Source organism: Musca autumnalis, unplaced genomic scaffold, assembly GCF_047663935.1.
Source record: "Musca autumnalis isolate F117 unplaced genomic scaffold, ASM4766393v1 scaffold_3, whole genome shotgun sequence".
Lineage (NCBI taxonomy): Eukaryota > Metazoa > Arthropoda > Insecta > Diptera > Muscidae > Musca > Musca autumnalis.
This window is the reverse complement of record NW_027411866.1, coordinates 185,250,452-185,394,630: the sequence shown is the minus strand read 5'-3', so window position 1 is coordinate 185,394,630 and position 144,179 is coordinate 185,250,452. Positions and strand designations below refer to the sequence as shown.

At 29.2% G+C, this 144,179-nt stretch overlaps 1 protein-coding gene across 8 annotated transcripts; it reads left to right on the top strand.

Annotated features, from left to right (window-relative positions):
* The first annotated feature begins 49,475 nt into the window (after positions 1-49,475).
* On the top strand, positions 49,476-138,134 carry ovo (transcriptional regulator ovo). Of its 8 annotated transcripts, XM_073975991.1 has the most exons (6): positions 49,482-51,253; positions 128,706-129,878; positions 129,990-130,193; positions 130,320-131,467; positions 132,849-133,358; positions 135,396-138,134. In XM_073975991.1, exons 1-6 carry the CDS (start codon positions 50,509-50,511, stop codon positions 135,579-135,581), a joined length of 3,966 nt encoding a protein of 1,321 aa, XP_073832092.1. In that variant the 5' UTR covers positions 49,482-50,508; the 3' UTR covers positions 135,582-138,134. The 8 variants fall into 8 exon arrangements, with proteins under 8 accessions (XP_073832090.1, XP_073832086.1, XP_073832092.1 ...); XM_073975986.1 differs by having other exon boundaries at positions 129,990-131,695; XM_073975990.1 differs by having other exon boundaries at positions 128,706-130,193.
* Positions 138,135-144,179: the final 6,045 nt, after the last annotated feature.

The following is a 144,179-nucleotide window of genomic DNA, read 5'->3' as shown; positions in this document are numbered from 1 at the left end:
GGATTTTTTAAAAATATTTTTTCACCGACCATCACAACAATAAGCGTGGATTTTTTAAAAATATTTTTTCACCGACCATCACAACAATAAGCGTGGATTTTTTAAAAATATTTTTTCACCGACCATCACAACAATAAGCGTGGATTTTTTAAAAATATTTTTTCACCGACCATCACAACAATAAGCGTGGATTTTTTAAAAATATTTTTTCACCGACCATCACAACAATAAGCGTGGATTTTTTAAAAATATTTTTTCACCGACCATCACAACAATAAGCGTGGATTTTTTAAAAATATTTTTTCACCGACCATCACAACAATAAGCGTGGATTTTTTAAAAATATTTTTTCACCGACCATCACAACAATAAGCGTGGATTTTTTAAAAATATTTTTTCACCGACCATCACAACAATAAGCGTGGATTTTTTAAAAATATTTTTTCACCGACCATCACAACAATAAGCGTGGATTTTTTAAAAATATTTTTTCACCGACCATCACAACAATAAGCGTGGATTTTTTAAAAATATTTTGTTAGGGACCATCAAAACAATAAGCGTGGATTTTTTAAAAATATTTTTTCACCGACCATCACAACAATAAGCGTGGATTTTTTGAAAATATTTTTTCACCGACCATCACAACAATAAGCGTGGATTTTTTAAAAATATTTTTTCACCGACCATCACAACAATAAGCGTGGATTTTTTAAAAATATTTTTTCACCGACATCACAACAATAAGCGTGGATTTTTTAAAAATATTTTTTCACCGCCCATCACAACAATAAGCGTGGATTTTTTAAAAATATTTTTTCACCGACCATCACAACAATAAGCGTGGATTTTTTAAAAATATTTTTTCACCGACCATCACAACAATAAGCGTGGATTTTTTAAAAATATTTTGTTAGGGACCATCAAAACAATAAGCGTGGATTTTTTAAAAATATTTTTTCACCGACCATCACAACAATAAGCGTGGATTTTTTAAAAATATTTTTTCACCGACCATCACAACAATAAGCGTGGATTTTTTAAAAATATTTTGTTAGGGACCATCAAAACAATAAGCGTGGATTTTTTAAAAATATTTTTTCACCGACCATCACAACAATAAGCGTGGATTTTTTAAAAATATTTTTTCACCGACCATCACAACAATAAGCGTGGATTTTTTAAAAATATTTTTTCACCGACCATCACAACAATAAGCGTGGATTTTTTAAAAATATTTTTTCACCGACCATCACAACAATAAGCGTGGATTTTTTAAAAATATTTTTTCACCGACCATCACAACAATAAGCGTGGATTTTTTAAAAATATTTTTTCACCGACCATCACAACAATAAGCGTGGATTTTTTAAAAATATTTTTTCACCGACCATCACAACAATAAGCGTGGATTTTTTAAAAATATTTTTTCACCGACCATCACAACAATAAGCGTGGATTTTTTAAAAATATTTTTTCACCGACCATCACAACAATAAGCGTGGATTTTTTAAAAATATTTTTTCACCGACCATCACAACAATAAGCGTGGATTTTTTAAAAATATTTTTTCACCGACCATCACAACAATAAGCGTGGATTTTTTAAAAATATTTTTTCACCGACCATCACAACAATAAGCGTGGATTTTTTAAAAATATTTTTTCACCGACCATCACAACAATAAGCGTGGATTTTTTAAAAATATTTTTTCACCGACCATCACAACAATAAGCGTGGATTTTTTAAAAATATTTTTTCACCGACCATCACAACAATAAGCGTGGATTTTTTAAAAATATTTTTTCACCGACCATCACAACAATAAGCGTGGATTTTTTAAAAATATTTTTTCACCGACCATCACAACAATAAGCGTGGATTTTTTAAAAATATTTTTTCACCGACCATCACAACAATAAGCGTGGATTTTTTAAAAATATTTTTTCACCGACCATCACAACAATAAGCGTGGATTTTTTAAAAATATTTTTTCACCGACCATCACAACAATAAGCGTGGATTTTTTAAAAATATTTTTTCACCGACCATCACAACAATAAGCGTGGATTTTTTAAAAATATTTTTTCACCGACCATCACAACAATAAGCGTGGATTTTTTAAAAATATTTTTTCACCGACCATCACAACAATAAGCGTGGATTTTTTAAAAATATTTTTTCACCGACCATCACAACAATAAGCGTGGATTTTTTAAAAATATTTTTTCACCGACCATCACAACAATAAGCGTGGATTTTTTAAAAATATTTTTTCACCGACCATCACAACAATAAGCGTGGATTTTTTAAAAATATTTTTTCACCGACCATCACAACAATAAGCGTGGATTTTTTAAAAATATTTTTTCACCGACCATCACAACAATAAGCGTGGATTTTTTAAAAATATTTTTTCACCGACCATCACAACAATAAGCGTGGATTTTTTAAAAATATTTTTTCACCGACCATCACAACAATAAGCGTGGATTTTTTAAAAATATTTTTTCACCGACCATCACAACAATAAGCGTGGATTTTTTAAAAATATTTTTTCACCGACCATCACAACAATAAGCGTGGATTTTTTAAAAATATTTTTTCACCGACCATCACAACAATAAGCGTGGATTTTTTAAAAATATTTTTTCACCGACCATCACAACAATAAGCGTGGATTTTTTAAAAATATTTTTTCACCGACCATCACAACAATAAGCGTGGATTTTTTAAAAATATTTTTTCACCGACCATCACAACAATAAGCGTGGATTTTTTAAAAATATTTTTTCACCGACCATCACAACAATAAGCGTGGATTTTTTAAAAATATTTTTTCACCGACCATCACAACAATAAGCGTGGATTTTTTAAAAATATTTTTTCACCGACCATCACAACAATAAGCGTGGATTTTTTAAAAATATTTTTTCACCGACCATCACAACAATAAGCGTGGATTTTTTAAAAATATTTTTTCACCGACCATCACAACAATAAGCGTGGATTTTTTAAAAATATTTTTTCACCGACCATCACAACAATAAGCGTGGATTTTTTAAAAATATTTTTTCACCGACCATCACAACAATAAGCGTGGATTTTTTAAAAATATTTTTTCACCGACCATCACAACAATAAGCGTGGATTTTTTAAAAATATTTTTTCACCGACCATCACAACAATAAGCGTGGATTTTTTAAAAATATTTTTTCACCGACCATCACAACAATAAGCGTGGATTTTTTAAAAATATTTTTTCACCGACCATCACAACAATAAGCGTGGATTTTTTAAAAATATTTTTTCACCGACCATCACAACAATAAGCGTGGATTTTTTAAAAATATTTTTTCACCGACCATCACAACAATAAGCGTGGATTTTTTAAAAATATTTTTTCACCGACCATCACAACAATAAGCGTGGATTTTTTAAAAATATTTTTTCACCGACCATCACAACAATAAGCGTGGATTTTTTAAAAATATTTTTTCACCGACCATCACAACAATAAGCGTGGATTTTTTAAAAATATTTTTTCACCGACCATCACAACAATAAGCGTGGATTTTTTAAAAATATTTTTTCACCGACCATCACAACAATAAGCGTGGATTTTTTAAAAATATTTTTTCACCGACCATCACAACAATAAGCGTGGATTTTTTAAAAATATTTTTTCACCGACCATCACAACAATAAGCGTGGATTTTTTAAAAATATTTTTTCACCGACCATCACAACAATAAGCGTGGATTTTTTAAAAATATTTTGTTAGGGACCATCAAAACAATAAGCGTGGATTTTTTAAAAATATTTGTTCACCGACCATCACAACAATAAGCGTGGATTTTTTAAAAATATTTTTTCACCGACCATCACAACAATAAGCGTGGATTTTTTAAAAATATTTTTTCACCGACCATCACAACAATAAGCGTGGATTTTTTAAAAATATTTTTTCACCGACCATCACAACAATAAGCGTGGATTTTTTAAAAATATTTTTTCACCGACCATCACAACAATAAGCGTGGATTTTTTAAAAATATTTTGTTAGGGACCATCAAAACAATAAGCGTGGATTTTTTAAAAATATTTGTTCACCGACCATCACAACAATAAGCGTGGATTTTTTAAAAATATTTTTTCACCGACCATCACAACAATAAGCGTGGATTTTTTAAAAATATTTTTTCACCGACCATCACAACAATAAGCGTGGATTTTTTAAAAATATTTTTTCACCGACCATCACAACAATAAGCGTGGATTTTTTAAAAATATTTTTTCACCGACCATCACAACAATAAGCGTGGATTTTTTAAAAATATTTTTTCACCGACCATCACAACAATAAGCGTGGATTTTTTAAAAATATTTTTTCACCGACCATCACAACAATAAGCGTGGATTTTTTAAAAATATTTTTTCACCGACCATCACAACAATAAGCGTGGATTTTTTAAAAATATTTTTTCACCGACCATCACAACAATAAGCGTGGATTTTTTAAAAATATTTTTTCACCGACCATCACAACAATAAGCGTGGATTTTTTAAAAATATTTTTTCACCGACCATCACAACAATAAGCGTGGATTTTTTAAAAATATTTTTTCACCGACCATCACAACAATAAGCGTGGATTTTTTAAAAATATTTTTTCACCGACCATCACAACAATAAGCGTGGATTTTTTAAAAATATTTTTTCACCGACCATCACAACAATAAGCGTGGATTTTTTAAAAATATTTTTTCACCGACCATCACAACAATAAGCGTGGATTTTTTAAAAATATTTTTTCACCGACCATCACAACAATAAGCGTGGATTTTTTAAAAATATTTTTTCACCGACCATCACAACAATAAGCGTGGATTTTTTAAAAATATTTTTTCACCGACCATCACAACAATAAGCGTGGATTTTTTAAAAATATTTTTTCACCGACCATCACAACAATAAGCGTGGATTTTTTAAAAATATTTTTTCACCGACCATCACAACAATAAGCGTGGATTTTTTAAAAATATTTTTTCACCGACCATCACAACAATAAGCGTGGATTTTTTAAAAATATTTTTTCACCGACCATCACAACAATAAGCGTGGATTTTTTAAAAATATTTTTTCACCGACCATCACAACAATAAGCGTGGATTTTTTAAAAATATTTTTTCACCGACCATCACAACAATAAGCGTGGATTTTTTAAAAATATTTTTTCACCGACCATCACAACAATAAGCGTGGATTTTTTAAAAATATTTTTTCACCGACCATCACAACAATAAGCGTGGATTTTTTAAAAATATTTTTTCACCGACCATCACAACAATAAGCGTGGATTTTTTAAAAATATTTTTTCACCGACCATCACAACAATAAGCGTGGATTTTTTAAAAATATTTTTTCACCGACCATCACAACAATAAGCGTGGATTTTTTAAAAATATTTTTTCACCGACCATCACAACAATAAGCGTGGATTTTTTAAAAATATTTTTTCACCGACCATCACAACAATAAGCGTGGATTTTTTAAAAATATTTTTTCACCGACCATCACAACAATAAGCGTGGATTTTTTAAAAATATTTTTTCACCGACCATCACAACAATAAGCGTGGATTTTTTAAAAATATTTTTTCACCGACCATCACAACAATAAGCGTGGATTTTTTAAAAATATTTTTTCACCGACCATCACAACAATAAGCGTGGATTTTTTAAAAATATTTTTTCACCGACCATCACAACAATAAGCGTGGATTTTTTAAAAATATTTTTTCACCGACCATCACAACAATAAGCGTGGATTTTTTAAAAATATTTTTTCACCGACCATCACAACAATAAGCGTGGATTTTTTAAAAATATTTTTTCACCGACCATCACAACAATAAGCGTGGATTTTTTAAAAATATTTTTTCACCGACCATCACAACAATAAGCGTGGATTTTTTAAAAATATTTTTTCACCGACCATCACAACAATAAGCGTGGATTTTTTAAAAATATTTTTTCACCGACCATCACAACAATAAGCGTGGATTTTTTAAAAATATTTTTTCACCGACCATCACAACAATAAGCGTGGATTTTTTAAAAATATTTTTTCAGGGATCATCACAACAATATGCGTGGATTTTTTAAAAATATTTTTTCAGGGACCATCACAACAATAAGCGTGGATTTTTTAAAAATATTTTTTCAGGGACCATCACAACAATATGCGTGGATTTTTTAAAAATATTTTTTCAGGGACCATCACAACAATATGCGTGGATTTTTTAAAAATATTTTTTCAGGGACCGTCACAACAATAAGCGTGGATTTTTTAAAAATATTTTTTCACCGACCATCACAACAATAAGCCTGGGTTTTTTAAGACTATTTTATTTGTATTTCTTAATTAATTTTTATATTCAATTTACTGTCATTTTTATACCGCCCTCTACAACAATTTTTCAAGTACTTAATGCCCGATTGTGACTTCAAGAGTCATTCATTCGTATGTAAAGTTCAAGTGAGGTTTTCTACACATTTGCAACTTTTATTTGGGAAAAAACTGGACAAACATGCGAAGAACTTAAATTAATTTGAGTCAACAGCAACATAGCCAGCGAAACATTGGCTAACAGTCGTTTGCGAAAACTTTGCCCAGATTTTAGTTAGTCTGTGTACTAACTTAACTAAGTCAAACTAACACATTTATCTAAAAATAAAATCACAAAACAAGCGATGAAGTCAAAGAAGTTCGCGTAACCTCCATTGCTCCATTGAATTTCAAAAAACACGAGAAAACAAAACCTGTGAGGAGCATTTAACAAGGGGCAGGTCAGTAGACAAGTTTTGGTTTTGGAATTGGACCTGCAACACACACACACTGACAGTTCATAAGCATTGTATGTGGTAATATGGTACACCGGGCGGCCAATTACTATGAAAGCCCAAGCAAAAGAACCTGACAGCCTAACAATGTCTAATAGAGACTTTTTGCTTTTGCCCCGTTTCGCCGGGCAAATCCATGTGTGTGTGTATGGTCCTCTATTTTAAATTGTAAATGTATTAACACATTAGGTACTATGATAGATGAGGCAGCAGCATTCATTAAATGAGGGAGGTTATGTTAAGAACGTGATTTCCCAGTCTTCACTTGATGGTAATTTATTTGCGAGCAATTTTCGTGGTCTCATTTAGGAAAGAAGGCGTAGTAGTTTTTCTTAATTTCAAGATTTACTTTCTTAATTGCTTTTTATAATTTTGTAAACTGTTTATGGTAACCCTTTTTGGTTGCTGTTCAGTAATGATTAGCGTTTATTTAATTGATGATTTGAACTTTGCATAAATAATTGCGGTAATTGCTCTAAGGGCTTTTAATATGGTTTCACTTTCTTAGGGCATTTGCAGATGTTTCAACATTCGGAAATCTGAAAAACGGATTGATTTTCTAGTAAGAGAAATTAGACATAATAATTCAATGAAGGTTGGGTGACGTAGGGGATGGAAGATACCAAGGAACGGTCCTGACCGGTTTTAACATGGCAAGGGCCAGGATTTATCTATCCCTCTTTCAACTCAAGTGAACACTGACCTCCCGGGGTGTCACCTGGGGAACTGTCTTTAACACCCGTTAAAGGTAGTGAGCTAACATGTGCCGCGCGTTCACCTATAAGAACGTTAAAAACTTGAGTTTGGACGTCGGGTTAGTAACCCTCCCCTAGAAAAAACAGCCTAATATGAAAAAAAACGAAAGAAAAAAACAAACCCCTCTAAAGTTGACGAACCCCGCAAACGTTTTAAGGACCATGCTCTGCGAATCTGCACCTGGAATGTTCGCACTCGTTATAGGTGCAGTTTACGCATTGGCAGATGTAATTGAAAAGTACAAGGCCGACATTACTGCCATACTGGAAATACGATGGAACGGGAAAGGCGTCACAACAACACCTAAAGGTGACGCACTGTATTATAGCTGCCATGACGTAAAACATGAGTTTGGTTGCGGATTCGTAGTTAGTCGGAGGCTAAAACATCTGGTATCCAGCTTCACCCCAGTGAATGAAAGACATGCTGCAATTCGAATAAAAGCCAAATTCTTCAACATCAGCTTTATTTCCGCTCATGCTCCCACTGAAGGAATGGACGAACAGACCAAAGATATATTTTACGAGCTCTTAGAAGAAACATATGACCGTTGTCCTGGCCATGACATTAAAATTATTCTAGGCGATTTTAATGCCAAAATTGGAAAGGAAAATATCTTTGGCCCAACAGTCGGAAAATTCAGCCTCCACAGTGAAACATCTGGCAATGGTATGAGGCTGATAGACTTTGCAGCTGCAAAAAACATGGTAGTTAGCAGCACCAGATTTAAACATCTCGACATCCATAAGGCACCTGGCTGTCTCCAGATCAGAAAACAAGAAATCAAATTTATCACGCTGTGATAGATGGAAGACATTCATCGAGCGTGTTGGATGTACGATCGTTCCGAGGCGCAAACATTGATTCGGACCACTACCTTGTTGCAGCAAAGGTTCGTACCCGTCTAAACGTTGCAATAAAGCACGAGCAGACACAACGCAAAAGTTGGACATCGATAGGCTGCAAACACAACAGATAGCCACAGCATATTCCACTCAACTAGCCCAATTGCTTAATGAGAGCACTCCTTGTCCCGATATCATAACAACATAATGGCAAAATATTGCCCACTCCATGCAAACAGCCGCAAAATCCATACTTGGTTACCAGAGACCTCCACAAAGGAATTCATGGTATGACCAGGAGTGTCGTGCTGCCACCGAAGAGAAAAATGCGGCATATAGGCCTACTTTACAATCCGTAGCAACGCGTAGCGCACGAGAGAGATATCGGAAGAAAAGGAGAGAAGAGAAACGTCTTTTCCGCAAGAAAAAGAGAGAAATGGAAAAGCGGGAGTGTGAAAAAATCGAGATGTACAGGAGACAGAATAAAGGTCGAAATTTCTACCAAAGAGTGAAACATCAAACGGATGGTTTTGGTACAGGCACATCCTCCTGTAGAGACCAGCAAGGTAATCTGGTAACCGATACAGATAGCGTGCTCAGGATATGGAAGGAACATTTTTCCAATATGCTGGTATCAATAGTAGCGAAGACGATGATACCACAGATCCAATCCCAGAAGATGGTATAGAATGTATACCACCAGGTCAAGATGAGGTAAAGACAGCAATCAACCGGCTGAAAAATAATAAAACAGCAGAAGCGGATGGCTTACCAGCCGAGCTATTTAAAACCGGAGGCGACGCGCTGATATGGTGTATGCATCAGCTAGTTAGCACCATCTGGCCGGAAGAACGCGTACCCGGCGATTGGAACCTGAGCATCCTGTGTCCCGTCCACAAGAAAGGAGATAAGACTTTATGCTCCAACTTTAGGGGCATAAGTCTTCTCTCTATCGCCTACAAGATAGTGTCAGGTATATTGTTCGAATGACTAAAGCCTATGGTCAACGAAATAATTGGACCATACCAATGCGGCTTTAGACCTGGCAAGTCCACCATTGACCAGATATTTACCCTGCGGCAAATCCTGGAGAAGACCCAATAGATGCAGATCGACACCTACCACCTTTTGTCGATTATAAAGCAGCCTTCGACAGCCCGCTATGTTCAAAGGTATTCCAAGCCATGTCTGAATTTGGTATCTCCGCAAAGCTCATTCGGCTTTGTAAAATGACTCTAACTGACACAAGATCTTCAGTTAAAATAGGAAAGAACCTCTCCGAAGAGTTTTGTACCAAAAGAGGTTTCAACCAAGGAAACAGCCTTTCGTGTGATATTTTTGACATCCTGCTAGAAAAGGTTATACGAGAGGCAAACGTCAAAAGAAGTTGAACAATCTACACCAATAGCCACATGTTACTTGCTTATGCTGATGATATAGACATCATGGGACGATTAGTAACAGAAGTAACTGATACCTTTATGAAGGTCGAAGGAGAATCTGCTAAAGTGAGTCTGGCGGTAAACGGCGAGAAGACCAAGTTGATGGTGTCGACGCGCAATGCGTCCATTGAGATCGGACCAACTGTTGAAGTTGGTTCCTATAATTTTGAGGTAGTAAAAGACTTCGTATACCTGGGCAACGCCGTAAACACAACAAACGACATCAGTTGTGAAATAAAAAGAAGAATTGTATTGGCCAACAGATGCTACTTTGGCTTAAGTAAGCACTTTGAAAACAAAGCCACAACTCGTCAAACAAAAATAACGCTTTACAAAACACTGATTCTATCCGTGCTGATGTATGGTTCCGAAGCCTGGGTACTTGCGCAAGCAGACAAGGCAGTGCTTGGCGTGTTTGAGAGAAAAATTCTTCGAAAGATCTGCGTTGACGGTGAATATCGACGTCGTATGAACCACGAGCTGTATCTGCTATACAACGACGTCAATATAGTTAAACGTATCAAGATGCAGCGATTGCGTTGGCTAGGCCATATAATAAGAATGAGCGATGATGAACCCGCTAAAAAGGCGTATAAATTCGAGCCACATGGCCGTGCACGCAGAATTGGCAGGCCAAAGAATAGATGGCACAAACAAGTGGATGAAGAGATGACAAGGCGCGGTATTCCAGAAAGCGAAGCACTAAACAGAGAGAATTGGAGATCTTTTCTTAGTTCGGTCTATGGAACAAATGTTCTGTTATGGGCCAGCTAAGTAAGTAAGTAATTTGCCAAAACTCGCATGAAGTACGACCTTAACCCTAAAATGTGTTTTTAATTTTGTATATTTCTGGAGTTTAGGTAAGATATAGTGTTTTGGTGTATTCTAGAACCAACAATAAAAATTGATGGCGAACAAATTTGTAGAATATTTTGATCTGATACGATCACATTTTATAGGAGAAGGGACCAAAAGGACCTCTTTAATGACCGTCTGGGGGTTAAAGAAGTATGAAAAATGAAACCAACGACCCGAACCCAAGGTTAGGTCAAACTCCATTCAGTTTTAGAGTTTTCTCTAGGTTTTTTGTAAACTTGGACACTATGCATTGTCTAGATTCCACAGATATTATTTACATTATTTTTTGCGGGTTTGTACGGACTCTGGGACAGGATAATTTGCATTTACTTCAATATTTGTTTATTATTTGTTGATTTTCCGCGAAATAATAAATTTAGTAAATTTTTAAACATCTACGAATAGATATGGAATGCTGTTAACGATTTATATATACATTTTTTCATAACAACAAATAAGACATTTTTAAAAATTTTTTTTTCCTTTATATGAGAATAAAAACAGCTATGACTTTTGCGCGCATCGGTCAATTCTGTGAACGCGAATATATTTGAAACTTGAATTTCTTCCTTAATCACTATACCAAAAATTGTAGATTTGCTCGCAATGTTTTTTTTTTAATTTTTTTTCAAATGGAATTGCAAACGAAATTTGATTTTTACCATATCTACACAAGGGCGACCCAAAAAAAAATTGGAACTCCAAAATCCTATTTTTTCCATTTGATCCACAAACATTATGTATGAAATTTTATGGCGATCGGTTGACGTTACCCACGTTACCGTTATAGCGCAAAATATTGGAGATCCATTGCCTTTGATGAAGTTATATATAAGAGGGTTCTTAAAAAAGTTCGGTCTGAGAGCCCAAAGCTGAACAGCATTAAGGGTATACGATTTTGAAAGCCCTTCTTTGGAATGTAGTCAACACACATAAGGAGTGAAGTTTGGTCTTATCGATAAAATGGCTATATTGTTCTATATATGTGACAAAGGTATAGAAATGGAAAATTCTCTACTTCTCGAGTTCTTGTAGCGGAAAGAGGCACTATGAGTTCATAGGGTTGCGCTGATGATGGGTACGTAGTTGGAAATCTTAGCACTCACGTTGACATTCAATGTTGACACCTAATGCGGTGATGGAACAGTGCTGTTGCAAAGCTCCTCATTACTTTCGAATTCGAATAAACTCTGCAATGATACCATAGGTAATTAAATATTTGTCTCGATCAAGAATAATTTCAAATCGAAATTGAAAATCACATTGTAAATCTAACATTAGCCTCAGAGGCATTTTTAATACAATGTCTTGGTAAAAACATTTGACTGTTATAACCTTCTTCTTCATAACTGAATACAATTTATCCCACTCCGCCCCATAACGAATGTGTGCATCACGCAAACACGTTTTCTTTGTGGCTTTTTGTTGTGAATTAACAAAAAATCGCATTACCTAAACCCACGTTGATAAAGAAAAAAACCTGTGTACTTGTCCTAACCAAAAGAGAATTCTCAAAACGAAATATCTTCTTCTTCTTGTGCAATTATGAAACTGAAAGCTAAAAATCCCAACTTTTTTCTGCAATATTCAATTATGGGTTGGATGGATGGATGGTTGGTTAGTGATAAGATTGAGGTAGAAGAAAAAAAACGAAGCAATTCACGACCACCATCAATAAAAATGCCAAAAAACCTTAAACACTGGTTAAATAAAATTTCAAATGAGTATCAAAAATGTTCAAAATTTTTCTATAGAAAAATGTTCACCAATGAACTTTTTCTATAGAAAAATGTTCACCAATGAACTTTTTCTATAGAAAAATGTTCACCAATGAACTTTTTCTATAGAAAAATGTTCACCAATGAACTTTTTCTATAGAAAAATGTTCACCAATGAACTTTTTCTATAGAAAAATGTTCACCAATGAACTTTTTCTATAGAAAAATGTTCACCAATGAACTTTTTCTATAGAAAAATGTTCACCAATGAACTTTTTCTATAGAAAAATGTTCACCAATGAACTTTTTCTATAGAAAAATGTTCACCAATGAACTTTTTCTATAGAAAAATGTTCACCGATGAACTTTTTCTATAGAAAAATGTTCACCGATGAACTTTTTCTATAGAAAAATGTTCACCGATGAACTTTTTCTATAGAAAAATGTTCACAAATTAACTTTTTCTATAGAAAAATGTTCACCAATGAACTTTTTTTATAGAAAAATTTTCACCAATGAAATTTTTCTATAGAAAATTGTTCACCAATGAACTTTTTCTATAGAAAAATGTTCACCAATGAACTTTTTCTATAGAAAAATGTTCACCAATGAACTTTTTCTATAGAAAAATGTTCACCAATGAACTTTTTCTATAGAAAAATGTTCACCAATGAACTTTTTCTATAGAAAAATGTTCACCAATGAAATTTTTCTATAGAAAAATGTTCACCAAAGAAATTTTTCTATAGAAAAAAGTTCACCAATGGAATTTTTCTATATTTCACCAATGAAATTTTTCTATAGAAAAATGTTCACCAATGGAATTTTTCTATAGAAAAATGTTCACCAATGGAATTTTTCTATAGAAAAATGTTCACCAATGGAATTTTTCTATAGAAAAATGTTCACCAATGGAATTTTTCTATAGAAAAATGTTCACCAAAGCAATTTTTCTATAGAAAAATGTTCACCAATGAACTTTTTCTATAAAAAATGTTCATCAATGAACTTTTTCTATAAAAAATGTTCATCAATGAACTTTTTGTATAGAAAAATGTTCACCAAGGAACTTTTTCTATAGAAAAATATTCAGCAATGAAAATTTTCTATAGAAAAATGTTCACCAATAAAATTTTTCTATAGAAAAATGTTCACCAATATAATGTTTCTATAGAAAAATGTTCACCAATGAACTTTTTCTATAGAAAAATGTCCACCAATGAACTATTTCTATAGAAAAATATCCACCAATGAACTATTTCTATAGAAAAATGTTCACCAATGAACTATTTCTATAGAAAAATATTCACCAATGAACTATTTCTATAGAAAAATGTTCACCAATGAAATTTTTCTATAGAAAAATGCTCACCAATGCAATTTTTCTATATAAAAATGTTCACCAATGCAATTTTTCTATATAAAAATGTTCACCAATAAAATTTTTCTATAGAAAAATGTTCACCAATAAAATTGTTCTATAGAAAAATGTCCACCAATGAACTTTTTCTATAGAAAAATGTTCCTCAATGGATTTTTCTGTAGAAAAATGTTTCTCAATGGACTTTTTCTATAGAAAAATGTTCCTCAATGGACTTTTTCTATAGAAAAATGTTCCTCAATGGACTTTTTCTATAGAAAAATGTTCATCAATGAACTTTTTCTATAGAAAAATGTTCATCAATGAACTTTTTCTATAGAAAAATGTTCACCAAGAAATTTGTCTATAGAAAAATGTTCATCAATGAAATTTTTCTATCGAAAAATGTTCATCAATGAAATTTTTCTATCGAAAAATGTTCACCAATGAAATTTTTCTATAGAAAAATTTTCACCAATGAACTATTTCTACAAAAAAAATTACACCAATGTAATTTTTCTATAGAAAAATGTTCACCAATGAAATTGTTCTATAAAAAATGTTCACCAATAAAATTTTTCTATAGAAAAATGTTCACCAATAAAATTTTTCTATAGAAAAATGTCCACCAAAGAACTTTTTCTGTAGAAAAGTGTTCATCAATGAACTTTTTCTATAGAAAAATGTTCCTCAATGGACTTTTTCTATAGAAAAATGTTCCTCAATGGACTTTTTCTATAGAAAAATGTTCATCAATGAACTTTTTCTATAGAAAAATGTTCACCAAGAAATTTGTCTATAGAAAAATGTTCATCAATGAAATTTTTCTATCGAAAAATGTTCACCAATGAAATTTTTCTATAGAAAAATTTTCACCAATGAACTATTTCTACAAAAAAAATTACACCAATGAAATTTTTCTACAGAAAAATGTTCACCAATGAAAATTTTCCATAGAAAAATGTTCACCAATGAAATTTTTCTATATTTCACCAATGAAATTTTTCTATAGAAAAATGTTCACCAATGGAATTTTTCCACCAATGAAATATATCTATAGAAAAATGTTCACCAAGAAAATGTTCACCAATGAAATTGTTCTATAAAAAATGTTCACCAATGAAATTTTTCTATAGAAAAATGTTCACCAATGAAATTTTTCTACAGAAAACTTTTCTATAGAAAAATGTTCACCAATGAACTTTTTCTGTTTGAAAATATTTACCAATGAACTTTCTCTATAGAAAAATGTTTACCAATGAACTATCTCTATAGAAAAATGTTCAGTAATGATAGAAAAATGTTCACTAATGAACTTTTTTTTATAAAAAATGTTTACCAATCAACTATTTCTATAGAAAAATATTCATCGATTAAACTTTTCCATAGAAAAATGTTTTCATATGAAAATCCTTCGATTTTCTGAGGCCCAAAACTTTCCAAGTGTCAAATACATAATTCTGATCCTCTTGCTTTTTGCTTGGTGTGATTTCTGAGGATCAAATATCTATAAGCCATGATTCTTTTTTACTTGTTTGTTAATTGTATATTCGCAGTTTTTCATAGTTTACCCACTGTGCAATAATATTGCAAGTCTGGAGAAAAAATCTAAACACCAATATCACAAAAGACAAAAACGAAAATTTGCAGACAAGTTAGCAACTACACACACAACACAGCAACAGAACTTATCCCAAACCAACCAACTAAACGTGGCCCATTGGACATTGCAGGACAGACAGACAGATCAAATCGAATAGCAGAACATTGTGCATTACCGACAGAACAGAGGAGATCCGCACGCTAAAACACCATTCAATGGACGACAGCAAACAGAAATCAAAGTGATGAAGACGCGACCAACCACCTAACCGAAACGTTCTGCACAGAACGATAATGAAAAAAAAAATCGTACAAAAATACGAATCAAAACAAAAACAACAGCATTACCAAATGAATCCGCTATAACAGTGTTAGTACGTTAGTAGGTACACAAACAGGTAAAACAGGTACTGGAGTAATATATTTCTTGCTTTGTTTTTGTTTTCTTTGGGCTGAGTCCATCAGTTGGTTCGCCGTCGTCGGGACAGACATATAGAAGATGTTATGTTCTGTTGTGGTGTTTTTGTGGCGAAAAAGTACGCTCCGCAGGAACGAGCGAAGAACAACAACAGCGGAGCAAATAACAAACAAATACACAAGAATATAGTAGAGTACTCTCATTACATTAGTCAATTGGTAACTATCATTGAAAACTTGTATAGAGGATGCACCAGCACGATAATGAAGATAGGGATGTGCTGCTAGGGTTGTCGTTTCAAATTTTATTTTTTACCAACTTACCGGACCACCACTTTTTTCTATAGAAAAAGTAAATTGGTGAAGATTTTTCTATAGAAAAAGTTAATTGGTGAACATTTTTCTGTAGAAAAAGTTAATTGGTGAAAATTTTTCTATAGAAAATGTTAATTGCTGAACATTTTTCTATAAAAAAAGTAAATTGGTGAAGATTTTTCTATAAAAAAAGTTAATTGGTGAACATTTTTCTATAGAAAAAGTTAATTGGTGAACATTTTTCTATAGAAAAAGTTAATTGGTGAACATTTTTCTATAGAAAAAGTTAATTGGTGAACATTTTTCTATAGAAAATGTTAATTGCTGAACATTTTTCTATAGAAAAAGTTAATTGGTGAACATTTTTCTATAGAAAAAGTCCATTAGTGAACATTTTTCTATAGAAAAAGTTCATTGGTGAAAATTTTCCCATAGAAAAAGTTCATTGGTGAATATTTCTCTATAGAACAATTTCATTGGTGAACATTTTTCTATAGAAAAAGTCCATTAGTAAACATTTTTCTATAGAAAAAGTCCATTAGTAAACATTTTTCTATAGAAAAAGTTCATTGGTTAATATTTTTCTATAGAAAAAGTTCATTGATGAACATTTTTCTATAGAAAAAGTTCATTGGTAAACACTTTTCTATAGAAACAGTTCATTAGTGAAAATTTTTCTATAGTTAAAGTTCATTGGTGAACATTTTTCTATAGAAAAAGTTCACTGCTGAACATTTTCCTATGGAAAAAGTTCATTGGTGAACATTTTTCTATAGAAAAAGTTCATTGGTGAGCATTTTCCTATAGAAAAAGTTCATTGGCGAACACTTTCCTATAAAAAAGTGCATTGATCAACATTTTCCTATAGAAAAAGTTCATTGGTGAATATTTTCCTATAGAAAAAGCTCATTGGAGAACATTTTCCTATAGAAAAAGTTCATTGGTGAACACCTTCCTTTAGAAAAAGTTCATTGGTGAAAATTTTCCTATAGAAAAATATCATTGGTGAATATTTTCCTATAGAAAAATTTCATTGGTGAACATTTTCCTATAGAAAAATGCATTGGTGAACATTTTTCTATAGAAAAAAGTTCATTGGTGAGCATTTTTCTTTAGAAAAAGTTCATTGATGAACATTTTTCTATAGAAAAAGTTCATTGGTGAACATTTTTCTATAGAAAAAGTTCATTGGTGAACATTTTTCTATAGAAAAAGTTCATTGATGAACATTTTTCTATAGAAAAAGTTCATTGGTGAGCATTTTTCTTTAGAAAAAGTTCATTGATAAACATTTTTCTATAGAAAAAGTTCATTGGTGAACATTTTTCTATAGAAAAAGTTCATTGGTGAACATTTTTCTATAGAAAAAGTTCATTGGTGAACATTTTTCTATAGAAAAAGTTCATTGGTGAACATTTTTTATAAAAAAAGTTCATTGGTGAACATTTTCCTATAGAAAAATTTCATTGGTGAACATTTTCCTATAGAAAAAATTCATTGGTGAACATATTTTCTCTATAGAAAAAGTTCATTGGTGAACATTTTTCTATAGAAAAATTTCATTGATGAACATTTTTCTATAGAAAAATTTCATTGATGAACATTTTTCTATAGAAAAATTTCATTGATGAACATTTTTCTATAGAAATAGAAAAATTTCATTGGTGAACATTTTTCTATAGAAATAGAAAAATTTCATTGGTGAACATTTTTCTATAGAAAAAGTTCATTGATGAACATTTTTCTATAGAAAAAGTTCATTGGTGAACATTGAATTTTCTATAGAAAATGTTCATTGGTGAACATTGAATTTTCTATAGAAAATGTTCATTGGTGAACATTTTCTATAGAAAAAGTTCATTGGTGAACATTGAATTTTCTATAGAAAATGTTCATTGGTGAACATTTTCTATAGAAAAAGTTCATTGGTGAACATTTTCTATAGAAAAAGTTCATTGGTGAACATTTTCTGTAGAAAAAGTTCATTGGTGAACATTTTCTATAGAAAAAGTTCATTGATGAACATTTTTCTATAGAAAAAGTTCATTGGTGAACATAGAAAATGTTCATTGGTGAACATTTTCTATAGAAAATGTTCATTGGTGAACATAGAAAATGTTCATTGGTGAACATTTTCTATAGAAAATGTTCATTGGTGAACATAGAAAATGTTCATTGGTGAACATTTTCTATAGAAAATGTTCATTGGTGAACATAGAAAATGTTCATTGGTGAACATTTTCTATAGAAAAAGTTCATTGGTGAACATTTTCTATAGAAAAAGTTCATTGGTGAACATTTTCTATAGAAAAAGTTCATTGGTGAACATTTTCTGTAGAAAAAGTTCATTGGTGAACATTTTCTATAGAAAAAGTTCATTGGTGAACATTTTCTATAGAAAAAGTTCATTGGTGAACATTTTCTATAGAAAAAGTTCATTGGTGAACATTTTTGTATAGAAAAAGTTCATTGGAGAACTTTTTTCTATGTAAAAAGTTCATTGGTGAACATTTTTCGATAGAAAAATTTCATTATGAATATTGCGACTGACTGACATGAGAGCCGGACCTCCGGTAGATCACACTGCTAAGCAAATCAAACTAAAGAGAATAATTGAAGAAATGATGGTAAACTGAACAATAACAACTACAACAACACCAAACACAATTGCAAATCAACCAAAGACAAATAATGAAATAAGCCAAACCATAGAACAGCATGGCAAAACAACAAAGACGTCAGTAAACGATGTACACGACTAAGTTGAAGAAGAATAACAAGAAAAAGACGAACTAAGAAGCTAAACAAGCAAAAAAGAACAGCAACAACAGTACCAAAGTACAAGAAAAGCAAAACACGAAGGAAGAACTAGCTGCTATAATAACAACAACCACAACAAAAATACATACTTTGTTGTTGAACATTGCTTTTAAGCCAATGTTGGTTGTTTGTTATAAAAATAACTACCACAACCACCAAGCTGGCAAGCACCACTAACTAACCAACAAACTTAGAACTCCTCGGAATAGAACGTACCATGGAGGTACTTCATCTAGTACGTGTGTTTTCACGTCCACATTGCATGCATGCATGCAACTCGTTCTGTCTGTATGTCTGTCCATTCTCAGTTTCTTTACACCCAACAATAGTTACGTCTGCGCAGTCGCGCTTACACACATGTTTATTGTTTACCTTCGTCATTATGTTGATCTACGTAATCGTAATGATGATACAGGGTGATTATCATTAGGAGTACTTTTTTCTTTAAAGTGACTTTGCTTAGTTAGGCAAGAGATGAGAGAGACCGGGCAATCGCCACCTTTATAATGAAATAGCAAATGGAAAAATTGCAACGGGGAAATTTCATGACATCATGGTACAAGAGACACAGTGGAAATGTTGTAACATTATTAATTGTAGAGTAAACGTGTGCAATATTCACCATTAAATTTTCTCTATAGAAAAACTTTTTCTATAAAAAATGTTCCCCAATGAATTTTTCTATAGCGAAATGTTCACCAATGAACTTTTTCTATAGAAATATGTTCACTTATGAACTTTTTCTATAGAAAAATGTTCACCAATGAACTTTTTCTGTAGAAAAATGTTCACCAATTAACTCTTTCTATAGAAAAATGTTCACCAATGACCTTTTTCTATAGAAAAATGTACACCAATGAACTTTTTCTATAGAAAAATGTTCACCAATGAACTTTTTCTATAGAAAAATGTTCACCAATGAACTTTTTCTATAGAAAAATGTTCACCAATGAACTTTTTCCATAGAAAAATGTTCACCAATGAACTTTTTCCATAGAAAAATGTTCACCAATGAACTTTTTCTATAGAAAAATGTTCACCAATGAACTTTTTCTATAGAAAAATGTTCACCAATGAACTTTTTCTATAGAAAAATGTTCATCAATGAACTTTTTCTATAGAAAAATGTTCACCAATGATCTTTTTCTATAGAAAAATGTTCACCAATGAACTTTTTCTATGGAAAAATGTTCACCAATGAACTTTTTCTATGGAAAAATGTTCACCAATGAACTTTTTCTATAGAAAAATTTTCACCAATGAATTTTTCTATAGAAAAATGTTCACCAATGAACTTTTTCTATAGAAAAATGTTCACCAATGAAATTTATCTATAGAAAAATGTTCACCAATGAAATTTGTCTATAGCAAAATGTTCACCAATGAACTTTTTCTACAGAAAAATGTTCACCAATGAACTTTTTCTATAGAAAATGTTCACCAATGAACTTTTTCTATAGTAAAATGTTCACCAATGAACTTTTTCTATAGAAAAATGTTCATCAATGAACTTTTTCTATAGAAAAATGTTCACCAATGATCTTTTTCTATAGAAAAATGTTCACCAATGAACTTTTTCTATGGAAAAATGTTCACCAATGAACTTTTTCTATAGAAAAATGTTCACCAATGAACTTTTTCTATAGAAAAATGTTCACCAATGAACTTTTTCTATAGAAAAATGTTCACCAATGAACTTTCTCTATAGAAAAATGTTCACCAATGAACTTTCTCTATAGAAAAATGCTCACCAATGAACTTTCTCTATAGAAAAATGTTCACCAATGAACTTTCTCTATAGAAAAATGTTCACCAATGAACTTTTTCTATAGAAAAATGTTCACCAATGAAATTTTTCTATAGCAAAATGTTCACCAATGAACTTTTCCTTTAGAAAAATGTTCACCAATGAACTTTTTCTACAGAAAAATGTTCACCAATGAACTTTTTCTATAGAAAAATGTTCACCAATGAACTTTCTCTATAGCAAAATGTAGAAAAATGAACTTTTTCTATAGAAAAATGTTTACCAATGAACTTTTTCTACAGAAAAATGTTCACCAATGAACTTTTTCTTTAGAAAAATATTCACCAATGAACTTTTTCTATAGAAAAATGTTTACCAATGAACTTTTTCTATAGAAAAATGTTCACCAATGAACTTTTTCTATAGAAAAATGTTTACCAGTGAATTTTTTCTGTAGAAAAGTTTTCATCAATGTACTTTTTCTATAGAAAAATGTTCACCAATGAACTTTTTCTATAGAAACATTTTCACCAATGAACTTTTTCTAAAGAAATATGTTCACCAATGAACTTTTTCTATAGAAAAATGTTCACCAATGAACTAGAAAAAGTTCATTTTTCTATAGAAAAATGTTCACCAATGAACTTTTTCTATAGAAAGAATGTTCACCAAAGAACTTTTTCTATAGAAAAATGTTCAACAAAGAACTTTTTCTATAGAAAAATGTTCACCAAAGAACTTTTTCTATAGAAAAATTTTCACCAAAGAACTGTTTCTATAGAAAAATGTTCACCAAAGAACTTTTTCTATCGAAAAATGTTCACCAAAGAACTTTTTCTATAGAAAAATGTTCACCAAAGAACTTTTTCTATAGAAAAATGTTCACCAAAGAACTTTTTCTATAGAAAAATGTTCACCAAAGAACTTTTTCTATAGAAAAATATGCACTAATAAATTTTTTCTATAGAAAAATGTTCACCAATGAATTTTTTCTATAGAAAAATTTTCACCAATGAACTTTTTCTATAGCAATGAACTTTTTCTATAGAAAAATGTTCACCAATGAATTTTTTCTATAGAAAAAAGTTTACCAATGAACTTTTTCTATAGCAATGAACTTTTCCTATAGAAAAATGTTCACAAATGAACTTTTTCTATAGAAAAATGTTCACCAATGAATTTTTTCTATAGAAAAATGTTCACCAATGAATTTCTTCTATAGAAAAATGTTCACCAATGAAATTTTTCTATAGATACATGTTCACCAATGAACTTTTTCTATAGAAAAATGTTCACCAATGAACTTTTTTCTATAGAAAAATGTTCACCAATGAACTCTTTTCTATAGAAAAATGTTCACCAATGAACTCTTTTCTATAGAAAAATGTTCACCAATGAACTTTTTCTATAGAAAAATGTTCACCAATGAACATCTGTTTTGCAGCCGGCTCAGAATCGGCAAGTTGTGTAGTGATTCCACCGAATTCGGAAAAACTCGGACAAATATTAGCTGGGAATGTGGAACAAAGATATTAACATTAAAAAACGATTCTTCAACTACGTAATTTATACAGAGTTTTGGTTGCATTACCTGTGTGGAAGTCAAAGACCTGCCATAGTATCGAGTCAGGGATCTACCAGAGGGGTAATCCAAAAGATTCTGACACTGTAATATGCACTATCCTAACATAATACTTGGCTAAACAAGACACTGTTCCTACGAAACGAAACCCCTATAGAAGAAAAAAGGAAAAAAGCTAACTATAGAAAATGATCATTATCATGATGATAAAGAAGCAGAAGAAGAAGTAACAAAAACTTTGTAGAATAACGCGACAAAGTTCTAAACAGAACTCTTAGAACAATGTCTAAAGTGAACGTAGAAAAAAAAACCGTGAAAAAGTACCAAAGAATAATGTGAATAATATATGGCCAGAAAAAGCAGAACTTGAACATGTACTCAGTACAACAACAATATACATTTATTTTTATAAAGAAATGTGTTAGTGTGTGTGTGTTTGCGTCGCAAATATAAACACTTGCAACATTGCAATTGATGTTCTTTCCAGTTGTTTATCCAGTTAAGAATTGTTGAAGTAATACTATCGCCCATATGGTTGCCGACGATGATGGTATTCCATAACTTCTCCTTCTCTCTTCCAAAGTTCTTCAACTAACCACGGTACGGCTGTTGCTGTTAAACAACATGTTAAAGTAGTAGAAATTGTTTTTTACTTGTTGCGGCGTCTTTTTGCTATTTTTAGCCATAAGAACATTGTACAATATCCACAGCTATGTTTTCCATTCTTGTACAAAAACAACAACAAACACTTAATGGTCCTTTAATTGGTTAATGAAAAATGTTGTTTCTTGTTACCCTTGCTGCAGAAAAAACGACTGCAAGTAAAAAAGTTGTGATTTTTTTGCACATTTTATTAAAGGGATGTTCGTGTCCATTGGTTGAAAATTGGTTAGATTGTTTTATAGAATATGTAGTGTTTGTGATGTTTTCAATTTTTTGTGGCAAAGAATTTTCTTAGGTCTAGTAAACAAGATTAGAGAAAATGCAAACACGGAATATATGGAATCTGATATATCATAGCCCATCCTGAATATGTACAAAACTACCAAAGGCTGTAGCTTGCTCGGAGTCGGCCATGTGATGTCATACTCTACCAGGCGTGACCCCAAATAAAGTTGTTCCTTTAAAGAAGTGGAAGTATTCAGAGTGTGCGAGAATTAGATAGACAGTCGATGCATTCAGCGGATCTGGAGGGATAGTCCCAGATCGACGTACCACTTAAACATCGTCTACGAAAACGTTAGTGAACGACACTAACCAAAAATTTACTACTATGCAAAAAATGAAGGAACTGTCGTAACGTTCACGATACTACACGATACTCTTAATGGAACAGGTTCAATATAAGTGCTGAAGGATTTACTTACAATGAACTATTTCTATAGAAAAATTTTCAACAATGTTTTTTTTTTTTGAAAAAATTTTCACCAATGAACTTTTTCTATAGAAAATGTTCACCAATGAACTTTTTCGATTCTACAGAAAAATGTTCATTAATAAACTTTTTATATAGAAAAATGTTCACCAATGAACTTTTTCTATAGAAAAATGTTCACCAATGAACTTTTTCTATAGAAAAATGTTCACCAATGAACTTTTTCTATAGAAAAATGTTCACCAATGAACTTTTTCTATAGAAAAATGTTCACCAATGAACTTTTTCTATAGAAAAATGTTCACCAATGAACTTTTTCTATAGAAAAATGTTCACCAATGAACTTTTTCTATAGAAAAATGTTCACCAATGAACTTTTTCTATAGAAAAATGTTCACCAATGAACTTTTTCTATAGAAAAATGTTCACCAATGAACTTTTTCTATAGAAAAATGTTCACCAATGAACTTTTTCTATAGAAAAATGTTCACCAATGAACTTTTTCTATAGAAAAATGTTCACCAATGAACTTTTTCTATAGAAAAATGTTCACCAATGAACTTTTTCTATAGAAAAATGTTCACCAATGAACTTTTTCTATAGAAAAATGTTCACCAATGAACTTTTTCTATAGAAAAATGTTCACCAATGAACTTTTTCTATAGAAAAATGTTCACCAATGAACTTTTTCTATAGAAAAATGTTCACCAATGAACTTTTTCTATAGAAAAATGTTCACCAATGAACTTTTTCTATAGAAAAATGTTCACCAATGAACTTTTTCTATAGAAAAATGTTCACCAATGAACTTTTTCTATAGAAAAATGTGCACCAATGAATTTTTTCTATAGAAAAATGTTCACCAATGAACTTTTTCTATAGAAAAATGTTCACCAATGAACTTTTTCTATAGAAAAATGTTCACCAATGAACTTTTTCTATAGAAAAATGTTCACCAATGAACTTTTTCTATAGAAAAATGTTCACCATTGAACTTTTTCTATAGAAAAATGTTCACCAATGAATTTTTTCTATTGAAAAATGTTCACCAATGATTTTTTTCTATTGAAAAATGTTCACCAATGAATTTTTTCTATTGAAAAATGTTCACCAATGAATTTTTTCTATAGAAACATGTTCACCAATGAATTTTTTCTATAGAAAAATGTTCACCAATGAATTTTTTCTATAGAAACATGTTCACCAATGAATTTTTTCTATAGAAAAATGTTCACCAATGAACTTTTTCTATAGAAAAATGTTCACCAATGAACTTTTTCTATAGAAAAATGTTCACCAATGAACTTTTTCTATAGAAAAATGTTCACCAATGAACTTTTTCTATAGAAAAATGTTCACCAATGAACTTTTTCTATAGAAAAATGTTCACCAATGAACTTTTTCTATAGAAAAATGTTCACCAATGAACTTTTTCTATAGAAAAATGTTCACCAATGAACTTTTTCTATAGAAAAATGTTCACCAATGAATTTTTTCTATAGAAAAATGTTCACCAATGGACCTTTTTTAAGACAAATGTTCACCAATGAACTTTTTCTATAGAAAAATGTTCACCAATGAACGTTTTCTATAGAAAAATGTTTACCAATGAACGTTTTCTATATAACAATGTTCACCAATGAACTTTTTCTATAGAAAAATGTTCACCAATGAACTTTTTCTATAGAAAAATGTTCACCAATGAACTTTTTCTATAGAAAAATGTTCACCAATGAACTTTTTCTATAGAAAAATGTTCACCAATGAACTTTTTCTATAGAAAAATGTTCACCAATGAACTTTTTCTATAGAAAAATGTTCACCAATGAACTTTTTCTATAGAAAAATGTTTACCAATGACCTTTTTCTATAGAAAAATGTTCACCAATGAACTTTTCCATAGAAAAATGTTCACCAATGAACTTTTTCTATAGAAAAATGTTCACCAATGAACTTTTTCTATAGAAAAATGTTTACCGATGAATTTTTTCTATAGAAAAATGTTCAACAATGAATTTTTTCTATAGAAAAATGTTCACCAATGAACGTTTTCTATATAAAAATGTTCACCAATGAACTTTTTCTATAGAAAAATGTTCACCAATGAATTTTTTCTATAGAATAATGTTTACCAATGAACTTTTTTTAGAAAAATGTTCACCAATGAACTTTTCCTATAGAAAAATGTTCACCAATGAACTTTTTCTGTAGAAAAATGTTCACCAATGAACTTTTTCTATAGAAAAATGTTCACCAATGAACTTTTTCTATAGAAAAATGTTCACCAATAAACATTTTCTATAGAAAAATGTTCACCAATGAACTTTTTTTTAGAAAAATGTTCACCAATGAACTTTTTCTACAGAAATGTTCACCAATGACCTTTTCTGATCTGGAGAAATGTTCCCAATGAACTTTTTCTGATCTGGAGACAGCCAGGTGCCCTTATTAATGTCGGGATACTAAAATCTGGTGCTGCTAACTATCATGTTTTTGCCGCTGCGACATCTATCAATCTCATACCATTGTCGAATGTACGCAAAATATATCTTTGGTCGTTTCGTCCTTGTCTTCAGTTAGGGCATGAGCGCAAATAAAATTGATGTTGAAAAATGTTGCTTTTATTCGAATTGTGGCAAGTCTTTCATGCTAAAGCTGGTCAGGACCGCTGTATCAAGCAACGTCACCCTAATGTGACTGTATTAGTAGAAAAATCCCTTAGAAGACTTCACATTGCAATATCAAATTGCAGCAATTTCGTTCGGAAACCGCTATATGGAGTTATGTCAACCGTTATATGTGGATAAGACTTTTAACCACTAGCAAACCAAAATGGCTAATTCGACTATTTTTAAGCGGAAAATATTGCTAGTGCTATTAACAAAACAACACTGAAAACATTTGCCAGTCGTACGCCTGCTTATCTGAAGTGCACAAAAATTCTCGAACGTATCAACCGATATTGTCCACAGTTGGGTCCTATTAATATTTTCTCCAAATCTGTATCGAAGGCGTAGTTCGGTCCACTGCTTACGGTACGTCACCCACAAAAAAGTTAACTCTCGAACGGATCAACAGATTTTCCAAAAATTTCATCCAGACATAGATGCTGTTCGAATGTGGACTATGTAGAGTAACTCTTATAGAAAATTTCAAAAATTTTCTTACTAGTGCGTCCCAGTCCCTTCCATACTTGGCCCAAATACTCTAAATCCCTGCCGGCATCAAATTAAATCACTGATGAGCACCATTACTTACGTATTGAGTATCCGATTTGGCCGAATCTGTGCACATTGAAAATTTTCATCCAAAAGTATATCAAGATCCAAGAAGGTCTCTATGAGACAATACTTCACAAAAGTTTAAGAGTTTTGTGGTCGTATTTACAGTGACAAAATGTGACTCGTGGACAATGCATGCTTGCAGCCATAATGGTTCAAGCTCTAAAAAATCCTACGGTGACCAAAATTAAATGTTCACAATAGCTGTTTGGCCCAGACAACATTTCCCCAAAATGGCCCAACATTTTTGGCTAATCCTACATACATCTCTCGTATTAAAGACTTTCTTACAATGACATAATTTTATTCTGTATAGACTGTGTTGATTGGGTCTGTCAGTGGAAAAATTCGGCCCACTGTATATGACTTGTAGCTACATCAGCACAACTGAATAAAAATGAACGCTGAAAACTTCCAAAACGTATGTTGTTACCAACGGAACTGATGAGATTCTGGGGGTGAGAATCAAAAATATAGTCTTCCCTGCCTTACCCCTTGGCGAACAATGACAAATTTTCTCCACTAATAATTTGGGGCGAAGTCAAAACCCCCCTTCAAGCCATAGGACAAAACAATCTGGGAAATCACAAAAGATCAAAAGACAAAGGCTGGATGACAAATGCAATACAAGAACTCCTTAGCGAAAGACGACGATACAAAAACTCGAATTACGAAATGTATTGGGAATTAAATAGGGAGATTCAAATGAAAATTCGAGCTGCAAAAATCAAACATATTAATAGCCAATGCCAGGAGATCGAAAAATTACAAAACTTACACGATGATTTTAACATACACAAGAAATTGAAAGAAGCAGCTGGTATATATCATAGAACTATGTCGCCAGTCCTGTATAACAGTAATAATGAACCTGCTTTTGAGAACGCAGAGAAACAAGCAATTTGGAAGAACTACATTCAAAGCCTCTAAAAACTAGGAAAGCAACAGGACCGGATGAAATTCCTTCAGAAATGCTATAACTCATAAATGAAAATAATATTGACCTGCTAACAAGGTTAATGAATCATGTATATAATAAAGGACACTACCCTCAAGACTGGCTAAAATCAACTTTTAAAGCAATTCCTAAGAAAAGTCATGGTAAACACTGTGGTGACCACCGACTTTTCAGCTTAATGAGCCACGCTCTTCAAATATTCCTTAAAATTGTACAAAACAGTATTTATAAAAAATGTGAACAAGCTATGGATGTAAATCAATTCGGCTTCAAAGAAGGCATGGGGACGAGGGAAGCATTATACTGTGTTCAGGTCCTTATACAAAAATGTCAAGAGGCTAACAAGGAAATTTTTAATGCTTCATCGACTATAAGGTCCTATGGGGGATATTAGAGGACGTCGACCTATACCGGCACATTTCGGGTGGAATGTTTCATACTCCTATCAAAAACTTAATACCAAATATCAGCTATTTCGGTGGGGAACGACGACTAACTACCAAATGTCAGTCATTTCGATGGGATATTGAACAGCAACCTTCAAAATACCGAAAATCGGGAGGTACCGTTCTATGAGTGCTATATGAAGACATAAGCCTATACTGAAAAATTTCAGGTAGAATCTTTTATACCCTCAACGAAGACTAAGTACCAACTTGCAGCCATTTCGGTGTTATAATGAGGCTAAAAACTTCGGATATACCGTTCAATGGGGGTACATTAAAACGTGGACGTATACCGACAAATTTCTGAGGGAAATATTTGTAGTCCAGAAAAAGTTTTAATAACAAATTTCAGTCACTTCGGTGGAATAATGAGGCTAAAACCTTCAAAATACCGAAAATCGAGCTACCGTTATTTTGCATCCCAAAGGAGCCATTTTGGTAGGATAATATAGCTAAAACCTTCAAAAATACCGTATATTGGGAGATATCGACCTATGGGGGCTATATGAGGGCGTGGACCTATACCGAGAATTTCAGGTGGAAAGTTGTATACCCTTAACAAAGACTTACTACCAAATTTCAGTCATTTCGGTGGGATATTGAGGTCACAACTTTCTAAATACCGAAAAATCTGGGAGTACCGTTCTATGGGGGCTATATGAAGACGAGGACCTCTACTGAAAAGTTTCTGGGGGTAGTTTAATACCCCCAACGTAGACTAAATACAAAATTTCAGACATTTCGGAGGAATATTGAGGCCACAACCTTCAATCTACCGAACATCTGGAGGTACTGTTTTATGGGGGCACTATGAAGGCGTGGACCGATATCGACAAATTTCATATGAGAAGTTTTATACATGAAGACTAAATAGCAATTTTCAGACATTTCGGTGGAACGTACCGTTCTATGAGGGCTATATGAAGTCGTGGGCCTATACCGACAAAATTCTGGGTAAAAGTTTTATACCCCCAAACGAAGACTAAGTAAAAAAATGTCAGCCATTTCGGTGGAATATTGAAGCCACAATCTTCAAAATATCGCAAATCGGAAGGTACCGTTCTATGGGGGCTATATAAAAGGCATGGGCCTATGCCGACAGAATTCTGGGAAAGACTTTTATACCACCAACGAAGACTAAGTACCAAAATCTGGGCCTATAACGGCAAAATTCTAGGGAAAAGTTTTATACCCCCAATGAAGACTAAGTACCAAATTTCTGCCATTTCGGAGGAATATTGAGGCCACAACCTTAAAATACCGAAAATCTGGAGGTACCGTTCTATGGGGCTATATGAAAGCGTGGACCTATACCGACAAATTTCATGCGGAAAGCTTTATACTCCCATTGAAGACTAAATACCAAATTTCAGCCATTTCGGAGGAATATTGAGGACACAACCTTCAATATACCGAAAATCTGGAGATACCGTTCTATGGGGGCTATATGAAGGCGTAGATCGATATCGACAAATTTCATATGTTTTTTACTCCAAATGAAGACTAAATACCGAATTTCAGCAATTGTGGTGGAATATTGAAGCCACAATCTTCAAAATACCGCAAATCGGAAGGTACTGTTCTATGGGTGCTATATGAAGGCGTGGGCTTATACCGACAGAATTCTATGGAAAAGTTTTATACCTTCAACGAAGACTAAGTACCAAATTTCAGCCATTTCGGTGTGATAATGAAACTAAAACCTTTTAAATATCGAAAATCGGGTGGTACCGTTCTATGGGGGCTATACCAAAACGTGGACCGATATAGCCCATTTGAAATACCAAACATCCTAGGAGTAATAGAAACTCCTATATCAAATAACAAAGCTCTGTCTATCTTGATTTCAACAGACGGACGCACGGACAGACGCACATGATTATATCGGCTTAGAATTTTAACCTGATCAAGAATGTGGTACAAACGGAATGGCAAATGGCGATGTGGTACAAACGGAATGGCAAATTTAATTATACCCTCCATATTATGATGGAGGGTATAAAAACAAAATTGCAAACGCTATCCCAATAAAAACACCCCAATATTTCTAACTGAAGACACTAGCACGGTCATATGTTGTTGCTGTAATAAGCAAACAACAAAATTTTGATATATTGCCTTCGTTGTAATTTAACGACATATAACAGTGGAGAAGGTTTCTCTTGTTTTGCAAACACTTTCTTCGGGGTTGTATGAGGTTGCCAAGGAAAAACTACTCATTGAAGTTTTTACTTTGGTCACGCTTATACTTTGAGCTGTTGTTCGAGCTAAGTGTTTTATTGAAGAAGTTATTGAAAAATAACTTCTGTGGAGAATATCCACTAACAAGAAAAAGGGAACTGATGAAATTCTGTGGCGAGAATCGAAACCATAGTCTTCCCTGCCTTACCCCTTGGATAACAATGCAAAATAGTCTTCAACAAAGGGATTAATCTAGGTCCACCACTCATGTTATTTGTTATACCCTCAGCCTTTAGGCTAAAGAGGGTATTTACACTTTGATACGACCAAAAATGTGCCTCATCGAAATAATGGTTTTAGACCCCAAGTATGTTTGTACGATATCCGTTTTAGACAATTTTGAGTCGATCTAGCAATGTCCGTCCGTCTGTCTGTCTGTCTGGCTGGTGCGCACGATTACTCTCGAACGGATCAATCGATTCTGTTCAAATTTTGGGTAGCGAAATATTTTGTCGTTCGAAGATGGGCCATATCGGTCCACTCCTTCAGGTACCTCCCCCACAAAAGTTCAAAAATGTTCGGAAAAATTGTCCGCACGATAACTCTTGAAGGGAGTAACCGATTTGGTCTATATTTTGCACATCGTAAACATTCTACAAGAGGAAGATAAGTTTCTAATATGGTCTCAATCGGCCCACTCCTTCGAGTACCTCCCACACAAAATTTCGGAAAAGTTCAGTTTAGGGCCATCTCTAGAATCACTGTGATTTTTGTTTTAGCAACTTGTATTCACTGCCCTTCATACGACGGTACAAGTTTCATTAGGGGCAAGTCCATACTTCCTGAGAAAATAGAGCGAACGTTGTAAAAAAAACACCTATGACACCGTGTGAGGTGGTTGGAGCGCAAGATAACACTAGAACGGATCTGCCGATTCGGTCCAAAATTTGGCCTTAGTAATATTTTGTCCAAACATAGTCTAAGCTTGAAGATAAGCCATATCGGTCCACTCCCTCATGTACCTACCCCACAAAAGTTCAAAAATGTTCGTAAAATTTGTTCATACGGGAACTCTTAAAGGGAGAGGCCGAATTGGTAAATACTTTACACATCCTAATATATCTACTAGATATACATCAGGTTCAAATGTGGACTATATTTGTCCAATCCATCCGGTACCTCTCACGCAAAATTTCGGATAAGTTCACTTTAAGACCTGCTATCGAATCACATTGATTTTTGTTGAAGCAACTTTCATGCCCTCAATTACGATGGTAAACTTTTTTTCAGGGGCAAGTCCATACTTCTTGAGTAAACATCCCGAAGTGTGTAAATCCCCCATATGACAATACATGTAGTGGCTGAAGATCCACTTCCATAATGGTCAATGTAGATCCATTCCTTTTAGTATCTCCTCCGCAAAACTTTTGATCCCTAATCCTAATGAACATTTTGGTCGGTTCAAATTCCCAAAATTTATATAACCCCTAAATACATACGTTTTTTGGAAAACAAATTGTTTCAATATATACAGGCTGAGGGTATATCTCTGTCGGCAAAGCCGACTGATACTTTTTTACTTGTTTTATGTGCATTTATTGGCTGAGAATTTTTAGCTCTCAGTAAAACCAACCGATACTCTTTTAATCTTTCCATACAAATATTTGTTTTTTATTATTTTAATAGTATTTAATATTATAGGAAACACTAATCCTGACTCTACTGAATTTCATCCATCAGATCCATGTTGACGTAGCACAGTGGTTCAGAATCGTTCAGAGGAATTCAACTTCGAAGTTAAACTTTTGAGTTGTTTTACTATTTCATGAAAATATGAATGTTTCTGTGTTTTTATACCTTTTTCTAATTTAAAAATGGTCGAATTCAAATAAGCTATATAAACACAAAAAAATCTAAAAAAAATTGAAAAAAAATGTAATTTTTTTTAATATATAAAATTTGTTCAAAAATAAAAAAATACCCACGATGCGCCTTAACTAAATTTAAATGAAAGGAGTTTACACCTGGGAAGTTTTTGTTTACAACTGGGAATGTTCATAGATAAAAAAAAAATAAAAAAAAACGCCGGAGGGATTTTCAAATAAATCGAGGTCAAAGTTCACATTTTTAGGGCTTTTTTTGGTTTTCACGATTTTGCTTGGAACCCGCAAGCCCTATCGAAATGGGATTAAAGTAAATGTTGTAGCAGTGAAAATTTCCTACAAGATTGACCTCAATGGTATTTTCGTAGGTTTTACTATTTTTGTACAGTGTACAGACTGTATGGTCTCCTATAAAACAATGTTATGCAAAGTGCACCTTAACTAACTTTAAATGAAAACCGCTTACAAATTTCGTAGCTGTAAAAATTCTCCAGAGGATTGGACTTTAGGATTTGTTCCTAGGTTTTACCATTTTTGAGATACAGAAGTTCAGGTCACATTTGTAGGTTTTTTGTTAGGTTTTCACGATTAGCTTGAAAACGGTAAGTATCGAAATGTGACTACAGAAAATCTTATAGCTGTGAAAATTCGCTATAAGATTAGTTTTCGTATTTTTTTCCAAGGTTGTACCATTTTTGAGATATATAAGTTTAAGTTGGAAAATTGCAGTCATGACCTTGTTTTGTAAGGAGGCGATACAGTCAGTAAATTGTCAAAATTTTAACTTCTATATCTCAAAAATGGTAATACCTACGAAAACACCATAAAGGACAATCTTGTAGAGAATTTTCACTGTTACAACACTTTTGTCAATCCCATTTCGATAGGGCTTGCGGTTTCCAAGCAAAATCGTGAAAACCTAAAAAAGCCCTAAAAATGTGAACTTTGACTGCGATTTATTTGAAAATCCCTCCGGCGATTTTTTGTTTTTTTCGATTTTTTCCATCTATGAAAATTGTAGTTTCAGAAACCGCAGAAACTTCCCAGGTGTAAGCACCTTTCATTTAAATTTATTTAAAGCGCGCCGTGTACCCCTCGGGTTTTCATAAGACTCATATAAAGAGTCATATACTAAAAATGTCGATTTGTGCAAAAAAGCTGTAATTTATATGCGAGACGGTATGGAATAAACATACATTTTACACGGACGGAACGGGACGGTTACAAAGGTATATATGGGCTGAAAGAGGACCCTTTCAGGCATCTTTCTGTGAACCATAAACTTTATTCCATGTTGTTCCCTAAAAGTTCTAGCCCACTACAATTGGAATTTCACTAAAATTTAGTAACTAAGGAAAAATAAACGCTACGGTACTTAAATACAACAATCCTACCCACCTTATAAAAAAACAATGAACACAATATCTGTTATAGTTTCCGAGAACTTACTATTTCTTTCTCCAGAAATGTGCAAAAATGACGTTTTTTAACTAAGTTCTTAGTTTACTTAGTTTCAGTATGTTTACTATTAAATCCCATATGGGTAAATCCTGCGTGACGAACGCTACATTTGTACGCGTTTTCGGGCAAAAATACTAACATTTTTTGAACTTTCCAGATAGATGCATTGAATCTATACATGGCATTTAATAGAATTTGAGAGCACTTTCAAATGCCATAAAACAATTTTTTTTAACAAGTATAATTAGCGGAAAAAATTTATTATAAGTTATTGTGACGCACGCCACAAAAAGTGGAAGTAGCTTCCGACCTTGTGCTATGTTTTCATAATTTTTAGCAAATTTTGCGTAATAAAGCACACAAAATGAAAATTTTAAAAGAAAGATGAATATAAGAGAATTCTAAAACAATTAATTTTTAGGCAAACAATTTTGTATTTTTTTTCCAAAATCAGCGAACCTAATGTGACGCACGCTACGTGATGCACGCTACATTTTTTCCAGTATATAGTAAATAAAAACCAGTGTATTTATTTTAACGAAACAATGTATATTTCTTGTAAATAACGTTATTTAAGTCATATTTTATGTTCATAAATAAGTTTATCAATGCGTATATGTCTATAAATAAATTTTATGTTTTAATGAATCTGACGTTAGTGCGATTTTGAGCACATTTTTGTTATATGACGAAAAATAATGTTTGCTTTTAATTCCGGGAATGCTCTTAACGTTAGCCCATCTCTCCGAAAGAATTCCAGCTGATTTTTGTATATAACTTCTGCTTATATATAAAATGAAAATACCATTTGTATTCATTTTTGCCAATTTAAAAAAAAATCATGGGCGTTATTAAGAACAATATTCGGAGCTTTTACCATTTTCCAATTTTTTTTCTTTACGACAGCTCCGATTCCGTCTACTGCACCCTTTCCGTGAGCAGTTGCAAAAAATTCCACTCAAATTTTTCTTTGAAAAAGTGTATACTACTTAAAATGAATTTGTTTTTAAATCGACTTGCACATCCATCAGAAAATAAATATAACTTTGAAATATCATTTCATTTTTTTAATTTCTTAACAATTAACTGAACTCAAATCGCTACGAAAACAGAATAAAACAAAAATAGAATACAAGAGAAAGTGAAAATAGAATTAAAAGGCAAATTTTTTTTTTTATTTTTTGGGAGAACTCAAATCGTGACGAACGCTACAGAAATTAATGCACTGTAATTTTTTTATTTTTTATTATTGTAGTTTTTTTTTCTATTTCCTTAAAAGCAGGATATTAATTTAATTTAAATTTATAGATGAATTAAAAAAAAAAAGAAATTTTTGCCCACAGTATAAAAAAAAACATAATTTTTGTGACGAACGCTACACCACTTGGATCTGTCTTTTCATACCTAATTTCACTTTTTCCAAAATAGTAAAAGATAATATTTTCTGTCAAAATCTAAGAGAATTGAGTGAATAACAATATAGCTTTTGAGTTTACCACTTATGTTAACACTAAAGTAATAATATGAACATGTAAAAAATGTACAATTTTTGTATAAAATTAAAAAACCTGAGGTAGGGTAGAATTTTGTAATAATTTTTGTGTTAATAATGACAGAAAAAAAAAGTTTTTAACATATTTCTAAAATTAGATATCCAGTCTAATCTTCTGTGAAAAAATAAATTAATTTGGATAAAATAAAAAAATTTTTGGCTGGTAGACTGTTTCTGGGATTTGCCCATATGTAAATTGACAATCGGTTACGATTGGGATTTTGGCCAGGAAAATCGATTTCTGAACCAGCGTGCGTAGTAAAAAATAGTAGATTCTTATAGGTTCTGGAAAAGAGCATTAGTGTTCGAATGTGAATTTTCCCTCGACTCCTTATCTTTAAATTATGGAAAAATCCTAGAAATTATTATAGATTTAAGTCAATTTTGTAATTATATTTCTTTATTTACAAATTTTGTTTATTACATTTAAAAGCTTATTTTAAAATGACTGTGCAAAAAAATTTTTGATTAAATAGACAAAGGTTTTAAGGTAAACCGCCTGGCCTTTGCGTTTGTGCGTTGATATAAGTTTATTCTGTGTTGTATTCGCTTATTAGAAACTTTCTATAATTTAAACAAAGTTTCAAGTACATGACCAGCTGTCTCCAGTAATGCTTCACGACCATCCAGAATGTTAATCACATCTTCTTCTGATAATACTGCAGATTGAAAAATTCTCATTCTAAATTCTCTCAGGATAGGACACCCTCCTAAGAAATGCTGCAATGTTTCATCCCGATTTAGATTGCATAACGTACATTTACATTCTCCACTTTCCGTGTTATATCTGGTTGCATTCAAATTGATCAGACCACATCGAGCCTTAAAGATCCATGAAATTTGATCGCTAGTACAAGAGTTAGTAAAGTACATTTCTCCCATTTTATAGTCTAAATGTTTATATATTCTATCTTGGCTCTGATGTTTTAGCCTCAAGTTTTTATGTAACATCGATTTTTGTTCGCTACCTAAAATGTATCTACTAAATAAAGTCCACTCATGTTCATTTGAGGTATTAGGCTATTGAACGTTTAATCATAAAGCAATACTTTTAATATTTGAATCTGGCAAAATAACAATATCATCTGCATAAAGCAGAAGCCTAATATTCATATTTTGAATATAAATACCTCCTTCTAGGTGTTCATTCAGATCATTGATATAAAGCGAGAATAACAGTGGCGATAAGAGGCAGCCTTGTTTCACCCCCGAACTAGTCTCAAAGTATTCGACAGTTCTTCTCCTGTCCATACCGCATATTCTGTATTTCTGTATATACTTTCAATCAGTTTTAGAAATTTATACGAAACACCGAGTTGAGCCAGTTTATATATTAAAGATATTATCAAAAGCGGCTTTAAAGTCCACAAAGAAAGCAGGTACTTTCTTATTTTCCTTCTGTTTAAGATTTACAATTGAAGCCAGATTGTATATGTTATCCACCGTCGAGTAGCCTTTTCGGAAACCTGCCTGGTATTTAGTGAGCACTTGATGATGGTCAACCCAATTATATAGCCTTTGGTTTAAAATTCCCATCATTAATTTATCAATACTATTCATAAAAGCAATTCCTCGATAATTTGACGGTTCTGACATATCTCCTTTTTTGTGAGTAGGGAAAATGATGGTTTTCTTAAAGCATTATCGATGCATCCTGTATTTAAAAATTTGTTGTATCTTGCTACCAGCTGCTTGTGGAAATCATCTGTTGCGTATATAATGTGCTCATAGGGAATTCGGTCCTCCTTTGGCGCTTTGTTTATTTTCACCTTTCTCAAAATACTTCTTAGCTCGCACAAGGTAATTTCGCAGTCTAAAAGCGGATCAATGATATATTGTTGAGCATAACTTATTTCCAGAGAATTATGGGAAGGATTCAAGAGCTCTTGAAAGTATTGATGAGCTGATTTGAAATGTTTGGTTCCTTATCATTTTCACTGCTTTCTACCACTGTTTTGAGTTATGATTCTGTTTGTTGGTAGTGCAAATAATTTTATATTTCTTTGCCGATTCTATGTATTTTTTTCTATCCTCAAATGTATTGCTTCTCCTATACTTTTTCAGAAGAGAAAACATTATGACGTTTAAAATCATACCATGGTTGCTTTGGTGTAAACATTCTTCTGCTCGCTTTAGTTTTTACCGAGGCTTTTTTGTGTTTCCAAGCTCATCTTAAGTGATTTCATTCGATCTGCTTAGAGTTTATTTAGATTCTCTTGGATGCATTCCTAGTATTTCTTAATATTATGGTTATCCCATAAGAGCTTAGGCAACAAGTTAAGATTCTTGATGTTAGTGTTATCTGTTGGTAATTTAAGTTGAAGTTTTATTGGTAAATGATCCGACCACGTTTGTTCTTCAACTGCGAATTCCTCCACAAGACCTAGTATTTCCTGGAATACTGCGCATATATCATTTACGGATTTGCCTGTTCCACTTATGAAGGTAAGATGCCCTTCCTCGTCTCAACGCCTTCTACCGTTCAGAATGAGAAGATTGTTATGTGTACACAATTCTATTGGCAGGTTCCCTTTTCTGTTTGTGTGTTTGTCTCGAGATTTTCGTGTGGTCATACTAGCAGAAAATATCTCTCTATAAATTCCACTAACTTCTTGTGTTACTTCACCTATCCTCGCATTAAGGTCCCCAATTAATATTACATGAAACAAATCGTTTTCTTCGAGAACCTTACAGATCTTATTATAGTTGTTGTCTCATTGAGCGGGTCTCCAGTACTGGGGAATAATTGTGAATAATGGCCCTTGTTTGGAGTGAAACTGATAGCAATTGATGTTTTCATGTTCTGTGACCCTATGTTTAATGCCCATTTTTGATGTAGTTTCGTTGACTGCAACTATGATGCCACCAATTGCACGACCGTATGTGTGTTCTCTTGTTGCTGTAGCATTATATAATGAAATCCCGGGAAGTATTTTTTAATGTTTTCAAATTTATTTTCAGTTAAATGGGTTTCAGTAAGTATAATTCGACGCCTCCAAACAATAGTATGCTAAGTCGACTTAGCATGTTTTCAAGTTCTTTACATTTTTATATTTACCGTCCTTTAACTTAAATTCTGTCAAATATTTCCTTAGCGTAGTACTGAAGGTCAAAGAAATTTCCAAACTTTTAGAGCTTGTCCTGCAAAACTCGCTTTTCAGAATTAGCAAACTATTATTTAGAGGTGTAGAACGTGCTTTAACTTAAATTCTGTCTAATTTTGGTAATGATCTGTCAATCCGAACAGAAGTTATAAACAAATATTGACTTAGCATAGTACTGAAGTTCAAAAAAAATTTCCAAACTTTGAGAGCTTCTCCTCCAAAACTCACATTTTAGACTTAGCATACTATTATTTGGAGGTGTCGAATTATGTCATTGTTATGTAAATAATTGAAAAAAGATGGAAATAGATATTTATTTTCAATCCCATTTATGTTGTATGATAAGATAGAGAGGTTATTGTAGGTTAATTTTGGGGTTGCATTTAGTTTTTTGATTCAGTTTCAGATTTATAATGTCGCCGTAGATCTTTTGTAGTTCCTCTTTAGCATCGTTCTTTCCTGCAATAAGCTTGCGGTCCTTATTCCAAGTAAACCATGTATTATTTATTCTTATTCTGTCTTCCTTAACTGTGATGATTTAAGTCAATTGTTCTTAACTATTTTCGATTCAATAATATACTGTATTTCTTTGTGCCAAATCTGCGCGTAATAACGATTTTACTAATATTAAGGGGTGTGCGAATATGAATTTTGCATACTATAACTTTTTTTAATTGTGGAAAAAAATTGTTGTAACAATTGTATACGAATGTGTTTCAGTCCCTGAGGACTGTTTTAGAAAACTAAACATTTATCTCGCTAAAACATTTTCCATATACCTAAAGAATCACAAAAATAAAGTGGATACGATTCATCATTATTATCATTAGCAACCCCGTCAGCACTTTTTGGATGAACACCAAACGAAAGAAGCCCTCAACACACCAATGAAATTTTACCCAAAACGTTAATAGCCAACTCCCCATTAAGCAGACATAGCCAAATTATAGCTCCAAATTCTCTCAGACGTTTAAAATTAACGATTCGTGCAAAATTTTAAATTAACCTTAAGAATGAATGAATTTCACAAGAATAGAAGGCTATACTACCAGTTTAAAGTGGAAGGGAACGAGTGGGGGATACGATGTATGGGCAACAACATGAAAAATAGTTTATAGAGGACAAGAAAAAAAATAAAGGAAGATAGATAATGACTTAAACACGAAAGGTAATTGAAATTATGATTAGCACTCTGCTGTTAAGCAACAACGAAGCCAGTAATGCTCCAACTTTAACTAAGCACAGCTAATGGAAACTCGGCGTTGCGTTTTTCCACTTTTGAGATAATTAAGGAATTTATACGAACAACAACAACAACAACGAAAGCAAGAAAAAGATTGAAAAATATTTCATGGTTTGTTAAATACCTAAACGAAATATGAGAACCTATTTTAAGTTCAGCCAGAATAAATTACATTTTATTCGCAGACGGGTGGGGTAGGGATGAATGGCAATTGTGTGTTGCCATTTTTTTGTTTTTTGGTTTTCATACAACATGAGACGTGCTGGAAATTTTCAATTTGAATTCTTCTCCATATTATTTTTTTTTTCTTTAAACATAAAGAAATTAACAATAAAATATTATGTACACATTCGAAACCTAGTACAATTCTGATATTACGCAAACTTTGTTTTGGACTTTTTTTATTATGTTACTTTTTTGTTGCTGCAGCTCCGCCGCAATTACTTTCTTCTTTGAATTTTAACTTACACTCTCTGTGTTCTTTAAGTCATTCAAAAACAGCAACAACAGCAACGAACAACAAAGAAGAGACTACAGTGACAAAAACAACAAAGCCGACTACGATGACGAACACTTAGCAAGAATTATTCTCCAGAGTCTTTTGCACAATACACATATTACGTAAATCATTCTCTTGGCCAAACGAAAAAGAAAGAACAACAACAAAGACGAAAATTACATAAAAGACAACAACAGCCTAAGCCGAGCCTAAGTAGGTACATACAAAATAAGGAAACACGGATTAGAAGAAGAAACACTAAAGCAAAAAAAGAGCAACATCATGGAAAATAATAATGTATAAGAGAAATGGAAACTCATTGAAGGAAATTATTCTTCTAACCACCACTTCCCTTCTCTTTTTTGAGGTTTTGCGTTTTAAATGTTAGCATAGGTTGTTGTTTGGTTGTTCTATTCGGTAATTTCATTAGGCATGGTAGGCTTACAGGTGAGTGAGAGTGAATAAAGTTCAATTTCATTTCATACACACACACAGAGATGTGGCCAGCAATTTCTTCTCCAACTCTCAACAGGTAAATAGATAGAATTGATCATACGCTCGCTCTCACCCAAAACCACAAATACTCAGGTGTGCATGTGTATTTTGTTTCCCCAAATGCTACAGAAAATCTCTGCACCCATACAGAGACACAAATAGCTGTAAATTTTGTTATTAACTGAATTCGCCGTAACCATCTCATTTGGTGTTTGGTGTTCTCTCTCTCCCGGTAAAATTCACAGGTGTTTCATTCTTTAACTTGTTTCTATACAAGTCACGTACTTGCGGATGTTTGTGTTGTTAATCTTTTTTGAGATAAATTCGCCGTAGCTGTTTGATGAGCACAAATTGGGGGAAAAAAAGAGTATTGAATGTCAAGTGAGAGTAATTCAGATGAATAGAGTAAAATGTGAAAACAAACTAATATTTTGTGGTTTGAAAAATTCTTATCGTCGAAATTTTTCGTGTTGCCAACATATAGTTTGTAGGCAGGGTAATTACTGGTGCTCTCAAATGTCCTTGTCCAGAAACATAACAAAATTTGGGAATGTTTTCATTTGGATTTACGAACAAGCTGCAATTTTAAAAGTAACTTATCTTGGGTCAGATTGCTCTTCTTTGAAAAATTGTGTGGAAAAATATTTGCTTTATAGATGATGACTTAAACTCTACACCAAACGTGGAAGGTTTATTATAGGTTTGATTTGCCAAATATTCATGTACTTACTTACTTCCTTAGGGGTAGTTTACACTATATGTAAATGTCATTATATATTCGCTCGTTATATATTCGCTAATATGTGCAATATTGGAGATTTTCCTTACGCAATTTACTCTGTGCGTCCACACAAGCAATAATGTAATAAAACTACGTCTCCACATTGCCTCCGTGGGTAGATATGGAATGATTTTATTTTGTGTCATATGACATTTACATATAGTGTAAACTACCCCTTAGCTGGCCCATTACAGAACATTTGTTCTATAAGCCGAACTAAGAAAAGATCTCCAATTCTATCTGTTTACTGCTTCATATCTTTATCCACTTGTTTGCTCCATCTAAGCTTAGGCCTGCCAATTCTGCGTGCACCGCCATGTGGCACGTATTTATACGGCCTTTTAGCGGGTTCATCATCGCTCATTCTAGCCAACACAATCGTTGCATCTCATCTCTCTTATCTAAACTGACATCGTTGTATAGCAGATACAGCTCGTGGTTCATACGACGCCGATATTCACCGTCAACGCAGATTGGTCCGTAGATCTTTCGAAGAATTTTTCTCTCAAACACACCAAGCACTGCCTTGTCTGCTTGCGAAAGTACCCAGGCTTTGGAACCATACATCAGCACGGGTAGTACCAGGGTTTTGTAAAGCGTTGTTTTTGTTTGACGAGATGTGGCTTTATTCCTAAACTGCTTACTCAGACCGAAGTAGCATATGTTGTCCAACACTATTCTTCTTCGTATTTCACAAATGATGGTGTTGGTTGTGTTTACGGCGGTGCCGAGGTAGACAAAGTCCTTTACTAACTCAAAATTATAGGAAACAACGTCAACAGTTGGCACAATCTCTATGGACGCATTGCGCGTCGACACCATCAATTTGGTCTTTTCGCCGTTTACCGCCAGACCCACTTTAGCAGATTCCCTTTCGACTTTTGCAAAGGTGTCAGTTACTTCCTTTACCGTCTCGTATGACCTTTTGTAGCATGATGTTGAAAAGATCACACGACAGGCTGTCTCCTTGTCTAAACCTCTTTTGGTAATAAACACTTCGGAGAGGTTCTTTCCTATTTTAACCGAGGACCGGTTATCAGTTAATGTCATACTACAAAGCCGAATGAGCTTTGCAGGAATACCACAATCAGACATGGCTTGGAACACTTTTGAACGTATAGGGCTGTCGAAGGCTGCTTTATAATCGACGAAAAGATGGAAGCTGTCGATCTGCATTTCTTGGGTCTTTTCCAGGATTTGTCTTAAGGTAAATATCGGGTCAATGGTGGATTTGCCCGGTCTAAAGGCGCACTGATAAGGTCCAATAATTTTATTGGCCATAGGCTTTAGTCTCTCATACAATATGCCAGATACTATCTTATATGCAATAGGGAGTAGATTTATGCCCCTGTAATTGGAACACACAGTCTTATCTCCCTTCTTGTGGACTGGACATAAGATGCTCAGGTTCCAATCGTCGGGTACTCTTTCTCCCGTCAGATGGTGCTAACTGGCTGATGAATACACCTTATCAGCGTGTCGTCTCCGGTTTTGAAGAGCTCGGCTGGTAAGCCATCGGCTCCTGCTGCCTAATTATTCTTCAGCCGGTTTATTGCTGTCTTTAACTCATCTTCGCTGGCCGGTATATATTCAATACCATCTTCTGGGATTGGATCTGCGGTATCTTCGCCGTCTTCGCTACTATTGGATACCAACAATTTAGAAACATGTTCTTTCAATATCCTGAGCACAGTATCTGTATCAGTTACCAAATTACCTTGCTGGTCTCTACAGAAGGATGTGTCTGGACCAAAGCCATCAGTTTGATGTTTCACTGCTTGGTAGAACTTTCAAACTTCATTCTGGCTCCTGTACATTCCGATTTTGTTCACACTCCCGCTTTTGCATTTCTCTCTTTTTCCTGCGGAAAAGACGTTTTCTTGTTTTCTGATCCGGAGACAACCAGGTGCCCTTATGAATGTCGAGATGCTTAAATCTGGTGGTGGTAACGATCATGTTTTTGCCCCTGCGAAGTCTATCAGCCTCATTCCATTGTCAGATGTTTCACTATGGAGTCTGAATTTCCCGACTGTTGGGCCCAAGATATTCTATTTTCCTATTTTGGGATTAAAATCACCTAGAATAATTTTATTGTCATGGGCAGAACAACGGCCATAAGTTTCTTCTAAGCGCTCGTAAAATATATCTTTGGTTTGTTCGTCCTTGTCTTCAGTGGGAGCATGAGTGCAAATAAAGCTGATGTTGAAGAATTTGCTTTTAGTCGAATTGCAGCGAATCTTTCATTCACTGGGGTGAAGCTGGCGACCAGATGTTTTACCTTCCGACCAACCACAACTCCGCAGCCATACTCATGCTTTGTGGCATGACAGCTATAATACAGTGCGTCACCTTTATGTGTTGTTGTGACACTTTTCCCAATCCATCATATTTCTTGTATGGCAGTAATGTTGGCCTTGTACTTTTGAAGTACATCTGTCAATACGTAAACTGCACCTTCTCTATAAAGAGTTCGAACATTCCAGGTGCAGATTCGCAGATCATGGTCCTTAAAACGGTCACGGGGTTCGTCAACTTTAGAGGGGATTGTTTTTCTTTTCTTTCGTTTTTTCATAGAGGAGGGTTCCTAACCCGACGTCCAAAACGCAAGTTTTTAACGTTCTTATGGGAGAAGGCGCGGCACATGTTAGCTCGCTACCTTTAACGGGTTTTAAAGGCAGGTCAGTGTCCACTTGAGCAGAAAGCCGGCCAATACCGTTCCTTGGTATCTTTCATCCCCTACCTAACAAAAAGAATATATAACTATAGCCATTGTTGATGATCGCAAAATATTTATGTGGAGAAATGGACCAAACACATTATTTCTATCTGATTTTATAGCTGTTTATAGGTCACGGTAATAGTCGGCGCAAAATTTTTAAATAACTTTTGAATTTATGATGAAGAACAAGTTTACAATTTAAACTGATGATCAGGTAATACTTGAAGGGTTAAATGGACCAAAACTTTGGTTACTAACTGTGAAAATTTTGAAAAATATTGTATACCCTACACCACTATGTGGGGAGGGTATTATAAGTTGTTTTTGACCAACAGAAAGTCTCGACGAGCTGAGTTGATCTGGCTATTTGTGTCCGTCAACCTGTCCATCTAGACATTGTAATAACGAACAGGTTGCAATTTTGATCGGTTCGTCACAAAATATTAGGGGCTCATGGGAATTTCAGGGAGCCTATTGATTTTGGCGATGCACACTGGTCTGAAATCCAATTTTTCTGGCCAAAACTATTTGAACGTCCTTTTTGTGTTGATATTTAGTTTTATTTATAATTAATGTCACAAAATATTAATTCAGAATTATTTTCACCCTGAATTTACAAAAAAACCGTTAAAATATATTAAACAGGATGACCCCATTGTATGGGGTCTAAAATAAAACTTCGACTTATTTTTATAATTTTTGGTGCGAAGGGTTCATATATTCTAAGAAATGGAAATGAAAAATTATAGCTAAATCGGCTTAAAAATATGGTTAAAATTGTCAAATTATCTTAAATTGGGGGTACTATTGTATGGGGGCTGTACCCCAACGTGGACCTATGTCGACAATTTTTGGTTGAAATATTCTCTGGACTCTCAAAATAAAAACAAAAAGTTTTCAGGAAAATCGGTTCAAAATTTTGTTTCCTAGAATTAAATTTGTACCAGCCGAATATGAAATATTTCGGAATTTGATGTAGCCTGAAACAATTGTGCATAATTTATCGCAACGAATCGCACCTTGAAAAGATTTTTTTATTAAAGTTTACTTCCATATTGCGAAGAAAAAAACTCAAAAGAAGAATGTCACAAAATTGACTTTTGGCCAAAGAATTTACATTTGCGACCAATGTGCGATGGCAGGAAAAAATCCGGAGTTGAAATGGACAAAACACTTATGTGGAGAAAAAGTCAATGTTTTATTCATATACGAATATATCCTCTTCTAGTAGGGGTACTCCAAAAGCAACGTTTGTCAATGGAAGAAGAAAATATCAGGCAAAGGAGGCAAACAACGGAGATAACCCAATAGGCGGTAGAACATCCCATTTTTTTATTTCAATCATAATGACGAATATCCAAGCTTTGGTTGGATGCATACTTAGTCCCGATAATGAAAGTAGATCGTCTGAGCTTTAAATCAATACAGAGTTGTTGCAATAGGTGGTAAACTATCTCAATTTTAATATTTTGAATGTTTTATTTTAAAGGCAATGTCGGCTCGGCCCAACATTGATCCTTTCCTTACTACTGAAAATTAATAAAACATGCACCATTTTTAACTTTTTCCTATACTTGGACCACATATGCTTTTATGTTATTTTCACTAAGGCTTTTTAATGTATGTTCCATATTGATTCTGCTGTATCTTCCATAAAAAATAGCAACAGAAACAAGTTAGAAAGTTTTAGCCGGTTTTGCGGAAATATATGTAAGGGAATATACCCTCAGATCATCATTATACCTCAGCCTTTAGGCTAGAAGGGTATATACACTTTGATACGAAAAATGTCTCGATAACTCTCGAACAGTTCAACCGATTAAGTTCGAAGATGGGCCATATCGGTCCACTCCTTCTGGTACCACCCCCACAAAAGTTCAAAATGTTTCTGTAAAATGGTCTGAACGATAACTATCGAAGGGAGCAATCGATTTGGTCAAAACTTTGCACATCGTATTATTCCTTCCAGATATAGATCTGGTTCGAATATGAACTATATCTGTCCACTCCTTCGTGTACCTCCCACACAAAATTCGGATAAAGTGAAATTTAAGGGCTCCTCTCGGATGGTTTTGCAAGTTTTTTTCAGTAAGTTTTCCTTACGGCTCCCTTTATTACGGTACTTTTTTTTTTTTTTGCGGAAGTCCATACTTCCTGAGATATTGGCCTAAAAGCTCCAAGAAACCCTGACAGCACCAACCAAAATGGCAAATCCGCAAGATAATTATCGCAGGGAGTTTCCGATTGGTGCACACTTCGCACATCGTGCTATTTCATCCAGCCATGGATCAGGTTGGAATATGGATTGTATCGGTCCACTCCTTCGAGTACCTCCCACAAAAAATTCGGATAAAGCGAAGTTTAAGAGCTCCTCACAGATCGTTTTGAATTTTTTTTCAGTAGGTTTTTCGAGCCGCTTCATTTACAACGGTATATTTTTCCGGAGTAAGTCAATACATCCTAAGATTATGACCCAAAAGCTCCAAAAACCTTCCGGCACATACTAACATGGCTACTGTGCAAAATAACCCGCAAACTTTTTCAAATTTTTTAAACGTTGTTTAACGTAATTTAATATTTCGAGTCCTTTATGAAAAAGTTTGGTTACTAAAAATGTTTGGTATATGTCAATGATTTGGCATAGCCCCACATAACGGTACATACATATTTTAAAGCTAAGTCGTGAAACAAAATCAATATATTTTATATACGGCATAGTTATTGTGTTTGGTTTGGTTTTGTTTTTTTTTTTCAGTGGCTGAGGGTATATCTCCGCACTGCTGACTGATACATTCTTTCTTGTTTTAAAATTGTCTGATTTCACTGAGAATTCCCCATATACTTCCTTATTGTACAATTATTACAAAAGTATTTTTCAAAAAATTTCAAAAAATTCTCAATTTAAATGACCTGTTTCATTAAGATAATTCGAATATAATATTGATCTGAAGCTATTTTGGTAAATTGTATTATATTCAATTGAAATGCCAATTTACATGCCGAGCTTTATTAAAACACGTCTAATGTAAACATTGCCCGATGCATGAATTCGGATGCAAAATCAATCTACTTAAGTGAATGTGTATGTAGATTAACAAGGAAAGATTAAGCCGAGATTTGATGAGGACAATAAATTCAACGCGGAGTTCAAACGAGAAACATTCCATTTATGGGATATTTCGAACTTCGCTTTAATTAACTCATCAGATTACTCCCCGTTTCGTTATTAATGCAATAATTTCCAAGGGGACAAATATTTATGGTAGCTATCCCAGAACATTGATGATCTCTAGCATAGATTCCCATATCAATTTGTTAAGTATAACAAAATTAAATGTCATCAAATTCAAATAAATATCTATGTGATCTTGTGATCTCGTTTTACATGGGAATTAAATTACGCACTCTTCACTTCCATGGAATTCCCCTAGTTTAGTCTATAATTAGAAAAGTAATGATATGCCGCTCGTTATTGATATTCGATCCATTCAATTAAAATCCGATTAATTCCCAAAAATTAACTTTCCTGAAATCAAATAAAAATTAATTTTATTATCAAAGGCAGATGCGATAGAAGAGAAAAGTCATAAAATCCAAAATGGAACTGTTGTTTGTGTCATCAGTGTGTCAATAAATGCATATACATAAATGTCAATTAGAATCAACAACGAAACATCATCATATGGGTGGAGATGATGATTATCTAAATTGATTTTAAGGCAGTAGTAGAAATCGGTTGCGATTCTCGAAAAGAGATAAGGTAAATAAAAACTATAACAAGTAATAAAAGTTAGTAAAATAGATACTAGGCAGAGGGTGTATTAAAAAAACTTTGAATTGCATTGGTTCTGATGTCCAAGAAGAAAAAAACAAAAGACTTAAGCAACAAACATGATGGCAAGTGTTTGAAAGAAAAAAAAAACATTTCACAAAAGCAAAAAACATTAAATTCACCAAAAATATAGAAGCAGACATCATTATTATTGTTGTTTTTATGATTGTTGTTGTCATCAACAACAACACCACCACCATCATCATCATCATCATTGTCACCATAAACCGATACATCAAAATGCATTTAAAATGCAATAAAAAATTGAGACAATGCTTACCAAAAAAACTACCGCCATCGTTAGTTAGTTAGTTTTCAGAGTCAAGAGCGTTATTTAAGCCACCTATACCAATGTGAAGAAAAATGCAAAACCCTATATCCATCCATGGTGTATGTATTTCTGCAGAAGACATCAACAAAGCTACCCAAACACCATGCATTTACCTGTGTGCAGCAGCTATTGCAATGCACCACAACTTGTTTGAGAAACAAACTACGACAATGACGAACCAGAAGAAGAAGAAGAAAAAACCGGCAAAATTTAATGTTGTTTTTGTTAGAGTTACCTCTACCTTGACTTTGGTAGAGTCTTTGGCTAAGGCTAAGATATTTGCTGATCATGTAGTTGTTGTTATTTTTGTCGGTTAGTAGACACACACATATACACAATGAACTGAACAAAACTGCATGAGAAACGTTATGTGAGAGCATAAGCCTAAAACAAATACTATACAACCTGAAAATACTCTGAGAAGAAATTATACAGATGTATGCATGTTTGAGATAGATCTCTGGGAGCTCAATACGGCTATCTCTGTAAAATAATAAAAACAAACGAATAAGCAAACAAACAAATAAACATATTTAAGGAACCCCAGAGAAGCAGAGAGAGATGGAACCAACCATCCATTGATGTTAGCGGCAGCGTTAAACAAACGTTGTATGTAGCTGACAGCAGGTAAAACCGTTGCTTTTGCAGAACCCCACTAAAATGGCAAAAAATATTGTAGCAACAACAACAACGGCATATTCCAGCAAAAGTAAGTTAGTATGCGAACACTGAAAGCGAATTACAAACAGCTATAATGCTGAGGCAGAGACCAATACCAGTACCAAACGTAAAAAAACCTGGAGAGTTGGAGAGTGAAATAAATTTGAAAAGAGAGCCTAGAATCTTTTGGGGGGTTTTGGAGCCACCATTAACTTGTGTAGGGGCCTTGCATGAGTGTTGTGAATTGTGAGTCCAGGTTCACACTTTAATTGCCGTTTGTTGGACTCTCCAAATGCCAGCGATCGTCATTCCTTTTGAAACGTTACTCTTGGCAACAACGCGGCTTACGGTTGTTTTGCACTAAAGCGGTGTTCGCACAATCATTGTTGGTGTTGTTTTTTTCGGTTTAGTATTTCTAAGATCGGTTCCTTATACTGCTCTCACAAAAGTAGAAGTGGGCATTCGTAACGCTCTCTCTCTCTGGCTGGTTGTTATGACTTAAGACTCGCACATACACACCCATACACCTGGACCTGCAAACATAAAACCACACAATACTTGGAAGAAACGCAACGGAACTGTTAACAAGTGAAGAAGACGGTAGAAACAACAACAAAAATAACGTAGAGGTGTATAGTAACAACAACAACAAGACCAGTGGAACTCTAACTAACCGTGTTTATTGTGCGGTGCACCGTGTGTGAATAGACACTAGATCCGTTCGTTTAGTAAGAGATGAACCGTCATAGAGGATACACGCGTTTTTCTTTTACCACATAACACAAACACAAGACAAGAAAGAAAAAAAAAAATTCTGAAATTTTCTAAAGAACAAGAAATGGTCTAAAGAGGAAAAAAAAGAATTCTAAGTTAAGAATGGAAAAATAATTTTTTTTACAAAAAACAAAAAAATAAAATTAAAAATAAACCAATAAGAATTTTAAAAATAAATTACAAAAAAAAGAAAAATTCTTTAATATTAAAAAAGGAAATTCAAAGCAAAAAAAACTAAAAAAATGTGCAAATTAAAATTTTTCCAATGGAAAGATTAGTGACAAAAAATTAAAAAAAAAAACACAAACACAAAATGACAAAAAATAAATTTAAATAAAATAAACAAAAAATTTTGCATGAAAACCAAAAACCCCAAGTGTTGACAGTATTTTAGCAATCCAACACGCCAAGGATTAGTGTTAATTGCTAAAGCTGTTGAAAAGAAAAAAAAAAACAAAATTGAAAAATTACATGAGCAACAAATCCCACCTAAACTAAAACTAAAGTGAAAATTTTGCGAAAAAAAAACAAAACAATTTTAAATAAAATTCCAACATCTCAGCACAATGCCTAAAATTTTCTTAATTAAAAATCGCCTGCATCAGCAGCAACAACGTCTATTGGAATCACAAAATCTATTACAAGACAAAAATGAAGATGATCGTTTGGTACCACCGTTAAGTCCAAAACGCGATCGCGAACGCCAACTTGAACGTTCCACATCACCCCAACAATATCAACCACGTCCTACACCGCATCAGCCATTTAACCAACAACCGGAAGATTTTCTCTCCTCCTCCTCCTCGTCATCAGTATCCCCTGCAAATTCAACAAATATAGCCTCCACCTCCGACTCCCTTAAAGCGTTACACCTAAACAATCATCAGAGGCAACAAGATATTGAGGATACCCACAAGGCCTTTGGTTTGACCAGGTCTCGTTCTCAATCACCCATAAATGTTTTAGATTTACACCACAAAAAAACTTCATCATCGTCGACATCATCAAAAATATTAACCAAATGTCGAGCGGCTGATGACTATGAGGGTGAAGATGATGAAGAACAGCCATTAAGTTTGGTATCATCACTAACCTATTTGGGACGTAAACGTTTTCAACAATATCATCGAAATTTAAGGACAGCAGCAGCAGCTACAGCAACAGCTACGGCGTCACCAGTATCAACGACGACGGCGACGACGACAACAACAACAACATCACCACCAACACCAGAGACTACAATTGATGATAAGGATAATGTTGCAACAACGACTGATACTTGTAATAGCTCAAAGGAAGAGAATAATGAAGGTAAGTTTTAGAATTTAAGAAACAACAATTTTAGAAATATTATTGAATCACGCATGGAACTTATTAGGTGAATAGACAGATAGGGATATTTGAAAACGATTTAAAGAAGCTGTTCTCAAAGGTCGAAATGTGAATTTTTAAGTGGAGCATATTATTGCGGGTTTTTGAGAAGAGTTCAACCAAGCTTAGGGAAAATAGTGGAAAATAAAACATTATTTTCATAAAATTATCAAGTGGCCAAAAAAAGGCCAACAACAAAAAAACCAAAAATTGAATAAATTGGTCAACTCATAAAAATCATAACAAAAAAAATATTTTAGAACTAATGAAAAATTTTAAGGAAGGAAATGTTTGAAAAAGTCTTTTTGGGAAAAAATTAGGAAAATCCCAGTTTTGCACTTGTTCGAAAATCCGCATAAAATGGAGCAAAATTATAAAGTGCGATTTCTCAACAATTACAAAAAAAATTAAAAAAATTCAAGAGTCTATTTTGATTTTTTTGGAAATTAAAAAAAACATTCTGAAAAATCTGTGAGCTCAAAAAAATTAGAAAATCCTCCTAAATATTGGCCAAACATTTTAAGGTGTGATTTCCAGTCTTAAAAATTAATATAATAAAACTATTTAAAATTTTAAGAGCAAATTTTGAGTTCTGAGGGTACGAGAAAAAATTCATGCTCATAAAATCAATAATAATGAGAAAATTTTTGATAAGGTCGTCCCTTGGTGAAAAGCCTGCAAAGGAAAAATATTTATGGCCTGTTTCACTAAGACGATTCAAATACAAATTCGTTCGAAATACTACAAAACTTCTGTTTTTGAAAAATATTTGATAAATATTTGATTTTTAATAAAATTTCCTACAACAACAGGAGTTTGTTAGTAGTTCGAACGAATTTGTATTCGAATCATCTTAGAGAAATAGGCCCTTAAAGAATATACAATTGGTCTGTTCCAGTACTGCACGAGTATTTTTTTTTTTTTTTTTGAAATTAAAAAAAAATTGTAGTAGTAAAAATTTGTAGATTCTTTCTTCTTCTTTATTTGCCTATTCGATTTTCGAATGTTGGCGACCAAAATGAAAATATAAGAATATTATTACAATAGTTTTATATTATCATACTTAAATTATTAAATATTGTTTATAATATCGGCAAAAGTCTCTCTGTTTCTGGATGCGCTTAGCAGATTTATGACATCACGTATGCCTGTCCATTCTTGGATGTTGTTGTTCTTTCAAAAATCCGTATAAAATGGAGCAAAATTACAAAGTGTGAGTTCTCAAAAATTAAAAAAATCAATAAAGTCTATTTTGATTTTTCAGAAAATTATAATAAAACCAGGCTGAAAAATCTCTGAGCTAAAAAAAATTAGAAAATCCGGATAAATATTGGCTAAACATTTTAAGTTGTGACTTTCAGTCTTAAAAATTATCATAATAAAACTATTTAAAAATTCAAGAGCAAATTTTGAGTTTTCCGGGTACGAGAAAAAATCCGTGCTCATAAAATCAATAAGAATGAGACAATTTTTGAAAATGTCGTCCCTTGGTGAATAACCTACAAACCAAACATATTTAAAAAATATACAATTGGTCTGTTGCGGTACTGCAAGAGTCTACTAATTTTCACTCTTTTTTCGATATTATAAAAGAAAAATTTGTATCGTAGTAAAAATTTGTAGATTCTATCACGTTTGTGAAACAAAGCAAATATGTCACTTTCAAAAAGTTTTTAGAAAATCTGTCTTCAATTTAAAAAAAAAAAACTAAAAAAAATAAGTAATAAATATTTGAAATAAATCCAAAAATAAAAAAACAAATAGGCAAAAAATCCGAGATCAATAAATTTCTAAAAATCTGAACAATATTGATAATGTCGTCCTTTGGCAGAAAAACATTTTAATTAAAAATATTAATAATATATACTACATTTTTCTCTCAAACATTATTAATTATTCCAAAAATTAAAAATTTGTATTCTAACTGCAAAAAAAAAAAAATAAAAAAAAACCGTCTCAATATAGGGATACAAAAATAAAAAGTCTAAAAATGTAAAAAAAACCTTTAAAACTATTAGTTTCCAGAAAACCCAAAAATATAGAAAAATTTTTAAGGAGTCCAAAAATAAAAAAGGTTAAAAAATAGAATAAAATAAAAAAAGTTTATATTCAAATCGTTAGTTTTCAGAAAAATGTGAAAATCTCTAAACGTCAAAAAAATAATGAAAAAAATATTGATTGCCATACAGCTTCTAAATGAAAAATATTGCAAAAATAAACTTTTTTCTACTTTTAAAAAAATTCTGAAAATTCTGTTCTCTATGAAAAATTCTGAAAGAACATAACATATTTTTGAAAATTCAAAAATATCTATCCTATCAAAATATACAAAAATAAAAAATCTCAAAATGTAAAAAATTATTATTATTATGTAGAAAAATTATTCTTAGGTTTCAAAAAAATTTCTAGGAGTGCAAAAATACAAAAAGGTTAAAAAATAGAAAAAAATAAAATAAAAAAGTTTATATTCAAATCGTTAGTTTTCAGAAAAACGCGAAAATCTCTTAACGTAAAAAATAATAAAAAATATTGTTTGCCAAACAGCTTCTAAATGAAAAATATTGCAAAAATAAACTTTTTTCTACCCTTAAAATAAATTCTGTTCTATATGAGAAATTCTGAAGGAACATAAAATATTTTTGAAAGTTGAAAATATCTATCCTATCAAAATATACAAAAATAAAAAATCTCAAAATGTAAAAATGTAAAAAAAAACTTGAAAAATATGAGTTTTCAGAAAACGCAAAAAATATAGAAAAATTATTCTCAAGTTTCAAAAAAATGTTTGGAGTCCAAAAATAAAAAAAGGTTAAAATATAGAAAAAAAAATAAAATAAAAAAGTTTATATTCAAATTGTGAAAACTTCTAAAAGTTAAAAAAATAATAAAAAAAAAAATATTGTTTCCCAAACAGGTTCTAAATGAAAAATATTGATCAAATAAACTGATTTTCTGCCCTTAAAAAATTCTGAAAATTCTTTTCTCTTTGAAAATAAAAACTATCTATCCTATATCTTGACAAAAAAAGCAGCTTCAATTTAGGTTTAAAAATCCAAAAGCGCTTGTTACCCCCTAGGTTCTGACTACCATGAAAAAATAAATTTTATATATGCGAGAGAATAAATTTAAGAAAAATATTCTTCGAAGAATTTTTAATTGTTTTAATATTAACAAAATTAATTCTAAGGTTTTCAAAAGTTGTAGAGTTCAGTTTTAAGAATGCTATATGTATCTACTTTATACTCAGAAGATTCTCTGGCTAAAACTGCGGAAGTGCAAATTCTTTAGAAACATTAAAAACTTTTAAAAAATTAAAAAAAAATTCTCTAAATGTCCACAAATATTAAAAAAATTGTCATCTACCAAAAAAATTCTAACGGAAATATATTGAAAACAAAAAAATTAATTTTCTACTTTTCAAAAAATGTCTTATGAACTCAAAAGTCCATGGTAAAAAAGGTCTAAAAATTATTTCTGAAAAAAATCGAATCGAACATGGTCGCTCGAATAACTTCCACATTCATATTTTTTTGTTTGCTTGGAAACAAAAATGAATTAAATAATTTTGAAAACAAACAAAAGTTCTTATTTTTAATTCTATCAACATTTTGGGAGGAAATTAAAATGTGTTTGAAGTCCAAATGTGTGTTTTCTGAGTTCAAATACTTCATCTACCAAAAAAATTCTAACGGAAATATATTGAAAACAAAAAAATTAATTTTCTACTTTTCAAAAAGTCTAAAAATAATTTCAAGAAATCTAATCGAAACCAAGTTCGCTCAAATTATTTCCAAATTCCATTTTTTTTGTTTTGATTGGAAACAGAAATGTATTAAATATTTTTGACAACAAGCGTTCTTTACTTTACTGCTTTTTCTGCTTTTCAAAAAATGTCTTATGAACTCTGAACTCCATGTTAAAAATGTCTAAACATAATTTTTAAAAAATCTATTCGAAACCAAGTTCGCCCAAAATTACTTCCAAATTCCTATTTTTGTTTGCCTGGAAACGGAAATGAATTGAATGTTTTTGAAAACAAACAAACGTTCTTTTTCTTATTTCTATCAAGACTTTGTGAGGAAATTAAAATGTTTTGAAGAGTATTGCTATGATTCAGTTCAGACTACCAGGAATAATTCTAATGTAGCTCGAGCTTGTTCCACAATTTTGACTTAAATACAACAAAATTTTTTCATGAGCTAAAAGCAAGTTTTCTTACTGATTTTTAAAATTAAAATTTTCTTAATAAAAGGATAAAATTGATTTTTTTAATTTGTATTAAATTAGTATTCCATTAGGCCTTACAGCTAATTTTTTTCAAAATTTCAATGGACTTAATAAAATATTTTTTTTAAATTTTTTATTTTACCTTTTTTTTGCTTTTTTTACCTCCTTTTAATATTTCTGTAGTATTCAGAATTAATGGGAATTTTTATTTATTTCCAACAAACGACTTAAGCAACAAACTTTGTAATTCATAATACAATTCCCTCTTTTGGCATTTTTAGATTTCTGTTAAAACTTGTGTATAATTTTTCAATTTATTGCCAGGATATTGAATCATACACAGGACCCAACTTCCAGCAGTGTAGTGTACCTTAGTTACCACTTTTTTCAAAATTCCAATTTAATAAAATATTTTATTAATTTGTATTTTTTTACCTCCTTTCAAAATTTCTGTAGTATTCAGAATTATTGGGAATTTTTATTTATTTCAAACAAACGACTTAAGCAACAAACTTTGTAATTCATAATTCAATCACCTCTTTTAGCATTTTTAGTTTATTTTTATTTTTTTTTTTTTTTTTTTGAAACTTCTATATAATTTTTCAATGTATTGCCAGGATATTGAATCATACACAGGACCCAATTTCCAGCAGTGTAGTGTACCTTAGTTACCACATTTTTCAAAATTCCAACTGATTTCCTTCATAAGACTGCCAATTATTTTTTTTGATTTCCAAATTTTTACTTTTTATTGGATTTTTATTGAAGTCAAAACTAAAGACTTCAGCAACAAACTTTATATTTCATAATTCAATTTTTCCATTTCTACTTTGGTTTTTGGTCGAAATTATTGTTATTATTATTTGAATTATTCCAAATTAATGGAATAATATTCCAAACGAAAGACTTAAGCAACAAACTTTTTATTTCATAACTCAATTTTCCTATTTCTGATTTGGTTTTATGTTTCAAATTTTATATATTTTTACCTCCTCCTAAATATACTTTATTTTTTCAAATTAATGTTAATTTTTCCTTGCTACAAACGAAAGACTTAGGCCACAAACTTTTTATTTCATAACTCAATTTTTTCCATTTTCAGCTTTAGTCTTTTGTTCAAAATTTTACATATTTTTGCGGCATATTTTTTTTTTTTTTTTGTTTTTTTTTTGCCAACTAGAACACACACACGTAAAACTCACAAAGCAACAAACATGGCATTTACATGACCTGTCATTTGAGACTATGCCATAATTAAATTAACACCTTTTTATCGAACAACAAACTTGATAACAAAAAACAAAACGTTTTTAGAACAAAATATAATAATTTACTACACATGGTGAGATATTGTCTAAAAAATAAAAAAATCACAAAGCAAAACACCGCCTTAGGAGCTACACAAACCAAAGAAAAAACTCAATTTTGCAAAAAACGCCTCAGCAATAAAGTTTAAGTGTATTTATTGCAAATACAAAATGACTACTGAAATTTACAAAAACCAACAACAACAAATAAAATCATACTTGACTCCTACCTATGTAAGCAGTCTATATAACATAAGTAATTTGCAAATCAACAACAATGTGGATATTTTTTGTTTTGGGGGGTGTGTTCGCAAAACCACTACTGTGACATATCTCAAAACAGATAATTGTCTTGATTTTGAAGTAGAAAAAAAGCAACAACATGAAACAGAAACGCTTGCAAACATATGTCGTGATCTTTTGCGCTTTTTTTCTGTTTTGATTATTTTGGCTAATAAAACGTCATTTTGTTATTAAGATCTTTGATTCGGGTTTTTAGATTTATTTTGTGTGTGATTTGTGTGTGAGCGTTAACACAACTTGCTGCAAATCTTAAACTAAAAAATTTTGTTAAGCAAAATTTTTGATTTGTGTGTGGGTTGTTCAAATATGAAATATATACCAATTGTTTGGACTTGGCAATTGTTTACTGCTGCTATTATAAACAAAATCTTTGTTAATATGACAGCTATTTATTGCCATAGAAAAATGTTGATATTTCATTTATTTTTGTTGTTGTTTTTTTTTAGAAAAACAAGAACTTAAGAGAAATACTTTTAAGTTATCAATCACTTTCATTGGTTTGGCTAAAACAAATAGACAACTTGAAGAGGTCTATTTTAAGTTTTATTACGTCTCATAAACAAATTGTTGAAAATATTTATATAAACAAATAAACAAAGATGTAAGGGAAATAAACAAAAAAATATAAATAAATAAATAAATAAATAAATAAATAAATAAATAAATAAATAAATAAATAAATAAATAAATAAATAAATAAATAAATAAATAAATAAATAAATAAATAAATAAATAAATAAATAATAAATAAATAAATAAATAAATAAATAAATAAATAAATAAATAAATAAATAAATAAATAAATAAATAAATAAATAAATAAATAAATAAATAAAACAAATAAATAAATAAATAAACAAATAAATAAATAAATAATAAATACATAAATAAATAAATAAATTCGTAGAAAAAAATTCTAAATATTTTTATATGATTTAGGAATGAGAATCTTGGAATAAAGAAATATTAAATAAAAATGAGAGAAATATGGAGAAAAAGTTACATCTACTTTATGATTTTGTACTTTCTTTTGGTCAGGAGTTCTTTTTATTGATTTTTTTCTCATTTAGCTTTTGTAATGTTGGCAAAATTTATTCAAATTTTGAAGCTAAACTACAATTACAGAGACACATTAGTATAATGTGGGCAAACGACAGTATTCCAACCAATCATTGTATATTTTGTTTATTTTATTAATTTATTATATTTCTTTTTAAAAAAACTCCTGCCTTTACTGGTTTCATTAATTAACCAATGCCAAAACTCCGCTCTTTTAAAAATGTATCTAAATCACCCAGTTACCAACATTCTAGCTGTTACTAGATAACCCATTAGAACAAATAACACCTTCTATTCCCCAGAGAATTTAAAATATTTTACACCATAAATCGTTTAGTTATTTCCAAAAAAACCAGCCCACACAAAATATAAAATATTTGAATAAATTTCAAAACACCACAAAATTTAGCTATCATCAGTGATATTAACATACCTCAAATGTCCAAACATTTATATAATGAAATTAATCACAAACCAAATGTGATTTAATCACACACCGAAACCTCCAACCCAACTATTTTATATTTCAATAATTCGAAATATTACGCTTTTCGCTTTCTTTCATCTCAAGACAGGTGACCATTTGCCACCGCTGAGCTTCTGTTTCAAACCGTTGTGGGGGGATGCTTAATGAATTAGTTATGTTAGAACCCCTTGTCTTCAGAGTTTTTTTTTATTTTTTCTTTATAATTATAATTTCACGCTTCAGATAAAGAAAGTTCTCAACATGGTGTTGTGGCTATTTTAATTCTTTGTTTTTGTATTAAATCATTTTATTAATTTAAAATGACAGCATGATACTGACATAAGTTTTAACTGTTGTTTAAGTGATAACATCTTAATTTCAACAAAGAATCTAGTGGGGAAAATTAATTTATTTTTATTTGTAAGAATTTGAGGGTTTCTTATTTTTGTTGAAGAACAAGTGTTAAAGGTGTGTTTTTGATTAATGTTATAATATTAAATTTAATTATTACAGTTTTATACGAATTTGAATTAAGATAATCGATTTCTGTTATAGCACCATATTCTGATAAATTAAGCTATTTTCTCAATTATAACGGTGTTGTATCGGTTGGCATATTGAGGGGAAATTAGTTTGAAATTACATTTGTAATTAAGTTTAGACCAGGGGTGCTCAGAATAGTTCGTGTATTAGTAGTGGTAAGACACTCTCCCCATTACTAAGCAATGGCAAATGTTTTTACGCTATCGTAAGGAAGTGATCACCAATGGTTTAGACTGTTGCGCGAGTGAGGAAAATTAGTTTACAGTTTCTATACATTTTTACGATATCCGCCTGCTGGTTTGACAGTGTTGGAAAAAAACGGTTTCAATCTGAAATGGTATATATAAAACAAAAGATTTAAGAAACAAACTTCAAACGGCTCAAAATGCATTTTCCATGAAAATATAAAATGAAAATTTGAAAATTTGTTTACAATTGCTTTCGATTCTACAACATATGAAATAATATTTCAATCCGACAAGGTGGATCATAGGATAAAAATATGCTATAATACACATTTGAAACAAAAGACTTAAGAAACAAACTTCACACGGCTCAAAATGCATTTTCCATGAAAATAAAAAATTGAAAATTTGTTTACAATTGCTTTCGATTCTACAACATATCCTGCTGTTTAGAAATAATATTTGAATCCGACAAGGTCGATCATAGGATGAAAATATGGTATAATACATATATGAAACAAAAGACTTAAGAAACAAACTTCAAACGGCTCAAAATCCATTTTCCATGAAAATACAAAATAAAAATTTGAAAATTAGTTTAAAATTGCTTTCGATTCTACAACATATCCTGCTGTTTTGAAAAAATATTTCAATCCGACAAGGTCGGTCATGGGATGAAAATATGGTATAATACACATTTGAAACAAAAGACTTAAGAAACAAACTTCAACCGGCTCAAAATCCATTTTCCATGAAAAAAATAAATAAAACAAACTTTGAAAATACCAACATATTTTTGGAACGGCCGAGTTCGATTCCCAGGCACGATAACACCACTCTTTCCGGCGGTACAAAATCTCAACAGCACTTCGCGAAGGAGCTCAAATCACAAAATTTGAACTTTTGCCAGTAAAATATACAAAAAATATCTAAAATATAAAAATTACGGGAAAGGGTGCTCAGTAACCTTGGCCGCCCTTTTGGCTACCTCGATGCTCCCTACTCATAATGTATGCGATATTTCTTAAATATTTCAGCCATGTGAAATTTCTGTCGTAATATTTCTTCATTTATTTTTCAGCTATCTGAAATTTTGTCGTAATATTTCTTCATCAGAACTATATCGGTGCACTTTTTCGAGTACGTCCTACAAAAATTAAAAAAAGTCGTAACAAATGCAGTCAATGGAAGTGTCTACGGTCGTTTTAAATTTTTTACAACAGGTTATCCTTGAGGACCCTATTACGAGGGTTATTTATTTATTTATTTATTTATTTATTTTTTTTTTTTTTTGTTAGAAAATGGTAAAAAAGCTCTAAAAACCCTTCCAAATAAAATGATTTTAAAGCACGCTTACTTACGAATTGAGTTTTCGATTCGGCGTAAAATTCCGAGGATTGATTTGAAATTTTCATTGAAGGTAGGCCATGTGATTCTGATCACTATGCACTGTGCGCCTTATATGTAATTGTTCCACAAACATCCCAGATGGGACAGGGGAGACTTCTCTCATATCAATGAGTGCATCCCGATTCATATTAGATCAATTATATGGGACCTACAGTTTATCGCCGAGTCCGAACGGCGTGTCTAAGACACCAATTTTGTAAAGAAGTTTTACATGGCTGAAATACTCAGGAAATGTCGCCAACATTACTGAGGGGTATTTTGCCACCGTTGAAAATTGTTTGATGTTGTTTGGGTTGGGAATCGAACCCACGGCCTCCAGCGGGTGTGCATACCATTGCACCACGGTGGCACCGTGCTCCTTAATTGTCTTTAAATGAAAGGTGCTTACACCTGGGAGACATCAAAAAAATCTCAGAAGGGATTTACAAATAAATCGCGGTCAAAGTTCACATTTTTAGGGTTATTTTAGATTTTCGCGGTTTTACTTGGAACTCGCAAGTCATGTCGTAAAGGTATAAAAGAATATGTTGTAGCAGTGAAAATTCTCTACAACATTGATCTTTATGACTTCTTTCTAGGTTTTACCATTTTTGAGATATAGAAGTTCAAATTGGGTTAATGCACTGAATGTATCGCCTCCTTATAAAACAATGTCATGTACGGTGCCCTTAACTAACTTTAAATGAAACCCACCTACACCTGGGAAGTTTTTTGCGGATTCTGAAACAGCAAAATTCATAGATGACCAAAATTCAAAAACAAGAAAAAATCGTTGCAGAGATTTTTAAAAAAAAAAATCGAGGTCAAAGTTCACATTTTTAGGTTAATTTTAGGTTTCCAGGATTTTGCTTGGAAACGGCAAGTCCTAACGAAATGGGACTAAGGAAAATGTTGTAGAGAATTTTCACTGCTATAACATTTTCTTTACTACCATTTCGATAGGACATGCCGCTACCAAGCAAAATCTTGAAAATCTAAAAAAAAACCTAAAAATGTGAACTTTGACCGCGATTTATTTTAAAATCGCTGCGGCAATTGTTTTTGTTTTTCTTATTTTTCTTATCTATGAATTTTGCTGTTTCAGAATCCTCAAAAAACTTCCCAGATGTAAGTGGTTTTCAGTTAAAGCTAGTTAAGGTCACCCACCGTACATGACATTGTTTTATAAGGAGGCGATACAGTCAGTGCATTGTCCCAATTTGAACTTCTATATCTCAAAAATGGTAAAACCTAGAAAGAAGTCATGAAGGTCAATGTTGCAGAGAATTTTCACTGTTACAACATATTCCACGGTCCCATTACCCATTTCCAAGTAAAACCATGAAAACCTAAAAAAACCCCTAAAATGTGAACTTTGACCGCGATTTATTTAAAAATCCCTCCGGCGATTTTTTTTTTGTTTCTTGATTTTTCTCATCTATGAACAGAATCCGCACCTTTCATTTAAAGTTAGTTAAGAAGGCCCACCGTGATTGATATTTATTTTTTTATTTTTTATTTTTATTATTTTTTATTTTTTGTGGACAAATTCATGCTTCCTAACATAAGCCTATAGTCTTCTTAATGGCCCACAAAAATCTTTATTAAATCCTTCCCAAAACACTTTAGAAAATCCAGATGTTGTGTCTTTAAAGTCCTCTTAAAACTCTAAAAACAAAAAAATATTTATCCAAGTAATTCTAAGCCCTAAAGGCTCCTTAAGACATTTTAAGCTATTTCTTAAGCACCTTTCATTTAAAGTTAGTTAAGAAGGCCCACCGTGATTGATATTTATTTTTTTATTTTTTATTTTTATTATTTTTTATTTTTTGTGGACAAATTCATGCTTCCTAACATAAGCCTATAGTCTTCTTAATGGCCCACAAAAATCATTATTAAATCCTTCCCAAAACACTTTAGAAAATCCAGATGTTGTGTCTTTAAAGTCCTCTTAAAAACTCTAAAAACAAAAAAATATTTATCCAAGTAATTCTAAGCCCTAAAGGCTCCTTAAGACATTTTAAGCTATTTCTTAAAGTCACAGAAAAAATCCTGATTAGGCCCTTCCAAAAATCTAGAAAAAACTCGATTCCCTTCGCTTTTTAAAAATTATCAAAACATTCACTTTTTCACTCTCCTTCCATGCATTTAAATTATTTATGAGATCAAATTAATTAAAAAAAATAATAAAATAAAAAACACATTCTAAACCTAATAGGTTCCGCCAAATATTTTTGGGAGTTTCCAAAAATATTCCAAAAAGCTTTCACACTTCTGAAGCCACCTAGTCAAAACTAAATTGTTGGTAAATAAATAAATAAATAAATAAATAAGTAAATAAATAAATAATAAAATAAATAAATAAATAAATAAATAAATAAATAAATAAATACATAAATAAATAAAATGTTAAGAAAATATCTCCAAAATATGTCCTTCTGAGGTCATATTTGAGTCATTCGAAACATCACCAAATACATCATAGAATTTTGGTCCCTTCGAGCATTACAAAAATCGTTTTTTCCCTTGCTCCTCAAACAGTTTTTAAAAAATATCAAAAATATAGTTTAAAAAAATATTTGTAATAAAGCATTGAAAAATAGGGTTACCAGCCAAGTCGAACTATAGGAAACGTTGGAAATTAAATAACTAACATTTAAATAAATAATTCGAATATAAAATTTTCAAATGATTTCTGGTATGCTAGTTGCTAGTTGCAAGCTTAGCCTTCGTCCACCCACTAAAAAATAACATTCTAATATACCTCATGGTTGAATGTGTTGAATGTGTTGGACTACGGTGGATTCCTAGTTTTACAGTGTACCACTTAGGTCATAACTGCTCAACTCGAAAGAGAATTAATTCAAATATCACGAAAATATCACGAAAATATCTCCAAAATGTATCGAATTTTTGCTTCTATTTTTATTATCGAAAATTTTTTTTAGGAAAATCCAATTCATTTTAGGGAGCTGCCAAAAACAACAACTTTGGGATTCTTTTAGAACTATTAAAATGTAGAAACAAATTTCTTTATTTAAATTTAAAATATTCTCTCCAATAATTATAGCTCAGATAACACTAACAATAGCTTGGGCTACCATTCCTGCTCAAACCCTTTATGCCATAAAAAAAGTTTGCAAAAGTTTGAAATTTCCCATAATAAAATTTTTAAATTTTATTTTGTTCCCCATTGCCTGCATCTGCTAGTTGGTAGTTAGGTAGAATCCCCCAAGAAGCCAAAAAGAAAAAACAACAACTTCTCAAAATAAAAAACGTCACAAACACACCCAAATCTTATTGCCACCAAACCCCAAGTCCTAAACTAAAAAAAAAAAAACAATATTGCAGAGATGGCTGCTGGCTGTCACACAATGAAGCTCTATGATAAGAAATACAACAAAAACAACAATAGGGAATACTAGTTATATAAAGCATTTTTTTAATGCTCTATGGTCTGGTGAAGATGTTTACGGCTGTTTTGAGTCTTAAAGCCTTAAAGGAATATTAACAACAACAACAACAATAATAATAATAATGATAATAATAATTGTAGAAGATCAACATCAAGATGATGATGATCATCATCGTCATTTTGCCATGGTTATTGTCATGATTGTGTTTTTGCTGTAAGCAGCATTAAGCTTATCTATTTTGCTATTTGTTGCCGTGGCTGATTTTCGTTTATGCTTCAGCTCCTTGGCGGCTCACATGCTTTTGTGTGTGTGCAAAAAACTGCATTTTTCAAAGCCATACCAAAGTCAAGGAAATTATTATTGTGTATATATGTAGTTTTGGTTCGTGGTTCTATACTTTTGTGGTTGAGTATGTCTAAAGCAAAAGCGAAATAAAAAACGTTTTGCCACGCCAAGTCAAGCCCAACATAAGCTTGGCTTAGAATCTCAACAAAAAAAACAAAAAAGACTTCTGAGCTAACAACACGCAATTGCCTGCCAAGTCAGGCAGCCAGCCAGCCAACCAGCCAGCCATGCACTCAGCCAGTCAGTCAGTCGTTCTTTCACATATATCCCAGACATAACAAACACCCAAAGTGTTTGTATTATGTTAATACATACTTAAATATATTCACATAAAAAAGAGAGAAAAATGACTTTGCAAAATGAAAAAAAACAACAACAAAAACTTTCATGTTTTAACATAATAACGAGGTGGGGACAAAAAATAGTACTGAGGTTTTTTATTAAAATATTTTTTGCAACGCTTGTGTCTTAAGTCTTTCGTTTTTTCTACAAAACGTGCAATATTTTTTACTTTAATTTTTTATATTGTCTATTTTTATAAAAAAAAATTAAACTAAAAAAATTGGAAGTTTTATAATAACAACGAAAGACTTAAGACACATGCGTTGCAAAAAATATTAAAATAAAAAACTTTAGTACCAATTTTTGAAAAAAAACTGGAGATTTTTAATCCTCTGTGAAAAACGATATTTTGGACTAGCCTACACCAAAGCCTGGTCCGTATCCAGTCAATTTCTGTCATCTCCTTATTAAAACAAAAGACTTAAGACACAAGCAGCACTAAGCTAAATGTTTCCCAATAAACTTTTATCGAATTAACATAAAATTTTAATTGAAAATATGTTAAAATTGATTACGTAACGTAACCATTTGCACTGCAATTAAAGAAGATTACTGAAAATAAGAAAAAAATATTTTTAAATTTTTTTTCTGTATAAAAATAATATTATTTATTATTATTTATTATTTTTTTTGTTTATTCCTTATTGCCCATTATTGTGGATTATCCTCTTCTTTTGATTTTTCTTTTTAAACTCTTCTTATTTTTTTTTTTTTTTCTATTTTCCTGACTCTCTGTCTGCTAGCTTGCTTGCCTGTTGTTGTATTCGTGGCTTTCATAATGTTTTTGCTAAATAAATGCCATATTCCGTGATGATGTTTATTTTCGACTTGGTTTGCAATTATTTAATTTATTTTATGCTTTGATGATTCTAATGTCTGTTGAGAATAATTTTGCCACAGCATTGGCATGATGTAATCCTCAAAGCATAGAATAATATAAATTTTAAACTCCAAAGGAAATTGATAATAATTTAAATGTAATTTCTTTGTGGGAAGAGACAATTAAAAAATTATCAAAAAATTATTAAGACGTTGATTATAATAAAATAGCGCCAATAACAATTTCATTAAGTCTGGGACCATTTAAAAATATACAAGTCAGCCTTAGAAAAACATCGTTTCATTCAAAATCCTTTCCAAAATTAAAAATCCTTTAAACCCCTCCAATAAGCAAACAAAGAGTCCCCAAATTATTTCCACCTAAAAGGTGTAACAAATTTGATTTATGAAATGGATTTTGGAAGAGAGTTTCGAAAAAAAATCATTTCATCTAAATCACCACACCACACAGAGGAGTCATACAAATCCGCCAACAACAAAAAACCACAACACCAACATCCATTATCCCGTTGAGTAACTGAATATGGGGTTACACAAGAATTTTCGTTTTCAACTTGACAGAAAGAAAAAAAACATTACACAGACACACACACACAAAAGTGAAATATATACCAAAACCGGTTTAAATAAAAAATTTCGTCAACCAGCCAAAAAAAGAAAATAAGACAAGCAAAATTTCATTTCAATGCTCTGATGATTCAGTTAAAATAATGCATCACTCAAAAATCTTTAGCACAACAAAATCAAAGAAAATAACCTTAAAGAAATCTTCAATCTTCGAAAGAGCAGAGCTCCTCGCTTGTATTGTTAATACACACAAAATTTATGAGTTTGAGGGTGTGTTCCAACAACAAAGCCTTTTGTGTAGCAAGCCAGGAGAATTCTGCTGCTGCTCCTTTTTTCTGATTGTTCATCATCCAACTAATACACATACAGAAATTAAATGAAATTGGGCCCAAAATCCATGAAAATAAGATTTATTTTTTTGTGTGTTTTATGGAATAAATCTTCAAACATTTAAACAAACGCACACATTTAAAAGCAATTTCAAATAAGGAATTGTAGATTTTTGTGAAGGTTATTTCCTAAACAAAAAACTGAAAAGAAATTTTTACCTGTCCCCAGCCCAGGGAACAAAGGAGCAGAATGAAACAAAATATTCCTTAAAAAACAACAACACATATACAACAAAGAGTTAGTAGTTCAGGTAACTGGTAACTTAATTGATGGCAAATAAGATTTGGTGCCTGTACTGTAATCGCTTTAAGCAAAAAAATACCAAAGAAACAAAAAGAAATTGTTGCAAAAATGAATCTGAAAGGTTAATTGTAATTGTCTGCGTTCTTTTTAAAAGGATTTCGTGGTAGTAGAAATAACAAATAAAAGATTTAGAAAATTAACACAAAAAGGACATAATTAAAATTGAAACATGAATTTCTTTATTAATTCAAAACGAAAATTGAATTTAAAACAAAGTAAAAGTGTTTGACGAAAACATACAAAAGACTTAAGCAACAAACACTGGAAATGTAATAAAAATCAGGTTGCTTGCTTAAGTCTTTTGTTTTTATTTCCAATTCCATATTATTGGCAAAATATTTTAAAAGATTTCAGAAACAATGCTAAGGAAAAGTTTATCTCTTAGGTCTTTTGTTATAACAAATCATTTAACTGAGATAAATAAATAAATAAATAAATAAATAAATAAATAAATAAATAAATAAATAAATAAAAATAAATAAATAAATAAATAAATAAATAAATAAATAAATAACTAAATAAATAAATAAATAAATAAATAAATAAATAAATAAATAAATAAATAAATAAATAAATAAATAAATAAATAAATAAATAAATAAATAAATAAATAAATAATGAATAAATAAATAAATAAATAAATAAATAAATAAATAAATAAATAAATAAATAAATAAATAAATAAATAAATAAATAAATAAATAAATAAATAAATAAATAAATAAATAAATAAATAAATAAATAATGAATAAACAAATAAATAAATAAATAAATAAATAAATAAATAAATAAATAAATAAATAAATAAATAAATAAATAAATAAATAAATAAATAAGTAAATAAATAAATAAATAAATAAATAAATAAATAAATAAATAAATAAATAAATAAATAAATAAATAAATAAATAAATAAATAAATAAATAAATAAATAAATAAATAAATAAATAAATAAATAAATAAATAAATAAATAAATAAATAATGAATAAATAAATAAATAATGAATAAATGAATAAATAAATAAATAAATAAATAAATAAGTAAATAAATAAATAAATAAAAAGTAAAATATTTTATTATATATTAAAATAAAGAATAAAATATTGTATTTTATTTTTAATACAACAAATAATTTTCTTTTTTAATTTTTAAAAATTTTTAATATATCAAATAAATTTCTTCTTTTTTAATTATTTAATTTATTTTTTTAAATATAACATTTATTCTTTTTTCAAAAAAGTCTGGCTTAATCCTATTGTTGTTGTTTAATATTTTATTCGATTAAAATAGAAATTAATTTGTTATATTTAAAATAAAAATTAGTTTGTTATATATAAAAAATTAAAATAAAAAGTTTTTTTTGCTTTGAAATTTAAATAAAAAATTAAATATTTTATTTCTAGTTTCATTTTTTAATTTTTATTAAATTTTAAGATCAACATTTTTTAAATATACCAAACAATTTAAATTTTTATTAATTCAATTTTATTTTTAAAATATTTTTTTAAACATATCATTTTTTATTATTTTTTTTAATTATTTTTTCCTTGGAAATCAGGTTTTTTTTAGAATAAAAATTCGAATTTTCGAACATTCGATTTGACAAATCAGTTAAACATCGACTTTACATTGTTCTCGTCGATTCAAAGTCGATTAAAATGCCTTTTTTGCCAATAGAGGGCGTCAGAGGACGTGTCCTATGAAAAATCATTAGGTTAGGTTAGGTTAGGTTGAAAAGAGGGGCGAATATAAGAATCGCCACATGCCCGTATGGGGCATACACTTAAGCCAGTATAGGCCTGTTGTGCGCTCTAATTTCGGAAGCCTAAGGGGAATCAATTTTTTATTGCTTAATTTATTTAAATTTATTAGTTAAGAAATTCTGTGCCATTGACATAATCTCTTATGTTTTTGAACTCGCTTGCCCTAATTTGGTGGAGTTCTAGTATAGTGTTATTTCCTAGAAATTGGTTTCTTAGCGTCGCGAAGGCTGGGCAATGACAGAGATAGTGTTCCAACGTTTCGTCGTTCTCTCCGCATGCTCTGCATTCGCTGCTTTCTGCACAACCGATTTTGTGCAGGTGTGCTTGTAGCCCTAGGTGGCCTGTAAGGATGCCTGTCAGTCTACTAATGTCTTTTTTACTCATTTGAAGGGTTTCCCCAGAGGATTTTTGTATTTTTCCCTTTCTCTTCAGTATTCCAGAGGGATGTATGGGCGTTTTCTGCCCATGCTCTTAACTCTAGACGCGCCGCTTTTAAAGGCTTAGCATTATCTAGGCTTATCGTAGCATGCTCTCTGGCTTGCCTTGCCAAGGAGTTGGCTATCTCGTTACCCCTAATCCCTTTATGTCCTGGTACCCATATAATGTTAACAGAACCATGGTGGGAGTAGTCGTTGATTGATTTTTTACACTGCAGGACAGTTTTTGATTTCACCGTCTTGCTTGTTATTGCTTTAATTGCTGCTTTACTGTCCGTTAGGATGTTTACAGTGATTGGCCTTGTGTTAGCTTTAAACCAGTTCAGACACTCTGTGATCGCTCGGATTTCGGCCTGTAGGATCGTATTATGATCCGGCAGTCGAAAGGAGATTCTAGTTTCCTGGTCTTCGATATATAGACCCAGACCCGTTCTCCCCCCTAGAACGGCCCCATCTGTGAAACCACAGCTTCCAGTTGGCATCCGTTCCAGGGTTCCATCGATCTACATGTCCCTGTCTGGTATTAAAATTTCACACAAGACGGATTCAATTGTTTCAGGTATACGGTCTGATACAAAATGATATATTGACTCACCCGTTGTAACCTGTAATATGCTTTGGTGGTATGTTTGGTGGTCTCTTACGATCCACTCGCTCATCGACTTAAGTCTTATAGCTGCGATGGCTGCCTCATACCTTACCTGAATTTCTATTGGGTGGACAAATAAGTCCTCATTGCCCCGCTAATACTTAAGCAGCACGTTCTTTGGACTTTTTTCAGTACTTTTACGTTGCATTTCTTGTCCGTAGCTGTCCACCATACCACAGAAGCGTAAGTTAGAATCGGTCTAATTACGCTTCTGTATAACCAGTGTGTCATCCTAGGATTGAAACCCCATTTTGAGCCTATAGCTCTTCTGCAGGTTGACCAACATCTGTGGGCTTTATTAGCCCTTTCCTGAATATGGTCTCTCCATTTAAGTTTCCTGTCTAGAATTACTCCCAGGTACTTAATTGTTGGAGAAATGTTTATCATCTTATCTAGGAAAACGGGTTCTTCGTAAGCTCCTATTTTCGTTTTCCTAGTGAATAGTCATAATTCTGTTTTTTCCGGGTTGACATTTAGACCTCTCGGTCTAGCCCAGTTGTATGCTATTTTTAGAGCCGTTTCGGCTCTATATTTAGATTCTTTATTTCTATATTTAGATTCTTTCCCCTAAGAAGTATTATAACGTCGTCTGCATAGCAGATGGGTTCAAATCCTTCGTCGGTTAAGATCCTTAGTAGACTATTTATGGTGGTAACCCATAGGAGAGGTGATAGTATTCCTCCCTGAGGCGTCCCCTGACCAACTTTGTCTCTTTTTGTTACGTCTTGTAGCGCGCAGCTTATCCAGCATGTGGTCTATCCAGTGCCTCAAGGCCCGGTTTACCTGAAACTCGTCTAAGGAGTGGATTAGCGTTTCGGTGCTGACGTTGTTGAACGCTCCTTCGATGTCGATGCAAAAATCATTAGTAGGAAAATCAATGGTATTTTCTATTTTCTCCATCAAAGCAATATATAGAGTAATCGATTAATTCCAAGTCGTCTTACCTATCCCTATTTTGAAGTTTGAAAAAAGAGTTCCTTGAACTCCTTGAAAAATGTTATTCTCAATTGAAACAAAATAACCCCCTATTTATTTCGTCCTTCTAGTTATCTCCATCTTATTGAACCAGAACAATTGTAACATCTGCAACGTAAAGTAACGTTCTTTTCCATTCTTTCTTTAGAATTCTTCTCTGCTTTTTTATACCAAACAATTGTTCTTCTTGTTTTGACATATCCTTAAGGAGAAATAACTGTTGTTTTCCTGCAAGTAAAATAATCCTTCATACACACTACACAACAGGAAGTTGGCAAAAATATATTTGGCATTTCTTTTTTTATTGTTTTAATGATAACCAAAGGAAGGGGGTAGTAAAAAATATATTAGCGGAAATTATATTTTCTTATTTGCAGGGCATATGTTTAATTTTCTTCAATACATTTTTACGTTACAAAAGAAATAGAGCAAGACATTCTCTTCCGAAGGAAGAAATAAAATATTTTTTAGAAAAGAAAGTCCTACAAAATAGCTGCTAGAGGGTTGTTTGATTATTTATTGTTTATCTATCGAGCAGGCCTAGGGGTTTCATCAATTGCACCTGTGTTGTTTTTTTTTTCTTCTTCTTCTTCTTCTTCTTTTTATGACCATTTAACTAACTTTTAGTCTTAATCAAATTAGTTTAACAATTGATCATTTCCATTCCAAATAATTTACAGCTGTGTTGCGATCGGCTTATATCTTTATCATTTCGCCGTTTTCTTTGTGAAATTAAAGGCTTCCAACATGGCAATTTAAATGTTCAATATTATCCCTTTTTCTGCATTGTAAAGACTTTTGATGTCACCGTCCTCTAAAATTATTTTAAACACTCGTCTTTATGATTTCTATCGCTCTCTATACACAAAAAAGGTGTTAAGAAATTACCGAAATTCCATAGCATTTATGGGTATTCAAAGCATTTATACGTACATACATGATGGCTAAATTATAGGCTTTTAGCCTTGTTAACTTTGCATTTTTTGTGTGAGTGCAAAATTAATAATAATTGAAAGATCATTGGCATTTCTTTTTGGTGTAGAGCAGAATTTTTTTGTGCAAATTAACCCCCTGTTATTTGGTTTTTAAAATGTTTGAATTGTTACAAATATATCAAATGAAAAAAACAGAATGTTTTCTGTGCAGTCATATTAAGTTATAACTGGCAAAGGCAGATGTATAGAATTTGAAAGAAAGCGAATAACATGTCCAAGAAACAAACAAAGATTATCAGGGCATTTCATGTAAGATAAGGAACCTTGGGTAATATCCTGTTAAAATTAAATGATGAATTAGTTAGAGACAATAACAAGTGGTAGTTAAAAGTGGCCATTCAAAGCGATACCAATTCACCACTGGTATCAGAGGTAGTGATAGCCAGTGATATTCAGAAGTTATTGGATACAAAAAATTATCTACTCTGGTTTACTGCGGCATAAAATTCTATGCAAAAACTTCACATCAAACGAGTTATGCATTTTTCTCTCCACCTAATTATTGATTGATATCAACCCAATAATCAATAAATTTCATAACTCTTAAATTTCATTATACAAAAAGAAAACGGTACATAGTTATGCAAATTTGTTTATAAAATATCGCTTTCAAAAAACAAATACATAATTAATGATATGAAAAGATAACTGCAATAAAATGAAATTTTGGTTGAGCATTTTGCAACGATGATGATGATAACCGCATCTACGTTATCAAAGTGATTTGATTAGCAGTGAGGTTCACAAACTGTGTTTATAATAAGAGTTTGTGGTTAGAGACAATGAAAACATCTAGCGGGCAAATAAATGGTTAAAAATAATATTATTGATTTTCATAAAAAGACCAATGAATGGACGAAAACGAAACACAAAATACTGTTAATTAGGCCAGAAAAAACGAGCCACAAAGACATTAGAAAAATATTAATTTGAAAAAAAAATATTTTTTAAATATTTTATTTTACTTTTTATTTAATTTTTTAAAAAATATAATTTTTTTTTTACATTTTAATTTATATAACTTTTATAAGTATAATTTTTAATTGATTTCCTATATATAGAAATATATTTAAAAAAATTAAAACAAAAATAAAATATTTTATTTAAAAAAAAAAAAATATATATATATATATATATATATATATATATATATATATATATATATATATATATATGGGGAATTTCAAGTGAAATCGGACAGTTCGGAGAAAAGTAATTTTTGATTTCAATTGTTTTTGGTTCAATTTATGCTCCTAGCCAACAGAACATTTTAGTATATTTTAAAATTATTTTTTGACCAACGGTACAGAGATATCGCCTATTGAAATTATCGAATTTTTAAAGAACTATGTTCAAATAAATACTCATAACTTCTTTAATATTGGTCCAAATGGGACCATCTTTTTTTTGATTTGTTTGTTTTTTTATCAGCTATCGAAAGAAATATTTAAAATAAGAGTGCACAGTGGGCTTCAATGTAATTTTCGGGATTTAATATTTAAAATCAATTTTTAAACATGATTGCACCCTTCGATTTTTTCAAAAAAAATTTATGTTAAACTACGTTCAATTACAAAAATGTTAAGCCCTATTTGGTAATGGGATTCGGACAATTACTATTTTTTCTGAATTTTTTAAAATTTGTGAATACAATTTTTCCTTAATACCTTTGTCCAAAATTTGTAGTTCCTGTATTTTTGAAGCTAAGAGTACATATTTATCATTATATATTATATATTTATCATAAAATATAAAAAAAAATCCACAGTGGACTTTAATGGAATTTTCGCTGATGCATTTTCAAAATCGAAAAATGACGCAGTTTTTAAGATGTTTGAGATAAATTCATAAATATAAAATCAAAACAAATATTTATAAATGAAATCTTTAATTTTTTTAATAAAATAATAAATTTTGGACAAAGGTATAAAGAAAAAATTGTATTGACAAATTTTAAAAAATTCAGAAAAAATAGTAATCGTCCGAATCCCATTACCACATAGGGCTTAAAATTTTTGTAATTGATTGTAGTTTAACATATTTTTTTTTGAAAAAATCGAAGGGTGCAATCATGTTTAAAAATTGATTTTAAATATTAAATCCCGAAAATTGCATTGAAGCCCACTGTGCATTTTTCTTTTAAATATTTCTTTCGATAGCTGATAAAAACACAAACAAATCAAAAAAAGATGGTCCAATTTGGACCAATATTAAAGAAGTTATGAGTATTTCTTTGCATGTAGTTTTTACAAAATTTGACTTTTTCAAGGCGCGATATCTCTGGAACCGTTAGTCAAAAAAAATTTGAAAATATACTAAAATGTTTTGTTAATCAGCAGCATCGCCACAGCAAAATATAAAGGAAATCAAAAACCTCATCTTGAAAAAGTGTCCGATTTCACTCAGAAATCCCCATATATATATTAATAAAAATTAAAATAGAAATTAATTTGTCATATTAAAAAATATATTTAAAAAAAAATTATTTATATATTATTTATTTTAACAACAATTTAAAAAGTGAAATTAATTGAAAAAAATAAATAAAATCTGTTACTTTTATTTTATTTTTTAATATAACAAACTAATTTCTATTTTAATTTTAATTTTTTTTTAAATTCTTTTTAATTTTTATTAATATAAATATTTTTTACATGAAATATTTTAGTTAGGCCAGAGAAAAAACCAGCCACAGAGACATTAAAAATATATGAATTTGTAAAAAATATTTTTCTAAATATTTTATTTTACTTTTTTGATTAATTTTTAAAAATATAAAATTAATTTATATAACTTTCATTTTATTAATTTAATTTTTAAGTAATTTACTATATTTAAAAATATATTCAGAATATTAATTTAAAAATTCAAACAAAAAATATTTTATTTAAATAAAAAAATATATATATAATATATAAATATATAAAAAAATATTTATATTAATAAAAATTAAAGTAGAAATTAATTTGATATATTAAAAAAATATATTTAAAAAAAAATTAAAATGAAACTAACGCATTTTAATTAATTAATTTAACAAAATTATTTCAAGTCGTGAAAGTAAAATAAATAAGAAATAAAATTAAGTAAAAAATGTAATTTTTATTTTAATTTTTTGAATATAAGTTTTTAATATGACAAATGAAAATTAAAATAGAAATTACATATTTTATTTAATTTTATTTCTTTCTTATTTATTTTATTTTCACGACTTGAAACATTTTGTTAAGTAAATTAATTAAAATGCGTTACTTTTATTTTAATTTTTTTTAATAACACAAATTAATTTCTATTTTAATTTTTATTAATATAAATATTTTTTTAAAATAAAATATTTTATTTTTATTTAAATATATTTTTACACATATCCAATTAATTTCATTTTTATATTTTACATTAACTTAATTTTTAATTAATTTAAAAAAAATTAAAAAGGATAATTAAAAAAGAATATTTTAAAAATATTTTGTTAAAAAAATTCTTAATTTTAAAGATTAAAATAGAAAATACATTGTTATATTTAAAAATTAAAATATTATTATTTTTTTCTATTTTATTTTATATTATTTTATTTTATTTTTTAATACTTAGTAATATTTAAAAATATTTAAATATTTAGTTTATTTATTTATTTATTTATTTATTTATTTATTTATTTTTTTATTTATTTATTTATCTATTTATTTATTTATTTATTTATTTATTTATTTATTTATTTATTTATTTATTTATTTATTTATTTATTTATTTATTTATTTATTTATTTATTTATTTATTTATTTATTTATTTATTTATTTATTTATTTATTTATTTATTTATTTAGTCTATTTATTTGTTTTATTATTTATTTATTTATTTTTTTTTTAATATATTTTTTTAATATAACAAATTTCTATTTTAATTTTTATTAATATAAATATTTTTTTAATAAAATATTTTATTTTTACTTTAATATTTTAAAAATATTTTAATTTATTTTTTATTTAAATATATCTTAAAATATATAAAATTAATTTATTTTTTATAACTTAAAAATAAATTATTTTATTTATATTTAAGTATACTTTTATATATGTCAAATTAATTTCTTTTTTTAATTTACATTAATTTAATTTTATTTATTTAATTTTTAAATAATTTAAAAAATTAAAAAGGATATTTAAAAAATTATATTAAAAAAATTAAATTTAAAAAATTATAATAAAAATATTTTATCTAAAAATTTAAAAAATTTTAAAGAAATAAATAGAAATTACATTGTTATATTTAAAAGTTAAAATAAAAATAACTTATTTTATTTTATTATATTTAACTTTATTTTATTTCATTTGATTTTATGTTTTAATATTTTGTAATATTTAAAAATATTTCAATATTAAGTATTATTTTAACTATTTAAAAAATATTCAATTTCATTAAAACAATTTTAAATACAAAAAAATTAATTTATTTTAAAACTTTTTAATTTGAAAGTTTTATTAGTTTATAAATAAAATATTATATTTTTAATTTTAAATATGTCAAATTAATTTCTTCTTAATTTTTTTTTTTTTTAATTTGAAAATACATATTTTCACATCATATAGACTTTTGTTTTTAAATGTTATCAATTTATTTTTATTAAATTAAATCTAAATTGATAAAAATTAAAAAGGAAATTAATCTTTTATATTTAAAAAATAAAAAAAAAACATTTTCACATTATAAACGTCAGAAGAGAATTAATTATAACTTTTTTTAGTTCTTTAATTTTTTATTATTTTTTTAACTATGAGTTTTTATTAATTTTGTTTTTTATTTTAATTTGTTAAATATTGTTTAATTTAATTTGTATTTTATTTTATTAATTTCTCGGTTTTTTTTTTCAATTTAATTTTATTTTAATTCTTATTTCAATTTTTTAAATACATTGAATAACCTTTTTTAATTTATTTAATGTGTGGGAATGAAGGAACCACACTTAAACATGATTTTACAAAAAGCTTCCTCCATAATTTACTGACTTTTAAAAAAAAATATATTGCCACCTTAAATCCTATTACATTTGGTCCACAAAGTTCATAAGTTTAAAAAACAAAAACAACAACAAAATATCATTTAGCAATGCTTAACAAGCGATAATGAACTGCCATACAGCTGGTCACCACCAATAACCACTTGTTTTAACAAAAATCGCAAAAAAAAAACAACAAGAAGGCATAAATATTGGCAATGTTGATAAGAAACAAACAGCTATTAACAAAGTCTTTAAATATATTTACCAATACCAAAAACAAAAAGGCTAAACAAATTTCAAAACAAAAAATGCATTAAAACATTAAAGATTTGTCTAAAGTGCAACATCCGTGGGGTATGGACAGCATCTCTTTGTGGCTGGCGGTGACACGATCAAAGTATAAATGGCTCGGCGGCAACAGCCGCCTTTTTTTTCTTGAAACACACTCAGTCTGTTTGTTTATTTTTGCAACAGCAAAAAGAAAATAAGAAAAAAAAAACGTTTCGTATTGAAAAACGTTTTTGTCTGACACGGTCTTCAAAAAAAAGCATTACGTTGGCCATAATCCATTGCACATTTTTTCTTAATGCATAATGTGGATGCAGTTTGTACGTTTTTGTTGTTGTTGCTGCTCTTTTTTTTTCTTTACAAGTCAACCCTGACCTGAAAAGTATTAATTTTTGTATTGTGTCGCGCTTAAAGTGTTTTTCAAGTTTTACGCTCTATGCATGTAAGTGTGTGTGTGTATCTATATGTTAAATGCGAAGCGTTTAAATATTTTATTACAAACAACAACAACAAGAATAACCACAAAAGCAGCAATAATAAGAACACATCACAGAAGAAGAAGAAAAAAAACAGACGACAATATTTGTTGTTATGAAGACTCAGCACAGCACAGGCAACAGGCCAAACCAATATAAACAGAGACACACACAGCTCCAAACACTGCACATCACTATTATCCGACATACTATATAGACAATATTTGCACACCCAACTAAACTTAGGCACGTTTACAGACCTCCACAAAGCTCAACCAACCAAACACACACACACACTCACCCAACCGCTTACATCAAGTCAATTCATTCACACTTTATGGCCATAAATGCAGTTATACAAGTGACGATTTTTCATTAAACATTTAACGTTTCACATACTGTTGCTGCCTCCACAGACAGACACACATGGGAACTGTGTAATAAACAAAATCTACATCCGAAGGAGGTGTTCCACTGATGCCATGGAGATCAGCCAAAAAAACATATGCACATGCCTCACTTCCCACCATCTTGTGTTGTAAAGAGGAAGAGGAAAGGTATGGTAGGAAGCATACTAAATTATAATAAATTTTCATTGTCCAGTGCAGAGAATTCCACACACACATGGTGGTCCAACTTGATTAAAATATTGTGAAAAAAAAATTATTATATGAATATTAATTAACCATAATAATTATAATTATAAGAATAAATGAACACGTACATATAGTATATAATTTATGTACAACAGTTAATCATTGACCATTGAAAGAGAGGCAGAAACAGAATTCAGTATGCAAGATTTGTAAGGGGATTTTAAAGGAATTTATAAACTTTGTGAACATCCACAATATGCACATAATGTGGATAAATTATCAACAAAATGTGTATAAAATATCCTCAGAATGTGGATAAATAATACACACAATATGAAGAAATAATCTTCATAAATTTGATAAATTATCCACTGATATTAGATAAATTATCCACTGATATTGGATAAAATATCCACAAAATGTGGATAAAGTATCTTCAAAGTTTGGATAAATTATTTTCAGACTTTGGATAAGTTATCCACAGAGTGTGGATAAATTATCCTCAGAATGTGGATAAATTATCTACAGAATGTGGATAAAATATCCTCAAATGTGGATAAAATATCCACAAAATTTGGATAAAATATCCACAAAATGTGGACCAATTATCCACAAAATGTGGATAAATTATCCACAAAATGTGGATAAATTATCCACAAAATGTGGATAAATAATCCACATAAATTGGATAAATTATTCTACGACTTTGGATAAATTATCCACAGAGTGTGGATAAATTATCCTCAGAATGTGAATAAATTATCCACATAATGTGGATAAAATTTCCACAGAATGTGGATAAAATATCCTCAAATGTGGATAAAATATCCAAAAAATTTGGATAAATTATCCACATATAGGTGGCCAATTATCCACAAAATGTGGATAAATTATCCACAAAATGTGGATAAATAATCCACATAAATTGGATAAATTATTCACAGAATGTGGATAAATTATCCTCAGGATGTGGATAAAATATCCTCAAATGAGGATAAAATATCCACAAAATTTGGATAAATTATCCACAAAAATGTGGACTAATTATCCACAAAAAGTGGATAAATAATCCACATAAATTGGATAAATTATTCTCAGGCTTTGGATAAATTATTCACAGAATGTGGATAACACAGGATGTGGAAAATTTGGTAAAATTATCCATAGAGTTTAGATAAATTATCCACAGAATTTGGATAAATTATCCACAGAATGTGGATAAATTATCCTCAGAATGTGGTTAAATTATCCACATAATGTGGATAAAATATCCTCAGAATGTGGATAAATTATCCACATATGTGGATAAATTATCCACATATGTGGATAAATTATCCACAGGATGTGGATTCACAGAATTTGGTAAAATTATTCATAGAGTTTAGATAAATTATCCACAGAATTTGGATAAATTATCCACAGAATGTGGATAAATAATCCACATAAATTGGATAATTTATTCTACGTCTTTGGATAAATTATCCACAGAGTGTGGATAAATTATCCTCAGAATGTGGATAAAATATCCACAGAATGTGGATAAATTATCCCCAAATGTGGATAAAATATCCACAAAATTTGAATAAATTATCCACAAAATGTGGATAAATTATCCACAGAATGTTGATAAAATGTCATCAGAATCTGGATAAATTGTCCACATAAATTGGATAAATTATTCGCAGACTTTGGATAAATAACCTACAGAATGTAGATAAAATATCCTCAAAATTTGGATAAATTATCCAATTTATGTGGAGTAAATATCCACAAAATGTGGATAATTTATCCACATAAATTGGATAAATTATTCTCAGACTTTGGATAAATTATCCTCAAAATTTGGTTAAATTATCCACAAAATGTAAATTAATTATCCAAAAAATGTGGATAAATTATCCAAAAAATGTGGATAAATTATCCAAAAAATGTGGATAAATTATCCACAAAATGTGGATAAATTATCCACATAAATTGGATAAATTATTCTCAGACTTTGGATAAATTACCCACAGAATGTGGATAAAATATCCTCAAAATGTGGATAAAATATCCTAAAAATTTGGATAAATTATCCACAAAATGTGGAGTAATTATCCACAAGATGTATATAAATTATCCACAAAATGTGGATAAGTTATTCTCAGACTTTGGATAAATTATCCAAAAAAGGTGGAGTAATTATCCACAAAAAGTGGAAAAATTATCCACAAAATGTGGATAAATTATCCAAAAAATGTAGATTAATTATCCACAAAATGTAGATTAATTATCCACAAAATGTGGATAAATTATCCACATAAATTGGATAAATTATTCTCAGACTTTGGATAAATTACCTACAGAATGTAGATAAAATATCCTCAAAATTTGGATAAATTATCCACAGAATGTGCATAAATTATCCACAGAATGTGGATAAAATATCCTCAAAATGTGGATAAAATATCCTAAAAATTTGGATAAATTATCCACAAAATGTGGAGTAATTATCCACAAGATGTATATAAATTATCCACAAAATGTGGATAAGTTATTCTCAGACTTTGGATAAATTATCCAAAAAAGGTGGAGTAATTATCCACAAAAAGTGGAAAAATTATCCACAAAATGTGGATAAATTACCAACAAAATGTAGATAAATTATCCACATAATTTGGATAAATTATTCTCAGACTTTGGATAAATTATCCACAAAATGTGGAGTAATTATCCACAAAATGTGGATAAATTATCCACAAAATGTGGATAAATTATCTACATAAATTGGATAAATTATTCTCAGACTTTGGATAAATGATCCTCAAAATGTGGATAAATTATCCACAAAATGTAGATTAACTATCCACAGAATGTGGATAAATTATCCACAAAATGTGGATAAAATATCCTCAAAATTTCGATAAATTATCCGCAAAATGTGGAGTAATTATCCACAGAATGTGGATAAATTATCCACAGAATGTGGATAAATTATCCTCAGAATGTGGATAAATTATCCTAAGAATGTGGATAAAATATCCACAAAATGTGGATAAATAATCCGCATAAATTGGATAAATTATTCTCAGACTTTGGATTTATACATAGAATGTGGATAAATTACTTTGTGGATAAATTGTTCACAGAATTAGGATAAGTCATCCCCAGAATGTGGATTAATAATCCACATAAATTGGATAAATTATCAACAAATGTGGATAAATTATCCATAGGATGTGGATTCACAGAATTTGGAAAATTATCAATAGAGTTTAGATAAATTACCCACAGAATTTGAATATATTATCCAAAAAATGTGGATAAATTATCCAAAAAATGTGGATAAATCATACACAGGATTTGGATAAATTATCCATAGAGATTCACCCACACTCTGTGGATAAATTATAGTCAGAATGTATATGAGTTATCCACAAAATTTTGTTACATTTCCAGAGAATTTGTATAAAATATTCACAAATGTGGATAAAAGAATTTGTCCAAGACCAAAGTAACATTATCCATCCAATGTGGATACGTTATCCTACCCACGAGAATTTATAATCATCATTGTGAATCATTAAACATTAAAACACCTTTAAAAACAATTACTCATCCTGTAATGGCCGAACAGACAAGAAACAACAAAATATACACACACATTAACCATTTTTTGTGCCAGCATTTTCAAAATCATTATTCTACGAAAAGAAAAAAAATCATTGAAAACTCCACATAAAAGTCATTATCAATTACCCCACAAAATCATAAATGTCGAAGTGGAAAAAAATAAATCTATATGTAATGCGGCGTAGTCTACCCCTTTCCTCGACTACTTACCACAACATCAGCAGCAAACAGCTACAGCAGCATCATTATTAATGATAATAAAAATGAAAAATTATTGAAATAGAAATCAATGACATACACGTTTGAAATCCACACTGAATGACATTACAATGGAAACCATAGAAAACTAAATGCATTATATTACATATTATGAGAATCTAAGGTGGAAGATCAAAAGAGGAGAGAAGGAGAGAGAGGACAAGAATGAGAAGAAGAAGACGAAAAAGAGTATAGCAACAGAAATGCTGAGAATTACATGTAATAAACAACAATAACAGATTTAAAACAAGTCCACCTACAGTTGAAAACTTTTGCATGTTATGAAAAGCCAAGTGACCTAAGTTTAATGTTTAATTAGATGAAATTTAAAAAAATATATAAAAATATATATATTTTCTGAAATATGTTGTACTTCTTTGCTTTAATATAGCCCCTCTTTTAGTTGGATTTTTGTTAGCTTTTTTTCTTTAATTGTAATGTAATGCCATTTGCCAATGTTGTTAAGCGGTTTGGTGTTTTTTTTTTTTTTTTTTGGCTTGTAAATATGCCTTTTGCTTTGCTTCAGTATGCTTGAGAATTGCTTGGTAAACTTTACATTGAAAATGTTGTTGTCGTTGTTGTTGCTTTTACAGCTTTTATTGTAGAGGTGTGTAAATCTAGCTTCTAAGCCAAGTTTGTGCTAGGCAAACCAAGACCAAGGTTAATGTTAATGTTTTTTTATCGTATTGTTTTTTGTACAATAACCATAACAACGACAATAGTAACAACAACAACAACGATTATAGAAGGCTTGGTTGGTTCTTTTTTTATTTTAGTATTTTCAATTTTATTTCGTTTTTTTTTTTTGTGGTTTTGAAAATTTTATTTCAAGCCTATGCGTTCGCATATCTTGTTAGGAATTGTGTTGGCAATTTTAAAAATGTATTTTAAATGAAACAAGTTTTGTTGTTCCTGTTGTTGTACGTTAGAATTTTTTGAGAGAGAGGAATGTGTGTGTTTGCGTTTACCTGCAAGTGTTTTTGTTTATTTTATGTCATTAAGAAACAGTTATTAAAACAAGATTATCAATAAGCAGTTAAAAAAATTGATTTGAGATCGTTTTACCTGTTTCCAATATATAATTGTTGTTTTTTGTTGCTATTTAATTTTGAATTGCGTCAATTTTTTGTTTTGTTAATGATTTTTTTTTTGTTTGCTAAAACTTGTTTTTGTTTTATTTATAAATGAAAACAGTTTTTATTGACAAAAACACCACACGTAGCAAGTGAGAGACGGCCCAAACTGGTGGGTGGTTGGAACAAAAAGTGCAATTAAAGGATTTGAAAATAAAATGAAATAAAATTAAATAATATAAAATAAAATAAAGTAAACTAAAATTAAATAATATATAATAAAAATAAAATAGAATAAAAAATAAAATAAAATTAAATAATATAAAATAAAATAAAATAAAACAAAATAAAATAAAATAAAATAAAATAAAATAAAATAAAATAAAAATAAAATAATAATAAAATAAAAATAAAATAAAATTGAAAATAAAATAAAAATAAAAATTATATAAAAATAAATAAAAATAAAATAAAATAATAATAAAATACAAATAAAATAAAAAATAAAATAAAATAAAATGAAAATAAAATAAACATAAAATAAAATGAAAATAAATTAAAATAAATATAAAACAAAAATAAAATAAAATAAACATAAAATAAAATAAAATAAAATAAAATGAAAATAAATTAAAATAAATATAAAACAAAAATAAAATAAAATAAACATAAAATAAAATAAAATAAAACAAAATAAAATAAATTAAAATGAAATAAAATAAAATAATAATAAAAATACAAATAAAATAAAACTAAAATAAAATAAAATAAAATGAAAATAAAATAAACATAAAATAAAATAAAATGAAAATAAAATAAAATAAAATAAAATAAAATAAAATAAAATAAAATAAAATAAAATAAAATAAAATAAAATAAAATAAAATAAAATAAAATAAAATAAAATAAAATAAAATAAAATAAAATAAAATAAAATAAAATAAAATAAAATAAAATAAAATAAAATAAAATAAAATAAAATAAAATAAAATAAAATAAAACAAAACAAAATAAAATAAATTAAAATGAAATAAAATAAAAAAATAATATAAAATAAAATAAAACAAAATAAAATAAATTAAAATTAAATAAAATTAAATAAAATAAAATAAAAAAAATAATATAATATAATATAAAATAAAATAAAACAAAATAAAATAAATTAAAATGAAATGAAATAAAATTAAATAAAATAAAAAAATAATATAAAATAAAAGAAAAGAAAAGAGAAGAAAAGAGAAGAAAAGAAAAGAAAAGAAGAGAAGAGAAAAGAAAAGAAAAAAAAGAAAAGAAAAGTAAAGTAAAGAAATGTAAAGAAATGTAAAGAAAAGAAAAGAAAATAAAACAAAATAAAATAAAATAAAATAAAACAAAATGAATTAAAACAAAAGAAAACTTAAGGCATAAAACTAAAGTCAAGCAACAAAAGAAGGTAGAATAAGAACCCTAGGATTTTTTAATTAATTTTTTATAATTTAATTAAATTTTGATAATTAGTTAACTCTATTATCATTTAAATAATCTTTTTAATTATTTTAATTAATAGTTTTATTTTTAATTAATTAATAGTTTATAACTTAATTATTTTTTGATAATTAATTTAATTCGTTATAATATAAATATATATTTTAATTAAATTTTCTTTAAATTAATTAATTTTTTTTTCAATTAATTTATTTTTTTTTAATTTTTATAATTTAATAATGATAATAAAGTCAAGCAACAAAAGAAGGTAGAACCCTACGATTTTTTTAAATTTATTTAATTTCTTATAATTTAATTTAATTTTTTGATAAGTAATTAATCTTATTATAATTTAAATAATCTTTTTAATTATTTTCTTTTATTTTCTATTTTTTGTAATTTAATTATTTTTTGATAATTAATTAATTTTATTGTAATTTAAATAATCTTTTATTTATTTTTTTATTTTCTATTTTTGTACTTTAATTAATTTTTTATAATTAATTAATTACATTTTGATAATAAATTAAATAATTTTATTAAATTTAAATAATCCTTTAATTATTTTTTTATTTTCTAATTTAATTAATTTTTGATGATTAATTAATTTTGTTATAATATAAATAATCTTTTAATTATTTTAACTAATTTTTTCTTTAACTTATTTATTTTTTTTTTAACTCAATTAATTTTTGATAATTAATTTTTTATTATTTATTTTTATTTATTGTCTTAATTAATTTTTTTATTTTCTATGATTTTAATAATTTTTTTATAATTTTAATTAATATTAAAAAATAGGAAGTCAGTTTATTCTATTAAAATCAAAAGGCTTAAGACACAAACACCATTGTACCATTAAACTCCCTGACTCTCCTTTGTGGTGGTAGAACCCTAAGAAGGCAGAACCCTAAGATTTTTTAAATTTATTTAATTTTTTATAATTGAATTATTTTTTGATAATTAATTAATTTTATTACAATTTAAATAATCTTTTAATTATTTTTTTATTTTCTATTTTTGTAATTTAATTAATTTTTGATAATTAATTAATTTGTGATAATAAATTAATTAATTTCAATAAAATTTAAATAATCTTTTAATTATTTTTTTATTTTCTATTTTTGTAATTTAATTAATTTTTGATGATTAATTATTAATTTTGTTATAATATAAATAATCTTTTAATTATTTTAACTAATTTTTTCTTTAATTAATTTATTTTTTATAACTTAATTAATTTTTGATAATTAATTTGTTATTATTTAAATAATCTTTTAATTGTCTTAGTTAATTTTTTTATTTTCTATAATTTTAATAATTTTTATAATTTAATTAATATTAAAAATAGGAAGTCAGTTTATTCTATTAAAATCAAAAGACTTAAGACACAAACACCATTGTGCCATTAAACCCCCTGACTCTCCTTTGTGGTGGTAGAACACAAAGAAGGTAGAACCCTAAGATTTTTTTTAAATTTATTTAATTTTTTATAATTGAATTATTTTTTGATAATTAATAAATTTTATTATATTTTATATAATCTTTTAATTATTTTTTTATTTTCTATTTTTGTAATTTAATAAATTTTTGATAATTAATTAATTAATTTTTGATAATAAATTAATTAATTTCATTAAAATTTAAATAATCTTTTAATTATTTTTTTTATTTTCTATTTTTGTAATTTAATTAATTTTTGATGATTAATTATTAATTTTGTTATAATATAAATAATCTTTTAATTATTTTAACTAATTTTTTCTTTAATTAATTTATTTTTTTTTTATAACTTAATCAATTTTTGATAATTGATTTTTTTGATTATTTAAGTAATCTTTTAATTTTCTTAATTATTTTTTATTTTCTATAATTTAATAATTTTTTTATAATTTAATTAATATTTAAAATAGGAAGTCGGTTTATTCTATTAAAATCAAAAGACTTAAGGCACAAACACCATTGTGCCATTAAACTCCCTAACTCTCCTTTGTGGGGAGAGAGAGAGAGAGTGAATATGTACTCCGTTATTTACACTGAAGGGCAATGTGTTATGCCTAATCAAAAGATTTAGGAAACAAACACACATTGGCCTTGTCACTTTCTGTTAAATAGAGATATGGGGAGAGTTTTTTTTGTTGTTAATGAGCCTTGTTTACTTCAATTCAAAAGACTTAAGAAACAAACTGAAATTAGCCTTGAATATTACTAATGAGGAGAGCCATTTGTTTATTTTGTTCATTGAAGGCCGAAATTGAGCACAACTAAAAAGCCTTAGGAAACGAACTCCATAAAAGCATACTCGTACTGAGCAAAAATAATTCGTGGAACTTTAAAACTTATTAAACAATCCCTTAAACATTTTCAATAGTATCAAACTTTTTTCTCATAAAGCTAATGACATTTGAAACAAAATACCTTGAATGTAAATGAATATTTTTTTTCTTAAATTACAAGCAAACAAAAACAATTCTATGAATTTTACCCAGTATCTTAATCTGTCATTCCCACTTTCAATTGTATGGCAAATTGAGTTTTTCAACTATAATTAATCTAAATGAAAATAACAGTTTATAGCAAATGAAAATACAAACTTGCCTAGAACGACGACTGCGTTGTTTGAAAAAAAAAAAAACTAAAATTAGCACATAACGTTTATGTTTGTTGCTAATGCTAAATTTATTGTTGTTATAGAATTGTTTTGTATTTTTTCTCTAGATTGCGTTTAGATGTAAACACTAATTACAAGTGGGATTGTTTTTATTGTGCTGTTATTTTTTGTTTTCCATTAACAACAAATTCTCAAAGTTGAAGGTGGTTCATATTGAGGGTAAACGGCTTTCAAAATTGTTGTAATACTCTAAAGTGTAATCGGAGGGGAAATTTCTCGTTGAGAAAACTTGTATTAAAAACTAGTAATAACTAATTATAGTTTGGATGAAGGATATTTGACTAATTTCCTGGAAATGCGTTGTTGTTATTCGATTAACTTTGAACTTGAATTTCACAATAACTAAATTAGGCTTCCTCATTAATTTAGTTATTGTGAAATTCAAGTTCAAAGTTAATCGAATTATTTAAATTTGTTTATGGGGTAACAGGTTAGATTATTTCAAGGAGCTAGGAGATTTAATAAAACATTAAATTAAATGATAGGTTGAATAAAAAAATTAAATTAAAATAATTAAGACTAAATTTTTTGAAATGATAAAAATTAAATAATAATTTATTTGTAAAAAATTAAAAATAATAATGTATAAAATAACGAAAATTAAAAATAATAATTTTCAGATATTTAACGTAAAAAAAATATAAAATTAAATTAAAATAATTTTATACAAAAATTATAGTTTTCGATTTGATAGAATTTATAATAATTATAATAATAATAATAATACTAATAATAATAATAATAATGATAATTCATTTAAGAAACCTCTTTCACATTTTATTTTAAAATCATGAGACTTACTCCCACCTAATTAACTAAACCACATCCATCCCCCAACATTCACTGACGCCAAAAAGGTTGCATTCCTATTAAAGTATTTCCGTTTTGAAAAATAAAACAAACATAAAATAACAAAAGCCTTAAACAGTGCAAAACAAAACAAACTCTAAATACCCCATGCAATAAATCATCATTACAATTATAATATTTCCTTTATACACAGCCACACACACACTCACACATTTCAATTCAAATTAGATTCGTATGCATTTTCAATTTACACCAAACCAACGTTCGCTCTTCAACTATTTTCATTATTTATATGCGTTGACCTAAATTTTATTGTTAAACTGAACTATTGTCAGCAAATACACAACAACAGCAAAACTGCACAATATGCAATAAACCTCACAGATAGAGCAAAAGAGATACCGACGGGGAGGGAGTATCCAAGAATCCACATCTATCTCTAAATGAAAAAAAGTATTATTGATCAACATTGAAGCTACTGCTCTTTGCCGTCGTCTCTGTGTCACTCGAAAAAAAACAACTGACAAAAATCAAACAGCAACAATGTTTTGAAATCTACACACCAAAAACATGGTGGTAACAGCAACTATACTAACACTAAAAGTAAATATACACAAACATTTGTACATACATATGTATGAATGTTTGCTGTATCGCATTTTGAAATCAAACAGAACGTCAAACAAATTAGACAAACCGTCATATTATTGTCACAGCGAAGAGAGAAGAAAATCTCAAAAGGCAAAAAAAAAATGCAAAGCAAAAAACAGCAACAACACCGCTACCAATTGCACAGGTACTTTGCCATTGTTGGTCGCCATCATTGGCATCCATCGAACCGCCAAACAAGCACATGCAATTGTTCGGTTTTTTTGTTGTGTGGAGATTTCTGTTTTGAGATACAAATGAATGCTAAGTGTATCCACTTAGAAGCAGATGTCTATTGTGAGGGATGGAAAGGGAGACTTTGAAATGTTTAAAATTCTATACTGGGGAATTAGAGCTCCACTTGTAAATATATATGTATATATGTATATACCTGTGTTAGGTTGGTCAAATATACCACCATGCCAGCTAAACCTGCACTCAAGTGTTGCATGTGTGATAAAAACTAATTAAATACATTGTATTAGATATATAAAAATTTATGTAAATACATACATATATGTCCAGCTATTTAACATTGCAGTTATTGTTTTTGTTGTTTGCAATTGTTAGTGCGTGTCTATATGGTGATAGATCAGAAGGTTTGAATGTTATTTTATTTTATATTTTGTTTTTGCAACAACATCCGTTACAATTTTAATTGTGTGAGGTCTTTATTTCTAAATGGGTTTGAGTTTAGTAATGGAGTAGGTGACAGTTTGGTACAAATTTCAGGAAAAATTTTATTAATCTTATCATTGAAGAAAATATATAAAATATGAAGTACAACATATAAAATGTAAAATATAAATTATAAAATATAACAAATAAAATATAAATTATAAAAAAAAATATAAAATTTAAAATTTAAATTTGTTTTTTTTTTATATTTTATATTTTATAATTTATATGTTGTAAATTTAAAATTAAAAATTTAAAATTTAAATTTTTTTATTTTTAAATTTTAAAATTTAAAATTTAAATTTTTTAAATTTTAAATTTTAAATTTTAAATTTTAAATTTTAAATTTTAAATTTTAAATTTTAAATTTTAAATTTTAAATTTTAAATTTTAAATTTTAAATTTTAAATTTTAAATTTTAAATTTTAAATTTTAAATTTTAAATTTTAAATTTTAAATTTTAAATTTTAAATTTTAAATTTTAAATTTTAAATTTAAAATTTTAAATTTTAAATTTTAAATTTTAAATTTTAAATTTTAAATTTTAAATTTTAAATTTTAAATTTTAAATTTTAAATTTTAAATTTTAAATTTTAAATTTTAAATATTAAATATTAAATATTAAATTTTAAATTTTAAATTTTAAATTTAAAATGGATGTGGTTAAGTTAATTAGATGGGAGGAAGTCTACTGATTTTAAAATTAAATGTGAAAGATTCGAACATGAAATGTTTCATTAGAATTTTTTATTTTATTTCAAGTTTATGGCCTAGTTAGATGGATAGCTTGGATATTGCATGCATCTCGTACTTTTGGCAAGGTTCAAACTTTCCGAGATAAGGGACTAAAGGACTAAACGTTCCGAAAGAAACTCTACTGTCGCAGAGAGATATTTTCATTTTACTTTAAGATTTACTATTCAATGTCCTTATTAAAAAAAAAATATTTTTTCTCGAATTTTTCAAACGTTTGAATATTTTTATGTAATTTTTTAATTCTTTATAATTTTTAATTAAAAGAATTTTAAAATATTAAAATCCTGTTTCTAGAACTTCAAAAAAAAAATTTTTTGAGTATTGTAGTATTATTTTTTTTATAAAATTTTTAAATATTAAAATTTAATATTTAAAATATAAAAAATATAAAATTTTATAATTTACGATTTTTGATTATTTACTTCGACCTTTATTTTAAATATTCTAATTAATTTTATATATAAAATATAAAATACTAATATAAAATATAAAAAATAAAATATATATATTATACAAATATAAAATATAAAAAAATTTAAAATATTTAAAATTTTTGCATTATTTTATTAGCGTTTTTCTTGTTGTTGTTTTTTTTTTGCTTTTTGCTTAAAATTTAAAATTTAAAATTTAAAATTTAAAAATTTAAAATTTTAAAATTTAAAATTAAAATTTAGAATTTTAAATTTTAAATTTTAAATTTAAAATTTAAAATTTAAAATTTAAAATTTAAAATTTAAAATTTAAAATTTAAAATTTAAAATTTAAAATTTAAAATTTAAAATTTAAAATTTAAAATTTAAAATTTTAAAATTTTAAAATTTAAAATTAAAATTTAAAATTTAAAATTTAAAATTTAAAATTTAAAATTTAAAATTTAAAATTTAAAATTTAAAATTTAAAATTTAAAATTTAAAATTTAAAATTTAAAATTTAAAATTTAAAATTTAAAATTTAAAATTTAAAATTTAAAATTTAAAATTTAAAATTTAAAATTTAAAATTTTAAATTTTAAATTTTAAATTTTAAATTTAAAATTTAAAATTTAAAATTTAAAATTTAAAATTTAAAATTTAAAATTTAAAATTTAAAATTTAAAATATAAAAAGTATAAAATTTAAAATATAATATATAATATAAAACAAATGTAAAATATAAATTATAAAACATAAAATATAAGAAATATAAAAGTAAAAAAATAAAATATATAAAATTTAATATATAAAATACAAATATAAAAAATATATGAAATATAAAAAATATAAATATAAAATATAAAAAATTGAAAATATAAAATATTTTAAATTTTTGCATTATTTTTTCCGCGTTTTTCTTGTTGTTGCTGTTGTTGTTTTTTTTTTTTTTTTGTTTTTTGCTTAAATGTTCCCTTGAATCTTGTACCTTTGGTCATCTCCACCTCTTTTATATTGTGAATTATTTTTTTCTCGAATTTTTCAAACGTTTGAATATTTTTATGTAATTTTTTTTAATTCTTTATAATTTTTAATTAAAAGAATTTTAAAATAATTATTTTCTGTTTCTAGAACTTCAAAAAAAATTTTTTGAGTATTGTAGTATTATTTTTTTATAAAATTTTTAAATATTAAAATTTAAAATATAAAAAATAAAAAATTTTATATATAAAATATAAAATACTAATATAAAATATAAAAACTATAATATATAAAATACAAATATAAAATATAAAAAATTTAAAATATAAAATATTTAAAATTTTTGCATTATTTTTTAGCGTTTTTCTTGTTGTTGTTGTTTTTTTTTTGTTTTTTGCTTAAAATTTAAAATTTAAAATTTTAAATTTTAAAATTTAATATTTAAAATTTAAAATTTAATATATAAAAAATATAAAATTTAAAATATAATATATAATATAAAACAAATGTAAAATATAAATTATAAAACATAAAATATAAGAAATATAAAAGTTAAAAAATAAAATATATAAAATTTAATATATAAAATACAAATATTAAAAATATATGAAATATAAAAAATATAAATTACAAATATAAAATATAAAATATTTTAAATTGTTGCATTATTTTTTCAGCGTTTTTCTTGTTGTTTATTTTTTTTTTGTTTTTGTTTTTTGCTTAAATGGTATCTTGTTCCTTTGGTCATCTCCACCTCTTTTATATTGTGAATTATTTTTTCGTATAAAATTAATGAGTTTTGTCATGTATTTTTAATTTTCAAATTGCGATAAAATGTTTTCCCATAATTTTATTGGACTTCCACCTATTAAAAAACAAAATCCAAATTTAAAATACAAAATTAAATTATTTTAAATTTTTGCATTATTTTTTCAAATTTTTTATAGTTTTTTTTTTATTTTTTATTTTATTTTAATATTTTAATATTTTTTTTTTTTTTTTTTTGCCTAACTGGTCCCTTGAATTTGTCCATTTGGCCATCTCCTCCTCTTTGATCTTGTGAATTATTTTTTCGCATTAAATTAACGAGTTTTCTCATTAAACATGTCATGTTTTTTTAATTTTCAAAATGCGATAAAATGTTTTCCCATAACTTTATTGGACTCCCACCTATTAAAAAATTTGTAATAAAATTTCCTGTCTCCAAGCAACAAAACCGCATCTTGTGGCGGCTTGGTCTAGTGGCCAACAACATGTTTAATCACCTCATTTAAAATTTTTTGCGATAATGTGATTTTATTTTTTTATATGTATAGTTTCGCGTAAATTATTTTTTTGCCATTAAATTAATAGGTTTTTGCTTAATGTCGATGATGTTCAGTCGCGGCTGGGGCGCTTTATTGATAAATCATAAAGGGTTTTTTGAGGCTGCTTGGTTTTTTTTTTTGGGGTTGTTCAGTTGCCAGGGCTGTTTAATTTTAATAGCTTTATAATAAAACTCGCACCAAATCAACACCTTGTTAATAATGTGGTGTACCAACGACAGACCACCACACACCAGGTACTGTGTGGTGGTGATGATGATGAACGGCATGCTGATGATAATAGTTGTTAAACTGGAGCTGTCTATGTTTCCAGCGGTAAAAAATTTTTAATTATAATAACGCATAAATCAGTATGTATGAAGTTTTTTTTAATTCGTCTTCAAGTTATCAGTTACAACAAATCTTTGGCTATTTGAGGCTGTTTTTATAAAGAAAAATAATAATAAAAACAACAAAAAATTTAATATGGCTGAGAAAAATATGATAACCATGAACTTTACATTATGCAAAAAAAAACTAAAATTGTGTTTATTATTTATAATAATAAAATGCCAACGACGGCAGCAACAACAATTACATTACACAAAAAACTTGAAGAGAATATTATTTTCAGGGTTAGCACAGCCAGGCTGCATTGTAAAAATTTAAATTTTCTGCCAAGCGCAAAACACCTGTAAACAAAGCAAAAAACAAAAAACTTGCTCAAGTACAGAAAACTTAAACTTGAATTTCAAAGAATGCTAGAAACCCAGATAATTCTCAAGAAACAAAAAGGGTTTGAAGGTTGTAGGTTGGAAGACTACAATTTACTAATAATTATTATTGTAACAAACAAACATACATATGTATATATGGGTGGTAATTTTCTAGCAATTGTTTGTTCATTTAATATTTATAGGCAACTTATTTGCATTTTTTCTAGATTTGTCATCCGGTTAAACAAACCGACAGACTTATATATATGAATCATTGTTGTGATAGATAGATTCTCACAGGTAAGACAAACAAACAAAAAATTGCATTTGTTGGAAATCTAAGGCACGACTTTTGTGGCAGCGTTTAAGCGTTTGCTTGGCGGTAATTTGGTTATAATTAAAGGGTTGGCTGACACAATAATGTGGAAACCATAACCAAGTAGGGGGGACAATAGTGAGTGACTTCATTCTTCTCATGGCTATTGACGACATGACATTGAAACTACATTTGTTTTATTGTGATGGAAGATTGATTTATAAAGTTTGGTTTCTAAGTTCCCGCAAAAAAAAACCAGCTGTATTCTTTAAGACACTTTTCTGCATAATTTTTGGAAATTTATGTTAAAATATACCCAACCAAATTTTTTAGTTGCAACACATGAAATGTGAACACAACACAACAGATTAGTTGACAGCTCATCTATTTACACTACATTTGACATGTGTCCTTTTGTATCTGTTTTTTTTTCCAAAACTAATGGCTCTTTAATCCCTTGATCTTGAGATATTGCCAATAAAAAAAGGTGGTGGCCTTTCGTTTTATAACTTAACACATTGCTTCCTTTTCGGGGTAAGCATTTTTTCTAACCATAAAACAAAAAAAAACACAACCTAAAGCTATTTTCATTTATCAGCAAGAACACCAAAACACTCACTCATTCTACACGGCGAAAAACCCTTGTCAAATAAAAATTTCGACACAAATGATGTGGCTTAGTTTGATGTATATATCCGGTAAAGACAAAACTAAAACTTATTGACCACAAAAGGGTTAGACAAGAGCCTAAGCAAGAAAAAAACAGGTGCTTTTTTCATGCAAACACAAAGTCATTTATGATGACTGGCTGGCTGGTTGGCTTAGACATTTACCATATTGACCCAATAAGCCAAATGGGCATTGGAATTGAAATTCTTGCCATGGTTATGGTCTTACTGTCAGCCAAGCTTAGCTACCCCGGCCAGGCTGTCAGACAGTATCTAACTTTGCAAAATTATAAACTCCGTTTTTGGTTAGAAGTATTTAAAGCTTAAACATTTATTGCTGGTATTTAAAGTCTTTCCAAAAGGCCAATCAATGACTGTTGCAGAAAGCAAAAGTTTTGTATTTAGTTGTTAGTGCTTATCTTAGAACAACAACGCCCTTTTGCAACACGATCCTTTTTTATTGGCCTTGAGCTTTGAGGATGATGTCTGCTGCTGCACATGTTTGGTATGCCTGAAATTAGAAAATTGCTTTTGAAATTGGTTAATATATCACACAAATTAGTTTGCTATGTGTGCGTTCCTTTGCTGACATATCAATGGCCTGCGAAGCAATAAAGCCTTTAACAATTTTCAGCAGCTGTCTTCAGCAACAATAGCAACTAAAAACCAAAAACTTTATTAGAACCAATTTTGTTAGTCCAAAGGAAGACGCGACAATTAAATGAAGCCATATAACCTGCAATTATGAAAGGGTTAGAAAGAGGGCAAAATTAATTCTTAACGAAAGAGAATTTCAATTCATAAATAGAGATTAAGTTTTGGTTAGAAACCAGAATGTTTGTGTCTTAAGCCTTTTGATTGTTCAAAGTGCTCTGATTTTCTAGAGCTTAGATCGGGATGAGAACATTAAACGGTTAATCTCTCCACAGAGATAATATAAATAATTGAAAATTCATTCATCAACACAATAATAACAATGCGGGCTCCCTAATGTACCACCACGTGCCTCTCTCCAGAGCCTCGAGCGAAGAGAAGTTAAAGATATTGATCAGTTTATGGCAGATATCGGCATTCCCTTTACTCGCCAGCAAGTAAAGAGAGTTTCTCTTTCCACTCAAACAATTCAAAGCCATTGACAAAGCAAGAACTCACGCAGAGATACCCCCTAAAATATGCAATAGAAAAATATGGTTCCGACCCCTGGTTTATAGCAGCGTTAGGCAAGAGAGCACCCACGTGAACTCAGTGAACGTTTCTCTCTCCAGACACACAATTTAACCAATTGAAAAAAGTAAAAGTATGCAATAGAAAAGTATTGTGCCTATCACTGATGTAAGTCCATATACATCAGCATCCGGCAAAAAGGGTCAAGTGTCCTTAATGAGAGTAACAACAAAACAACCACCATTTAGTCTTCATTCAGAAGTCAATGAAGAAGGTTGTGCCGTCGCTTTTTTCAATGATTTTTAATCTTAGCAATGCAATAACGCACACGATGTTTGTGGAGAGAGCGAAATTTACGCTCTCGATGTCGTAGTTTATTTGTATTGGTGCCGATACCTGATATACACCAGGTATCGGCACCAATACAAACTCATTGTTTTCGCCTCACGCATACGACACTCTCTCGCTCTCTTCACAAACATCGTGTGCGTTAATGCATTGCTAAAATTAAAAATCATTGAAACAAGCGACAGCAGAACCTTCTCCTTTGAATTCTGAACGAAGATTGAGTGGTGGTTGTTCTGCTGTTATTCTCATCAAGGGCACGTGTGCCCCTTTTTGCCGGATGCTGATATACACTATCATAACAACAAGCTAAGCATATTCTCTCTTTATTTAGGTAAGTCGTTGCTCCATTTCTCTCCCATAAATTCTCTCATATAGTTATGGACAAATATATTCAATTTGCACGTATGTGTCTTAAGTCTTTAGTTCAGTATGAAAAGAAGAGAAGAGCACAACTTCAGCTCTCCCCACACACACACTCCGCTTTAGTTTATAACTGTTTTAGGAGGCTTATAACTTTCTCTCAGCGCAGCTCTCCCTAATAAAGGGAATATTACACGGAGAGAAAATACGATGTTTTCTTTTCATCACGTCTCTCTCCCTTTATCTCTGTTTAAGATATTTATTTCCAAAAAATATTTTACAATAAACGAAATCACCAAGATAACTTTTTTTTTCAGAAGTTTCAAAATTTTAAATGAGGCCTTGAACTTTTTGAGCAAGTTTGTAATAGAAGTAAAATCTCTATTTCTCTTTTAACAACATCATAATGCCATTTCCTTAAAGAGGAAACAGAGAGAAAAATCATGCAACGCTTAATTCTGTTTTTATGTTACATTTCTCTCCTTTTTCTGTACAGAGTATGTTTCTTAAGTCTTTTATATTTCTTTGAGCAGGACTGTATTGAAGTAAAATCTCTCTCTCTTTCTCTTTGGCAACAGCATCATGATATTTCCATAAAAACTATGAGGCTTATAACTTTCTCTCAGCGCAGCTCTCCCTAATACAGGGAATATTAGACGGAAAGAAAATACGATGTTTTCTTTTTATCACGTCTCTCTCTCTTTATCTCTGTTATAAGATACTTATTTTCAAAAAATATTTAACAATAAACGAAATCGCCATGATAACTTTTTTTCAGAAATTTTAAAATATCTAATGAGGTCTTGAACTTTTTGAGCAGGTTTGTAATATAAGTAAAATCTCTATTTCTCTTTTGACAAGATTATAATGACATTTCCTTTTTATTTTACATTTCTCTCCTTTCTCTATACAAAGTATGTTTCTTAAATCTTTTATATTTCTTTGAGCAGGACTGTATTGAAGTAAAATCTCTTTCTCTTTGGCAACAGCATCATGATAGCTGTGTTCCTTTACGTACCTGAGGTTACCATTTTTACCATTTGTTACCATTTTTAACCTGCAAAGCGTTCCTTAACCCCAAAAAGTGGTAAAACTGGCAGCAATTTTTAAGAGAGTGAGAAAGGAGAGAGAGAAATTTCTGCAGGTAAAAAATGGTAGAACTGATTTTTCGACTTTTGTTGGACGATTATTTCACAATGAAGAAAAAAATGGACGAAAAAAATTGAAAATTGTTCAAAATCAAATTCCAACAAAGAACTTTTTCTTTGGTTCATTAAACATTTAGGCAATACCAAAATCAAATTTTATTATTATTTTGTGTGCTATTTTGAATAACCCGACAGCCGAGAAAAAATACCCAAAAAAAAACATTATTTAAACACCAAAAACCAATCTACCGGTTCTCAAGGTTATCCGGGCACAAGCAAATACACCAACTCATCTGCTCATCAGCATCATCATCATCATCATGACCAAAGTAACAGCAAAAGCAAGCAGTAGTCAATAAAGCCGGCTGGCTAAGCAGCAGCAGCAATACAAAAAAAACCAACGGTATATACAAATATCATTCAAAACGGGAAGGTAGATGAACAAAAAAGCAACAGCCACACCAAACGCTTAATGATGCTCCGTTTTGGTAATACTTATTTATATTTTGAAAAATCCTACATTGTTGTTGCTATAAAAACAAATGGGAGAATGTGGTGATATGTTTTGGTGGGGCTCGCACATATGGGCTTTACTTTGCTTTTCTGTCCATTTGTCTGTCCATCTGTCTGCTTTGCCAATGTTTACATATTTAACTGTATTAACATGAAGATGACCACAGACACTATGAAATGAAACGAGAAGCAAAAAAAACACAAACGGGAATGTTAAAAAAAAAAAACTTAACTGACTAGCTTATTTGTTACGTCATATCATTTCAAGAGTTCACAGTAATCCCCAATACATATTATTTTTCATAGTTCAGTTCAACAAAAAAAAAACTGAAATTAATTAAGAAGAGAGGGAGAGAGAAACCGTTTCAATAAGGCATTTCAAAAGCTATGACAATTTGTTGATGCCAATAAAAATTGCATTTCCAAACGCATTAAAGATTTATGAAATCTCAAGCTTAGACAACATTATGTTACGCTTAACAGAGCCAATGCTAATAGACAATGCAATAAAACAGAGAAAATTAAGAGGAATGATGGGGGGTTTCAAAAAAACACAAAGAAAGTGGGTGTATGTGAATTGATGCAATGTTTATGCATATTTATATGTATTTCGATTCATATTAAGTTATTAAGCAAACAAAGACCATAAAAAAAGGTTTGGGTGGTTTTATATTTACATCATACTTATCACAGGTTTTGCTTTAAACTTTTCAAAATATAGGTCATCGAAACAGTATTTAACATTGTTACAGATTCATATGCGCTTGCTGGCCAGCCAGTATTTTTCTTTCGTTCATTCCTCTTTTTTTTGCTTGACTTAACAATTGATAGCCATATTTTACATCAATTCTCCATACATACCTACATATGTTTATACGTAGGCATGGCATCTGCTTGCATGTCTACCATGTGTGATAATGTTCGATTTTTTTCTGCTGCTTTTGTGTATTTACAACATATTAAAGTTTACGTCATTTCAAGAGGGAGATGCTAATTTTTTCGTACTCTTATCCACATCGCTGCTTTTGGTTTCAGTATTTTGGGCCTTTGAATGGTGGCACACATTTGACAATAAGACAACAAGGGGTGCATGTGATTGTGTGTATTTTTTGTATGCTAATATTTACTCAAAAAAGTCTTTTGTAATAATATTGAAATATGAAAAATGTTGATTTAAGTCATAATATTCGATTTCGTTTGTTTGAATGGTAATCAATATATTTTGATGTATTGCCTTTAGTTTTTTTAGGTTAATGGGGTGTTGCAATGGGGCTAACGGTATTTATTTCAAAGGAAAAATAATAAAAAAAATTTAATATTGAAAGGGAAACAAAAGATTTAGGTAAAAAATATCGGTATTAATTAAACAACAAAATACTTTAATGTTTTCTTTATTATATAGAAGTAATAAAAATACAGTTCTATTTTCCTGTCTTAACTCCTTCAAATTTCTAATTATAAAAAATGTGTATGCGTCTTAAGTCTTTAATTATCTCACCTTCCCATCACTCATCACAATGTTTGTGTCTTAAGTCTTTCTCTTTAATAAACAATTATAAAAACATTGTGTATGTGTCTTAAGTCTTTTATTGGAGAGAAATTATTTCACCTTCCCATCACTCATTACAATGTATGTGTCTTAAGTCTTTCTGTTTAATAAACAATTATAAAAAAATATTGTGTATGTGTCCTAAGTCTTTTATTGGAGAGAAATTATCTCACTTTCTCATCACTCATCACAATGTTTGTGCCTTAAGTCTTTCTCTTTAATAAAAAATTATAAAAAATATTGTGTATGTGTCCTAAGTCTTTTATTGGAGAGAAATTATCTCATATTCTCATCACTCATGTTTGTGTCTTAAGTCTTTCTTCTTAAATTAGAACTTCAAACTTCCGTTGTATAAGCAACGTTGTGTATGTGTCTTAAGTCATTTATTAAAGAGAATCTATTTCACCTCCTCTCATCACAGTGTTTGTGTCTTTTCTTCTTCTCCTTCCTTTGTAAAGAGAGAAATCGAGAGCAAGCGATTGTTGAGAGAGACTTTTAAAGATATTTACATACATAAAAAGTTAGGAAAAAATACAAATTTATTTATTTTTTCTTAATGCTGTATTTTTGATACTAAAATCCAAAAAAAAATTCAAGGAAAAATAAAAAATACTTTAAAAAATTTAAAATCATAGAAATATTTAAATTTCCCTGAAAATAAAAAAAATACAATTTCAATCTCATTTTAGTTTTTTTTTTTTTAATTTATTACATCTATGTCTATTATATCATTCCATTAGTGACATAGTGTACCCACCTAAAATGAGCTAACAAATGTCATGCTCTACTAAACTATTTAATGACATTTAAACTTTGGATGGTTTTTTGTCGTCATAAAGATTTTTTGAGATATTTTTTTTATAAAACACATATTTTATGATGTCAAAATAGAGATTGGACCTATCTAACCTAGGCTAATGAGTCAGGCAACATTACGAAAATGTCAAAAAAGGCAAAAACCACGAATGTTCAGTGTAAATGTTAATTTCGGTTTAGGGTGAATGATTTTCTCACACACACACACACAAAAGCTAAATGTGCCATATGAACGAACAATGAACACAATTCATAAAATGAAATAATAATGGAAAATAGAATGACACAACCTTAAAACAACATAATTCTAACTAAAATCAAAATAAGACATAGAAAATTCTAAAATGACATACGCATATAAGTGGGTGTGGGGTAGACAGACGCTTTATTAGCCAACAGGTGTATGAGGGTTAGTTAGATAATTGAGAAAAAAAAAACAAAGAAAACTACAAGAAAAGTAATTTAAATTTTAATTATAAATAAAAACTATTTAATTTTGAAAAATTATAAAAAAATTCATAAAATAAAACATGTAAAATATAAAATATAAAATATAAAATATAAAATATAAAATATAAAATATAAAATATAAAATATAAAATATAAAATATAAAATATAAAATATAAAATATAAAATATAAAATATAAAATATAAAATATAAAATATAAAATATAAAATATAAAATATAAAATATAAAATATAAAATATAAAATATAAAATATAAAATATAAAATATAAAATATAAAATATAAAATATAAAATATAAAATATAAAATATAAAATATAAAATATAAAATATAAAATATAAAATATAAAATATAAAATATAAAATATAAAATATAAAATATAAAATATAAAATATAAAATATAAAATATAAAATATAAAATATAAAATATAAAATATAAAATATAAAATATAAAATATAAAATATAAAATATAAAATATAAAATATAAAATATAAAATATAAAATATAAAATATAAAATATAAAATATAAAATATAAAATATAAAATATAAAATATAAAATATAAAATATAAAATATAAAATATAAAATATAAAATATAAAATATAAAATATAAAATATAAAATATAAAATATAAAATATAAAATATAAAATATAAAATATAAAATATAAAATATAAAATATAAAATATAAAATATAAAATATAAAATATAAAATATAAAATATAAAATATAAAATATAAAATATAAAATATAAAATATAAAATATAAAATATAAAATATAAAATATAAAATATAAAATATAAAATATAAAATATAAAATATAAAATATAAAATATAAAATATAAAATATAAAATATAAAATATAAAATATAAAATATAAAATATAAAATATAAAATATAAAATATAAAATATAAAATATAAAATATAAAATATAAAATATAAAATATAAAATATAAAATATAAAATATAAAATATAAAATATAAAATATAAAATATAAAATATAAAATATAAAATATAAAATATAAAATATAAAATATAAAATATAAAATATAAAATATAAAATATAAAATATAAAATATAAAATATAAAATATAAAATATAAAATATAAAATATAAAATATAAAATATAAAATATAAAATATAAAATATAAAATATAAAATATAAAATATAAAATATAAAATATAAAATATAAAATATAAAATATAAAATATAAAATATAAAATATAAAATATAAAATATAAAATATAAAATATAAAATATAAAATATAAAATATAAAATATAAAATATAAAATATAAAATATAAAATATAAAATATAAAATATAAAATATAAAATATAAAATATAAAATATAAAATATAAAATATAAAATATAAAATATAAAATATAAAATATAAAATATAAAATATAAAATATAAAATATAAAATATAAAATATAAAATATAAAATATAAAATATAAAATATAAAATATAAAATATAAAATATAAAATATAAAATATAAAATATAAAATATAAAATATAAAATATAAAATATAAAATATAAAATATAAAATATAAAATATAAAATATAAAATATAAAATATAAAATATAAAATATAAAATATAAAATATAAAATATAAAATATAAAATATAAAATATAAAATATAAAATATAAAATATAAAATATAAAATATAAAATATAAAATATAAAATATAAAATATAAAATATAAAATATAAAATATAAAATATAAAATATAAAATATAAAATATAAAATATAAAATATAAAATATAAAATATAAAATATAAAATATAAAATATAAAATATAAAATATAAAATATAAAATATAAAATATAAAATATAAAATATAAAATATAAAATATAAAATATAAAATATAAAATATAAAATATAAAATATAAAATATAAAATATAAAATATAAAATATAAAATATAAAATATAAAATATAAAATATAAAATATAAAATATAAAATATAAAATATAAAATATAAAATATAAAATATAAAATATAAAATATAAAATATAAAATATAAAATATAAAATATAAAATATAAAATATAAAATATAAAATATAAAATATAAAATATAAAATATAAAATATAAAATATAAAATATAAAATATAAAATATAAAATATAAAATATAAAATATAAAATATAAAATATAAAATATAAAATATAAAATATAAAATATAAAATATAAAATATAAAATATAAAATATAAAATATAAAATATAAAATATAAAATATAAAATATAAAATATAAAATATAAAATATAAAATATAAAATATAAAATATAAAATATAAAATATAAAATATAAAATATAAAATATAAAATATAAAATATAAAATATAAAATATAAAATATAAAATATAAAATATAAAATATAAAATATAAAATATAAAATATAAAATATAAAATATAAAATATAAAATATAAAATATAAAATATAAAATATAAAATATAAAATATAAAATATAAAATATAAAATATAAAATATAAAATATAAAATATAAAATATAAAATATAAAATATAAAATATAAAATATAAAATATAAAATATAAAATATAAAATATAAAATATAAAATATAAAATATAAAATATAAAATATAAAATATAAAATATAAAATATAAAATATAAAATATAAAATATAAAATATAAAATATAAAATATAAAATATAAAATATAAAATATAAAATATAAAATATAAAATATAAAATATAAAATATAAAATATAAAATATAAAATATAAAATATAAAATATAAAATATAAAATATAAAATATAAAATATAAAATATAAAATATAAAATATAAAATATAAAATATAAAATATAAAATATAAAATATAAAATATAAAATATAAAATATAAAATATAAAATATAAAATATAAAATATAAAATATAAAATATAAAATATAAAATATAAAATATAAAATATAAAATATAAAATATAAAATATAAAATATAAAATATAAAATATAAAATATAAAATATAAAATATAAAATATAAAATATAAAATATAAAATATAAAATATAAAATATAAAATATAAAATATAAAATATAAAATATAAAATATAAAATATAAAATATAAAATATAAAATATAAAATATAAAATATAAAATATAAAATATAAAATATAAAATATAAAATATAAAATATAAAATATAAAATATAAAATATAAAATATAAAATATAAAATATAAAATATAAAATAAAACAAACAGCAACAAACAACAACAAAAATTAAGATATAATATAAAATAATAAATATCAAAATAAACTGTAAACATTTACAAATAATATGAAATATAAAAACAATATAGACTTATTCTAAAGTAAATTATTTCTTATTTAAAAATTATTATTTAACTCTGTTTCATTAATTGTTTTATTATTTATATTTTTAATTTTTATTTTATTGCATTGAATTGTTTTTATGGAATATCAGTTTATTGACCTATTGTCAATTTCCTCTCCCATATGAATAAAACCTACTATTTTATTCCCTGCTTATCATGCGACCTTAGCACCCATATATAAGTTTGTTGCCTACATTATATTCTCATTGGCCAGTCAGTCAGTCAAGAACTTTATAGTGGCAGTTTGGAGACTCACATAATGATGTCTACCAAAAAGCAAACAAAACACACAAAATGCTACCATCAACATTACCAACACCTGATATAGTAGTGGATATTGTCATATTGGTATGTGTCAGGCACAGCTACCATAATAACGTGTATGAAATATTTAATTAGGCTTTAGTTCTGTTCACTATCTATTGTGGAAGCTTAATCAAATCACAAGCGAAAAGCACCACGGTGTATGCTTTATGTTTATTAAAATTCTTTACAAATTCAATAAACCATAAAAATAACAACAAAAACACACATCTCTCTCGCTCTCCATGGTGGTCATCATAGTATTCTATGAAAAACAAAAAAAATATTAAGTTTTTGAATCATAAGCCCAATCAAACTGTATTGTGTGTAAAAACATTTTGAAAAATTGTGAGTAGGTGTAGCAGGAAATGCCTAGAGGGGGGAGATAGGTGGCTAAGCGATTTAACTACCAAAAAGATGATCATAAAAATTCATATTTTATTGCCTTGAGCTTAAAGTGAGGAAGCAAAAAAAAAATAATATGTCTCCCAAATTCTTATCATCCATTGATAAATGAAAATAATCTGTTTAAAAATAATATAAAATAATAATTTTTTTCTAATCAATGTTTAAAGAGGGAATTGTTAATATTTTTTTTAATACATGCACCCGCCCCCTTCCTAGCTCCTTAACTAAATTATTTATTGCCTTAGTGTTTATATATTTATGTCATTCATATATCTACACTTTGTGTTTTTTACACTTTAAGGTTCATTGACTTTATCATCGTTTTGTATAGTTTTATTGTTGCTGTTATTCGTTTTTTTTACAATAACTTTACGCCACACATTGTTCACTACCGACATACCAGATCGTAGTAGTGATGTTTGCGTCGCAATTGATCAACAATTGAATCAATAATTTATACAAGCAATGGCAGTAACTATAACGCAAAATGAATAAAACAAGCCCCAATTGCCCCTAGGGAAGCACAACATTCAACCATTACAAATAGCTATGCAGTTAAGTGAAGATGAGGCAGGCTTTTATTTTAATGAGAGGAAAGAGTATGAAACTTAAATGGGATGAATTAATAATACAAAATTGCAATGAGTTATAGATTTACAGTTTATTTTGGAATGAACAAATTATTTTCATTGATTCCAATTGGATAATAATAGCTAATAGCTAACCCAATTGGAAACAAATTGATATGGAAGAAGGGATTCTGTTTTACTCGATTTGAGGACTTATTTCCAGGAGCCAATAAAACAGGCCACTATATACATATATATTTTAGGTAGTTAAAAAATATTATTTACTGACTAAATTCTTCCTCTGTGTAAAGAGAACTGTTAACACAACTCAAATAAAAATAAATGCGAGTAGTAAATCAAAGAACCCTTCCCTTAACCCTTAATATATAATTACTCTAAATGAAGTCTCATTTAACAAGCTAAAATGACATTCAAAATTGTATTAGCAACAGTTCTACAAAAAAATTAAATTTTATACATTTTCTTATAATGTCATTTTATTTAAATTTAACCTTATTTTAATATATTTTTAATTAACCCCCACCGACCATAAGCAAAACATTTTAAGAAAAAGAACAACAACAATTGCCATTTATATATAAGGCTGTTTGAGTTTGCCGTTAACATAGCTGGCTGCTACTGCTGCTGAAAAGAGTTGAAACAGTTCAATGTCATTTGTATTACATATTAATGACATAATGACAAGAAAAACATAAACATTAACACTTTGATTTTAATCTGAAACTTGTTGCAATTTACGTTAGGGTATGTGTGTGTGAAGTGTAAATAAGTGGTGTTTTTTTATTAGCTGGTCAATAGTTATGACCAAACAACATAAATGGTTTCTGCTATAAAAAAACCCCCTCTCTCAGATGTAGCTAGAAGATGTTAATGGGTATTAAAAACAAACGCTTTAGAACAAATGTTATACAAACAATCAATCGACATTTTTTGGATATTAGGGTAGGTAGTTTACTACTTTGGGGGTTAAAGAAGTAAGGATAAAAAACAACATTATCATAACATAACATTTAAAAAACAACAACTTTCAACAATCATGCCATCAAGTCCGAACGAGCAAAGTACGACTCCACTTGTAAGGAAGTTTAGATGGCTGAAAATACTCAGGAAATTCAAGGCAAGAACAACAAAAACTTCCTTTGAGAAATGTAATGTTATTTCTCTGTATATAACAGAGCCATATTATAATGTTAAATCTTAAATGGCGCCCGAAATTGACAACAGTTCTATGTTATGTTAACAGAATTGATTTAAACATATTAAAGTCACTTCCATTCAAGCCAAGAACAACAAAAACATACTTTGAGAAATGTGATGTTATTTCTCTGTATATAACAGAGCCATATTATAACCTTAAATCTTAAATGGAGCCCGAAAGTGACAACAGATCTATGTTATGTTAACAGAATTGATTAAAACACATTAAAGTCACTTTCATAATGTTCAATAAATATTATTAACAAAGTTGTGTTACAATTTCGGAAAAGGTTAAATTTCTGTTGCTAACAGAGTTATGGTAGTAGTTTAACAGAATCGCTACAACATGTCAAATTAAAAATATTTTTAACATTTATTATTAAACAAATTCGATTATACAAAACATACTCACAACAGAGCTATGTTAAATTAACAGATCAATATTTTAACGATAACAGAGTTACAAAAAGTCTTAAATAATATTCGATGTTGATAACAGACCTCTTAAAAGTTATTAAAATAAGAAAAAAAAAACAAAATCTGTTAAAATTCCTCAAAAGTTAAAACAATGTTGTTAACAGAGCTCTGTAAGTAGTTTACAGAATCGATAAAAATGTCAAATTAATAATTTGTATTAGTTTTAAAATCCAAACGGCTTTGATTACATAAAAATTTGCTCACAACAGAGCTATGTTAAATGAACAGAGCTAATAAAAAATACATTGAAGTCTGTTATGTTAACAGTATTTATTAAAACATATTTTAATCACTTCAAGTATTTTCAAAACAAAACAAAATCTTATCAAAGCTCTATTAAAATTCCTGAAAAGCCAAACAATTTTGGTAACAGAGTTCTGCTAGTAGTTTAACAGAAACTCTACAAAATTTCAGAATTATAATTTTTAATATGTAGTAACACTAAAAAGCTTCGATTACATAAACATTTATTCACAACATAGCCATGTTAAATTAACAGAGTTAATAAAAATACCTTGAAATCTGTTATGTTAACAGAATTTATGAAAATTCCCATTTTAATCATATCAAGTATGTTTAAAAAATATTTTTTTTTAAATATAACTGTTAAAATCAGTGAATAGGCAAAACAATCTTGTTAACAGAGATCTGTAAGTAGTTTACAGAATCGCTAAAAATATAAAATTAATCATTTTTATTAGTTTTAATATCCAAACAGCTTTGATTGAATAAAATTTGCTCACAACAGAGGTATGTTAAATGAACAGAGCTAATAAAAAAATACCATGAAATCTGTTGTTCGAAAAAAAAAACAGCATTCATTAAAACCTATTTCAATCACGTCAAATATTTTCAAAACAAACAAAAAATCTTATCAAAGCTCTATTAAAATTCCTGAAAAGCCAAAAAAAATGTTGGTAACAGAGTTCTGTTAGTAGTTTGACAGAAACTCTACAAAAAAATCAGAATTATTGTTTTTAATATGTAGTAACACTAAACAACTTCGATTACATAAAAAATTATTAACAACAGAGTTAAGTTAACAGAGTTAATAAAAAATACCTTGAATTTTTTTATGTTAACAGAAATTTATGAAAAACCACATTTTAATCATATGAAGTATGTTAAAAAAATATTTTTGTTAAATATATCTGTTAAAATCAGTGAATAGGCAAAACAATGTTGTTAACAGAGCTCTGTTATTAGTTTAACAGAATCGCTAGAAATTTTCAAATAAATAATTAAAAAAAAAAGAAAAAAAAAATCGTTTGTATAAAATTCACTCGCAACAGATCCATGTTAAATTAACAGAGTTAAAAAAAATACCTTCAAATCGCACTTGAAGCAAAACATAACATTTTATTAATAGATGTCTTTCAAAATTTTAGACAGAGCAATATAATGTTATTAACATGGCGCCGTTAATAATTTAACAGAATTATTTGAAAGGATGATTGGTCGAAAATATGATTGATCGCACTTCTGTTAATTTAACAGAACCCTTAATATAAAAATATTAACTATATTGTTTTTTTAAAGAATTTGAAATCCAAATCTGTTATTTAGCAGAAACTAAATAAAAAATTATATATAAATATTTTTATTAACAGACCCATGTAAAATTAACAGATATGAAAAAGAAGCTAGGTTCGTAATGTCGTATAGTTCGTCTGACATTTGTTTTCCATAAAACTGAAATGAACAGAGTTCTGTTAATTTAACGGAGACTTCAAAATAAAAATTTACTACTAAATTAAAATTTTTAGGTAATTTAATACCTTAATTAAACTTGAAAACGACTTCTGTTATTTAACAGAAACTCCAAAAAATACTATATATAAATATTTTTATTAACAGACCCATGTAAAATTAACAGATATGAAAACGAAGCTAGGTTCATAATTTCGTATAGTTCTTCGGAATTTTGTTTTCCATAAAACTGAAATGAAAAGAGTTATGTTAATTTAACGGAGCCTTCAAAATAAAAACATCCAGTAAATTTAAATTTTTAGGTAATTTAAAACTTAAATTCAAGTTAAAACAGACTTCTGTTATTTAACAGAAACTCCAAAAAATACTACTGAATACTGCACATTTCAAGTAGAATGTTAAATGAAGGATAAATTTCCCATTAAAGTTTTTCCAAATTTTAAATGATTACAACTTATGTTATTAACAGAGCTCTTTTAATTTGTTTAAATTAATTATAAAAAACACTGTAAAAAACAAAAAAATTATTTTGTATACTGTGAAATATTAAGGTTAGGGAAATAACAGAATAAGATTGCGTTAACAGAAATGAGAACAAAATCATGAAGGACATTTTTCAAGCAAAATTGTAAATGAACATAAATTTGTTATCAAAAATTTGAAGTTTTTAAATTACTCACAGTATGTTATTATCAGGCCTCTGTTAGGAACTTTTTAGGATCTCTAGAAAAATTGAAATAAATTAACATTATCGATTGAAATATATGGTATTTACAGAACACTTTAAAATTAACAGAAATTAGAAAATATCATTAACATTTCAAGTAAAAATGTAAGCGAACATAAATTTCTTATTAAAATTTTCACAATTTTGAAATTACTCAAAGAAATGTTATTAACAGGGCTCTCTTAAAATAGAAAAATGTTAAAAAATGCAAAAAAAAAATAATTATTTTGGCTATTATGAGTTAAAAAATAAATATTGAGAAAATATGTTATTAACAGAGCAATGTTAAGTTAACAGAAATGAGATAAAAATCATAAAATAACATTTCCAAGGAAAATTTTAAGTTTTAAAAAAGGCCAAAATAATTCTGCTGAGTATATTTTTGATTTGGAATATAGTAAAGCTAAAAGAATTTATGTTAAGTTAACAGAAATTGGAAAAAATCTTTAAACAAACATTTTTGTCAAAAATTCAATTTAAAATAAATGCCAAATGAATTTTACAATTTTGAAATTATTTAAAAGTTATTCTATTAAAAACTTCAAAATTTTGAAATTATTCAAAGGTATGTTCTTAACAGGGTTCTCTTAAAATCGTAAAATTGTTTCAAAGATTAGTTCTTTTGGCTATTATGAGTTAAAAAATAAATATTGAGAAAATATGTTATTAACAGAGCAATGTTAAGTTAACAGAAATAAGATAAAAGTTGTAAAATAACATTTTCAAGGAAAATTTTAAGTTTTAAAATGGACAAAAATAGGTCTATTGAGTATGTTTTTGATTTGGAATATAGTAAAGCTAAAAGAATGTGTGTTAAGTTAACAGAAATTAGAAAAAAATCTTAAAACAAAAATTTTTGTCAAAAATTCAATTTAAAATAAATGCGAAAGGAATTTCACAATTTTGAAATTATTTAAAAGTTATTCTATTAACAGCGTACCGTGCAAATGAATTGAAAATAGCAAAAATATTTTAAATAAACAATCGATTGAGTATACATGTTACTAGCAGAGCTATAAATAACATAGCTCTCCTAAAATATATACAGTGGCAAATTGAATTTTATTATTTTTATGAATTTTGGATATTACCACACTTAGTACCATCCACAATTAATTTCAAATAGTTACAATGTTAAAATTACATTCGTAATTGTTAAAGACTATTTTCTAATTACTAATTTTTATTCAATGTTAAAAACATCAAAGTTAAATATTTAATTACTTGAACTTTGTCTAATGCTGGCTGAATGAACAAAAAACACAAATCGCTGTAATTCTTGTTCTTAACTTAAACTTGGAAAAATGACAGATTGTTGACCTTGGCTTTAGTGTTTAATGGAGATTATGTTGTTTTATTCTGTAAGTTTTTCTCATTGATCTCATGACTCAAACTGGGTTTGTTGTTTTTTTTTGCACTGTGTGCATTATTTAGTAGACTTTGCAAAGAGACCACCACCACCACAACAACAACAAAATGAGCAAATTTTTCTAGGTTAATGTTAAAGCCTACCTGTCTTGCTGACATTGTAGCGGTGTTAAATACCATATATTTTGATTCGTAACGTTTATTATTTTTGGTATTGCTTTGCAAAGACAATTTTATTTTATTTTTCTTATGGCTAAGAAGAACAGAAAAAAACAACGACTTGCAATGTTATTGAAAATACATAGATACAAAACATATTGTTGGTGGGGTGACGTATGTTTTATAACGTTAGTTTATTTTTTTTTCCATTCATTCATAGTTTAGGTGGCTTTACTTAGCCTCCATGTGTTACCAAGTTTGTTTAGCAAACATTGAAAATATTTATTGCTGGAAGGAGGTGGCGGGGAAAATTTAAGAACAAAGTTCTAAACCAAAACCAAGTGTTTTTTTTTTTTTGTTCACAATAAAACTCAACGAATTGAGCTCATGGTTAACATAGTTGTATATATAAATATGGCATCTATATATATTTATCTTAAATAGTTTTTTTTTATTTTGAGAAATTTTTCTGTTTTTTTCTGAAATAAAATACTTGCCCGCCAATGCTTGATTGTGTGTGACTTTATGTTGGCTTTATTGGTTGGGCCCATTGCATTATGTGACATTAGCGGTTAAGTTAAATCAAAATGACATATTGTCATGTTTAGTTAAGGAAATTGTCAAATAAAATCATATTAATGGACATTTTGGCCAATAACGAAAAAGACACCAATCAAATATGTTGCGTTTGTTTCTTTTTTTTCGTTCTCTACTTCCCCTACCAGCCAGACAGACAGAGACAACAAACAAATCAAGCGAAAACAACTGTTAGCAACATTTTTTTTCAAATCAGTTTTTTTGTTTTGTTTAAATGTGTCATAAAGTATTGTGATTGAAGTTGAAATATGAGTTTGATTTTCAAGAATATTTTTCTGCTTGGAAATTGAATATAAAATTTATGTCCAAAGGGATTTCAATTGGAAATCGAGATATTGAGAGCAAAGGTAAAAATAATTACATATTGAAGCAATATTAAGGAAAATGAATAAGAAAAAAATTAATTATTTTGGACGAACTACTTATTTTGAAAATTTTCAAATGTATGTTATTAACAGAGCATTCTTAAAATCTTGCGAAAAAAAATATTAAAATATCTGGTCCCAAAAAAATTAAATCAATAAATTCAATAAGTATATTAGTTAAAAACATTATGGACTGAGTAATATGTTGTTAACAGAGCCATGTTAAATTACCAGAAATTAGTAAATATCATACAATTTGAGTTTTTGAAATTGGTATGTTACTAACAGGCCTCTATTACGAAATTTAACAAAGTTAACTTAAAAAAAGTATTTTAACAGAGATATAACAGAAATTAAAAAAAAATCGAAATATGTGTTTCTAACATAGCAATGTTAAATAAGAAGCAATTAGAAAATATCATTAACATTTCAAGTAAAAATGTAAACGAACATAAATTTCCTATTAAAAATTTCGCAATTTTGAAATTACTCAAGGAATGTTATTAACAGGGCTCTCTTAAAATCGTAAAATGTTTACAGAAAGGCAAAAAAAATAATTCTTTTGGATATTATGAGTTAAAAAATAAATATTGAGAAAATATGTTATTAACAGAGCAATGTTAAGTTAACAGAAATGATATAAACATTATTAAATAGCGATGTTAAATTACCAGAAATTAGTAAATATCATAAATTTTGAGTTTTTGAAATTGGTATGTTACTAACAGGCCGCTATTACGAAATTTAACATAGTTAACTTCATAAAATATATTTGAACAGAGCTATACTATGTTAACAGAGATTTAAGAGAAATTAGAAAAAATCGAAATATATGTTTTTAACATAGCAATGTTAAATAAAAAACCATTAGAAAATATCATTAACATTTCAAGTAAAAATGTAAACGAACATAAATTTCCTATTAGAAATTTCGCAATTTTGAAATTACTCAAAGGAATGTTATTAACAGGGCTCTAGTAAAATCGTAAAATGTTTACAGATAGGCAAAAAAAATAATTCTTTTGGATATTATGAGTTAAAAAAATAAATATTGAGAAAATATGTTATTAACAGAGCAATGTTAAGTTAACAGAAATGATATAAACATTATTAAATAACATTTACAAGGAAATTTTAAAGTTTAAAGCGGCCAAAATAATATTATTAGTATTTTCTTTTGATTTGGAATACACAGAGTTATGGACTGAGTAATATGTTATTAACAGAGCCATGTTAATTTACCAGAAATTATCATACAATTTGAGTTTGAGAAATTGGTATGTTACTAACAGGCCTCTATTAAATAAAATATTTTTTAACAGAGCATATACTACGTTAACAGTTCTGAAATTACTCAATGGAATGTTATTAACAGGGCTCTCATAAAATCGTAAAATGTTTACAGAAAGGCAAAAAAATAATTCTTTTGGATATTGTGAGTTAAAAAAATAAATATTGAGAAAATATGTTATTAACAGAGCAATGTTAAGTTAACAGAAATGAGATAAACATTATTAAATAACATTTTCAAAGAAAATTTAAAGTTTAAAAAGGCCAAACATAATAATATTAGTATTTTCTTTTGATTTGGAATATAAATCAAATTTCTTATTAAAAACATACCATAACGAACATAAATTTCTTATTAAAAAATTCAAAATTCTGAATTTAATCAATAGAATGTTATTAACAGGGCTCTTTTAAAATCGTAAAATGTTTACAGAAATGCAAAAAAAAATTCTTTTGGATATTATGAGTTAAAAGAAAATAAATATTGAGAAAATATGTTATTAACAGAGCAATGTTAAGTTAACAGAAATGATATAAACATTATTAAATAACATTTTCAAGGAAAAAATATAAATCAAATTTCTTATTAAAAACATAACGTAACGAACATAAATTTCTTATTAAAAATTTCGTAATTCTGAAATCACTCAATGGAATGTTATTAACAGGGCTCTGTTAAAACGGTAAAATGTTTACAAAAATGCAAAAAAATATTTCTTTTGGATATTATGAGTTAAAAAAATAAATATTGAGAAAATATGTTATTAACCGAGCAATGTTAAGTTAACAGAAATGAGATAAACATTATTAAATAACATTTGCAAGGAAAATTTAATGTTTAAAAATGTCAAACATAATAATATTAGAATTTTCTTATTACAAACATAACATAACGAACATAAATTTCTTATTAAAAATTTCAAAATTCTGAAATTACTCAATGGAATGTTATTAACAGGGCTCTCTTATAATCGTAAAATGTTTACAGAAAGGCAAAAAAATAATTCTTTTGGATATTATGAGTTAAAAAAATAAATATTGAGAAAATATGTTATTAACAGAGCAATGTTAAGTTAACAGAAATGAGATAAACATTATTAAATAACATTTTCAAGGAAAATTTAAAGTTTAAAAAGGCCAAACATAATAATATTAGTATTTTGTTATTACAAAAATTTCAAAATTCTGAAATTACTCAATGGAATGTTATTAACAGGGCTCTCCTAAAATCGTAAAATGTTTACAGAAATGCAAAAAAAAAATAATTCTTTTGAATATTATGAGTTAAAAAAATAAATATTGAGAAAATATGTTATTAACAGAGCAATGTTAAGTTAACAGAAATGCGATAAACATTATTAAATACCATTTTCAAGGAAAATTTAAAGTTTTAAAAGGCCAAAAATAATAAAAAATAATTAGTATTTTCTTTGATTTGGAATATAAAGAGGGTGAAAATATATTTTTACCAGAGCTATGTTAAGTTAAAAAAATTTATGTTAATTTAACAGAAATTAGAAAAAATCTTAAAACAAACATTTTTACGTACTGTAAAAAATTTAAAAGATTTGGAAATTGCAAAAATGATTTAAATAAAGCATTGGTCAAGATAATTTGCTACTAGCAGAACTAATAAATATTGACAATAGACAATTAAATGTTAATCTTTAAAAATAGCAATTTTGGATATTATTGATTGAAGTTGAAATATGAGTTTGATTTTCAAGTATATTTTTCTTCATGGAAATTGAATTTAAAATTTATTTTCAAAGGGAATTCAATTGGAAATTGAGATATTGAGAGCAAAAGTAAAAAAAATTAAATATTGACGCAATATTAAGGAAGTTGAATAAAAAAAAATAAAAAAATATTTTTGGATGAACTTCTTAACCAACAGTGGAATTTTGCTGCCTACTTCCCATATTGCCGTATATTGGCCTGTTCCCGTACTTTATAAAGTTGTAAAAGTTGTAAACGATTTTCATATACATTTTGTGTACGGGAACGCAAAATGTGTAAAAGTGGTAAAAATTGTAAAAACTTTTTAGTTCTGGAACAGAGCTTATGATTGTCATTCCCTACTCAAAGTTCATAAACCATCTCCTCTTTTATATGGTCTTATCAAAATGTTAATTCTTAATTACTTCCTCAGGAACTTTCCAATTGCAAAAAAACAACAACATCAAAAACAAGAATAGAATAAAATACACAAAGAAAAACAAAGAATGAACAACAATTTCACACCATCATAACATTAAATAATAATAACTCACTCATGTTATGTCATGTGATAACAATTTTCCATACTTCTTCTTCTTTTTCTTCATTGTCGTTATATTCTTCTCCATTTTGTCTTTCATAAGAAACAACTTCACGTAATAGAAATAATGAATAGACAACTATGATGGGGAACGTGATGATGAAGATGAAGTGGATAATGAAGCAGCATTACTTCAAATGACTGGCAATGTTTTTGGCTGTGTGTCTTCCACAGAGGTATGCGTGTTGCAATTGTAAGGGTATGTGTTTGGTATTCTTTACTGCTGCTCGCACCTTCCCCACCATTAAACCAGAAAACACTAGAAAAGAGTAAAGCCATAGTGGAAGCAACTCCAACAGACACACACACCTCACAATAGATTGCGTGATTTCTTGGAGTCTTGGGGATTTTCAGGGGAGCCAGCCAGCCATGGGTGTGTGTTTGTCTGCCGCATTCACGGGAATATTAAGTAAGAAAGAAACATTAGTTTCATGTTGAGTAAGGTAAAGTCAAGATCATGGCTAGAAGATATTAAGCAGAAGTCTTGTACAAAAATGGTGGTGGTGATGGTTGTGGCGAAACGGATAACGCAAATTGTTGGCTAGATTGTTATGCCCTTTTGTGGCCATTGAGCAACAAAAGTTGCTCATAAGATTCCCTGTGTGAAGCCCAACAACAACTCGTAACTGATGTTTGTTTCTTAAGTCTTTTGTTTTTTTCCAACCAGCAAACTTCATTATCATCATCATCATCTACCATCACTCTAACTACCTATCCCATTATAGTTTTTGCCAACAAGTTCTTAGTTGCTGGTTGCTTCTGAGCAATTTGCCACTTCCTTTCGTAAGCAGAATAACAATCATTTACTTATTTCAAGAATTCACGGTCACACCAAGTTGGCGGGAGCAGAGAGGTAAAAACAAAAAACAAAGTAACCAAAGACAACCTAGGATGACTAAGGTCTTTGCTGGCTTGGTACTGTTTTCCTGTCTTTGAAAACAAAAACTACAGCAACAACCAAAGTCAGGGCTAGAAATGAAAATGAAGAACTCAGACAAACAAGAAAACACAAATGAGAAGGAAAAACGAAACAAAAAAACTAAGCAAAAATAACGTAACGTTTTACCAGTTGTGTGTATTTGGCCGTGAAGACAACAACAAAAAAGGGTAGAGGGCCCATGTAACAACAGCTATAATATGAACAGCTACTTGAAGGCCTTCACCATATACACACATTTTCTTAAAAGCCATCATCATCGGCATGGACATTGTCTAGGATTGTTGCAGTTACCTTTCTTTAAACCTGAGTTATTTTTGTTCTAGCCCATGATGATGATGGTCTTGTGGCTCCCCTTTTTAAGCAACGTTACCAAACCACTTTTTCATTTCTGTTAGTAGGTTCTTTTTTTCTTCGCTTCTTCTTCTTCCTCAACTGTTAACAAGCTCTTCGTTGCCGTATCTACTCATCCTTAGCAAAAGTTTCTAGTTCTCTAGTTTTATTTTGCACCGTTGAAAGGAAACAGTGTGGAATTTTGTCTTCTTCTGGTCGTCGTAGGTTGTATGGTTTGGCTGCCAGGTTTAGGCTTGGCCATCAATTTCTTTGTGCAGTTTTTCTTTGTCCATTGCAAAAAAAAAAGAACAACAACACCAAATACCAAAGAAAGAATGAATCCCAAACATTACAAAATACTGGTTTCCCTTTTTTATTATTATGGTGGTATAGTAGCCTCCTAGTCTTTGCCTTCCTTACCATAACTAGTATGGGTGGTGGTGGTGGTGGTGCTGCTGCTGGTGATGGCGGTTTTGTTGGAAAATTATATACGAAAGGAAATTGTAAGTGCTTTAAAAGGTTTGCTTGTGGCTTGGCTAGCACAAATTATTGTGATTTAACAACAGCAGAGGAGATCGTTCGACCATAAATGGCAATGGGAAATGATTGCAAAATGTTTATTTAAAAAAGGAAATTGGAAGCGAGTTCATAATATTCTATTGAATTTATAATTCGTTTTTGGTTAGATGGTGGAGAACTTGTTTGTTATGCCAATGAAGGCAATAAAAGCTGTTAAGAAGATAATAAATAAAGTTGACAAATATAAAAGCTTTATATAACAAAGGACAAAATCGAATATTATTGTATTTCACAAAAGCTTTAGCAAAAGCTTAAAAGTCTAATAGGTTTTAAGCTTTCTTTTGAATGTATTTTAACAAAAGCTTTTAAAAGCTCAAACATTTTTATAAGGTTGTATGCCATTTGAAGCTTATAATTGACGGTTTAATATATAAGCCCGGTTAATACCAGCTCTAAACATTTCAAAAAGAGCTTTAAAAACATGAGAATCTTTGAAAAATTTCGAAATATTAAAGCTTTATACAAAGAAATATCTATAAACGTACAATAACTATTTTTTTCAAACTGTTTTAGCAAAAGCGTTAAAAAATGGTGAAACATATAAAAATTTAAAGCACTTTAAATACAAAAGCTTTTTAATAAGGGAAAGCCTCATAATTATGCTAATGACGGCAAAAAAATCTGTTAAGAAGATAATAAATAAAGTTGACAAATATAAAAGCTTTGTATACCAAATGACAAAATCGGATATTATTGTATTTCATAAGCGCTATAGCAAAAACTTAAAAATCTAATAAGTTGTAAGCTTTCTTTTGAATGTATTTTAACAAAAGCTTTTAAAAGCTCTACATTTTTTATAAAGGTTGTATGCCATTTTAAGGTTATAATTGAAAGTTAAATAAATAAGGCCCATCAATACCAGTTCTAAACATTTCAAATAAATCTTTAAAAACTTGAGAATTTTTGTAATCTTTCGGAATATAAAAGCTTTATTCAAATTAATATCTAAAACCGCACAATAATTTTTTTAAACTTTTTTAACAAAAGCTTTAGAAAATGGTAAAAATATAAAAATTTAATCCATTTTAAATATGAAAGCTTTCTATTAGGAAAACCTCAGGCTTAATCCCATTCATTTTTACAACGAAAGCTTTTTGCAATAAAAAAATCCAAAATCCCAAAAGCTTACAACAATTTCAATTTGAAGAAGCTTATAATTGAAAGTTAAATAAATAAGGTCCATCAATACCACTTCTAAATATTTCAATCAAAGCTTTTAAAACTTGAACACTTTTGTAAACTTTCGAAATATAAAAGCTCTATACAAAGTAATATCTATAACCACATAATATTTTTTTAACTTTTTCAACGAAAGCTTTAAAAAATATTAAAGCATATGAAAATTTATTACATTTTAAATATTGAAGCTTTCTATTAGGAAAAACCTCAGACTTATTGTTACAAAATATTTTTAGTAGAAGTGTTTAAAATCTCACTAACTAAACCTCTTTGAAATAAAAAAGCTTAACAATTTCCAAAAGCTTAAAACCGTTTAAGATTTTAAGCCCGTCTTTATTTTATTAATGCAAAGTCTTTTATATTTGCAAGCTTTATTTTGGAAGCTCCAATCCCATCAGACTTAATCCTAGTGTATTTAAAGCTAAAGTTTCATAAGGCCTTTATTTTAATAAGAAAAGCTTCTTAACATAAAAAAGCCCAAAGATGTCCTAAAGCTTATAAAATACAGGAGCTTTTAATTTTTAGCCTATCTTTATTTTAGGGAAACCCGAAATGCCTGACAAGGCTGAATTAAACCATCAGCGAAACGATCGTAGCATATTGATTGGGTGTGTGGGACTTCTCTAGAATTCACTTCACAAACTCCCTAGGTCATGTTAGCTCGACCTAAAAGCTTCCCTAAAGCTTACAAAATGCTGGAGCTTTTAATTTTATAAAAAAAAATTAAATAAAAAAGCTCAGCAATTTCCGAAAGCTTAAACCCGTTTAAGATTTTAAGCCCGTCGTTACTTTAATAATGCAAAATCTTATATATTTGCAAGCTTTATTTTGAAAGCTCTAATCCCATCAAACTTAATCCTAGTGTATTTAAAGCTAATGTTTCATAAGGCCTTTATTTTAATAACAAAAGCTTCTTAACATAAAAAAGCCCAAAGATTTCCTAAAGCTTATAAAATACAGGAGCTTTTAATTTTTAGCCTATCTTTATTTTAGGGAAACCCGAAATGCCTGACAAGGCTGAATTAAACCATCAGCGAAACGATCGTAACATATTGGTTGGGTATGGGAACTTCTCTAGAATTCACTTCACAAACTCCCTAGGTCATGTTAGCTCGATTAATTCAATTAATTGAAACCCAATACTAAATCATGCTTAATCCAGTTGTCTTTAAAACCAAAGTGTATTAAAGCGTTTATTTTAATAACGAAAGCTTTTTAAAATAAAAAAGTTAAAAGCTTTCATAAAGCTCAACATATTTACGAGTTTCTAAGTCCCACGTTATTATATGAATAATTTTAAGCTTTTTATACTTGTAAGCTTTATCTAAATTGAAGCTTTATCTAATTGATAACCCTTTATATTCGTAACCTTTTTTTAAATGATTCAATACCATCAAGCTTAATCCAATTGTCTTCAAAACCAAAAAGTATTAAGGCGTCTATTTTAATAACGAAAGCTTTTTAAAGTAAAAAAAGATCAATGCTTTCATAAAGCTCATCAAATTTAGAAGCTTCTAAGTCCCTCGTTATTTTATGAATAATTTAAAGCCTTTTTATACTCGTAAACTTTATTTAAAAAGCTTTGATTCCATTAAGCTTTTTTCTAACAGACTTTAAAACTAAAGTAACTCACATATTCTAATCACTTATTAACTTTCTTAAAACATTTACATTCAACCCTTGATATTTTGATTGCTATTATAAACATATTTCTTTCTTCTCCATAAAATCCTGGAGCTTTTGAGCCCATATTTAGTTTAGGGAAAACATTTCATATTCGTAAGCTTTTGTTTAAAATGATTCAATACCATCAAGCTTTATCCAATTGTCTTGAAAACCAAAATGTATTCAGACGTTTATTTTAATAACAAAAGCTTTTAAAAATAAACAAGTTCATAGCTTTCCTAAAGCTCGTAAAATTAACATTTTTGGATTATTAAAGCCCCTCGTTATTTTTTAAATGAAGAATACAAAAACTTTTATATTCTTAAGGTTTATTTAAAAAAGCTTCAATCCAAACAAAGCTTAATCCAACTACCTTTAAAACTAAACTATTTACATATTCTAATCACTTATTTATGTACTTTCTTAGCAGATTTACTTTCAACCCTTGACATTTTCATTGCCATTACCACCACATTTCTTTCTTCTACGACTTTTTTGTTTTCTTTTTTTTAATTTGCTATTCACATTTCTAAACAGGTGCAAATTTACATAAATCTATTAATGGAATTGCAAAAAAAAAATTAATTCATACAAGTTTAAGATTTGTTGTCTTTCCTTCTTCTCAAAGTTGTTGTTGTAAATGGAAATCAGCAGTAACAAAAAATCTAGTTTTAAAAAGTTTTAATAGTTGAATGAAACTATAACAAATTCCTCCATAGCTAAAAAAGCAGAGAGACGATTAATGGAAAACTACAAAATCAAGAGGGAGGGAGTATTGAGAATCAAAAACAGCAAATGATGATGACGACTATTATTACTATGGCCGCAACCCGACATCGGCGTAGTCAGTAACAATAAAAATCCAAACACAAAAAAATAACAACTAAAATACATAAATGAAAATGAAACCTTGTTGAAGGTTAATAACAACAACAACAGCAACAAACATTGTGGCTAAAGTATTTCCTAGTCCGTTTTTTTAAGTTAGACTTAGACATATTTTTTGTGTGGAACAGCTTAAAAATTTTGTGAACACACAGCCAACCACACAGAGTCGAACTTGAGACAAAAAAAAATGCTGTATTACAACAATAGTCATATACAACGATTACATTACAGCGTTACTCTATACATGGAAACATTTTTTCAAACACCTTGACCTTAACACAATAAAAATGAATAGGTACATAGCACAGTCAGTTGTAGAGCAAACAAGCAAAGCTCTGTATATTATACAAATATAATAAAGTAACTAGGGTATATTGAGCTAAGTACAACAATGAGAAATTGAAATTACAACAAACATTTCCATGAGTTTAGAGCTAAAAGGTTGGTGTGATTCTTTATGGCTACAAAGTTGTTATAAAAATGATTTTAATTTTCTAATTATTTGTTAAATTATCGCATTTTAAATCGCTTGTCAAAGCAAATCACTAAAAACATCATTGATTGGAAACATGAAAATGAATAAAAATAAATTTCCTATGCGAAAATATAATTTTTATAATTTAGGTCTATTTACATTTCGTTTAAAATTAAAAAAAAAATCGATTTTTATCTATTTACTCAGAATAAACACTTCCGTAGAAATCCATTCCTAAAACCAAGAACAAAATCAGTGTAGACCATTATTTGAAAGTAACATTAATTCATTTTTTATGAGCCAACTAGAGAACAGCCAAAACTGGTTTCTGCAAAAAGAAGCCTACAACACTCAAAAGTTATAAGTAGACAGAATAAAACAACAATAATGCCAGAACAAACTTCAAACTTAAAATACCTATTTGGTAAATAATTTGGCAATAAATACCAAAAAAAAAAATAATTTTGCAAAATTTAATAGAATTATTTAATAATTTTAATAGATTTATTTAAAAATTAACAGAATTATTAATAATTTTTTTTATTACATGGGCAATTCATTTGCCACTGTAATGTTATTAATTTGAATGTGAATGATTTATTTTTAATATCACTTTACAACACTGTTTTTTAGCTGTAACATCCACTACACAAACCAATACAGCTGTTTTGTCCCACTATTATTTATGAATGACACATAAAAAACAAACTCACCACAAACACCATATCTTTGCTCACAACCAATAATGGTATTTTACTATATACTCCGATAGATGGTGCTCTAAGTCAGCATCAAGGTTTTTTTTCTCATCAATATCAATGTTTCTCACTCCCATTGTGTTCAGTGAAGTGTTTATTTTTTATTTATTTATTTCATTGGTTTTTTATTTCTTTCTAATTCCACCTTCCACCTTCACAATACACCACATTAGTTCTCACAACGTATTACTGTCATTTTGCGTCATACTCTCCTTCAGATGGTATTCTCTCAACAAATCACAGAACAAAATATCATAGATCAACTCAAATGAACACACACACAATTCCTTTGTGTATACGTCAAATGAAAACTCATCTGAAATCAATTGGATTTCATTTGACGTTTGAGCAATGGAATTGACAGTTGAAATCGAGTGGATTTCGTAAATGTAAACATAGTATTAGTTTCAATTTTAATTTACTTCTTTATGTTTAACTAACTAAAACTTAAAGAAAACGTTTTCCCTTTATCACTCATTTCTTTTGCAAAACAAATTTCTTCACGTTATCAATGCGTAATGCATGCATTATTTTATTTTGAAGAAGAACAAGATGTACTCTCTCACACATTTAAGTTTGTCACACATTCACTTGTAATTTATTTTAATATTTTATATTGCATATTCAAGTTTAAATTATGCTTTCAAGGCCTGCGTACATAAGCTGCTTTGCCTGATTGCCTTGCTTTGCTGCTTCAATAAAAAATAAAAGAACAAAGAAGGTCGACCCAATTTCCAACTGATGGCAACCCAGTTCAAAATTTCGTCTTTATTCTATTATTTTTATTACGTCAGAAATGAAGCAGGAAAGCAAGGCAATCAGGCAGAGCGGCTTATGTACGCAGGCCTTCACTCTGTCATAAAACATTCACAAATTACATTTCGTTTATACTTCAATAATTAACAATTGTTTTTAAAGTATAATTTTACGTTTTTGTTAATTACTTGAGAAACACGAACGATCGATATACGAATAAACGAATAACTAAACGAACATGATATTGCCATCGTTCAACTGTGGTTCTGTATGATGTTGCCATTCAATGTTAAGGCAAGTAGGTGTTTGTTATCAATGCATAGTGCATTGATGTGGTGGAAAGTACAAGATATAATTAACTGATTTTTGGTTAATATTGTGATTTAATAGGAAAATTTTGCATCCACTATTTCTATAAATCGTAAAAATCACATTTCCTTCGCTTATAGTACGTTTATATATAACCGGATTTAACAAACCCACTGGGTTTTAAATGTCAATTTCATTACATATACGTCAAACAAATCCTCATAAGGAAGGTTAACCCTGCAAAAGGCTATAATATAAACTTGGTCTTACTAATAATTTACAATTGTTTTAATGCGATTTTACGTTTTCTTCTTATGACTTAAGAAACACAAACGATCATTTACGAATAACCGAAAGAACAGTAGTGGGGTTCTCTAACGCATTTTTTGGTTACCGTTAAAAATCGGTAAAATTAATATGCTTATAATTTTGGTAATTAACGAAATGAATCGGTATATTAGCAACCAAAATAAAGCTGTCGCTAAGTCCTAACCATGGTACAATAAGTCGATGGTCAGACTAGCACGATTTCAACATGGCGACGTCAAGTTTATAGGCGAGGGGTATGAAGTAGTGAAACCCATGTACATGGTTTTCTGTGTTTGTTGTGTTGCCTCTTCTTGTTCTTCGTTGCAAGATTTTTTTCTTCAATTTTCTTTCATTTTTATTTTCTCAAGCAAACGTTAACAACAAAACAAACATAAATATATTTAATAAAAACATGTAATTAATGAAATAGTGAAAATTTAACTAATAATATTAATTTAATTATTAATGTTAATTATTTTGTGTTGTTTTTTTAGTTTATTTAGGGTAAGTGCTCCTATCTCCGGCATGTACCAGTAGTCGGCATCTTTCGTATTTGAGTTTAAATAACTCAAAATTTCTGTAACAAAATATGAAAATAATATCAAAAAGGCTTTAACAATACTCTCAGCTAACTATGTGTAAAATTTCATTGAGCTAAGACCATTTATTATATCGAAATTTAGCTTTTTGTTAGTGAGCGTTTTTCACCACAACCGAAAATGCATGTCTCTTAAGAAAAAATTAGTGGATACGTCAACATAATAATGTCTGTAATTATATTAAAATTTAAAAAACTTTTACAAAATTGTTGTTGTTTTCGTAAAGAATAGTCAAAAGAACACTTTAGAAAAATAAATTATTAAAAAATTATTTTAATTCTGGCCTTTTTGCCGATGCCGACTTTAGGGACAACAAAATGTAAAGTTTGCCAGAAGTCGGCATGGGGTGAAAAACACCCGATTTGTCCGTTATTTTTAGCTCAAAATTGTACAAAAATGTTAAATAAGTACTTTAAAGTCTAATTAATAAAAATAGTTTGATTAAAAATTAGGATTTGTAAGTGATTTAGGCATGGTTTGAAGTGCGTACATTTGTGTCATGCCGGCAATTGGGTAATAGTTGCCGACTATAGCACCAAATAATTTATTTAAGCAATATATTTACAATTGTTTTACTTTTATGATGTAAAATTATTTGAAATATGAACTAATACTGTAGATACTACTGACCTTTCAAGTAATTTCGTTTATGTTAAAAACAAATATAAAACTAACAATTTTAAATGAATTCCAAATGTTAACAAAATCTTTATTTTATTTATTTTTTAAAAGCAATATCGGTTGAAATATGTATTATTTGTGTAAAAGTATGCTTTTTGTTATTTAAAATAATAAAAAAGAACATTTATATACAAAAATGCAAGGTGCCGACTATTGGAACATGTGATGCCGACTATTGGAAAATGGTGCCGACTACTAGCAAAAAAGCACTATTCTAATAAATTCGCAAATTTCACAAGTTTTAAAAGAAATAATTCAAAATTTCTTTATGTCATCGGAAAGTAAACTAAATTTCGAAGCAAATAAGCTTTATTTCATTGCAATTGGCCAAATTGTGTCGGAATGGCGAAGGATTGAAGTTAGGCAAACTCTTAAAGTGCCGACTATTGGTGCACTTACCCTATGTTTGTTTTGTTTTTGTTGGTATGAGAAGTACAACAAACGCGAATGGTAAAATAAAGAGGACACGCAAAAATCTTAAATTTCACGTTAGCGTGTGTGGACACTAACGAAACTTGAAAAGAAACTTTAACGAAATTGGTTTCAAGAAACCTTGCTAGTCTGACCATCGACTAATTGATAAGGTAGGCCACAGCTAACAGCTGATTACAAATTTTTTCTTCTTATGGCCTATTCTGTCAAAAGCAGGGTTAACATTTTTACTGTTGTTGACATTATGCAATTATAAAGGTAGATGCATCGGTGAATTGTTCCAACAAAAGACTGATTTAACACTATATCTTAAAATTGAAAACAAGGACAACAAATTTTATGCTCGTGGCTAAAGTAAATTGTTGATTTTTTAATATGTAGTAATCCTTGCGAATGAACGATTTGTCAAGTATTGACATTTATTGAAATTTGTTCTGAAAGTACGGAAACGGAAAAATTAAAAATATTGTAAAATTTCTAGCTGAAATGCCGCCGTATCTCCAAATCGTATGCCCGCAATCACGATGTTGGATCAGCCAAACTTTTCAAGTAGACGATAAGAGAATAGCATTTTTGTTTTCACTGTCTTAAGTTTTGGGTACAACCTTTGCTTATTTTTGGAACACTTAAGGCTTGGGTACATAAGCTGCTTTGCCTGGTTGCCTTGCTTTTCTGCTTCATTGACATAATAAAAATAAAAGAATAAAGGAGGCCGAGAAGCAAGCAAGGCATCCAGGCGAGGCAGCTTATGTACGTAGGCCTTAAAGGCGAGAACACAATGGATTTTTGTTGCTTATTTTTTCCGCCTAGCTTCAAAGCGCAAAAATGAAATTGTACTGTTTTCAATAGGACAAACCACAACGAAGCGAGTCTTCAGCCTACAAAGTTGAAAATTGTTAAACTTTTGAATTCCTCGCCTGGCTTCATTTTTGACATTTCGTTTCGACACTCAATTTGATAAAATACGTGTTCTTTCTGAAAAATAGAATATGGCTGTAATTTTTATGTTCGGTACTAATTATTTACGAACAATTCATATTTAAAAATTGAATTTTATTTGATATATTGAAATAATTATGTTTTTAGCGCCCATGAATTTTACGCTTGATGTGTGATACCATGGTGAAATAAGAAGGTGTTACATGAAATCAGACAAAACGTCAAATTTGCTCACAATAAAGCATTACTGTGAATTGCTTGTTTAGATTTTGTATGTGATTTTATTCACAATAACGCATTTTGACAACTGTAATGAAGATCAGCTGTTTTTGCCGTTGTACCTGTATTATTGTGCCATGTGTGATACCATGAAATAAGCGGCCTAGTGAAGAAATAATCTAAGCAGGAAAATTAAGCTAAGATCTGACTGTGTTCTCACCTTAAAGGTCTGCGTACATAAGCTGCTTCGCCTGCTTGCTTACCTTGCTTGCTTCTGATAAAAGAATAAAAAAGAAAAGGGCAACCCAGTCCGAAATTGGCTAGGCCTTCTTTTTTCTTTTATTTTTATTATGTCAGAAATGAAGTAGGAAAGCAAGGCAACCAGGCGAGGCATTGCCTGAAATTATGCGTCTCTAGATCGACTTCCATAGTAGAGTAAAATCATAAAATTACTGTAGTGGGGAATTCGATCTAGGAACGCCTAATTTCATGAACGTTTTTAATGAAATTCACGCTAGTGTGGACCGGGACTAACATTTCTTTTAAAACTTCCAACCCTGTGAATCTCTTGGCTTTGCGATTCGACATTATCGTACACACCAACGCCGTCGAGGACAAGCCATAGCCTCTGTTTTCTAACTCAAACGAGAGAGTGCATTGCAAAAGTGTTTTTGTTTTGATAAACAGAAGTTTTGTTTGGTTTTGAAACCAGTAAAGAAAGAAAATGCCGTTTTCAAAACCGCTAATTTTCTTCAAAGACTTTTGCAATAATCCAAGTGATAATTTTTTAATCAATTGTTGTAAATTAATAAAGGAAATTGCTGTCACAAATTACTGGTGTATAAAGTGATTCAATTTATACACTCGTATAATTGAAAATAATCATAAAAAATCTGAACAAAATGTTAAGTGAAGTCATATTAGAAAAATGTTCAAAAAGTCAAGAAAAGCCAGAAAAAAGCAATCATTTTTTAATAATACAGCCATATAAATGGAATTATGTGATATTTTGTAGTGTTTGTGGAAAAGGTGAGATTATTGGCCTGTTCCCGTACTTTATAAAGTGGTAAAAGTCGTAAAAGTTGTAAAAGACGTAAACGATTTTCAAGTGGTAAAAATTGTAAAAACTTTTTAGTTCTGGAACAGAGCTTATAATTTGAGGAAACAAGTTAAAAATCGGGACAAACATTTACACATTTTTGAGCCAAATTACAATAAATCCGTTACAACCGTTATATTATTTTCCTTCAAAAATAAAAATCCAATGTTTTGTTTTTATTTACATTTTTGTTTGAGAACAAAAAAATCCGCTAAAATACTTCACTGACATTTACAGCGAACTCTCTCTTTCTCCCTCTCATTAACCATTAAAAGAAACAACAAATATAAGCTCATTGATAATTCCTATCTGGCAATGCTGTTCTTGCATCACAACAACAATCTAACGAATGACAAAAAGAAAAGTCGCAAAAGAACAGTTATGTTTTTGAACCAATCTCATTACTAGTTGAGGAATAGAATAGAAGCAAAGCGCAATTGGCAAACTTCAGTGCGAAATTTGTTAGAATATTAAAGTAAAGACGTGATATCCACCGGAAAGTTAATCCTTAATCGTGAAATACTTTCGAGAACCCTTGAATCGGTGAAATAATAACAAAGTTCTAAAGAAATAGAGTAGCATCATTTGTTTTTCTTGTTAAACTTGAATTTGCATAGTCATTTCTAGGAAGAGTGATCGCGGCAGAGCAGCCATTTTGAAAAGTTCCATTACGTGATTCAAAGAAAGTTATCAACATTAATATTTATTTAATTATTTACAAATTTAACATTTATACTAATGACAACCTTCTTCTTTTTCTTTACAGTTGGCCCAATTACATCTTTGGCTGAGGGCAAAGATCGTTTATCACCAGAGGTCACCACCACCACCAGCAATTCTATCACTACCACCAACAACGCAGCAGCAGCACATCACTCACGTACACCATCACCACCTGCCTCCCATAGCAACGTTGTCATTTCTTCCTGCAAATTGTCTTCACCACCCGCTCCCACAACACCATCACATCAACAAGACTGCACAACAACAGAATTTGTACCCAAAGTTTTTAATCCAAAGGCTGAAGATCTTTCACAGGCACCAGCTCCTGCTGCACCTGCTGAAGAACAAAACGATTCTCCTAAATCTGCATCGCCCAAACATCGCTACATTTCTTCGTACAACAAATCACTTATTGGCAATGTTGTTTTGACCCAAGCCCAACGCAAAGAATATCCCTTGGAAATTGTACAAAAAATCCAAAGTGAGGTCTTGAAGAATAATTCCATTCCCACGCGACAACCCTCTGCGATTGATGATAATTCTGATTCGGATAGCGATTCAGATGATGGTTCAAAATTAATTGTGGATGAAAAACCATTGGTACCCGAGGAACAACCCTTATCATTGAGAGTACGTTCTACGCCACCTCCCGAAGATCAAAGACCCTCACCACCACCTTGTCCAGAACCTGCAGTAAGGTGTAGTGTTATCCAAAGGACACCCTCAGCATTTGAAGAAAACCAAAGAAGACGTTCACACGAAGTTCTACTGCCTTTGTCCAATTTGGAAAATTTGGGACCCGAACAACAAGAACCCATTGATTATCACGTACCACGTAGAAAGTCCACACTTGATAACGACGACGAAGAGCAACAATTGAATGCAAAGCGTTTGGAAAGAGAGCGCAAATTGAGAGAAGCCAGACGTAGAAGCGCCTTGCTTGCTGCACGCACAATTTTAGCTCAAGCCAGAGTTAATCCACGTTTTATTCGTTCCTTGCCGGGTATTTTGGCGGCAGCTGCTGGTCACGGTCGCACAACATCTGGTTCGAACGGCAGCAGCCAGGGACAAGGTTTCCAGGGTGGCTTTGGAGGTTCCAACGGTTCCGGATCTCAACAGCCTTCAAGCGGCGGCGGTTCTCCCACAGGTTTTGGCGGTTCAGGTGGTCTCAGTGGTGGAGCTGGAGGCGGCATGGGTGGCGGACGTGATGGTCGTGGTAATTATGGTCCCAATTCACCTCCATCTGGTGCCTTGCCACCTTTCTATGAATCATTGAAAAGTGGCAACACCATGAATGGTTCTTCGACTACCAATTTTAATTCTACAGCACCTTCAAATTTCCTACTGCAAAATGCAGCGGCATATTTAATGTCTGCTGCTGGCAATGGCGGTACCGGTGGTAGTGGTGGTCAGCAATATCCCTTAGGGGGTGGTGACAACATAGGTGGTGGTTCACCGCCCAGCCTTTCGGGAACTTCATTGGATCAAACTCCTTCGTCTGCCTCTAGCATGCTGTTTGCTAATGGCCACGGTAATAATTCTCTTCCTTACAGTTCTTTAGCTCATTGTGCTAAATATAACCAACCTTCTTCTCCCTCTTCGACGTCATCACCGCAACATTATCCTCCACATTTACCTTATGGACCTAATCCCTCAGCTTATGGTATTATACTAAAGGATGAGCCGGATATTGAATATGATGAGGCCAAAATTGATATTGGAGCATTTGCTCAGAATATTATACAGGCAACCATGGGGAATTCGGGTAATTTTAATGCTTCGGCATATGAAGATGCAATTATGTCTGATTTGGCTTCAGCGGCTCAAGGACCCAATGGAACTGTTGATCCATTGCAATTCACTGCCACCCTGATGCTCTCCTCACAAACGGATCATTTGCTGGAACAGCTATCAGATGCTGTTGATTTGAGTTCATTCCTGCAGCGTAATTGTGTTGATGATGAAAATTCCACATCACCGCGACAAGACTTTGAGCTGGTCTCAACACCTTCGTTAACACCGGATTCGGTTTCCATTACGCCAGTGGATTGTCATAATTCAAACAATTCCCACTTGGATTCTTTCCATGAGAATTTAATGCAACAATTGACCAATAATATGGGACGAACACAACAGACAGCTGGTAACTATGCTCCCTATGAGAGACAACAACCACAACAGCAGCAGCAACAGCATCATAACATGCAACAACAACAACCTCCACCTTCTTATCAACATGCCACCAGAGATATGATGCAAATGCAGCAACAACAAACCTATGGACATAATCAAAATGCCAACTCCCAACCTCCTTTAAATAATCTGCTTAACCAAAATAATATTTTAATGCAACAACAACACTATCAACAGCAACAACATGGCAACAATTATCATCAATTGCCTCATCATCAACAACAACAACAGCAGCAGCATCCTTTGTCATTAAATCAACAACCAAACCAGCAGCAACAGCATCACCATCATCAACAACAACAGCAGCAACATTTCCATCATGGACAACATGGTGGTCATCCTTCTCAGCATGGTGGTGGTCATGGCCATCACGCTCATCAACAGCAACACCATCATCATCTTCAACATCATAGTGATAATAGTAATCTATCACTGCCCTCACCCAATTCTTCATCAGCAACAAATTCTGCCACAACAACTGCCAATGGTCATATGATGATTCCATCGCAAGGCCATCATCCAATGTCTTCGGCTGCCAGTAATACCTCATCCGGCTCAGCCTCAGCTCTATTGGATACATCATTGTTGGATACCAAACCAATCATACAAAGTGTAAGTCCCACTCATTGTCAAACTTCTAATGGTTCACGTTTATGTTCCTCCTCTTCATCGTCGTCGTCATCGTCGGTCTGCTCCTCATCATCGTTGTCGTCCAACCTGTCCTCCTCCACTGCTCTTTACAAGCAAAAACGTTCACTAAATTTAGATGCCGCGGCTTCATTAAATTTAACTTCTCCCATTGTTGCTAAGCTGCATGAAAGCAAAGTGCTACAGCAGCGGGTAAGCATTGTCCTTTTTGAAAAAATGTATTTTTAATTTTCTTTCTTGCCAAAAAAAGAAAAATTATTATTACTATTTTTTATAAAATTGACTTTGTTTTTTTTTTTAACTAAACAAATTTCAAATAGAATTTGAAGAATTGTTGTAATTTAAATTGCAAGATAGAAGACAAAAGCAAACTTTAAAAAAATTTTTAACAATTTAAAAAAATTAAGAAATATTAAAAAAAAAATTAAGAAATATTAAAAAAAAATTAAAAAATATTTAAAAAAAAATTAAGAAATATATAAAAAAAAATTAAGAAATATATAAAAAAATTAAGAAATATTTAAAAAAATATTAAAAAATTAAAAGAATTTTAAAAAAAATGTAAAAGAATAACTAAATAAATTAATGGAATATTGAAAAAATTTAAAATTTATTTTCAAAATGTTGCTGCTTCCTAATATGTCCCGATATTTCAAAATTACCCCTACAACTAAAAGTGTTTTACAGTATTTTTTATACTAAATTCTTCTTCCGTATCCGGTGATCGAAGATTTTTTATGAAAAGCGTTGCAGCCTTAACAGGATTACATCTATTCTTTTGTTGACTGGATTTTGTAATTTTAGAAAATTTTGATTAATTGCGTGTTTCACTAAGACGATTCGAATTCAAATTCGTTCGAACTTCTTCCAAACATCTGTTTTTTTTTTTTTTTTTTTTGAAATATATTTAACAAATTTGTGTTTTCAGACAAATTAATCGTCTTAGAGAAACAGGCCATTAATAAAAATTTGGGAATTTTCTAAACCAGACTTGTCTCAATTCCAATTATATCGGGATTTTTTTAAGCTTTCCTTTTCGTTTTTTCCCTTTCAGTAAAATATTGTTTCAATTGAAATAACATTTGAGTTCCCTGACTGGACTTGTTCCTCCATCATTTAAATGAAGATCTGAGAAATGTTTATTATGAAATTTTGAATTAATTGAAAAAAGAACTAAAATATATTTTAACCTTTCAAATTGTATTTGGAACTTGTTTAGTTTTTTAGGTTATGTTTTTTTTTTTCGTTGCGTCCTTTTTCCCTTTTTGTTGTTCATCTTAGAGTTTTATTGATTAATTGTAAACATTTTTAATTTAAATATTTATTTTCTTCCTTTTTCTTACAGTTGGGTTTACCGCCAGAAGTCCAATTGGAATTTGTTAATGGCGGTCATGGCATAAAAAATCCCCTGGCCATTGAAAACACCCATGGCCACCATCATCATCATCGTATACGTAGTATTGATTGTTTGGAAGACATGAAAAAACCTGCTCTCATCACAGACGCTAGTAGCATGAACGGTGGCAATAGTAATGCCAGCAGTAATAGTGAAAATAGTCAAGAATCGAATAATTTTGTTTGTCGCATTTGTTTGAAATCATTTTCACTAAAACGTTTGCTCAACCGTCACATGAAATGTCATTCGGAAATTAAACGTTACCTATGCACATTCTGCGGTAAAGGTTTCAATGATACATTCGATTTGAAACGACACACTCGCACTCACACCGGTGTCCGGCCCTACAAGTGTAATTTATGTGAAAAAAGTTTTACCCAAAGATGTTCGCTCGAGTCGCATTGTTTGAAGGTGCACAGTGTACAACATCAATATGCCTATAAGGAGAGAAGAACTAAGGTAAGTAGAAATCGATTTAAGAGCTGTATTTTTTTTTTATAAAAAAAATAAATTATTTTTGATTTTAGTTGTTTACAAAAGTGGGTGCTAGGCTTTAAACTGAAAATGAAGTTGAGAAGAAAGAAGAATGTAAGGCTAGTAAGAAGATGGGGTATTGAAAATATGCGATAATACGTCATGTTCTAGTACAGTTCCCCTGGAGCTTAAAAATACTTTTAATTGGGAGAGGGTACCATTGAATGGAAGTCACAATACCATTAGAGAGAAGCCTCCCAATAAAAAGACAATAGACGATTTTATATATTTTGAGGGCTTTGATTGAATTTTTGCCAACATTTTGGGAGTGTTCTTTTGAGAGAATCAAATCTAACAAAAAAAAAAAAAAAAAAGTAACACCAAGGTATCACATGTGGCTATCGCACAGCATTTTAGATATTATACAGGTTTTGCTCATATATTTCAACGATTTGTATGTCATCTTGACAGATACGTAAACTGTTTGAATTTTCGAGATTTCAGAGAGGTGCATATCTCCCTCCCCAATTTATACTTATTAAATCAGAATCTTGATTACCAATCCCACCACTAATTAAGATCGTAGCAATCCAGGTGGTGCACTAAACTTCACTTAATCCAAGATATTAACACGTTCGCTGCTGTTGCTGCAAATGTATTGAAATTTCAAAGCCAACAAAATTGTGTATTTTTTTGCATCTCTATGAATTTGTTTGCGTGGTTTTTATACCCTCAGTCTTTAGGCTGAAAATAATCAAAATAATGATTTTATGTTTGGAAGATATGTTCTTCCGGATGCCTGGCAGGCTGGTGCACAAGATAACTCTCAAACGGATCAACCGATTTGATTCAAAATTTGGCTTTTATAATATTTTGTCCAAACTTAGATCAAGTTTGAATATCGACCATATAGGTACATTCCCAACAAAAGGTTCAAAATTTGGGCATAAAAAGAATACCAGCTGGCGGAAAAATCTGAAATGTTTACCACAGGTAGATCTTTACGTCCTGATTACAAAAATGTAGTTTGTTGGGGGAAGTCCATACTTCCCGAGATATGGGCCCCTGAAGTTCCGAAAATTCCCTTGTTAAAGTAAGAAAAAGAAATTAAATAAAAAAATGTTGTTTTCGTGCCCTAAATTGGCTCCTGTCCATAGGAGAAAGTCTTAAATCCCCGGCCGAAGGCCGGCTACTTAGAAAAAACTTACAATTTAAAAAAAATTTAAGGTTTTTTCCGTCAGCTGGTAGAGTATTCAATTTGTTAGAAAAATTGTTGCAAAAATTATGTGCGCGATAACTTTCGAAGACCATACTTTGCACATCGTAATATGTCTGCCAGACATAGGTCAAGTTCTACTATGTTATATATACGTCCTCTCCTTCCAGTACCTCCCACACGAAATTTCGGAAAAGTGCAGTTTAAGGCCTGTTCTTGAATCGTTTTGATTTTTTTTACTTGGTTATTCTCGGGGGACGTCTTATATCGCGGTTCAATATTTTTCAGGTGCAATTCCATACCTGAGAAGATGCCAGGAAAGAAAAAAAAGCTGTAAACTGCCCCTACGGGCCACTATCTGTAGCAGCTGGTGTGCAGAACAACATTCGAATAGGATACTGCCTTGATCCACACATGGCAAATCGTAATATTTCTGCAAATCTTAGATAAAGTTCGAAGATGGTGCTCTTCGGTCCACTTCTTCTGATACCTCCCCCACAAAAGTTCACAAAATTTCCCTACTCCCTTTTTGTTCAAGTGCCGTTCAAAGTGTTGTCCTGTTATATTTTTCATGGACAAGTCCATGCATCCAGATATATTGAACAAAAGCCCTAAGTTATACGGTGACCAACTGAAATGGCCGGTAGCGCGATATTATATTCGTTTTTATAGTCTCAGGCAGAGGTTATATAGCAAAGACAACTGATTCAATTTTAATTGTTTAAAAGCGTTCAAATCAATCTTTGAAGTGCTATGGCAAAACATTTTCAAATTGTTATTAACGTTCATTTTTTCTTCTTTTTTAGATGTATGTCTGCGAGGAATGTGGTCACACCACCTGTGAACCGGAGGTCCACTATATTCATTTGAAAGAAAATCATCCCTATTCACCGGCTCTATTGAAATTCTACGACAAACGGCATTTTAAATTTAATAACTCACAATTTGCCAATAATTTACTTGGACAACTGCCAATGCCGGTGCATAATTAAAATATAAGATATTCAAACTTAATAGAAAATAAGCAAAAAACAAAAACTGTATACTAAACTTGATAAGAAACAAAAAAAAAAAGAAAAACATGATGATGTCTTACAAAAAACACAAAATTAAAAAAAACTGCCTTAAAAATCAGAGATTATTTTTTGATATACAACAAACATATTTAATATTAATTTATCGTTAAACTTCCTTATTTTTTGATAATGCTTTATTTTATTATATTTTTATGAAAAAAGAAGAAACTTGAAATAAGATTTTGATTTTTTACTACGTATTTCTTCTCTCAAGTCCTCCTCTTAACATTTTGCTGAGCAAATATGTAAAAGGAATAACAAAAAAAAAAAAAAAACAAAAACATTTTTCACCAAATTACCTTTAAAAATAATTTGATTTTTTTTGATAACAAAACACAACAAAGTCAAAGAAGATACAACAACAATTTGAAAGATATGTATTTTATTATTAATATTGTTATTTTTAGATTACCCACGAGGATGATATATTTTATAAGTTGATGTTAAAACAAATTGCTTTGCTTTAATTTTGTAACTAATTTTTGAAGCTTTTAAAGTTTAACTCTTTAACATCCCTCTTAATCAACGTCACTTCAAATGTAAATACTTAATTTTATTTTCTTTTAAGGGGTTGGAAGGGAGAAAAATGCTTTCCAACTTCTGATTTTTGTACAAAGTTTCACACGTTCTCTCTTCTCTTTTTTTAATTAATGTACATTTTGTAAAGTGTTTTCTTTTTATTCTGTAACTTATGGAGTTTTCAATTTTGATTTTTTTTTTCCAAAAAATAAGCATACAACCAACCTCATTTATTTTTTATTCAAATGAAAAACAAAACAAAAATAATTATTGAATTATCACACAAATTTCCTTTTGTCGGATATTCTTCTCACCATGAATAATGAAAGAAATTTGAAGATTTTTATTTTTAATTTTCTTGAGTTTATTTATTCTATTGTGTTTCCCCATTCTAAGATTCATGAATTATTATAATTTTTTGCTTTCGTTGAAGAAATTATAATGAATTTTATTTTTATGAATTATTTTGTTTTTTCTTTTCATTTTTTTATGATTTTGATTTAAGAAAACCGAAAACACATAAAAACCAAACAACATTATTAGTAATATCTTATCATGTTAATTACTTAGTTTTAAATCTAATCATTGTATATTGAAAACCCTGCTAACGACTTCCAATTTTCTAAAAAACACATACAACAAAACTCACAAGAGGCCTTAAAAATAAATCTATTGCTTTATTATAATTTATATTACTTTTCTTTTAGAATTTAATATTAAAGATTGATATAAATACACATTTTTTAAAAACAAAACAAAAAAATATTATTAGTTTTAATTTAATTTTTTCAATATTTTGCTGTTCATAACTGATTGAAAAATTATTTTTAAAATATAAGTCCAAACAAATAAAAATGATTTTTATAGTTTACTCTTCTTCTCACATTCCAATTTTTTCTTTGTTATATTTTTATGTTCATCTAAAGAGAAGTTATTTTGTTTCTTATAATTAAATCTAGAAAATAAGTTTAAAACAAAAACAGCTTTACTTGCAAAGACAGTTATAAAAAGAATATAAGCAAATTAAATAATTTGTTTATAAACAGCAAAATAGTTATAACACCCCACACAGCAAATCTAATGGGAATTCAAAGAGAAATCTTTTCGTTAAAATATTCCAAAAGATTTCTCTTTGAATACCAATACAAGAAAAAAAAACTCCAAAAGACAAGGCAGCAACCCCAAAGCTTTGTGGAGCAATAATTAGATTTTGATATAATTTTTATTGAATTTTGATAATCATCGGGTTTATTGTGCAATCAATGGTGATGGTTTTATTATTACAGTTAAACAATAGCGTAATTTTAAGTAGACACTCTCGCACGAAGAATCACACATACCCATAACCAATAGCATTTAATTAAAAAAGAAGAAAAAACCTAAACCCAGTTTTAATTAAGCTACTTTGTTGCACTTATTTCCTTTTATACATTTTTTGATATTATCTTAAAGAACAAAAAAACCCGCTTTAATTTATTTGATCTTTAGATTTATGTTATTTTTTTTATTTTTCATTGAAAACATGATCATCCCACCCACCCACTCTTTTTTAGTTAGTTTGTAATGTTTTTTTTTTTTTACTACCATGTAGTCTTAGTAGTTTCAATCTTCAATCTACGACTCATATGATTTCTAATTATTATACCCTAAGTTTTGGCTATATGAAGAAAAAAACTCCAATTTACTTTTACCACCAATGATAACCTCCTCCTCCTTCCAATGGAAAACATTTACATATTTGTTTGATCTTTTTTTATTACTAAAATACTTATTTCATAAGAAGAAAAAAAATATCTCTTAAAATATATGCAAAAAGTATGAAAATGAATAAAAATTTTAGTTTTAATTTTTTATTTTAATTTTAAGTTTATAATATCAACAATTGTTGTGAAATATATATACAATATGCATACAATAAAACAACGCGCATATACTGCTGAATAAATAAAATGTTTAAAAAATGAATATTTAAAAAAATAATGATAAAATATTGTTTTGGTTTTATTTAGAGAGGTTCGGGTTTTTATATTTGGGATGGACAACCACGTCCTCGAAAGCATATGAAAAATTTTATCACGTCGTGTTAGCGTTCGAGGCCAAACTCATAACATCCGAAGGCTGTTCTAAAAGCGTTTGTGGTGGAAGCCATGCAGGTTGAATGGGAAAAAAGATCATCACTGCCAAAAATTTGAGAAAATCAAAGTTCTTAATTAAAGGTCTCTTAAATAAAATAAACAACAATTTTTTACATTTTAAACAAAAATACCATTTGGCTACAAGAAATAAATATAAACACATTTGCGGACATCTACCTTCATAACATTCCCTGAAGAACACATAGTTCGATTACCGGTACCTCTAGAAACATTCGATCGATTCTTATCATGCAGTTTTTTTTTTCTCGTGTCGAAAACTTATTCACGAGTAATTTCTCGATCGAATCGAATCACATAATCAAGCCCCAAGTGTGTGATGAAAACCGAATTTTGCAGATTTGCATAATCGAAATGGTATATAATCGGGTCGTCTTTGATGATATATACAGTTTTGCTTCGCAAATGCCCCTTATTTTAACAAAAAAAAAATCAATTTCAATAAAACGAGAAACGAGTCGAATCGTTTTCAATCACATACCCTATTCATTTTAAAGATTTTTTAAACAAATATGTATAGAATTGTTAGTAGATCATTTTTTAACATTTAATCCAGAAAAAAACTAACCCTACAAACCATATGAGTGTCTCGAAGAGCTGAGTCGATCTGGCTACGTGCGTCGTCTGTCTGTCCATCTAAACCTTGTAATCCCGCTACAGGTCGCAATTTTTACAGGATCGCGACCAATTTTTGGGTCTTAATGGGGGTCCCGGAGGAACAAGACTACTCTGATTTTGGTGATGGTCGGATATGTTTTATTCCAAAGCAAATATCTAGGGTCTATAAAAGCAAAAACTGACAATGAAAGTAGAAAATATTACCTTTCTAACGATGGTTGTCGTAGGTTGTTAACGAATATATCGCAATATTCGCTAATGAAACCCTACTTTTCATTTTTGCGATTTTAATTATAATGACGAATATCACAGCTTTGGTTGGGGACTTTTGCAAAGCAACGCCTGATTATGAAAGTAGAAAATCCCATATTTACAATGATGCAAAGTAGGTTGAAGTAGGTGGCCAAATACTATCGCAATGGTCGGTAATACATTCCATTTTTTTAATCACGCTACAGGTCACAATTTTGATGGGATCGTCACGAAATTTTGAAGGTTAATGGGGTCCCATAGAGAAAGAAACCTATTGATTTTGGTGATTGTCGGATAATATTCAGGAATCGGAATGGGCAAAAACTTTTGGGGAGAACTTTCAAAGTTTTATTCATATGCCAAGGAGAGAAATTGATAACACTGTGCAACAAAATTCAATTTTTTTCAAAATGATGGGAAAAATCTAATAGATTATGAAAGAAGAGCTAAAAATTTAAGACACGTGTATCGGCGTTTTTAAAGTTTACGTCGGGAAGTAACCAAAATAGGCGGGGCAAGTTCCGCCCATTTTTAATTTCTTCGAAATATTCGAATTAAGATATCTTGGAATCCTTGCATTTCAGGTATATAGTGTCTTTGGCAACTTTACTCAGGAGGGTATGGGGAATATTTTTGATAAAAATTTTAACCCTCATGCGGTTCATCAAAGGGATCTTTTTTGTCCTTTTTTGAAAATCTTTCAAAAACTCCTTAAAAATGTGATCGTATCAAATCCAAATATTCTACAAAATTGTTCGCCATAGAATTTTACTATAGGTCTCAGAATACACCAAATCTGTAAAAAGGAAAAACACGTTTTAGGGTTAAAGTCGGACTTCTTCTGAGTTTATTCAAAATTGTCCAACAAAACATAATTTTAGAGGGATGACGTTAAAGACAAAAATATTCTCCGTCAAATTTTACTATAGGTCACCAAAGAAATGAAATGCCTATTTATATTATACTCCTCTGTAATAAAAACAAAATAAAGTTGTTTATTATTTTTTGTATTTGTAAAACAAGAAATATTGGATTTAAATTAATGCTCTGACTGGTAAGGCGCCCTTATGAAAAAACACTTTTAAACATCCTAGTCTCAACAATCTCTCTCTTATAGATGCGGTGGAACAACGATTTTTTTGAACTTTCACCGAAATAAAACAGAATGTGCAGGCATTTACCAAAACTGAGTTTCTTTTTAGAAGTCATTGATGGCGGACCACTTAATCTGCTACCGCACTGTTCACCACTTGGACGGCTGGTATAAGGTTCAAACTGAACATATCGGTCGATGGTGTACTGATTCCTACCGCTAACTACGCCAAATATTGGGTATAACCAATTTGCGATAAGATCAGATGTAGGAACGAGATCCTCAAGTTGCTGGCCGGCAGCTCTTGTGGTGCTGATAAAAAAATTGTTGACCTCCTACAAAGCAATAGACCGGTTTGTGGTAAGTTATGCGGCGACAGCGTGTTATGCAAATGTTTGCGCTGCGCAGTGGAAGAATATTCAATCCTGGCAGAATACAGCCTCTGCAACCCATGTCACGGGTGTACCATCTTCAAGATGAGGCACAGATTTTACCGGCTCGTCAACACAACAAAATGTTGTAGATGCAGTACCTGCTTGGGAGTTACCGCCTTGAGCATCCCTGCCACGATCCCCACCCAGTCATGTTACGGGAGATATCTTTATGATCTGGAGAGAGAGGTGCGAGAATCTGTAGATCAACGAGCCTATCAGGCATGCTTGAATAGCACTCAAGCTGATGCAGTTGTACAGGCAACACAAAGTTACAGTTTGAATGTCGTACTCGGAAACCACATTCATCGCCGCAAAAGAACCTCAGCTATCAAGGCACACATGAGTGGTTGCATTTCAGGTTGCAGAATTGAGTCTGGACGCGGAGGAACCAGAATCAGATAACTGAATAAAATATACGAACATATTTGCTTTGCTACAAAAACAACAACAAAATTATCGATACATATTGACAATGGGCCTACGCCAACACCTCCACCAGCAACAATTGCATGTGGTCAATATTGCAACAATCGCAGCTGAAGCAAAAACATTCATGACATTTTTTTACAATTACTACACCATTAGTTTTGTGTTATATAGATATAAAGATCTAGTTCTTTTTAGTTACTTTTTATTAATAAAGAGGTCTTAAAAATAACAAATGATGTTTCACTTTTTTTAATTTGTTAGATATGGTTTAGTCACACACTATGGAAACAAAGCTTAACCGCTTTGTTTAAGTGTTCCTTGACGTAATCCTACTCTGAAAATCTCGCTGACAAGAACGGAGCAGCTGCAAAGGGCTTGCATTCCTTACTGATTTTACCAAATTTCTTGTGTTTTATAGTCCCTGGTGGACGACAGATTCTTGTACTTTGGCCCGTCAAATAACGGCGCAGCCGGAATACGCAGAACATATCGATGTTTGTCTCAATCATTGCAGGTTGGTTGGGTAAACAACATGACCATCAGCAACGAGGGATTTCTTCATATTTGGGATGGATTTCTTCAAATGTGCATTAATATGTAGTTCCACCAACAGCGGGAACAGTGAAGGGTACATCAATATAAGGCTTTTCAATATCTATTTGTCTTTTGCACTTTTTGACGACCGAATTTAAAAAATCAAATCAAAATTAAAAAACTGACATTTGCACTTCTATACATACAAACTTATGTATACATGTAAATACATACATATGCATGTAAACATTCTGTGTCAAATTCAGAGTGACAATGAATGTACTTCAAATTCAAAAATTAAAAAAAAAATTAAATCAGATGTTAGCATGGAACTACCTTTATTCTTATACCATGGCCTTAGATCACCTGGGAAATATTTTTTATACACTCCACGTCAGTAGAATAGAACACCTACATTTTTGTTAATGTTAGCTCATTTATCCCAAAACGAAGGAATCTGCGTTCCTCAGTGTATTAAAATAACGGTTGTTTTCGTATCAGTAGTGGGATTCTGTAACTCATTTTTGCTGTTATCGATAATTGTCGGTAAAATTAAAATGCTTATAATTTCGATAATTAGCGAAATATTTCGGAAAGTTAACGATGAATAAAAAGTAGTCGCTAGCGTCTACCGACAAAAACAGTGATGCCAACTTTTCTTTATGTTTTTAGTCATAATTTTGCGATTTAATTTTACCGATTTTTGTCGGTAACAGCAAAAATGAGTTACAGAATCCCACTACAGATTATCTTCCTCCAAATCTGGAGCATATTTCCTAACCTTTAAACGGCAGACTTTTTCGCGGAAAACCCATTTTATTGAACAAAACATCATGGTTTTTATAAGAAATTTTGACGTTTTTCATAATTATTTTGATAATGTTCCATCTTATCAGCATCCGAAGCACTCGATTGTATCCGTCGAGGTTGTCTGTGTCATATTCTATCTTATTGTGAAGAAATATGACAAAACTGAGCGACTCCTATTGATATTCCGAGATGTTTCAAATATCTGTCAATTTAAACTCTTTAACGCTGTTATTTCGGTGCCCGCGGAATAATTTAAAGGTTTTCTTTGGTAAAAATGATAAGAAAGCCTTGCTTTATCGACTGAAAGAAAATTCGGCGTCAATATCTCAAAAATTCGCGAAAATAATGTAACTGTTCTATCCTGATGACCAAAAATAAATGCCTATTTTTCGTAGAACTATCGGAAAATTGATCAGAAAATCATTTCGCGAAGAGCTAGAAACACATTTTTTTCTGTGTTTGAAATGGAAGTCTATGACGTCCCCACAAGATTAAAAACGAAGATTCCTTCGTTTTGGGATAAATAAGCTAACATTAACAAAAACTTAGGTGTTCTATTCTACTGACGTGGAGTGTATTTATAGAGCTATAACATCATTATGGATGCACATATCGACAAAATTCTTTCAGATTCCTTGTATCGGATGTGTTTACTGTAAGAACAAAACATAAACATATGTAAAAGTTAACATCACATTTTTTGATTTTTGTCCACGCGGCAACACTGTGCGTCGTTTTTATACCCTACACCACTATGTGGTAAGGGGTATTATGTGTTAGTGCATTTGTATGTAATATACACAAGGAAGCGAGATAGACCCATAGTTCCTTCTAGGGATATACATAGAATCACTTTCTGAGTCGATTTATGCATGTCCGTCCGTCCGTCCGTCCGTCCGTCCGTCCGTTCGCAACATACAGGTCGCATTTGTTGACCGATTTCGCTGAAAATTGGGGAATACCATTTTTTTTAGCCGTCGGAAGATCAAGTTCGAAGATGGGATATATCGGTCCACGTTTTGGTATAGCCCCCATATAACGGTACCCCCCGAATTACGTTTTTTTGACGTTTTCAGCTACATTTTCAGACCGACTTGGCTATAATTTGACATTTAGGGTTCTTAAGTGTAAATAAAAATATATAACAAAACTTGTGGACATAGGTCCACGTTTTGGTATAGCCCCCATATAACGGTACCTGCCGATTTGCGGTATTTTGACGTTTTTAGCTACATTTTCAGACCGATTTAGCTATAACTTGACATTTAGGGTTCTTAAGTATCAATAAACTTATATAACAAAAGTTGTGGACATAGGTCCACGTTTTGGTATAGCCCCCATATAACGGTACCCCCCAATTTACGGTATTTTGACGTTTTTAGCTACATTTTCAGACCGATGTAGCTATAATTTAACATTTAGGGTTCTTAAGTGTCAGTAAATTTATATAACAAAAGTTGTGGACATAGGTCCCCGTTTTGGTATAGCCCCCATATAACGGAGCCCCCGATTTACGGTGTTTTGATATTTTTAGCTACATTTTCAGACCGATATAGTTATAATTTGACATTTAGGGTTCTTAAGTGTTAATAAACTTATATAACAAAAGTTGTGGGCATAGGTCCACGTTTTGGTATAGCCCCCATATAACGGTACCCTCCGATTTGCGGTA

Bases quoted from the DNA above. Each gene is read 5' to 3' on its own strand.
- ovo (XM_073975985.1), top strand. From the start codon at position 50,509: ATGCCTAAAATTTTCTTAATTAAAAATCGCCTGCATCAGCAGCAACAA. The intron at 51,254-128,705 runs GTAAGTTTTAGA...TTTTCTTTACAG, and splicing joins AAAGGAAGAGAATAATGAAG to TTGGCCCAATTACATCTTTG. The intron at 131,696-132,848 runs GTAAGCATTGTC...TTTTTCTTACAG, and splicing joins GCAAAGTGCTACAGCAGCGG to TTGGGTTTACCGCCAGAAGT.